The sequence below is a fragment of the Mustelus asterias genome, chromosome 2 (assembly GCF_964213995.1).
Source record: "Mustelus asterias chromosome 2, sMusAst1.hap1.1, whole genome shotgun sequence".
In the NCBI taxonomy this organism is placed as follows: domain Eukaryota; kingdom Metazoa; phylum Chordata; class Chondrichthyes; order Carcharhiniformes; family Triakidae; genus Mustelus; species Mustelus asterias.
In genome coordinates this window covers 92,570,685-92,714,863 of record NC_135802.1, presented here as the reverse complement: position 1 = coordinate 92,714,863, position 144,179 = coordinate 92,570,685, and the positions used below count along the sequence as shown (strand labels likewise).

At 44.5% G+C, this 144,179-nt stretch overlaps 1 protein-coding gene across 1 annotated transcript; it reads left to right on the top strand.

The window, feature by feature from the left end:
* Positions 1 to 72,594: 72,594 nt before the first annotated feature.
* On the top strand, positions 72,595 to 140,082 carry macc1 (MET transcriptional regulator MACC1). Its single transcript, XM_078238500.1, has 5 exons — positions 72,595 to 72,718; positions 117,584 to 117,698; positions 118,753 to 120,818; positions 136,906 to 137,094; positions 137,202 to 140,082. Exons 2-5 carry the CDS (start codon positions 117,596 to 117,598, stop codon positions 137,409 to 137,411), a joined length of 2,568 nt encoding a protein of 855 aa, XP_078094626.1. The 5' UTR covers positions 72,595 to 72,718; positions 117,584 to 117,595; the 3' UTR covers positions 137,412 to 140,082.
* Positions 140,083 to 144,179: the final 4,097 nt, after the last annotated feature.

The following is a 144,179-nucleotide window of genomic DNA, read 5'->3' as shown; positions in this document are numbered from 1 at the left end:
CTCTTAGCAGTGTAGAGGATCAGAAGGACCTTGGGGTCCGGGTCCATAGGACTCTTAAATCGGCCTCGCAGGTAGAGGAGGTGGTTAAGAAGGCGTATGGTGTGCTGGCCTTCATCAATCGAGGGATTGAGTTTAGGAGTCGGGAGATAATGATGCAGCTTTATAAGACCCTCGTCAGACCCCACTTGGAGTACTGTGCTCAGTTCTGGTCGCCTCATTACAGGAGGGATGTGGAAATTATTGAAAGGGTGCAGAGAAGATTTACAAGGATGTTGCCTGGATTGGTTGGCATGCCTTATGAGGATAGGCTGAGGGAGCTCGGTCTTTTCTCTTTGGAGAGACGAAGGATGAGAGGTGACCTGATAGAGGTGTACAAGATGTTGAGAGGTATAGATCGGGTGGATTCTCGGAGGCTTTTTCCCAGGGCTGAAATGGCTGCTACGAGAGGACACAGGTTTAAGGTGCTGGGGACTAGGTGCAGAGGAGATGTCAGGGGTAAGTTTTTCACTCAGAGGGTGGTGGGTGAGTGGAATCGGCAGCCGTCAGTGGTGGTGGAGGCAAACTCGATAGGGTCTTTTAAGAGACTTCTGGATGAGTACATGAAACTTAATAGGATTGAGGGTTATAGGTAAGCCTATATATAAGCCTAGGTAGGTAGGGACATGACTGGCGCAACTTGTGGGCCGACGGGCCTGTTTGTGCTGTATTTTTCTATGTTCTGTGTCTCAGTTGCCTGTGTGCAGATTCTTGACTCTGGTCTCCCAGGTTCACAGCTCTGCCCATTACCAATTCACTATTACCACAGTACTTGGCAGATCGACCCTGAATAAAACCTGTGTATTACTTTAATGTGGGGACCTTGGGGTAGCATCATTGTCCATGTGCTTTGGCAAGTTGGTCAGATTTTGATAATGTGTCAAACCACATTAAACAAGACTACTTTGTCTCTGCAGCCTTCTTGGTGGCACAGTGGCACAGTGGTTAGCACTGCTGCCTCACAGCACCAGAGACCTGGGTTCAATTCCGACCTTGGGTTTATTCTGTATGGAGTTGCCAAATTGCCCCTTAGTATTCTTAGTATTCTAAGATGTGTAGGTTGGATGGATCAGCTATAGTAAATGTGCAGGGTTACGGGGATAGGGCGGGGTAGAGGGCCTCTGTAAGGATTCTATGATTCCACCATCATAGCCTATGAGATACACAGTAAGATAAACAGTGCTTCCTATCTCATTTTACTGGAAACATACTGCTGAAGAAAATTTTCCTGAAAACACTCAAGGAATTCTCACTGCCCTTTACATTACCACTATCCTACTGACGAAGGGTCATCCAGACTCAAAACATTGGCTATATTCCCTCTCCACAGATGCTGTCAGACCTGCTGAGATTTTCCAGCATTTTTTGTTTTTGTTTCAGATTCCAGTATCTGCAGTATTTTGCTTTTACCACTATCCTAGTCTATATTCAGAAAATAAAAGTGTTCCATTATTTATTACTACTCTATCATTCGATTTGATTTGATTTATTATTGTCACATGTATTATCATACAGTGAAAAGTATTGTTTCTTGTGCGCTATACAGACAAAGCACACCTTTCATAGAGAAGGAAGCAAGAGAGTGTAGAATGTAGTGTTACAGTCATAGCTAGGGTGTAGAGAAAGATCAACTTAATGCAAGGTAGGTCAATTCAAAAGTCTGATGGCAGCAGGGAAGAAGCTGTTCTTGAGTCGGTTGGTATGTGACCTCAGACTTTTTATCTTTTCTCGACGGAAGAAGGTGGAAGAGAATATGTCTGGGGTGCGTGGGGTCCTTAATTATACTAACTGCTTTGCTGAGGCAGCGGGAAGTATAGACAGAGTCAATGGATGGAAGGCCGGCTTGCGTGATGGATTGGGCTACATTTACGATGTTTTGTAGTTTCTAGCGGTCTTGGGCAGAGCAGGAGCCATACCAAGTTGAGATACAACCATAAAGAATGCTTTCTATGGTGCACCTGTAAAAGTTGGTGAGAGTCGTAGCTGACATGCCAAATTTCCTTAGTCTTCTGAGAAAGTAGAGGCGTTGGTGGGCTTTCTTAACTATAGTGTCGGCCTGGGGGTCCAAGACAGGTTGTTGGTGATCTGGACACGTAAAAACCTGAAGCTCTTGACCAATTTTTGTCCCTCTCTGTAATTTCATTGCAAATCTGTTCCTCTATATCTTTCCTACTAGTTGGTGGCCCTCAGACCTCACTGAATAATGTAATTGCACATTTTTGGTTCTTAGCCTTAGCCAAATGGATTCTGTCCTTGACCACTCTGGGACATCCTCTTTCTCCAGATGCAATGATATCCTTAATCAATACCGACACTGACCTCCCATTCCTAACTTTCCTGTAGACATTGCATCCAGAAATATTTAATACCCAGTCCTACTTTTCTTTGAGCCAGATATGTGTTATTGCCACGTCATCATATTTTCACACGGCAAACTGTGCCAGTAACTCACCAATCATATCCACCACACTCCATGCTTTCACATAAATACATAGTAACCCTAATTTAGACCTTATGACTTTCTCCCTTACTTTAAACCCACCTAATAATTTACTCTGATAAAAGCAAAATACTGTGGATGCTGGAATTTGTAACAAAAACCAAAAATGCTGGAAAATCTCAACAGCTCTGAAAATCCCAAAATCTCTGACAGCATCTGTAGTGGGAGAATAGAGCCAATGTTTCGAATCTGGTCATCCACTCTCATACTCACTGTCCCGCAATGCATTTACTTCAAAATTCTCATTGTTGCCTACTAATCCTTCCATGACCTTCCCATCCAATGTCCTCCTGCCAAACATCCCCTCCGGTGTATGGCTTTCCACATATTTCTTCCTTACCTTTGTCCCATCATTTGTTGTAGAAATTTTGAGAACCTCAGTTCTACTTCTTGCTTCTCTACATCTTCAAGATCCATGTTTTGACCAAACTCCTGGCTACCCCTACTAACCCTTTCCTTCCCGTTTGGCAACAATTTTTCCTATACCTATTTGTGAAGTGCTTTAGCATGTTTCCTCCTGTCAAATATTACAAATGCAAGCTATTGTTAGCATCATAATTGGCAATTAAGAGTTTGCTATAATCATAAGTACAATATAAAACTTGTGGCAGCAAAACTAACATTGCTTTATTGTAGAAAGTACTTTACAACATTGTGACTTAGATTGTCATCCAATTCCATGAATTGCAGATTTGTGTAAAACAACAAGGAAAGAAATAAGGTTTTTAAGGGATTTGTAAAGCATGTGTTTCTAATAACAAGCATGTTTCAGTGCCTGTAGAAGATTACTAGTTCCTTAGTAACATCCAGGCCATTTTTGTAGTGATTTCCTTTACATTTATTGTTCAGTAAAATTACTTGGCAACCATACATAACCTAAATAATCTTCATTTAACACAGTGGGTCATAGTTTACCGTAAGTATGCTATGTTACCATATATTTCAATAATTGGCAATGGTAGTAATTCATTTCGACTAACGCATTGTGCTTTAAGTAATGATAAAAATCAGTGATGCTGTACCTTTTCCAAGAAAGCTCCAATTAGTCCTTACCCCGAAAGGCCAAACAAATAAAACAACTATGCTTTTAAGTTTTATCTCAACTGTTGCATATGGTTATATTTAAATAGTTTTGGAATGGTTTATACTTGCTGACAACACTATTTATAAGAGTATAAAATGAAACAAATAGCATTGAATGCTAACTGTTTTGGTCACTCCCTTTACAGGAAAATAACCTTGCACATGGCATCTTACCACAAACTGACAGAATGTATCAAATCAAATCACAGGTAAGAGCAAAATTCTTCTTGTTAGTGTTGCCAACCCTCCAGGCTTGGCCTGGAGTCTGCAGGAATGGAAGGTCAACCTCCAGTTCGCCGCTGAGAACCACCATAGAAACCATAGAAACCCTACAGTGCAGAAGGAGGCCACCCTGGAGAAAAATATTTGGGTCATTAAAAAAGATTTTTTTTTTGTCATTTCCTTTGAACATTTTTCTTCACCAGATATAAAAATATTGAAAAATGGGGATAAACAGTTGTTTGGCTGACAGTTAAACACCATCAAATTCGATCTTTTTGCTTTCCAATCAATGTGGGAAGGCAGTGCATCATAGGATGTGTGGGAAAACTAATGGGTTGGAGTGGGGAGAGGGAGGGAAGTCATGTGATGAAATTTCCAGGACTACATTTAATCACAGTTGGCAACCCTATTTCTTGTACATTTTTGTTTGAATCACTCATGTTCATTTTTTTGCGTGGAGAAAAAATGTTACTGTAGAATACTGAATTCAACCTCACGTCTTATTAAATGCAGAACAATGAACTGTTGACTTGCCCCAAGAAAAACAGTAAAACTCCAATTTCCCTCTTTGATAGGTGATGGGGGTGGGGGGATTGTTGAATAATGTCCCCGGTACAAATGAAGGTTTGAAATGTCATGGATACTGGGATGACACCAATTGATGAATGTCACACACTCAGATAGAAAGTAATGAGGCTCCACAAATGTCATATTTATACTGCAAGACAGTCATTATGAAATTAGCTCTGAATTTCCTTTACATGGTGGAGCGTACAAAAGTATCTTCTCTCATCTACAGTGACATCTATTGATTTTACAAGTCTATGCATGGTTAAGTGGTTGACAGTAGGAGGATATATATTCATCCTCAGTCATTTTTTCAGATTCTTATTTTCAAAACAATATACTGAAAAACATGCTCATTTCCTAGAAACTTAATGTCTTAAGTTTTGGCGACTCAAGTTTTGGCAGCTGAAGACCAATTCATTTCAGCAATAAAGGTTAAAATGTGTTCTGCCAAGTCACTGACTATTCTCAACAGATACAATACAGAATCAGCTGATGTTTTGAGATTTAGTTTACTTCATTCAATTCCAAAATCCAATCTCAAGTTCATTTTATCAAAATGGCCTGCATTTATATAGCACCTTTGACGTACAGAAATAAAAATGTCCTTAAGGTACATGAACATTGAGTCTCGATAAGGTGCTAAGCAAGACAACCGAAGGCTTGTACTAAGCAATCAATAAAGAAAAAAGAAAATGAAACAAAAAGTGCTGGAAATACCCAACATCTTAGGCAGCTTAAGTTTATTTATTAGTGTTATGAGGAGGCTTACATTAACATTTCAATGAAATTACTGTGAAAATCCCCTAGATGCCACTCTACGGTGCCTGTTCAGGTACACTGAGGGAGAATTTAGCATGGTCAATGCACTTAACCAGCATGCCTTCTGGACTGTGGGAGGAAACCAGAGCACCCAGAGGAAACCCACGAAGAATGTGCAGACAGTGACCCAAGCCGAGAATTGAACCCATGTCCCTGGTGCTGTGAGGCAGCAATGATAACCATTGTGTCACTGTGCTTCTGTGGAGAGAAACAGAGTTGATGTTTCAGGTTGATCAGAACAGAAGAAAGATAGAAATGTGAGAGTGTTTAAACTAGTGGAAGCAAATAAGAGGCAGGAAGAAGAAAAGGGGAGTCCTGTGCTAGGAAGAAAAGCAGGAGAGATTGACTAACAAAATATTTCATAATGCAAAAGCCAAAGGGAACGTTAATGGGTTGAGTAAAGGGCAAAGATTGTGTCCAGATGAGGGGTGAATCATAACAGCCTTCTGAATGCAACATCAAGGGATAAGGAAAGAAACAAGTCATCAAAAAACGTTTTAAAAAGACACAGAAAACAAAATGGAGGCACAAATTATGATCGAAAGTTGCTGAACTCAAGAATGCTTTCACTACCAATAACAACATTAATGAGTGGACTGTTGAAGAAAAGAAGAATTTTCTTAAGAAAGGTAACATATATACGACCAGACTTTCAATCCTAAGGTGGGTAGCTCGAGTTGGGAAATTTATTGACTTGGTGTACTCGTCTTGGGAATCAATGCCCCGAGGGGTGTATTTATTTGCCCTGGGGTTGAGGGTTGTGGTGAAGAATGGAGTCAGGCCCATTGCACCCAGACACTGATTGGAGATTGAAGCAGGGACTGCTGGTGCTGAGACAGGCTATTTAAAAGGCCCACTTTAGTTTCTTGGACTTCATCCCAGTTGTTTTGTGAAATATTAAGCCCTATAACCACTTACAGAAGGAGATAAGGAAGGTGGGGCCAAAGTGGGTGGATTTTGTAAGAAATCATAGCAACCCTACAGTGCAGAAGGAGGCCATTCGGCCCATCGAGTCTGCACCGACCACAATCCCACCCAGGCCCTAACCCCCACATATTTACCCGCTAATCCCTCTAACCTACACATCCCAGGACTCTAAGGGGCAATTTTTAACCTGGCCAATCAACCTAACCCGCACATCTTTGGACTGTGGGAGGAAACCGGAGCACCCGGAGGAAACCCACGCAGACACGAGGAGAATGTGCAAACTCCACACAGACAGTGACCCGAGCCGGGAATCGAACCCGGGACCCTGGAGCTGTGAAGCAGCAGTGCTAACCACTGTGCTACCGTGTCGCCCAGTTGTAGTGAAGAAGTATTTCAACTTACATTGCTAAGCTTCCAAAAACAGTCCTTGTTCCAGTCCAGGGAGGGGCCGAGCATTTCCAATCTGCTTGCTGTCAGTCGTATCCAGCATAGTGCGCACAAGGTGTGGTCATCACCTCATACATGAGGTGATGGGGGGTTTCTGGCATAGTACCTGGCCCAAAATGGTACAGTCACAGTCATGGGAGGCATCTGTAGCCTGTAGATAGGGAATAGGTAGTGTAGAGGCAGGCACTTGATGGTCTCTTGGGGAGGGTGGGGGCTTGGCAGTTGGGTTGGTCCATAAATGTGATGGTACAGTAGGCCTCAAGATGGGCAGGGTGAGTCGGAGGGGTGGGGGGATTTCAGTGCAAATTCTACACGTGATGTTGGCATATTCACCTCAAATGATTCAGCGGGTAACACAGGGATAAAAACCTCAGTTGGATCAAGGATTAGAGGGAGAGGACTGAGAGTAATAGGAGGGAGGGAAACTGAGCGTAATGCTCCTTCAGAACAATAGGATGGATTTCCACGAACATGCAGAGAGAGTCAATTAAAACTGAGGACTACCACCTTGGAAATCCAAGCAATGGTGCAGCAGAAAGTGAAATATGTTGGTGGGGATGGCTGTTTTGGCTTCTGGGAGAAGTGGATCACAGCACCAGAGGCTGATTAAAGGTGCATCTATCTAGAATCTGTACTACCATGCGAGGAAAAATGTGCAGTTGAAACATGTTAGGAGAATCTCAATAACTAACGAGGCAATTAGGAGCCTTCAATGTAACAGCGCATTCATGCAAGATAAATGCAGATGCATTCCAATAATCAATTTCCTTGCAATAATCTATTATATCAATTGGGATAATTACCCAGTGTGATAATGACTCCAAAAATAAGTAGGCACCTAGATAAATAGGAGAAGCAGGGCGGCAAAGTGGCACAGTGGTTAGCACTACATGTCAGGGACCTAGGTTCCATTCCTGGCTTGGATCACTGTCTGTGTGGAGTCTGCGCGTTTTCCCCAAGTCTGCATGGGTTTCCTCCGGCTGCTCCGGTTTCTTCCCACAGTCTGAAAGACATGCAAGCTAGATGCATTGGCCATGCTGAATTCTCTCTCAGTGTATCCGAACAAGTGCTGGAGTGTGGTGACTAGGGATTTTCATAGTAACTTCATTGCAGTGTTAATGCAAGCCTACATGTGACACTAATAAATAAACTTGAAACTTTAGAAGCTTCTTGGAAACCCCACCTCAGAATCTTGCAGCTGCCATGTTGAAAGGTAGGAATTCCCAGGCCCTTGCTAACAGAATCTCATCCCCTCACAGAGCATGTGCCTTCATGTATGTTCCAATGGATGTCACCATAGAGTCCACTGAATAAGTAACTTATCACCTCGAATAAATGTAGGATTTCCAAGCACCTGGCCAAATCCATTTCAGAGCAGTTGGTCTACTGAAATTCCACTGGGGTGCAGGGGAAGGCATACTGTCACACTGAGAGTGGTCATTGCGATAGCCAGGGTAATACTGGCTAATAGATGTCGAGAATATAACCATAGAACCAAAGAATCCCTACAGTGCAGAAGGAGGCCATTTGGCCCATCTGAAAGAGCATCTTACCCAGGCCTACTGCCTCATCCTAATCCTGTAAACCCATGCATTTATCATGGCTAATCCACCTAACCTGCACATCTTTGGACACTAAGGAGCAAATTAGCATGGCTATATTGTCCCTCTTGTGCTCACAGTCACTCATGGGTCAGGAGGACTTTTGGAGGCTGATGCTCAGTCTTGTCGTTCATTTGATGTTCTTGCAGAAAGAAAACTTTCAGGAAGATGGAGGGTGCATTTACTGTTGCCTGCAGCACCACATGCAGGCAGGAGCAAAGGCAGAGAAGAGTGCTACAGCTGTGCCAGACTCACCAAAGAGAGGAGCTTCACCCTGATGAACAAGGGGCCACAAGGCCCCCTCCAGACCCAGACGATGAGGCTCACAGAAACACTGCAAGTAAGGCACCCCTCAAGATGGAAGGTGTGCAGAAGATGCATTTCTTTTTTGCAGGGGTGGGGGAGGGGAGACAGTGGTCAGGGAAAAAAGATGGAGAGCGGGATCAATGCTGGTGATTTAAATAATTTGATATGTTGACTGTTATGTATAGACCTTATTCACTCTTCAAGATCATTAATGAATACGCCAAAAAAATTTAAGTCTCATACAATGTGTTAAGGCCTTTGCTACAGCAAAATGGAGTCTGTTTGCCCTGTCCCCTTTCCCCTACTGAAAATTATGGAGGAACTTCCAGATCCACATCCTGCCTTCCCATATTAAAGGACCACGTAGTCTCCACGACGCCTCCAAAATCCGGACTGTAATCTAGAAATGAAAGCCAGATTACAGCTTCTTCCTCTTTTAACAAACTTTACAACTTTAAACATTAAGATATTTATCGTTCCATGTATATTTCTTAGTCAGAGATATTAAAAACAGAACCCAATATTTCCCTAAATGTAGCCAGCAAGGATATCACTGTCAAGTTTAAAATCAAGCAGAAAATATGATACTGAGGATTCATTCAATTAGCCTGGTAGAAAATTCCCAGGCTTCACTGCAACTTAGAATCCTACAGCATCACTAGCAATTCATCCAACCAATCATAAATGTTTCACATGCCTGAAACTCACCTCTATTACACTAATTTAAACTTCCCCAAACAAGGCAGAACAGAATGTAGTTACAAAGGGAAAGCAGATATGACTTAAGAAAATGCTGTGCAGCCAGTCAATGTGACTTGTCAATGCTTTACTGACTTCACATTTAAGATCTTCAAAAGGCAATGCTAGGGCAAGTAACTAAAGGCTTGGTCGGAGCTAGGCTTTAAGGAGCATCTTGAAAGGAGAGAGAAGCAGAGAAATGGGAATTGGAGAGGTGGAACCTAAACAAGTGAAACCAATGATAATGAAAAGGAAATTAGTGATGCACAAAAGGCCAGAATTGGAATTGAAAATCCATATTCCTGAAAGGTTGTGCTGGGATAGCTTATAAGGATAGGAAGGAGAAGGCCATCAGGAATTGTTAGACAGTGAGAAAAGTAAAATTGTAAAGCGTGTAGCTTGTTGGCTCAGAAGGTGAATTAATTTATTTTTGGTCTTGTGATATAAATGTTCAGCTGCCCTTCAGAGGGTGGTGGTCCACATTTATGTATCATAATTTCTGGAAAAATGTTTTGCCTCTGAGTTGGCTGTAGTGAAATCATACATCTGTGTTGATACATGGTCAAAAATGGCTGGGATTTTCTGGTTCTGTCCTCGATGGGTGTAATGGTGGGTGGGGGGTGGGGGCGGGACAGGGTGGGGGGTGGGGGCGGGACAGGGCGGGACAGGGTGGGGGGGGGTGGAATACATTGCAGAAATGAAAGTCAGTTTCCTGTCAGCGTAAAAGCCCACATTATTACATTCCTCACAAGTGTGTTCTGCCAACCAATTAGATCATGTACCTCAACCCCATTTAATCACCTATGTTCCACATCTCTTAAAGCCCTTCCAAAACTAAAATTTGTTGATTTAAGTTGTGACATTTTTGATTTCACTCAGTTCCCACATCATTCTGGGGAAATGAGTTCCAGAATACTCACTAAGTGTTGTCGAAAAATTACTTCTTGATTTCATGACTGAAGTAGCTCTTATAGTATTGTGGCCTCTTTTTCTGGATTCTCCAATCAGAGAACACAGTTTCAGTATTTCACAATCATTAAAAAAAATTAATTTTCAGAATGTGCACCTTTCAGGCAAGAGCAGCCTTTGAAAATGTGGTGGCAAACCACCTTTTTAATACAGCTGAATGGCTTGCTAGGCCATTTCAGAGAGCAGTTAAGTGGCAGATTTGGCATGGATAGAGGTTCTGCCTCCACCAGCACTGACAGAAACCTGAAGCTTGGGTTCGGACCTGATGCCTGGGTTCGGACCTGATGCCAGGCAAACACTGCTGGCCTTATGGAAATGCCAGTAGGTTTGACAATCACCTTCACAAATAGTAACTGCAAACTCGTTACCAAATACAGAAATAATCTCCCTGATGATATTGGTCAAGTTTATTCAGAGATTGGCATGCCAGACAAGTAAGTTTTAGTAAGATTTGTTCTCCATCCTGTATGAGAGGAAAAGTTAAATGTGTGGAACTCCATTTGGAAAGCTGGGAGAGTCAGCAATACCTAGTCACTGATATACACAGGGTAGTACAGACCATAAAAGAGGGGCCAACTGTGATGCAGCAGATCTCACCACCTTACACACATGAGATACATTCCTGGCAGACTGTGGCACTTAATGTCATCTAATCACACCTTCCACATGTTTTTACAACATTTATGCTGGGCTCATGCCCGTTCCAAAATAAACTCATGGTCAGTGTTGTCAGATGTAAAGCTGCACATGGAAGTAATTTAAAAAGGCCTCGTAACAATGTTAATTCTTACAGTTTTTCATATTTTGGTCAACTACGAGTTAGCCTTGGTGCCCTGTTTGGGGATTTTTAAAAAATTAATTCATGGGATGTGGGTGTCTTTGATTGAGGCAGTATTTATTGCCCATCCCTGGGGGCATTTAAGAGTCAACCACATTGCTGTGGATCTGGAGTCACATGTAGGCCAGACCAGGTAAGGATAACAGATTTCCTTCCCTAAAGGACATTAGTGAATCAAATGGGGTTTTACAACAAATGACAATGGTTTCATGGTCATCAGTGGATGTACATTTTGTTTTACTGCCACCACAATTATTGAAACTAATATGTTTCTTCATGGAAATTTCTCCTTTGACGTGTTGGAGAGGGGAGCCAAAGAAAGGATGCCAGGCATGTCAGCTGTATTTAAAGTTCATTGGGCCTCCCACTGAGCTCTCTGTTGCTCTCATAAGCCTGAGCTGTATTTATATTCCTTGGGCTTCCCACAGTGCTCTTGTTTAACAACAGTTGTAATGAAGTTACAGTGGCACCGAGTTTAATCTCACAAAAAAATTGTATCCAGTTCTTGATAGCCTTGTGAATTTTTGTTTCCAAATTATTGAGCTTTGATGGTATTTTTTTTCTGGCTGTGCACAGATCTCAGTATTCAAATATTGGATTAGAAGATCTGGATCTGAATTTGAATGCAAAGTTGAAATCAAATACATTTCTCCATAATGGCAATTGCCAAATATGGGCCGGAATTCTCCAGCCATTCACACTGGTGGGATTCTCTTTCAGGCATCCACAACACTTTGGGCCCGATTTTACCATTCGGGCGCGAAAACATTGTAAAGTCGGGCATGAGGCCATTAACACGATCTGTGCCCGCGTCCGCGCAGCTGCCCACTTTACCGAGGCTCGGGAATGGCTGCGATCCGATTCGCGCCCCGAAATGGGTACAACAGCAATTTAAATGCATTTGCATGCATTTCAATTGAATTAATGAACTGCCTGCCCAACTTTATCAGCATTTCCCCCTTTACCACCGCATTCGCCAATCCAGAATCGGGCCGAAATGGACATGCTGAATAAAAGTCTGTTTCGGGCGCTCCAGCTGCTGAAGAGGTGAGTTCAGAGCTTCCAAAGAATCTCTGACTCAGTTCGCTGGTGGGGAGGCTGAGGAGGGGGGGGAGGCGGGCCAGATCATTCTCTGGTGAGGGGGGGGAGTGAGGCCAGATCATTTTCTGAGTGGGGGGGGAGGGGGAGGTGGGTAAGATGTATCTCTGATGGGGGGGGGGGGAGGCCTGATTGCTCACTGGTGTGGGGGGGTCCCGATCACTCACTGGTGGGGGGGGGCAAGGTTGAGCCAGATGGATCTCTGGTGGGGAGGGCGGGGGGGGCAGGGGGGTTTGCTGCCACTCTGCGGGCGATCGGTGGGGAGGAAGGGGGCAGGGGGTCACGATCGGTCTGGGTAGCGGGGGGGGTGGGTGGATAAGATGGACAGAGATGTCTGTAGGGGCCATTGCTCCTGCTTTTCGCTCCCGGATCGCTTTCTCCGCTTTTTGCGGCCTGGGAGTGATCTGACACGGGTGCACTTTTTCAAATTTTTTTCTAACTGTGCATGCGCAGTTCAGAGCTCCGATCGTTTTGGGCATGCTAAGCCCCGCCTCCAGCGTGATTCAGACCCGCAATTTTTTTTTCAGGCTAAGTGCTATTGGGGGCGCCTGAAAGCAGATTTCCAAGTCGGATCTGAATTGCGCCCAGATTCAGCACTTAGAATGAAAATGGTAAAATCAGGCCCTTTTTGTAAAAAAAAGCCTCCTGATTTCATTAGTAAATAGTCTAGCTCTAATTTTAAGATTATTTCCATTCTCCTATACAAAGAATAAAGAACAAAGACCAGTACAGCACAGGAACAGGTCCTTTGGCCCACCAACCTTTCACCAACACATATAGCCTTTCTAAACTAAACAAGCCTTGCCTCTATGCGATCCGTATCTCTTTATTCCCTCCCTATTCATGTCTCTGTCAAGATGCCTCTATTACTATTGTATCTGCTTCTACCACCTACTCTGGCAGCACATTCCAGGCACTTACCACCCTCTGTGTAAAGAACTTGCCTCTCACATCTCTTTTAACTTTCCCCATTTTACCTGACACCTATGTCCCTCAGTAATTGACATTTATACTCTCGGAAAAAGATTCTGACCATCCATTCTATCCAGGCCTCTCATAAATTTGTTAACATCTATCAGATTGTCCCTCAACCTCCAACATTCAAGTGAAAACAATCCAAGTTTGTTCAATCTCTCCTCATAGCTAATACCCTCCATACCAGGTAACATCCTGTTAAACCTTTACTGCACCCCCTCCAAAGCCTCCACATCTTTCTTGTAATGTGGCGACCAGAACTGTACATAATATTCCAAAACAAGAGAAAATAGTTTCCATCATGTAAAATATTAAATTACTTGAAATACCTCAATTAGATCAGCTGTGAACTAAACTTGAAAAAATACAGGCTGGGGTTTTTCCAATATGTGAAAAGGAAAAAAATCTGATTTTATACCATGCTACTCACAACCACCGGATGTCACAAATGCTTTACAACCAATGAAGTACCTTTTGAAGTGTAGTCATTGTTGTAATGTAAGAAACTCTGTGCTCATAATTTTGCTGTTCAAGTCTTGGTACATTCTGGTGAATCTATGCTGTACCCTTTTCAAGGCCAAAATAGTTTTCCTGATGTTTTCTGAATACAATAGTTCAGGTGGGTTCTGACCAAGTCCCTATACAACTGACACACCAATATTTCACTCTTCATCCACATCGTAACTTGGATTCCTAATCTTTGAATCATATCTGCAGTTAAGCTCATGTGTCTCCCCATGTCAAATGTCAGAATAGCGTTTAACTGTATTAGTGATAAAAATGTATTAGATAATCCTATAATTGCATACTATTATAGATGGAATGCTCAGCGATAGGATTCAAATTCATGCAGTGGAAAACTCCCCAGATATGAATTATTCTACATTTAATCTTTAGGATCATAGAAGTCATCAACTGGAAGCAGAAATTTGGAACTCTGTGCCAACTTTTGTGCTGTTATGATCCCCAAGGACTGTGGTAAATTCTTGATATTTGATGAGAAGCATTTTGTTTGCATATAAATGTTTATATGACCTTTGGGCTTTTGAGTGTACTGAGGATATTCCCTCTTTTAATGGCCAATAACTATCCAATGTTGCAAACTGGTGTCAAGATACCATCTGTTAAGCAAACATATATGCATGAGATGATCAAGTAGCACAGATAAACATGTATTATAATTTGAAACGGCTGCCAAAGCAGAATTCACAACTGGCATGATTAAAAGGAAAAAAATAATTTTCCATTTTAACCCAACTCCAGTGTTAGGAAATATTGACTGGATACACATGTCAATAAAAATCATTTTAGTAATGTCACTATTATGATAATAAGAGTACACCAAATTAAGCATTACAAGGTACACTATCTATAAAAGCTGATAGGTAGGTGTGCTATCAAGAAAAGTTAATGACATTTCTAACTGTAAGATGGTGCTCTAGGTCAGAAAATAAACACAACAGAATCATCTACACAGTATCTTCTTTTGAAGTAGGGAATAGAGAGCAAGGAAATGTACCCATTGTAATGGACCCTACTTAATCAATCCATTGAGTCCTAGAGATCCTTCCTCTCATTGGAAGAGGATCATGTTGGGACATCTGCCTGCTTTCCCCAACCCCGACCTTGCCATGATCCGTACCTATCCTCCTGGATCAAGGAACATAAAATATGCAGGGCAAGTTCCCGAATCGGTCGCTGTGACTGAGGGAACCCGCTGCCACCAAAAAACAACTTATACTTTTACAGCACCTTGCATGTAATGAAACATCCCAAAATACACTGCCACATCATCATGGAACAAAGTATGACACAGAGCCACATGAAGTGATATTAAGTCAGATGACCCAAAGCTTGTTCACAATGGGTTTTTTAAAGAAGTATTTCAAAGAGGAAAGCATGGTAGAGAGATGTGGGGAGGGAATTTCATGAGGTCTAGTTACTGAAGGCACAGCCACACATGGTGGAACGATTTGCCTTGGAAATGTGAAAAGGCCAAAATTAGAGGAATTTAGATATTTCAGAGGATTTTATTTGATTTGATTTATTATTGTCACATGTATTAGTATACAGTGAAAAGTATTGTTTCTTGCACACTATACTAACAAAGCATATCATACATATAGAGAAGGAAAGGAGAGAATGCAGAGTGTAATGTTACAGTCATAGCTAGGGTGCAGAAAAAGATCAACTTAATGTGAGTTAGGTCCATTCAAAAGTCTGACAGCAGCAGGGAAGAAGCTGTTCTTGAGTTGGTTGGTACATGTCCTCAAACTTTTGTATCTTTTTCCTGATGGAAGAAGGTAGAACAGAGTATGTCTTGGGATCCTTGATTATGCTGGCTGTTTTGCCGAGGCAGCGGGAAGTGTAGACAGACTTAATGGATGGGAGGCTGGTTGTGTGGTGGATTGGGCTACATTCACAACCTATAGTAGTTTCTTGCGGTCTTGGGCAGAGCAGGAGCAATACCAAGCTGTGATACCAGAAAGAATGCTTTCTATGGTGCATCTGTAAAGTTGATGAGAGTTGTCGTGGACATGCCAAATTTCCTTAGCCTCCTGCGAAAGTAGAGGCATTGGTGGGCTTTTTTATCTATAGCACGCATGGAGGGACCAGGACAGTTTGTTGGTGAACTGGACACCTAGAAACCTGAAGCTCTCGACCATTTCCACTTCATCGCCGGTGATTAGACAGGGGCATGTCCTCCACTATGCTTCCTGAAGTCGATGACTATCTCCTTCATTTTGTTGACATTGAGGGAGAGATTATTGTAGTCGCACCAGTTCACCAGATTCTCTATCTCTTTCCTGTACTCTGTCTCATCATTGTTTGAGATCTGACCCACGACAGTGGTGTCTTCAGCAAACTTCAAAATCGAGTTGGAGGGGAAATTGGCCACAGAGTCATGGGTGTATAAGGAATATAGTCAGGGGCTGAGAACACAGCCTTGTGGGGCACTGTTGTTGGGGATGATCATAGAGGCGGCGTTGTTGCCTATCCTTACTGATTGCAGTCTGTGGGTTAGGAAGTCCAGGATCCAGTCGCAGAGGGAGGAGTCGAGCCCCAGGCAATGGAGTTCGGAGATGAATTTTGTAGGAATAATGGTGTTGAAGGCTGATTGTAGGGTTTGGGGAGCCTACAGAGATAGGGAGGGGCAAGCATAGCGGGATTTGAAAACTAGGATGAGAACTTTTAAATCAATTGACCAGGAATCTAAGTAGGTCAGTGATCAAAGGAGTGATAGGGAATGGGACTTGCTGTGAGTTAATGCAGAGTTTTAGTTTAGCTCATGTTTATGGAGGATAAAATATGAGAGTCCCAGCCAGCCAGGTGTGTACTGAAATGGTCAAGTCTCGAGGAAACAAAGATGTAAATTAAGGTTTCAGCAGCAAATGAGCTGAAACAGGAGTGGAGTTGAGTGTTCTAAAGAAGTGGAAATAGATGATTTTATGTGATAATGTGATTATGAGATTGGGAACTCATCTCAGGATTAAATGTGACACCAAGGTTGCAGATAGACTGACTTAATCTCAGGCTATTGCCAGGGAAAGGGATGGAATCAGTAGGCAATGAGGCAAAGCTGCCAAAGACACTTGTACGACAAATGATGAAGGGCCAATTAAAAGCTCCAAAGAAGTCATAGAATCATAGAAACCCTACAGTGCAGAAAGAGGCCATTCGGCCCATTGAGTCTGCACCGTCCACAATCCCACCCAGGCCCTAACCCCTTATCCCTACATATTTACCCACTAATCCCTCTAACCTACGCATCTCAGGACACTAAGGGCAATTTTAGCATGGCCAATCAACCTAACCCGCACATCTTTGGACTGTGGGAGGAAACCGGAGCACCCGGAGGAAACCCACGCAGACACGAGGAGAATGTGCAAACTCCACACAGACAGTGACCCAAGCCGGGAATCGAACCCAGGTCCCTGAAGCTGTGAAGCAGCAGGGCTAACCACTGTGCTACTGTGCCGCCTGTTCCACTAAGTGAAAATTGATTTTTATTTCACTCCTTACACTGGCCAGACAGCTAAAAATGTAAGTTGCTAAAGCCTAAGAAGAGGGAGATGTGTCAGATACTGGAATCTCTCATTCCCAAGAGAGCATCTGCAAGATGACTGTTCCAGGGAGTATCATCATCTCTCTCCGAGAAGCCTCTACGCTCCTTTGAATCAGTTGGGCTGATTCAAGAACACGAGTTGGGCTGTCAGGCTTCCAGCAGTAATTTCTCCAACACAAATCCACATGTAGAAATTTGAAAATGTGAACTAAAGACTGAACTGTATAGCAATATTTCAGCTCAGATTTTTGCTCAGGTTGAGTGCATTCCCAGCTCTGTAAACACAGCCTTTAAAAATGGCTGCCCGCAGATCAGATTTTCATTCTGGGGGTGAGGCTGAATTAAAAGGCATGTGCACCACTCCCAGAATGAGTGCGGAGGCTGCTGGGTGTGAAGGCAGGCCTGTCTCTGTGTTGAATTCAGTGAAAAATATTAAGAAAACAAAATGACAGCCCTCAGCCCTCCTCACCTCCCACACACTCTCCATGCCCCATCCATGCCAAACTATGCCATCTCATGGCCCTTACCTACCCTCAGGCCAATTCATGCCCCTCTACCCACTCCACTCTGTAGCCCCTCATACTATCTGTGTCCCCCAAACCTATGACCCTTTGTATCCCCTATTCCAACTTAGTGCCAAGTCATGCCAACCCATGCCCCTGCTCACCACTCTTGCCCTTACCAATTCCATGCAATCTTTACCTAAAGCAAACCTCAGGAGTCATGCTGACATGAAACAAAGTTACACGTCTATTGATGGCATCACTACTTTAAACAAAAAAATCTCACTGATAAAACATGGAAATTCCTTTGAATGATGTTTTATGAAAACAAACATTTCTGTTCTATAACCACTTGCAGCCACAAATCAAACTGCTCATTTAACAGTCACCACCACACTATGATAATGTTAGTTTGTAAAAGCTGTAATTACAGCATAAATTATATAATGAAAGCCCTCAGGTTTATTTCAATAGACATAATGAAACACTGATTTTTTTTATTGAACTCCAAACTTTATTTTTAATTTAAAGCTCATGGGAGTGAAATGCATCAAACACCTTGACAATTCCAATGAGTTTTGACAGAACCAAAAGGTTTTGACAGTTCTTTGACAGTTTGAACATACTTTCACAGCTTTGACAGATCCTTGATAGCTTTGAAAGTTACAAGACATATTTGACAACTCTGCAAGTTCTTTTGACAGCTTTGACAGTTTTTTTATCACAGTTTCTTTACAGCTTTGACAGTTCTTTGACAGTCTTGACTGTTCTTTGGTAGCTTTTATAGTTGCAATGAGTTTGTGCATTCTTATGCACGATCATGTTTACTTTAGCAATCCCAAAATGTGCCTTACCTCTACCAAAGGGTGCCTACCTCTCCCAAAGGTGTCCTGGGACCATATCCAAAGGGATACCTTACCTCACCAAAAGGGTACCCCTGTTATACAAACAAATCCACCAAGTTCAGACCAGCTCTTACCTGTTCTAATCTGCATGTTAGGTTTCAAATTCGTGGCTTACCAAATTCCCACTCAGTGGAGGCAGCTGATGATTTAAATGGTCAGCTGCGCCACTAAGCTGTGTATGTGCGAACCTCAGCCCAAATCCAGTCCTATCACGCCAAAAATAGGAAGTACCATGTTCAGGGGTGGGAGTTTGATTTCCAAGGTCAGCTGCCATTTTTGCCACGATGGAGAGCCTTTCCATTGTGCGAAAATCTGAGCCTTCAAATTTAAATTTTATGCGTGATTTTAAATACAGCAAAAAAATTCAAGAATGAAAATACTGACCTCAAAATGATTGAAACACCAACAAAGAGGCTAGCAAAATTTTTAAGAGGCATTTTTCTGATCACCTGAAGAATTTATTTTATCAAGCATTTTAGACTATGAAAATTCTAGGACCCGTTTGCTATTTTAGGTCACTAATGGTCAGAGCATGCACATTTTGACTAGCTGCTGAGCTGAGGGAGCTGCAGAAAGCCAGTCAAGACAAGTTCAAATGCTTAATGTTCACAAGTCATCAGTAATGTCTACAAAATAATGACAAAGAATAACAGTTCAGCAGATTGCAAACGTATACTTAACAACAAATATTATCTGAATGTTATACATAATTTTGATGATACTATAAAAATATTTAAATTGTACCAATCATTGATTCCTAGAATGAGCCCTGATTGGAACAGGAATAGGTCATTCAATCTCTCAAGCATAATCCACCTTTCAATTTCGATCATGACTGTCAATATCTAAGGGTATTGTAGGAAATATCAAGCAATAAAAAATAAAAGTGAATTTTGATTTTCTGCACTTCTGTCATCTTGCAGAGCTAGGACAGATTTTATGCATTTTTGCAACCAATCTTTGCACGTTGGATATATATAATTGGGAATCTGGGCATGGTACTCATCTGATTCTGTGGCAATTTTCATCCATTCATTCGAAAGTCCATACTCCAATATTGCTTTGTCTTTCTACTGAGACTACAAATTTGCAAAATCTATCTTATTGTGTTCTTTTCTCTCAGGGGTAGAAGAAAAGAGTCGAACAATGGTCAACGGTTTACAAACAAGATAGCGTCAACCTTGAGAAGAAGACAAGCTTCTTAAAACTTTACCTCTGGGCCTCAGAATATTTTGTATCTGACTTTACCAAGGAAGAAGATGTTGCCAGGTCAAGGTGAAAGAGCAGGCAAGTCAGACACTTGAAGAGTTTAAAAGTGGTACCGTGGATGTACTGATTAGGCTGTCTGTACTTAGACCTGATAAGACACCAGGACCAGATGGGATGCACTCAAGGACACTGAGAGAAGTGATAGTAGAGGGCATGGACCATAATTTTTCAGTCTTCCTAGACTCAGGGGTGGAGCTAGAGGACTAACGATTTGCCAATTTTACACCATTGTTCAAAAATGGTTCAAAGAAATGACCAGCATCTACAGTCAGTTTAACTCAGTGAGGGGGAAGCATCTAGATATGATAATTTGGATCAAAATTAATAGACATTTAGATAAATGAAGGTTAATTAAGGAAAGCCTACATGGATTTGTTAAGGGAAAATCATATTTAACTATCTTGCTGGAGTTTCTTGATAAAATAACAGAAAGGGTTGATAAGGGTAATTCTTTATTGTAATTCTGTTATTGTGTAGATAAACTTCCAAAATGCATTTGATAAAATGCTGTACAACAGACTTCTGGGCAAAGTTATAGCTCATGGAATTAAAAGGACAGGAGCAACTTGGATATGAAATTGGCTGAGTGACAGGACACAGAGACTAGTGTTTAATGGAGTTGTTTTCATGCTGGAGGGTTGTAGTTGAGTTCCCCAGGGGTCATTGCTGGGGCCCTTGCTCTTCCTGATATGTATTAATATCCTAAATCTTGATGTACTGGGCACAATTTCAAAACTTGTGGATGATACAAAACTTGAAAGGATTGTGAACCATGAGGAGGACATTGTAGAAATTCAAAAGGACATAGACAAGTTGGTGGAATGAGCAGACAAGTATCAAATGAAATTTAAATCAAAGTGTAAAGTGATTCATTTTGTAGGAAAATTGAGCAGAGATAATGTAAAATAAAGGATGCAATTCTAAAGGGGATACAGGAGCAGAAAGACCTGGGTGATAATATGCACGAATCATAGAAGGTGGCAAGACAGTTTGAGAGTACGGTTGGTAAAACATACAGCATCTTTGGCTTTATTAATAGGGGCACAGAGTACAAGCGAGGAAGTTATGTTAAGCTTGTATAGAACACTGATTTGGCCCCCAATTCTGGGTGCCACACATTAGGAAACAAGTGAAGGCATTAGAGAGAGTGCAGAAAAGATTCATATGGATGAGGAACTTCATTTACGGAGCTAGACATGAGAACTTGGAACTGCTTTCTTCGGATAACAATGAGAAGAGATTTGATAGAGGTATTCAAAATCATGAGGGACTTGGACAGAGTAATTCTTATTGGTAGAAGGATCAAGAACATGAGAGCACATATTTAAGGTAACCTGGTAAAAGAGGTAACGGCAACATGGGGGAAAACATTTTCACAAAGCGAGTAGTTAGGATCTAGAATGCACGGCCAGAGAGTGTGGTGAAGGCAGCTTGACTCAAGGCTTTCAGATGGATTGTTATCTGAAAGGGGAGAATCTGCGGGGCCATCGGAAGAAGGTGGGGTGAGACATTAGGTAAATTGCTCCGATGAGAGCCGGCACAGTCACAACAAGCCAAATGTTCTCCTTCTGTGTTGTGACCATTCTGTGATTCTCTGAAAATGGTTAATTAGATAAAGATCAGAACTCTCCTGTGTCCCCAAGTTCAATGGCTGGGGGATGGGGGGAAGAATTTGGTGGGAGGTCCAAAAATTGGTTTTACGCCAGCATCCTGCAGGATCTTCCGCTGGTGCCCATCATGGTAGATCAGAAAACCTGCAGGTGGCTGGGGGAAAACCGAGATGCATTCCACTAATGGGATGCAGATGAAGGCCCGAATGGTTTCTTTCCCTCACGCTCGATTCTCTCTGACACCAGCGGGAAAACATGTTGGTCCAGAACACGTCTGGAACAAAGTGGCGTGCAGATGTCAGGACTTACCTGAAGAATGCCTGGGGCTGCCTCTGGCATTCAGGATGGAGGCTACCAGTGACCTTGGACCCTGGAAGATGACAGCAATGAGTGGAGGGAACATCTATCAAGTGGATCTTCCAACTTCAGTGTGATTGAAGAGATCCATTTGCCAGCCTCAGAGTGTTACTGGTGATCCATTTTCTTTTTTCAGGTATCCATATGAATGTACAAAAAAGGAACAAAAAAGGAGTAGGGCCCTTGACCCTGCTCCTCCAATTAATAAGATCATGGTTGATCTGATAGTAACCTCAAATCTGCATCCTGCCTATTCCCAATAACCTATCACTCCCTTATTTATCAATAATTTATCCACCTCTGTCTTTAAAATATTCAATGAATCTGCTTCCACAACTTTTTCAGGAAGAGAATTCCAAAGACGCATGATCTTCTGAGTGGAAAACTTTCACCTCATCTGTTTTATCTGGGTGACCCTTATTTTTAAACAATGATCCCTAGTTCTGACTGCTTCCTTCAATGGTGGTCAGTGATGTTTGACACCTTTTAAACATGGCTCCCAGATATGATGGTGGGACGCAGGGCAATCAAGCCTGCCCCGCAATGGAATATGATTGCATAATTAATGTGGTTGGGGCTGGAATATGGCGTGGATTCCTGTCAGCCTTCACAGTGGGAAACACTCCCTATCCCTGTCCCCATCCCTGCCCACCCCCCACAGAACTTCATCCCAAATAGGAAAATTCCATCCAAAGACTCTAACTTTACAAATATTTTCAACAAACCCAATTGTACAGTTCCCTTTATTTACTGATAAATGGATTTCCTGTTTATGACCTGCAAAATGACAATAACCTTATTTGGACTTAATAGACGCAATTCTCCAAAAAGAATGTCATCTCCAGTGGGAAATGCGTGTGGTCCCGATCGCAATCCTCCCACACTTAGTCATTGTTTGGTTCTGAGGGGTTATTTGTGCCAGGCATGAGAGTGGCAGGGCCTAAAGCAGCCAGGATCGGCTATTCCTCAGAGATTGGCACCCTGATCTCAGATTAACTTTTAAGATCCCCACCCCCCCCTCCCTTAATCACCGGCATCATCGGGACACCCCCCCCCTCCCCAAACCCCCATTGCTGGCATCAAAGGCCCCACCCACCCAAGGTCTGTGAAGCTCGTTATGGTCTCACTTATAGGCCACACCCCCTTCTGGCCCCACCGCCTGTCAGTGCCAACCTGGCTTTGCCTCTGACACCCTGGTAGTGCTAACCAGGGCTTTGCCTAGCCATGTCCCTGACTATCCAGGGGCTCCAATGACCTCTGAGCCCCCCCATGTGGTCAGCATGTCTGCTTTCATTTATGGAGACCAGTAGTGATCCCCGCCAACTACAGGTTGCGCCGGTGGATGGGTGAATTCCAGGAGTCAGGTGAATCCTTATTTAAACAGATCCTGCATATTTAAATGAAGATTTTAATGTACTAAGCTGGTTCACACCCTGGTTGGGCATGAACCAGATTACATCCTGGCCAGGTGCAGGAACAATCTCAAAATGAGTTCTCCCCAGTGCAAATTATGGCCCCTCTCGCATGAGTCTCTGGCATATCAGGATTTGCGTTTGTGCGAGTGTCGTGACCCACTGTAACTGCGTGTTGTATGCCTGGACACACCCCTGCTGCACCTGACCCGAGACTCCTCCTTTTCCACCGGTCGAGGTATAAAGGTAACGGTTCCTCCCCTTTGCCTCAGTCTGGTCCAGGCTAGCTACAAGGGTGTGTTTCAATTCTTAGCGATTAAAAGCCTGTTATAATTTCACACTCGCTATCATCTTCGTGAATTGACGGCGCGTCAATTTTAATCGCTAAGACAATCAAAATCATAGGATGGAACAGATCTTGAAGCCCGACAAATTAGACCTGGACCCTCAAGCTGTGGGAGCTTCCAACAGCTTCGACCACTGGCTGAGGTGCTTTGAAGCCTTCCTTGAAACCTCCGCTGTCGTCCAGTCCGAAGTGGACAAGCTGCACATGCTCCATGCCCGGGTAAGCGATGTGGTATATTCCACCATGCGCGATGCTGAGACGTTCAGGGACGCGCTAGAGCTCCTAAAGAGCCAGTATCGTAAACAGACAAATGAAGTCTACACCAGACACCTTCTGGCTACCAGAAGGCAACGGCTGGGAGAATCGAATGCCCAATTTCTTCGTGAGCTACGGGTACTCGGCAGGGCCTGTAATTGCAAGGCTGTATCCGCCACACAGTATACAGAGGATTTAATCCGCGATGCCTATGTTACGGGCATCGCGTCCAATTACATTTGGCAGCGACTGCTAGAGCAAGGTGGGCTGGACCTAATGAAAACGGTGACGCTCGCAGAATCCTTAGAGGTGGCCTCTCGTAACCTTGAGGCTTACTCACCCGACCACGCAGTCGCATCATGGGCACCACGGCCGCTGCCACCCCAGTATCTAGGAGGGCCGCAGACTTACGCCACACCGCGCCCCACCAACGACTCGACTGCTGCGGCTGTTGCAGGTCCGAAATGTTATTTTTGCGGCCTGAGGAAGCACCCCTGACAACGCTGCCCGGCAAGGGAGGTGTTCTGCTCTGGGTCCGGGAAGAAGGGCCACTATGCTAAAGTCTGGTCCAGGCTAGCTACAAGGGTGTGTTTCAGTTCTTAGCGATTAAAAGCCTGCTATAATTTCACACTCGCTATCATCTTCGTGAATTGACGGCGCGTCAGCGAGGAGGGCCAGAGAATTGGCCCCAGTGCTACTTTTCATGACATCGATTCTTACACAAGAGATCAACATCAATAGACCATGTGGAAGCCTGAGTCCAGCTATGACTCTGCAGATGTCCTGCACTTTTAGAAGTATTATTCGTATACCTCCAATAGCCTACAGCACTCAAATCTAGAGATTTAATTCAATTATAAGGTTAATTCTGCAAAGTTGAGAAAACACATCTTCTCAACAAATTACTAAAAAAAAATTGACTGGAGTAATTCCCAAAAATATGCACAACAAACTTCCCCCAAGAATATTTTAATGATGTGAAAGTCATAAAAATTCCAGCTTTTCAAAGCTTAAAGTTTTAAAAAAGACCCAGCCAGAAACTAGAGTAGTTCAGTATTTCCAAATTGGCCCCGCAGAAAGGTTTTGGTCTCTCATGTTTTCAATGTTATAAATCCTGTTTTTTTGATGACTTGCCAGATTGATGTAGATTTTGGGCACGATTCTCCCAAACTGGGACTAAGTGCCCATGTCAGCTGGAAACCTGGAACGTGGAAGCTCAGCGAGACTTTGGTGTCCTCGTGCTCCAGTCACTGAAATTAAGTGCACAGGTACAGCAGACAGTAAAGAAGGCAAATGGCGTGTTGGCCTTCATATCAAGAGGATTTGAATAGGGATGTTTTGCTGCAATTGTATAGGGCATTGGTGAGGCGACACCTGGAGTATTGTGTGCAGTTTTGGTGTCCTTATCTGAGGAAGAATGTCCTTGCTAAAGAGGGAGTGCAGCGGAGGTTTACCAGGCTGATTCCTGGAATGGCAGGTCCTGTCATATGAGGAGAGACTAAGTCGGTTAGGATCATATTTTTGGAGTTTAGAAGAGTGAGAGGGAATCTCATAGAAATTAATAAAATTCTAACAGAGTTAGACAGGGTAGATTCAGAAAGTATGTTCCCAATGGTGGGGGAGTTCAGAACTAGGGGTCATAGTTTGAGAATAAGGGGTAAAGCTTTTAGAACTGAGGTGAGGAGAAATTTCTTCATCCACAGAGTGGTGAATTTGGAATTCACGACCACAGAAAGTAGTTGAAGCCAAACCATTGTGTGATTTCAAAAATAAGTTAGATATAGCTCTTGGGGCTAAAGGGTTCAAGGGATATGGGAGGAAGGTGGGATCAGGATATTGAATTTGATGATCAGCCATAATCAAAATGAATGGTGGAACAGGTTCAAAGGGCCGAATAGCCTACTTCTAGTTTCTATGTTTCTGTGTTAGCATATCTATCAGGTGAAATTGTCCCAACTGAAAGATGCGAATTTATTCATATTGGGCAACCCGCCGGCTCGCCCAGCTGTTCTGAGACTGGGCGGCCATTTTAAAATGGCAACCCGATCTCCGCATTCAGAGACAGAGCTCCCTCCCACAAAAACATAAATGGTGCCCCCACACTGAGCAGGGGAGAACCACCAACCCCTCACCAAAGGGGGGCATTCTCCACCCCACCCAAAAATAATGGGTAGCACCCCACTCCCCACCCCCCCCCACCCTGGCAACACCATGCAGGCATGAGGATGACCAGACCTGACTGCCCCCCCCCACACAGGCTCCCTCCCCCCTCTGACTCCCCACTCAGGCCCCCTCAGACCCCCCCCATTTAGCTGCTCCTTCTGCCTCAGACCCGCACTCAGCCCCTCCTCCCCCTCAGACTCCCACTAAGCCTCCGTTCAGGCCATGCACTTTGGCAGTGCCAACAGTGCACTGCCCCCTTTCACCCTGGCACTGGCTCCCTGTTCTGGCAGCTTGGATCCTGTGGGGGCATGAGGAGGTTGTTCTAGTGCCATTTTCTCCTCTGCTGCTGCCAAGCTGCAGAGGAATAGTCCTTCATGGAACCTGGGGGATTAAGTGGGCTCGGGCTGGGGGCAATGGTTTGACCTCACCACTCTCTGCCAGGATGGGGGTGTTGTGGCTGGACTGCCCCTTCTAGCTCTGGCAGACCTGAAGATCATCTCATTCAGGCAGCCCTGTGATCAATTCCTGCACTCATGTTAGCTGTGAAAATTCTAAAGTTGGGATATATAATGGATAGCTGATCCTCTGTGATGAATTTATTTACTGCGATGTGTGGTGAACCATCGTTGGTTCCCACTGGACAGTACTGAGCCAGGGTCTGGCCAGTACGACAAGGATGTACATATGTTACTGTTGGGTTGTGCTACTTGTTGCTGTTGGGGTTAGGGTGGGGTTGTTACACCTTTGTACTGTAGTGTTGTGGTACATCCCAGTCGGGCTCCGCCTCCTGGGAGAGGTATAAAAGTCCCTGTTCTGGCCGGGACCCCTTCAGTCTGGGATCGTGTATATAATTGTTGGCTGCTTCATTACAGTAAATAAAAGCCTTTATTTCCCGAGCATCTAGCCTCGTGTTTGATAACGCGCATCAATTTTATTTACTGTTGTTAAACTCTCGTCGAAGAAAAAAAAAGAGAGTATGGAGCAGATCCTGAAGCCGGAACGCCTTACACTAGATCCACGTGCGGTGGGCGCCTCTAACACCTTTGACCACTGGCTGAAGTGCTTCGAAGACTACCTGGCAGCCTCCGCAGCGGTCACCACAGATGATGAAAGACTCCGGGTCCTCCATGCGAGGGTAAGCGACACTGTCTACCTTTCGATCCGTGCGGCCACCGATTACACAAAGGCCCTCGAGCTTCTGAAGAAGCGCTATATCAAACCACCCAATGAAATACACGCTCGTTACCTCTTAGCCACTCGACGACAGCAGTCTGGCGAAACGATGGAGGAATATGCGAACGAGCTCCTACAGCTAGCCAGGGGCTGTAACTGCAAAGCTGTGTCGGCTGAGCAGAGCATGAACGACTTCGCCCGAGATGCGTTTGTGGCGGGAGTCGGATCGTCGTACATTCGACTTAAGCTATTGGAGAAAGGTAATCTTGACCTTACCCAGGCAATTGAGCTAGCGGAGATGCTGGAGATGGCCTCCAAAAGCTTAGTATTGTATCCGGAAGACCACGTGGAGACAACGTGGCAGGAGCAGTCGCCAATCCCTCCTCGTCCCTCGGGTTCGAAATGCTGCGTAATGGCGTGCTCACACTCGGGCCAGACGACGGCAGCAGCTCCGGGCGGCCCGCGGTGTTACTTCTGTGGGGGAGCGAAGCATACTCTGCAACGGTGTCCCGCTAAGGCTGTGTTGTGCTCCGCCTGCGGTAAGAAAGGGCACAATTCGAAAGTGTGCCGATCTAAATCTAGGAACGGCAGTGCGGCCTGCGATTCTTCAGAGCTCGGCTCTTGGTCGTCGAAATCATTGAGGGGTTCGTCCACGTGCGAGGCCAGGACGACGCCATTACGGTCGACGGAGGTGTGTGACCACTAGGGGTCGCTGAGTTTGGCGCCATCACCCACGTGCGACTTATGGGAGTGGCCATGTTGGTCGGCACCGACCGCGAACGACCAGCAGGGGTCCTCCTCGTCGATTTCAGCTGCCTGCAGTGGCGCTCATGAACCAACGGTGGCGTCGATCATCCTGGACCAGGCCAAGCCTCATAGACTTGACAAATCTATGATGAACATCCAGATAAATGACCACGTGATTTATTGTCTGTTTGACAGTGGGAGCACTGAGAGCTTTATCCACCCAGACACTGTGAAGCGGTGTGGACTCCGGATTCAACCTGCCAAACAGACAATCTCTATGGCATCGAGGTCCCGGTCTGTCACTGTGCTAGGGAGTTGCGTGGTAACTTTGACGGTGCAAGGCACAGTTTACGAGCGTTTCAAGCTCCTAGTGTTGCCGTACCTTTGCGCGCCAATACTTCTCGGACTAAGCTTCATGGTCCACTTGAGGAGTGTAACCCTACAGTACGGTGGGCCACTCCCTTCACTGGCAGTGGGAGAACAGCCGCAGCCTCCAAATTGCCCAACGCGCCCCGCCTGTAGCCTCTCGACGCTGAAGATCACCACACCCTCCCTGTTCCAGAATCTTGTGCCAGGCTGCAAGCCCATCACGACTAAAAGTAGGCGTTACAGCACTGAGGATCGGATCTTCATCCGATCTGAGGTTCAACGGCTCCTCAAAGAAAGGATCATACAACCCAGCACTAGTCCGTGGAGGACGCAGGTCGTGGTGGTCAAGAGCGGGAACAAACCCCGGATGGTCATTGACTATAGTCAGACCATTAATCGATATACGCAGCTGGATGTGTATCCTCTCCCGCGCATATCTGATATGGTCAATCAGATTGCGCAGTACCGGGTGTTCTCCACCATAGACCTCAAGTCTGCCTACCACCAACTCCCCAGTTGCCCAGAGGACCGACAATACACGGCTTTTGAGGCGGATGGTCGCTTGTATCACTTTCTCAGGGTTCCCTTTGGTGTCACCAATGGGGTCTCGGTCTTCCAGCGTGCTATGGACCGAATGGTGGACCAGAACGGGCTGCGGGCTACCTTCCCGTACCTGGATAATGTCACCATCTGCGGCCATGACCAGCAGGACCACGACACAAATCTCCTGAATTTCCTACGCACTGCATCTCGCCTGAACTTGACCTACAACAGGGAGAAGTGTGTGTTTCGTACGCGCCGTTTAGCCATCCTAGGATACGTGGTGGAAAACGGGGTCATTGGCCCTGATCCAGACCGTATGCGCCCCCTTTCTGAACTTCCCTTGCCTGCTAGTGCAAAAGCACTGAGAAGGTGCTTAGGCTTCTTCTCTTATTATGCCAGTGGGTTCCCAATTACACGGACAAAGCCCGTCCGCTCATTAAGTCCACGACTTTTCCCCGAACGCCAGAGGCCCGATTGGCCTTCGATAAATTAAAAGCCGACATCGCGAAAGCTATGATGCACGCTGTTGACGAGTCCATCCCCTTTCAGGTGGAGAGGGATGCATCTGATTTCGCCCTGGCCGCCACACTTAACCAGGCGGGCAGGCCCGTCGCATTTTTTTCCCGCACCCTCCAAGGCCCCGAAATCCGGCATTCAGCGGTGGAAAAGGAGGCCCAGGCCATTGTGGAGGCCGTCAGGCACTGGCGCCATTACTTGGCGGGAAAACGGTTCACCCTGATCACGGACCAGCGGTCCGTGGCGTTAATGTTTAATAACACGCAGAGGGGCAAGATCAAGAATGACAAGATCTTGCGGTGGAGAATTGAACTCTCCACCTATAACTACGACATCATGTACTGTCCAGGGAAACTCAATGAGCCCTCGGATGCCCTCTCGCGTGGAACATGCGCCAGTATACAGGAGGACCGTTTGCAGGCTCTCCATAATGACCTATGCCATCCTGGGGTCACTCGGCTCTACCACTTTATAAAAGCCCGCAACCTGCCTTACTCGGTGGAGGACGTCAGGTCCGTAACAAGAAGCTGTCGGGTTTGCGCGGAATGCAAACCGCACTTTTACCGACCTGACCGGGCACATTTAGTCAAGGCCACTCGTCCCTTCGAGAGACTGAGTGTCGATTTTAAGGGCCCCCTTCCCTCAACAGATCGGAATGTGTACTTCCTCAATACCATTGACGAGTACTCTCGGTTCCCTTTTGTTGTTCCCTGCTCTGATACATCCGCTGCCACGGTTATCAAGGCATTCCGTGATCTCTTTACCCTGTTCGGGTACCCCGGCTACATCCATAGCGACAGGGGCTCGTCGTTCATGAGCGATGACTTGAGGCAATTCCTGCTCTCATACGGGATTGCCTCTAGTAGGACCACGAGCTACAACCCTAGGGGTAACGGACAGGTGGAACGTAAGAATGCCACAGTCTGGAAGGCTGTCTTACTGGCGTTGAAGTCAAAAAGTCTTCCAGTCTCCCGTTGGCAAGAGGTGCTCCCTGATGCGCTCCATTCTATTCGCTCCCTCCTGTGTACGGCAACCAATGCTACTCCCCATGAGAGGATGTTTTCATTCCCTCGGAAGTCTTCCTCTGGGACCTCATTACCGTCTTGGTTGACGTACTCAGGACCCGTCCTCCTGCGGCGACATGTAAGGGCCCGCAAGTCCGACCCGTTGGTCGAACAGGTCCATCTCCTCCATGCCAACCCTCAGTATGCCTATGTGGCATACCCTGACGGGCGAGAAGACACGATCTCGATCCGAGACCTGGCACCAGCAGGGGACGTAGCAACCCCTGTCGCTCCCATACCCCCTGTTACAAACCCCTTAACTCTTGTTTCTCCCCTGGACACGGCGCGGGCAGCATCGGGACCATTGCTTAACCCTTTTACTCCTGTGTACAGCTTGCCTGAGTCCAGAGGATGGTCGCCACTGCAGGGCGTGTCAGGACCCCATGGACTACCGTCACCTCAGGGTCAACCGGCCTGTGAGTCCGTGGAAGAACAGCTGGACGCCGCCTTGGGGAGAACGCCACCGCAAGTGCCTACTCCGGTGTCACCGCCGGTATTGAGGAGGTCACAACGACGGTGCGGTCCCCCTGACCGTCTGAACTTATAGACTGATGACACTTTATTCTGTTTTTTGTACCCCGCCGGCCTTTGTTCTCAAAAGAGGGGTGAATGTGGTGAACCATCGTTGGTTCCCACTGGATAGTACTGAGCCAGGGTCTGGCCAGTACTACAAGGATGTACATATGTTACTGTTGGGTTGTGCTACTTGTTGCTGTTGGGGTTAGGGTGGGGTTGTTACACCTTTGTACTGTAGTGTTGTGGTACATCCCAGTCGGGCTCCGCCTCCTGGGAGAGGTATAAAAGTCCCTGTTCTGGCCGGGACCCCTTCAGTCTGGGATCGTGTATATAATTATTGGCTGCTTCATTACAGTAAATAAAAGCCTTTATTTCCCGAGCATCTCGCCTCGTGTTTGATAACGCGCATCACGATGTTAATTCAAATCTCCCCCATTATATTTACTTTTTAAAAAAATAATATTTTTGAAAAAATCTGCACCATTTTCTCTTTGTCTTCAACATTACAATTTCATTTTAAATAGCAATTTACTAGTGGATATTCACTGTAAACTTCATTGCGGTGTTAATGTAAGCCTACTTGTGACACCAATAAATAAACTTTAAAACTTTGCTTCCTGAATTGCAACACAATGTCATCATCTCGGAAGCATCTACTTCCTGGTTTTAGCGATAACTTCACTGTTTATTTATTTTGAAATGAGGATTTGTGTACTTTTTTTGTAAATAGCCTTTCTTAAATAGACAAAATGGAACTTCCTTCACACAAACATCGGTGACAAAATTGGGTGCATGCAGTTATTTGATACTGCATGGGAAATATTCTTCTGCTACCAAGATACTCGAGTCAACTGAAAATAAATAGCTCTATTTAATTCGACTACTAAGCAACCACAACAGCACGAAAGAGAATTGGAATTCCTCAGCCATTTTAGGGATTTTTTGTATTCAAGATCAGCAGTTGGTTACATTAGTCTATGAGCACCCAATCTGATTAATTACAAAGAAACTCAAAATCCCTTTGTAAGAGGTGCACACTCTCTTTTACTCTTCCTGTCAGTTCTTGATTTTAGCAGTTTATAAAGGACAACTTATACAGTCACAGACTTTTAAGCTCAATATTCTAGGAAATTTGGCATGTCAGCTACGACCCTGTCTACACTTCCCTCTGCCTTGGCAAAGCAGCCAGCATAATTAAGGGGCGGCACGGTAGCACAGTGGTTAGCACTGCTGCTTCACAGCTCTAGGGACCTGGGTTCGATTCCCGGCTTAGGTCACTGTCTGTGTGGAGTTTGCACATTCTCCTCGTGTCTGCGTGGGTTTCCTCCGGGTGCTCCGGTTTCCTCCCACAGTCCAAAGATGTGCGGGTTAGGTTGATTGGCCAGGTTAAAAATTGCCCCTTAGAGTCCTGAGATGTATAGGTTAGAGGGATTAGCGGGTAAATATGTGGGGGTAGGGCCTGGGTGGGATTGTGGTCGGTGCAGACTCGATGGGCCGAATGGCCTCCTTCCGCACTGTAGGGTTTCTATGATTTCTATGACTTTCATCAACTTTTACAGGTGCACCATAGAAAGCATTCTTTCTGGTTGTATCACAGCTTAGTATGGCTCCTGCTCTGCCCAAGAGCGCAAGAAAGTTGAATGTAGCCCAATCCATCTCACAAACCAGCCTCCCATCCATTGACTCTGTCTACACTTCCCTCTGCCTCGGCAAAGCAGCCAGCATAATTAAGGACCCCACACACCCCGGACATTCTCTCTTCCACCTTCTTCAGTCGGGAAAAAGATACAAAAGTCTGAGCACACGTACCAACCGACTCAAGAACAGCTTCTTCCCTGCTCCATCAGACTTGTGAATGGACCTGCCTTGCACTAAGTTGATCTTTCTCAAACCCTAGCTATGTCTAACACTACATTCTGCACTCTCTCCTTTCCTTCTCTATGAACAGTATGCTTTGTCTGTATAGCGTGCAAAAAACAATACTTTTCACTGTATGCTAATACATGTGACAATAAATCAAACCAAATCAAATCAACCACAAATGGTTTTAACAAAAAAAGCACATAATGACACCACACAATACTCAAAACAATTGACTCAAAACAATGGAGGAAAAGCCTCCGTGAAAAACCACAGGCAAAATCCTACGTTTCTCCACAGAACTTCAACTCAAACCCTCTCGAGATTTAGTTGCTACTCTTAAACTATCTTTAAACTTCAGCCCCAATATCCCTCAGATCTGGCTATACAACTCCCCACGCAGTCAGTCCTTCCAGTCGGAGCTGTAGGCAGCGAATCACGATGATTGTTCCTCACTTTCCTTCATGACTGCAATACAAGACTTAAATGTTTTACCCTTTATCAATGATATTAAAACATATTCCGGAGATATTGCCCAGAATTTTCTGATGTTGTACGCCACTGCTGCCAGCAAGAATGGAGAATTTGGCACTCAGACAAATCTCCATTCACAGCAGAGAGGAGCTCAGATGTGGATGAAGTCGGAGAATCCCGGCCATCATAGAATCCCTACAGTGCAGAAGGGGGCCATTCGGCCCATCGAGCATGCACCGACAACAATCCCACTCAGCCCCTATCCCTGTAACCCCACGTACTTACCGTGCTAACCCCCCTAACCTACGAATCTTGTGACACTAAGGGGCAATTTAGCATGGCCAATCAACCGAACCCACACATCTTTGGACTGTGAGAGGAAACTAGAGCACCCGGAGGAAACAGACAGGGGGAGAATGTGCAACCTCCATACAGTCACCTAAGGCTGGAATTGAACCCGGGTCCGTGGTGCTGTGAGGCAGCAGTGCTGACCACTGTGCCACTGTAATGTTTGGAGGATCAGTGCTTAACACCTTTTAAACTCTTTTAGCTTGGCTTGTGCCTTCGTCCAGGCAAACTATTCATTGCAATGTTGTTTCCACGACCAAAACAATGAACCCCATTCAGGTGTGATGTTGTTGGCTCTCAAGTTGACATGTATGTGATAAAATCAATTTCTCCTGTGCTATAGTTGATGCTTGTGTAGTGACTGTTAACAGGGGCCATCAGCTCTGATGGTCTCCCAATTTCTTTAATTGGATTGTCTAATGGCCACTATTTTGTCTCTGAGATGATAATGCCCCAGGTTCTGGTATCAACATGTTTTGAAGATTAACCCCTTACAATACATTTGAGGTTTGGCCTGTTTGCGGTATTTATGCCCATGAAGCTTTTGGGGTTTTATATTTAATAAAAATTCAGTTGAGGGAGATTCCAATCTTAGACTTAAGCGGCTGGATTTTTGAGGCAAGAGCAGAGAACAGAAGTCAGGACTGTTCAGTCTACCACTGAGGGTAAACAATAACTGGTCCCATGTTTCACAGAAGTGACCTCTTAACTGATAGGGAGATATGGTTGATGGCCACTTAATAGGTAGGAAAGCATTAATGTCTGGCCTTATTGGGGCCAGTGTGATTTTCTTTGGCAAACCAATTAGACTAAATTAAACAAGCTGAGGGACAAAGCAAGGAGGGCAATCTCTTAAGTCATTAAACCAAAAAGTTAAAGGATTGATAAGGCACTCCAGTCCCTGTGGAGATCAATGAGCATGGAAGGTTGTCAGGGTTGGTGCCAGGGTGTTCATTGATTACTGGATATGTTAATATTCTTGACCATTTAGTCTTTCCCTGACCTATTGGTGTGCAAATGCTTGGTGAACAATTACTGATCAGGCAGTGTGATTTGACTGAAATCATGGCTGCGATTCTCCCATTGCGACCCACAACTTTTCTGGCAGGTCAGCTCTGCGCATCTCCCAGAGCTGGAGAACAGTCGAGACCAGACCACGCTGGAAACTGGTGGGAAAAACAGGTAAGTCATTTGAATCTTTTTTTTAGTATGTTTTAAATGTATTCACTCTCCCGCCCCACCAGGAGTACTTCATTCCGGCAGGGTTTAGAGTAGCTCCCCACGTTCGGGCAACTAGCGGGAGACTCCGCTGGAATGAAGGGGGGGCAATCGGCCCCTCAGGGGGTCGGGCAGTGAGGGAGTGCCCCCTGGGCATGGACACCCTGGCAGTGCCAGCCTGTGCCCCTGGCACTGTCCAAAGGGCAAAGTGCTCATACCCAAGGGACACCTTGGCACTGCCCACTGGTCATCGGTCAGTGCCAAGGGGGGTGGGGCCTACTGTGGGCGGGGCCTAGGGGTGATCGGTGGGGGTGGGGGGTCCCGGTGCCACTCTGCATGGAAATCGGTCTGGGATGGAGGGAGGGCAGCAATTGGGGCAGGCTGGGCAGGGGGGGGGGGGCTGCTTCTGGGGGGGTATCTGACCCCAGGGGGGGCTCAGAGTGGAGGGGTCTGCCGGGGTGAGAAGGGTGGGGGTATCGCCACTGCTGGGGGTGGGTGGGCTGGACATCAGGGCGCGCCGGGACTGGGGGCGTGTCAGGGCAGGCCTGGGAATTGTTGTGGTGGCCGTGATCGGGCCGTGAGTGGGGGGAGTGGGGGGGGGCGGGGGGGGGGGGGGTGGCTGGAGGGGCAGCACTGCGGGGGTCCCGGCGATTGAGCTGGCCAGCAAACAGGGAGTCTGACAGTTTGGAGCCACTGCGCATGCGCAGAGTTCCAGAACTGTCAGAGCTCTGGCGCGAATAGGCCCGGCCCCCCTGGGTTTTTAATGAGCTTCACGATTGGGATTTCTGCATTGCACAGAGTGCGGAGATTCGAGTGAGAAGTTGAACAGACAAAACAGTCGTGATCTAGAACAGTTTTCCCACCAATTCAGTGCTTTTGGGAGAATCGCCGCCAATGATGCTGGTGATTGACTTGAGTGTGATCCTAAGGTTAGTGGAAGAAAATAGACTTGATGTTGGGAAAGAATTGGACTGAGCTGTAAGTCATCACATAACAGATGCTCATTGAGTGAATGGAAGCCCTTCATCTTAAACATAAAATTCCAGTTGTTGTGTTGGAGCACGCAAGTTAATGTGGCTGATTTTTAACTGATCAACACACAATCTTAAGCTGCAAATGTTGTTTGGCCCATGTTTATCAAAGTAAGGCATCATTGTAGTAAAGGTGTCAAAGTATATGCTCGGGAATGGCAGCCCAGAGGATTGTTATGGGATAATTGACAATTAAATTGCCTGCTAACCTTCATTAAAACACCACTTTGATGGGTAACACTTCATTCAATGACCTTACATAATGTGACTAATTGATCAAGAATAAATCAGTTATTGCTGAGAATTTTGAGTACTATGGAAAGCCATACCCAACTTTTAACATCGTCTGTCGAATGGGATTGATTGACTACATTGCATTTGAAGAAGAATTTAGAAACGAAACAGGAGATTTTCTGGAATACTTTTTCAATACCAACCAACACTCTATCAACAATTTTCTCTCGATATTCGCTCAGAATTTTCCCCACATAAAGTGAGAGATATGCTTGGCCATTTTATTGTGCACCTTATAGGAGTCACAGAAGAAAGGGAGTGCTTAGTCATGAGCATCTAGCTAGGGGTGATCTTGCTCTGGATGAGGGCATGATGCCAGACAGAGCAGCACTAGCTGTTGGAGGAGAGAAGGACAAGTGGGCGAGGAGCACTTTCAGCAGGAGGCCCGATCCCCCAAGAACCTATTCCAAAATTCACATGAGGCAAGACCAGTGTTTGAGAAGGCCGTGTTGTACTGAGGAGCTTGTCACAGTGGCCTTGTAGAATGAAGAATCAGACAACACAGCATAGTTAGGATTGCATTTCAAGTGGCTTCTGGAACCTTCCAGGCTGCCACTGATATAAATCATTCATCAAAATCCTCTGTACACTTCTGCATAAGGAAGGCCTTTGCAGATCTACAGACTATAAGAAATGACTATATTATTCTCCATTGCCAGAGCACACCAGGAGCGAGAATTTGGCAGGAAGGTGGGATTCCCCATGGTCCAGCGAGCCACTGGCTTCATGCACACGACAATGTGAGTCTCTCAGGTAAGCTCAGAGGTGTTTAGGAACAAGAAGGGGTTCCATTTTCTTAATGTGTGTCTTGTTCAAAACCACCAGTAGCACATCTGGCAGGTCAGAGTCTGCAATCCAGGGACCTGCAATAATGTGTTTATAGCAAGACTCTCAATTCTCCCATTTGTCTCTGAGCCCCAATATGGCTGCCTACTGGAGGCAAAGGGATGCTAAGGTACCATGGCCTATGACTTCTATGAGAAACACAAATGCATCAGATGACTACTCATATAGTGAGAGCTACTCTGCCAATAGGAATATTATTAGAAACATAGAAAAACGACAGCACAAAACATGCCCTTCGGCCCCACAAGTTGTGCCGAACATATCCCTACCTTTTGGGCCTACCTATAACCCTCCATCCTATTAAGTCCCATGTACTCATCCAGATATTGAGAAGACCATTGTGGTCTCAAAGTAGACTTCGGTGCCTGACTGGCCAGGTGGTGTTGTGCAGTACTCGGTTGAGAAGGTGCCCAGATTTGTGGTAATTTGCTGCGTACCCCACTATCTGGTGGTTGGGAGGAACCAGCTGTTACCAATTGCAATTATGTTGGAGGTCAAGCAGCTCAGGAGGAGTGTCCAGGAGGTGAACCACAGGCTTTTGGCCTCACCTGGGAGAACACTGCCACCATCAAATTGAAGGGCACTTTCAGGAGATGTGCTCTGCCATCAGACTCTGGAACATTGCTGTCACATGATGTACCTTTCGTGATGGAGGATTCATCAGGCAATCCATCAGCTGCACTAAATCCCAAACCCTTCCCCATAGAGTGAAATAAAAAAGACCATACACCCCCTTACTACCCATCACTGTTAATATACATCAAAATGAAATGATGTAGACATGATACAACCAACAGCACAAATATTAAACCATGCACTCTGGTGCTTACCCGGAGTGGCTATCTATAAGGATTTTTATGCAAGTTTTTTTTCTATGAAGTGGAACTGAGTGGCAGTAGCAGGCAAGGTGGATGCCTGCTGAGAATCTGACAAAGTTATTATTGAGAAACCCTGCCTCAGACGACACCATTTCAGCATGGCCTTTGGCAGCCTGATTAGCAGGCAACAACAAGAGCCATGATACAGTAATGGGGGAAGAAGCAGCAATTCTGACATCAGAGAGAAACACTAGATTCCTGATCCATAATTCCCACACCACTACTTCGGCCTTTGTTCAGCCGGCTACCAAAGTTCAGGTCTACCACCAAAGATGTTCGGCAAGTCCTTTTCAACAAAGGCACGCAGATTCCCCAGGGCTGCAGCCTGAGCTTCCACCAGTAGTTATTTCATGCAAGCTGCAATGACTTCCCCTTTCTCTGGGTGGGGTGAAATGGATCTTTCTCCAGTATTATTGGAGAGTTAGGGTATAGCTCCTATTATGGTTGGGTCGTGCCGATGTCTGTTTTTGCTTTTCTTTCCTGAAAGACAGAGAATGGTGATTATGAATGAGTGTATTCACAGATATTCTTTTGTGTGTTTATGTGTGTGATGTCTTATGTGGTTGAAAAGCTGCGAAATGTCTGAAGTATGAGTAGTGCATGTGAGAGATGTGATAGTGTGGTGTGTATGAATATTAGTTAGATGGTTAATAAAGTGAGCTGAAGTTGTGATCAAAGTTCCCACTAATTTCCCTTTGCTGTGCCTGGCCAGCTTCAAGTTCTATGATCCTTTTACAATTAAGTAAGAAGTTTAACAACACCAGGTTAAAGTCCAACAGGTTTATTTGGTAGCAAAAGCCACACAAGCTTTCGAGGCTCTGAGCCCCTTCTTCAGGTGAGTGGGAATTCTGTTCACAAACAGAACTTATAAGACACAGACTCAATTTACATGAATAATGGTTGGAATGCGAATACTTACAACTAATCCAGTCTTTAAGAAACAAAACAATGGGAGTGGAGAGAGCATCAAGACAGGCTAAAAAGATGTGTATTGTCTCCAGACAAGACAGCCAGTGAAACTCTGCAGGTCCACGCAACTGTGGGAGTTACAAATAGTGTGACATAAATTCTGATTCTAGGATCGCATGATAAAGACTCAGGAGGAAAAAAGCAGAAATATTTATGTGAAATAGTGTGACATAAACCCAATATCCCGGTTGAGGCCGTCCTTGTGTGTGCGGAACCTGGCTATCAGTTTCTGCTCCGCGACTCTGCGCTGTCGTGTGTCGCGAAGGCCGCCTTGGAGAACGCTTACCCGAATATCAGAGGCCGAATGCCCGTGACCGCTGAAGTGCTCCCCAACAGGAAGAGAACAGTCTTGCCTGGTGATTGTCGAGCGGTGTTCATTCATCCGTTGTCGCAGCGTCTGCATAGTTTCCCCAATGTACCATGCCTCGGGACATGCCTTTTACAATTGACATGTGGCAGCGCATGAGCATCCGAAAGTGAACAATGGCTGTTTGTTTCAGGCATGGAGATTTCCAATTGCTGCACATTAATGAGTCTGTGCTGCTTAGAGTGGCAGTTGTTGTGATACTGGTGGTGATGCAGTTATTCAGAAGAATGTTTGTTAAACCTCGGCCACTCGCATCAAATCATTCAAACTTTTGGGGCTCTGGAGCCATATTGTCGACTAGGCTCCTAGCTGCCTCACAATCACTGCAGCAGCTTTGTAGCCTCCTTACCCCTTGTGCATGGATAATATTTCTTCCTCCTCTCTATCTCCTCCACCAGAATCTGAAATGCTTTTATTTTTAATTCGTTCATGGAATGAGAGTGTCACTGACAAGGCCAGCATTTATTATCTATCCTCAACTGCCCTTTCGAAAGTGGTGGTGAGCCACCTTTTGGACCACTACAATCCATGCGGTGAATGTATACTCGCAGTGATGTTAGGGAGGGCACTCAGGATTTTCACCAGTCTCAGTGAAGGAACAGTGCTATAATTTCAAAGTCAGGATGATCTATAGTTTGGAGCAGTACTTGTCGGTGATGGTGTTCCCATGCAGCTGCTCTCCTGGTCTTTCTAGATAGTAGAGATCACAGGTTTGGAAGGTGCTATTGAAGGAGGCTTGGCAAGTTACAGCAGCATATTGTGTAGACTATAAATGGTACACACCACTGCTGCTGTGCACCAGTGGTAGTGGGAGCGAATGTTTAGGATGGACATGGGTGCTTTGTCCTGGATTTTGCCAAGTTTCTTGAGTGTTATTGGAGCTGCACTCACCCAGACAAGTGGTAGTACCTGATCACACTCCTGACTTGTGCCTTGTAGATAGTGGATAATATTTGGGGAGTCAGGAAGTGAGTTACAGAATTCACAGCCTCTGACCTGCTCTTGTATCCACAATATTTATGTAGATGGTCCATTTACATTTCTGATCATTCGTAACCACAAGGACATGAATGGTGAGGGATTTAGCGCTGTTGAAAGTAAAGAGGAGATGGTTACAATCTCTATTGTCGGAAATGGCCTTTGCTTGACACTGCATGGTGCAAATGTTATTTGCCATTTATCAGCCCAAGCCTGAATCTTGGTCCATGCAGGCACGGACTACTTTAGTATCTGAGGAGTGGCGAATGGTACTGAACAATCATCAGCAAACATCCCCAATTCTGAATTAATGTTGGAAGGAAGATAACGGATGAAGGAGCTGAAGATGGTCAGGTGAGGACGATATCCTGAAGAACTCCTTCAGTAATATCATGGGGATGAAATGACTTCCAATAACCATAAACATCTTCCTTTGCGAACGAGACTCCAGGATAATAGTCTGCCTCCCTGGTGCCGGGGTACTGGATGTCTCCGAGAGGGTAGGAAGCATATTAAAAAGGGAAGGTAATCAAACAGATGTAATTGTACACATTGGTGAAAATGACGCAGGTAGAAAGAGCAGCGGGGTCATACGAGAGCAATTCAGGGAGATGGGTGCTAGGCTAAAAAATAAGGCCTCTAGGGACTGCTCCCAGTGCCTAGTGCGAGTGAGGCCAGGAACAGGGAGATTCTACAACTGAACACATGGCTAAAGGACTGGTGCAAGAGGGAGGGTTTCAAATTCATAGATCATTGGGAAGTCTTCATGAGAGGATGGCAGCTGTACGGAAAGAATGGGTTACACCTTAACTGGAAGGGCACAAATATCCTGGCTGGGAGTTTTGCTAGAGTGTTTCGGCAAAGTTTAAACTAGTGTGGCAGGGGGGTGGGGATCAAAACAGTAGGTCAGTAATTACTGAGGTTGGGGTCGAGCTGGGGGCCAGGGCAAGGCTAGCTAAGAAGAAGAGCATTCTGGAGCAGGATGACCTGAGTGGGACTGGAAGTCTGGAGTGCATCTGCTTCAATGCGAGGAGTGTAACGGGTAAGACAGACGAACTTAGGGCCTTAATGCTTACGCGGAATTTGGATGTGGTTGCGGTGACAGAGACATGGTTAAAAGGACAGGACTGGCAGCTGAATATTCCGGGGTATAAGTGTTTTAGGTGAGACAGAGGAGGGGCTAAAAAAGGTGGGGGAGTAGCGGTATTACTATTACTATCCTAAAGTTAACAGAGTTGTGGGAGCATATTACAGCGGTGCAGAGGGTGGACAATTTAGAGGGGTCATGTAATGAGTCGCTGTGGGTGGAGCTCAGAAACAGGAAAGGTGCAATCGCTATGCTGGGGGTATACTACAGGCCACCCAACAGCCCACGGGATGTGGAGGAACGGATATGTCAGGAGATTCTGGATATGTGCAGAAAAAATAGGGTTGTTGTAGTGGGAGACTTCAATTTCCCTGGGATAGACTGGAAAGTGCTTAGGGCTGGGGGTCTCGACGGGGAGGAATTTGTAAAATGCGTACTGGAAGGTTCTTTAGAGCAGTATGTAGATAGCCCAACTAGAGAGGGGGCTATACTGGATCTGGTTCTGGGAAATGAGCCCGGTCAGGTTGTCAAAGTTTCGGTAGGGGAACATGTGGCAAATAGTGACCACAACTCTGTTAACTTTAGGATAGTAATGGACAAGGATGAGTGTTGTCCTAAGGGTAGGGTGCTAAATTGGGGGAAGGCTAACTATAGCTGGATTAGACAGAAATTGGTGGCCGTTGATTGGGAGAGGCTGTTCGGGGGTAAGTCCACATCTGGCATGTGGGAGTCTTTTAAGGAACAGTTAATAAGGCTGCAAGACAGGCATGTGCCTGTAAAAAGGAAGGATAGGAAAGGTAGGATTCGAGAGCCGTGGATAACCAGGGAAATTGAGGATCTGATTAATATGAAAAGGGAGGCGTACGTTAAGTCCAGGCAACTGAAAACAGATGGAGCTCTGGAGGAATACAGAGAGAGTAGGAAAGAACTCAAACGGGGAGTTAGAAGGGCAAAAAGAGGTCACAAAATGTTCTTGGCAGATAGGATTAAGGAGAATCCTAAGGCATTTTATTCATATGTTAGGAACAAAAGAGTTGTCAGGGAAAAAGTTGGACCTCTCGGGGACAAAGGAGGGGAATTATGCTTAGAACCCAAGGGAATAGGGAAGATCCTAAATTAATACTTTGCATTGGTATTCACAAAGGAGAGGGACTTGTTGACTGGGAGTGTCTCAGAGGGAGGTGTTGACCCGTTAGAGAGAAACTCCATTACAAGGGAGGAAGTGTTAGGTTTTTTAGGTAACATTAAAACTGACAAATCCCCAGGGCCTGATGGCATCTATCCTCAGGGAGACAAGAGATGTAATTGCTGGGCCTCTGACGGAAATCTTTGTCTCTTCATTGGACACAGGTGAGGTCTCTGAGGATTGGAGGATAGCAAATGTGGTACCGTTATTTAAGAAGGGTAGAAGGGATGACCCGGGTAATTATAGGCCAGTGAGCTTGATGTCCGTGGTAGGGAAGTTGTTGGAGAGGATTCTTTGAGACAGGATGTATGCGCATTTAGTACGGAACAATCTCATGAGTGACAGACAGCATGGTTTTGTCAGAGGGAGGTCGTGCCTTACAAATTTGGTGGAGTTTTTTGAGGAAGTGACAAAAGCGGTTGACGAAGGAAGGGCTGTGGATGTCGTCTATATGGATTTCAGAAAGGCATTTGACAAAGTCCCTCATGGCAGGTTGGTTAAGAAGGTTAAGGCTCATGGGATACAAGGAGAGGTGGCTAGATAGGTAGAAAACTGGCTTGGCCACAGGAGACAGAGGGTAACAGTCGAAGGGTCTTTTTCCAACTGGAGGTCTGTGACCAGTGGTGTTCCGCAGGGCTCTGTACTGGGACCTCTGCTATTTGTGATATATATAAATGATTTGGAAGAAGGTGTAACTGGTGTTATCAGCAAGTTTGCAGATGACACCAAGATAGCTGGACTTGCGGATAGCGATGAACATTGTCAGACAATACAGCAGGATATAGATAGGCTGGAAAATTGGGCGGAGAAATGGCAGATGGAATTTAATCCAGATAAATGCGAAGTGATGCATTTTGGAAGAACTAATGTAGGGGGGAGTTATACAATAAATGGCAGAGCCATCAACAGTATAGAAACACAGAGGGACCTAGGTGTGCAAGTCCACAAATCCTTGAAGGTGGCAGCACATGTGGAGAAGGTGGTGAAGAAGGCATATGATATGCTTGCCTTTATAGGACGGGGTATAGAGTAAAAAAGCTGGAGTCTGATGTTGCAGCTGTATAGAACGCTGGTTAGGCCACATTTGGAGTACTGCGTCCAGTTCTGGTTGCCGCACAACCAGAAGGACGTGGAGGCTTTAGAGAGAGTGCAGAGAAGGTTTACCAGGATGTTGCCTGGTATGGAGCTATGAGGAGAGATTGGGTAAACTGGGCTTGTTCTCCCTGGAAAGATGGAGAATGAGGGGAGACCTAATAGAGGTGTACAAAATTATGAAGGGTATAGATAGGGTGAACAGTGGGAAGCTTTTTCCCAGGTCGGAGGTGACAATCACGAGGGGTCACGGGCTCAAGGTGAGAGGGGCGAGGTATAACTCAGATATCAGAGGGACGTTTTTTACACAGAGGGTGGTGGGGGCCTGGAATGCGCTGCCAAGTAGGGTGGTGGAGGCAGACACGCTGGCATCGTTTAAATCTTACCTGGATAGTCACATGAGCCGTCTGGGAATGGAGGGATACAAACGAATGGTCTAGTTGGACCAATGAGCGGCACAGGCTTGGAGGGCCGAAGGGCCTGTTTCCTGTGCTGTACTGTTCTTTGTGCCAGGTCTGGCTCCAACCAGTGGAGAGCTTTCCCCCTGTTTCCCATTGACTCCAAGAGTTTTGATAGGGCTCCTTGATGCCATACTTGTTGAAATGCTACTTTGATGTCAAGGGCTGTCACTCTCACCTCACCTCTGGAGTTCAGCTCTTTTGTCCATGTTTGAACAAGGTTGTAATGGATTCAGGAGCAAAGTAACCCTGGCGGAAGCCACACTGAGTGTCAGTGAGTAGATTATTGCTGAGTAAGTGCTATTTGATAATGTTGTCTATGACACCTTTCATTACTTTGCTGAAGGTTGAGAATGTGTTAAAGGGATGGAAAATGGCTGGATTGGATTTGTCCTGCTTTTTACAGACATAACATACCACATTGTTGGGTAGATGCTAGTATTGTAGCTGTATTGGAATAGCTTTGCTAGGGGCATGGCTGGTTTTGGAGTATAGGTTTTCGGTACTGCAGCTAGGATGTTGTCAGGTTTTTTGGTTTTGCTATATCCAGTACCTTCAGCCATTTCTTAGTAACACATGGAATGAATCAAGTTGGCTGAAAACTGGCATCCGTGATGCTGGTAATGCTCCAATCTTCTCTTTTGCATTTCTGTGCAATGTTTTCCAAATTGAGGAAGATGTTTTTGGAGTCTCCTCCTCCAGTTTAATTGTACACCGCCATTCACAGCAGGATGTGACAAGCCAACAGAGCTTTGATTTGATTTCTTGGTTGTGGGATCACTTTGCTCTAACTATCATATGCTGCTTCTGCTGTTCAGCATGTATGTAGTCCTGTGTTACAGCTTCACTAGGCTGGCACCTCATTTTAATAATGCTGCTCCTGGCATGCTGTCCTTACACTCCACATTGAATCAGAGTTGATCCCATGGGTTGAAAATAATGGTAGAGAGGAATATGCTGGGCCATCAGGCTACAGATTGTGGTTGAGTACAATTCTCTCGCTTCTGCTGGCCCACAGCACCTCATGGATGCCCAGTTTTGAATTGCTAAATGTGTTCGGAACCTATCCCATTTGGCTCACACCACAAATGTAACAGGTCCTTAGTATGAAGATGAGATTTGGTCTCTGCAAGGGCTGTGCAGTGGCACCCTACCAATACTGTCATGGACATCGAAGCAGCTAACCGTATGCCCTCTTCTATCCTTGAGCCATATCGGCTTATCTTCTAGCCAATGTTCTCCACAGCTTTGACAGTGGGAGTGGGTGAGTGCCTTCTACACAAAGTTCCAGGAAAATTGTGTCCACTCAATGCTTGAGTGCTAAACCTGCAGTTCTCATTTCCAGCACCTATAGGCACTTTTAAATCATGTCATAATCAATAAGTCTGCAAACTTCATGCTAAATTTAAAACAGGCATTTGTTTTTACCAGCATAGCACACATTAAGTGCCTCTTTTCACCCTTTGGCAAAAATAACCCCCCTGTGTTGTCAAGGATGTTCTGCAATTGGGAGAAACCTGCAGCCCTGACATAGTCCCGAGACATAGCTTCATGCCCTGTGACTTTCATAGGGAAAGGGGATGACAAAGTGTGTATCCGTTGTCACCTGCTTGATGCAGGCATGCGTTAATGTTCAACTGTGAATCAATTTCTTTCCTTCTAGTGTTCAGAGTGTCACAATTCAAGCAAGCACAAGACACTTGATGGTAAATGATGCGCGACAATCAAGCACGTGGAACAAGGCTTCAGTATTGAAGGCTTTTATTGTCTAACAATGGAACTAACTAACACGAATACACCAGTTCAGACTGAAGGGGTCCTGCCGGAGCAGAGGGTCTTATACCTCTCCTCCGGAGGCGGGGCCCCACCGGGATGTGCCATAATAACATTTACAACAGGTAAACACCCTAACCTAACAACATTATACAACCCCCACAGTGACAACACCCTAACCCAACAGTAACATAAGAACAACCCCCAGTGGTAACCAACGATGGTTCACCACATTCACCCCTCCTTTAAAAACAAAGGCCGGCGGGGTGCAAAAAAACAGGTCATATGTACAAAATTCACAAGTCCAGACGGTCTGGAGGACCGCACCGTCGCTGTGATCTCCTCAACACTGGTTGCGAAACCGGAGCAGGTGCTTGCGGTGGCGTTCTCTCCAAAACAGCGTCCGGCTGTCTCCTCAAGGACTCCTGGGCCGGTTGGCCCTGGTGAGGCGATGGTGCAGGGGATCCTGGAACCTTCGGTGGTGGCACCGATCTCTGAGTCTCAGGCAAGCTGTACATGGGAGTATAACTGTTATGCACTGGTCCCGGTGCTGACCGCGCCACGTCTGGGGAAGAAATGAGTAGTAGGGGATTCGTGACAGGGGGTATGGGAGCGACAGGAGTTGCTACGTCCCCTGCGGGCGCCAGGTCTCGAATGGAGACAGTGTCCTCTCGCCCGTCAGGATATGCCACATAGGCATACTGAGGGTTGGCGTGGAGGAGTTGGACCGGTTCGACCAAGGGGTCGGACCTGCGAGCCCTCACATATCGCCGCAGAAGGACGGGTCCTGGGTACGTCAACCAGGCTGGTAATGAGATCCCCGAGGACGACTTCCGAGGGAATGAGAACATCCTCTCGTGGGGAATAGCATTGGTTGCCGTACACAGGAGGGAGCGGATAGAATGGAGCGCATTTGGAAGGACCTCCTGCCAACGGGAGACTGGAAGGCCCCTGGATTTCAGTGCCAGTAGGACAGCCTTCCAGACTGTAGCATTCTCCCTTTCCACCTGTCCGTTACCCCTAGGGTTGTAGCTCGTGGTTCTACTAGAGGCAATCCCGAATGAGAGCAGGAATTGCCTCAAGTCGTTGCTCATGAACGACGAGCCCCTGTCGCTATGAATGTAGCAGGGGTACCCGAACAGGGTAAAAAGCTCACTGAATACCTTAATGACGGTGGCAGTCGACGTGTCCGCACAGGGGACAACAAACGGGAACCGGGAGTACTCGTCTATTATGTTGAGGAAATAGACGTTCCGGTCCATTGAGGGAAGGGGGCCCTTAAAATCCACACTCAGCCCCTCAAAAGGGCGAGTGGCCTTGACCAATTGTGCCCGGTCTGGTCGATAAAAGTGCGGTTTGCATTCTGCGCAAATCCGACAGCTTCTCGCCACTGACCTGACATCCTCCACCGAGTAGGGCAGGTTGCGGGCTTTGACTCCAGGATGACACAGGTCATTGTGGAGGGCCTTCAAGCGGTCCTCCTGCATGATGGCGCATGTTCCGCGCGAGAGGGCATCTGAGGGCTCATTGAGCTTCCCTGGACGATACATAATATCGTAATTATAGGTGGAGAGCTCAATTCTCCACCGCAAGATCTTATCGTTCTTGATCTTGCCCCTCTGCGTGTTACTGAACATAAACGCCACGGATCGTTGATCCGTGATCAGAGTGAACCGCTTCCCCGCCAGGTAATGGCGCCAGTGACTGACTGCCTCCACAATGGCCTGAGCCTCCTTCTCCACCGCTGAGTGCCGAATTTCGGGGCCTTGAAGGGTGCGGGAAAAGAACGCGACGGGCCTGCCTGCCTGGTTTAGTGTGGCGGCTAGGGCGAAATCAGATGCATCACTCTCCACCTGGAAAGGGATGGATTCATCCACCGCGTGCATCGTGGCTTTCGAAATGTCGCTTTTCAAAGCCTTGAAAGCCAATTGGGCCTCCGGCGTGAGTGGGAAGGTCGTGGACTTGATGAGCGGACGAGCTTTGTCCGCGTAGTTGGGAACCCACTGCGCATAGTACGAAAAGAACCCGAGGCATCTCCTCAGTGCTTTCGTGCTAGCGGGCAAGGGAAGTTCAGTAAGGGGGCGCATACGGTCTGGATCAGGGCCAATGACCCCGTTTTCCACCACGTATCCGAGGATGGCTAACCTGCGCGTACGGAATACGCACTTCTCCCTGTTATAGGTCAGATTCAGGCGAGATGCAGTGTGCAGAAAGTGTTGGAGATTCGTGTCATGGTCCTGCTGGTCATGGCCGCAGATGGTGACGTTATCCAGGTACGGGAAGGTAGCCCGCAACCCGTTCTGGTCCACCATTCGGTCCATAGCACGCTGGAAGACCGAGACCCCATTGGTGACACCAAATGGAACCCTGAGGAAATGGTATAGACGACCATCCGCCTCAAAAGCCGTATATTGTCGGTCCTCTGGGCGGATGGGGAGTTGATGGTAGGCGGACTTAAGGTCTATGGTAGAGAACACTCGGTACTGCGCAATCTGATTGACCATATCAGAAATGCGCGGGAGAGGATACGCATCCAGCTGCGTATAACGGTTAATGGTCTGACTGTAGTCGATGACCATCCGAGGTTTGTTCCCGCTTTTGACTACCATGACCTGCGCTCTCCACGGACTAGCACTGGCCTGTATGATCCCTTCCTTGAGGAGCCGCTGAACCTCAGATCTAATAAAGATCCGGTCTTCAGCGCTGTAACGCCTACTCTTAGTAGCGATGGGCTTGCAGCCTGGTACCAGATTCTTAAATAGGGATGGTGTAGTGATTTTCAGCGTGGAAAGATTGCATGCGGGACGCTTTGGGCAATTTGGAGGCTGCGGCTGATTCCCTACTGCCAGTGAAGGGAGTGGCCCACCGTACTGTAGGATCACACTCTTCATGTGGACCATAAAATTTAGTCCGAGGAGAATTGGCGCACAAAGGTGAGGTAACACAAGGAGCCTGTATTGCTCGTAAATTGTGCCCTGTACCTCTAGAGTTACCACACATCGTCCTTGGATCGGTACAGACCGGGACCGTGATGCCATGGAAATTGTCTGCTTGGCAGGTAGAACCCGGAGTCCACACCTTTTAGCAGTGTCAGGGTGTATGAAACTCTCGGTGCTCCCACTGTCAAACAGACAATTCACAGTACGACCATTTACCTTGATATCCATCATTGAATTCTCAAGCCTGTGGTGCTTAGTCTGGTCCAGGGAGATCGACGCCACCGTTGGCCCCTGGGCGTCACTGCATGCCGCCGATGTTGATGCTGAGGACCCCTGCTGGTCGCTCCTAGTCGTCGTGGACCATGATGGCCGCCCCCATGAATCGCACGTGGGCGAGGGCGCCAAACGCAGCGACTCCTGGTGGTCTTCCTCCTCCTCCGTCAGCCACGATGGCGCCGTCCTGGATTCGCACGTGGTCGGACCTCGTGGGTACTGCGACGCCGAAGGAGATTGTCTCCGCTCTGGAGGGTTACAAGCTGCACTACCGTTTTTGGACTTCGACCTGCAAACTTTACCGTAGTGGCCTTTTTTACCGCACTGGCTGCAGATTGCCGTTCTTGCCGGACACTGTTGCCGTGGATGCTTGGCCCCACCGCAAAAATAGCATCGCTGGCCGCCTGGAGCTGCCGCCGTCGTCGGATCGATCTGGGAGCGCGAGTTTGCGGGGCGAGGAGGGATTTGAGCTTGCTCTTGCCACGTTGACTCCACGTGGTCCTCGGGGGAAGGCGCCAAGCTTTTCGACGCCGCTTCCAGCATCTCAGCCATCTCCATCGCTTGGGTCAAGTCGAGGTTCCCTTTTTCCAGTAATTTAAGCCGGATGTATGAGGACCCTACCCCTGCTACGAACGCGTCTCGGGCGAGGTCGTACATGTATTGTTCGGCTGATACGTCTTTACAATCGCAACCCCTGGCAAGCTGCAGGAGCTCATTGGCGTAGTCCTCCATGGTTTCGCCCGACTGCCGACGTCGTGTAGCGAGGAGGTAACGAGCGTGTATCTCGTTGGGTGGTTTCGTGTATCGTTTCTTCAAGAGCTCGACGGCCCTCGGGTAAGTGGTAGCCGCACGAATCGCGAGATAAATCGTGTCGCTTACCCTTGCGTGGAGGACTTGGAGTTTGTCGCTGTCTGTAGTAATAGCTACAGAGGCAGCCAGGTAGTCTTCGAAACACTTCCACCAGTGGTCGAAGGTGTTAGCGGCACCGACCGCACGTGGGTCCAACGCCAGACGATCTGGTTTCAAGATCTGTTCCATACTCTCTTTTTTTTTACAGCTGAGAGTTTTCTGTTAGACAATAAAATTGATGCGCGACAATCAAGCACGTGGAACAAGGCTTCAGTATTGAAGGCTTTTATTGTCTAACAATGGAACTAACTAACACGAATACACCAGTTCAGACTGAAGGGGTCCTGCCGGAGCAGAGGGTCTTATACCTCTCCTCCGGAGGCGGGGCCCCACCGGGATGTGCCATAATAACATTTACAACAGGTAAACACCCTAACCCAACAACATTATACAACCCCCACAGTGACAACACCCTAACCCAACAGTAACATAAGAACAACCCCCAGTGGTAACCAACGATGGTTCACCACAGTAAACCATCAGACTTTATTGATATTTCATTGATCGTCCACTAAGTGTGTCCTGAATAATTAAGAGCAGATACAAATCAACCAGAATTATTTTGTGCTAATTCTACATACATATTTTCAGAATAGGGTTATTCACAACTGCTGGTACAGATTTCTATATGTGCAGGTCTATATGTGTGCTTCTGTCCTTTTTCAGGTATAAAGACACCCACAGGTAGGGGTTAATCCCCACAGAATAGCATTTAATCTGTCTGACCTGGAATTCCTCAATTGACATTCCTTCTGTCCTCATTTGAAAACCCATTGGTGGCACAAATGGATCAGAAGAGAAAAAGTAGGGAAAGATTCCTAGAAATTTAAATGGATTCAAAAAAAAGAACAACCTGAAACTGTTTAATAAATCTTCATAGACTGCCTTTTAAACATTATGCAGCTCAACATTCAGCAATGTTAGATTCTGGTTATATTGGGAATGAAGTGCAAAGTGTACACTGCAAAAAAGAAACATCAGAAGAGCACCTTGAAAATATATCATCTTTAGTTTTCACATTTCATTCCAATTGTAAGAGCATCCAGCTTAAAGTATTTTCTCCAAACGGAAGTGCAAACATCCTATTGCTTTCTACCCCATAAATTAGTATAGAATCCCTACAGTGCAGAAGGAGCCCATTTGGCCCATTGAGTCTGCACAGACAACAATCCCAGCCAGGCCCTATCCCTGTAACCTCTCATATTTCCCCTGCTAGTCCCCCTGACACTAAGGGGCAATTTAGCATGGCCAATCCACCTAACCTGCACATCTTTGGACTGTAATCCATCTAACCAGAGCACCCGGAGGAACCCCCACGCAGACGAGAAGAACATGCAAACTCCACACAGTGACCCAAGGCTGGAATTGTACCCAGATCCCTGGCGCTGTGAGGCAGCAATGCTAACCACTGTGCCACCACTGTGCCGCCTGTTAAAGCTGTTATGAGATGCAGCTCACCTGATAATGTATTGCAACTTGTTTTGTTCTCATTTTCATTTAAAATAACATCATCTTTTTACAAATATATTATTGTGAGTTCAAATATCAGCTGGATTCAGTACTCTTATCACATAGAAACAATGCATAAATAATCAGAAAAATAGCGAACTACCAATTACGTTGCTGTGTTGGAGAATTCACAGCTCCACAGATATTTATAGTTGCAGAAAGGAAACTTTGTGAGTCATACGCTCAGATACAATGCTGTAAGTGATAAAGCTTTCCATCATCCAAGGAAATACTGAGGGGAGGAGAGACGTCAACAAAAGATTACTGCACATTCCAAAAAAGGACCATAATCAGTAGAATTGAGTATAATGACAAAACTTTATTGCCTTGTATAATTACGTCTGATTATGGAATGTAAAAGTCACAAGGTCCGGGCCAACATTTGAGGCTAAATTGATTTCTCCTAGATATTTGCCCCTTTCAATCAGAAATCTAAAATTCTGAAATAGATCATTCAAAATGACACAACTGGTGGTCTGACATCTCCCATCAGTAATGCTGTTAAATATGTCGTAGGTGTACTCACTGCATGATCTTCTGTATTGTTCTTCAAGACAAATTGATAACCGAGCTGCAATTTTTAAAGATGAATTGCCCTCTTTACTGGACCAGCAAGCTTGCTGAGGCTGCAGAAGGCAAACGAAAGCTGTAAATATATTTTAATATTTATTAGTGTCACAAGCAGGCTGAAGTTACGGTGAAAATCCCCTAGTCGCCACACTCTGGCGCCTGTTTGGGTACACTGAGGGAGAATTTAGCATGGCCAATGCACCTAACCAGCACACTTTTCAGACTGTGGGAGGAAACCAGAGCACCCAGAGGAAACCCACGCAGACATGGGGAGAACGTGCAGACTCTGCATAGACACTGGCCCAAGCCAGGAATTGAACCCAAGTCCCCGGTGCTGTGAGGCAGCAGTGCTAACCACTGTGCCACCCTCAGATGTAAATGACCCCATCTCCAGGATTTGGTGGGAGAGCATTGCCGGTCTATGCTGGCAGTCAAAAAATTTAGCATTGCTACACCTCCAGCTGTGCAATGGCCTGTTTAAAAATTCTGGGGTTTAGTTTCAGATAGCTTTAAATCATTGTCTCTGTACTATTTAGCTTTTTCTTTCAAAATTTAGGTAATTAATAAAGCACTGTGATGGTAAAAAGCTACCAAACTTGTTGATATGCTATAACGGATTGTCAAATGCTTTCAAAAGTGTATTATTTCATCCTATGCCATAATTATTTTGGCTACTTGCTGTGCTTTTTTTCTCAATGTAAAAAGAACTTTAAGATACCTTCTTGGGAGAATAATACTTCAGAAATCCTAGTTCTTTATATTAATACTTTATTTGCATTCAAATCATTTTATTTCATTTATCTTATTATACCATGTAAATAAACCCACAGCCATTTATTATTCATATTATTATATCATTCAGCTATTGACATTCATACATGTAGCCAGTTATATTATAGTCACAATGGGCAGAATTTAATACCCTCCCACGCAACAACCTTGGTAATGGAGGAAGGACATTTAATCAGATGGGAGGGTGGCTACTGTGGACTCCACCACTTTCCCACCTCTACCCCAATTAAGCCTGTGATAGGAAGGCCTGTGGACAGCCTTCCAACCCCACGACCAAATTCAATTCCTTTAGTGAGAAACTAATGTACAGTTAAGGGCTTCATCCTGCCCCTCCCGGTACTAACTGAGCAATGGACTCGCTCGCTGTGTGGAGAACACGACAAGCTAAGCCATGTGTGGTTGCTTGTAGTTTCCTTAGGGGTGGGGGACGGGGGAGTCCCTCATTAAAGTTGCCAATGGACCTGGTATTGGGAAGGGGGCAGCCTGCTGAGAGCCACACTTTCCCTTGTTGTGGACACCACTCTCCCATGCAACTCCAAAGACGTGCGGGTTAGGTAGATTGGCCATGCTAAAAAATTGCCCCTTAGTGTCCTGAGATGTGTAGGTTAGAGGGATTAGCGGGTAAATGTGTAGGGATATGGGGTAGGGCCTGGGTGGGATTGTGGTCGGTGCAGACTCGATGGGCCTGATGGCCTCTTTCTGCACTGTAGGGTTTCTATGATTTCTATGATTTCTAACTCCCTTCCCATGCACCCCAGCCCACCATCTGTCACCTGTGGCCTGAGATCCAGTGATGAATCACGGCCTCAAGTGGGAGTCGTTCTATCAGCAGCCACTGCCTCACTGATTGCACTATTGTTCAACAGAACTGCTGACCTCTGATTGGTCACCAGCTTTGGTAGAAAGACTTACCATTCCTGGGGTTCTTGATCCTGGGATAGGCACATCTCTGACCAGTTAAGTGCCTGAGTGGCACTTAATTTAAGGGGCCTTCTCAAAAGAAAGGAATGGAGACGTGGGACTCCCACTAGCTCTGTAGCCAGCTGATGAGACACCCCCCCCACTCCACCCCATTACATCCATCCCTTTTCAAGGTATAAAAATCAAGATTCCATTAAAATTGTTAGAACTACATTATCCTAACATTTATCATATTTGCAACCTATCTAGAGTAAATCACTTTTGATTTGTAAGGAATAATTTGAGTAGATTTTACACTGCTGGAAAACGTAATAAAACAAAGTAGCAAAAACAAGATTTTATGAAGGCATTTTTTGAAGATGATGCAAAGGAATGAATCTGACATTTTCGATGCGCACATCCCATTTCAGACATTTCTAAACTCGCCACTCCAAAAAAAAATCTATTTTTGTGTATTCTCGTTATAACTATTCATTTGGTATAATTTAGGAAGATCATTGGGCTGTTTCACATAAAACAGTCCCAAATGAAGAAAGTGTCCACAAAATATTGATAATTTTGAAATCCCTTGTAATTAAATGGCATTTAATTTACTGATTAGCCCCAGGTACAAGCCTGTTGTCAGTCTTGCTTCTGAAATTTTGGTTGTTTTTTGATTTGTCAGCTTTCTTGGTACTGCTTTCTTCAACCTGTATGTCAGTGTTTGCTAGTTGCCTAGGTTGTTATGTTTGGTATTTGTTGAGTGACTGTGAGGTCTGAGCCCACTCGCTGTGCTTGGGAATCATTGCAGGGTTTTGAGGGGGGTGGGAGCAGGCAGCACTGACCAGGAGTTGCAAAGATTCAGCAGATTATTGTGGACTTTGAGTGAATGAAGATTTGGTAAGAGAGCATTGTGACGGATGCAATTGCACTGAACAATAACACCTTTGCATTTATGTATCCCTTTTGTTTGGACAAATATCTTGCCATAGCTTGTCTCGCTCATGTGATCCCTGATGTCAGTTTATATAAATAAAACTTTTGGACAGTAGCTATTTAACACAGCATAGGGAACATGGTGTCAGAAGTGGGATGTCATGAGTCATGAGGAGCCCTTCAGCTTGTTTAGCTTGATGTTCATTACAAGCACTGCACTGACAGGTCTTTAATCTCACTGCTCATGTTTGGCCAGTGAAGAACTTCACTTGTCTTCCTTGCATTGGATTCAATTCCTTGATGGCTTTCATGTGCGTCAACATATTTTTTCCCATTTAGGGATAAATTCCTAGATTTTCCAGGCAGCGGGGATGCGAGGCACATTGTCCCTGCCCCTGCTTGTGCTCGCAAAGTTTCCTCCAACCCAATGTACTGCCCATTTCTTCCGAGATGTTGTGATCCTGGCAGAAGCAGAAATAGGCAGCGTAGCATCTCCAGGGTAAACCAACAAGTATCATAGAGTTGGAAGAAAGAGAGGATACATCCTCTTTATACCAAACCAGCTGACGTATTAAGGTAAGTTTTTAAAGGTCCAAGACTTTCAATGAATGTGTGTAGGTTCATGAATGGATGAGGTGGGTAGGAGATGGTGAAGTGGGTGGGTGGGTAGGTATTTAGATGAGTGGTAGTAGGTAGGTGAGGTGGGTAGTCAGGTCAGCGGTACAGTCAGGTGGTTTAGGAGTTAGTTGGTTCAGGGTGAAGTGTGTACACAGATGGTGAGGGAGCTAACTGCATCAAGGGTAGTCAGGTGCTTGGGGGAGGAGGTTAATAGGATTGGGTTGGGGAGAGTAGGTCTGTGCATCAGGACTTCCAGAGGGTCCTGATGCATATCTCTCAACCTAAGTCCCATCTTCGATGGTCGAGAGACAGGAAGATTTGTGCCAGTGACTCAAGTTCCTTTCATCACAAGCCTAGTCAAAGAGAAAAAGGAAGCATTTGTCAAGGCTAGGAGGCTGGGAACACACAAAGCAAGTGTGGAGTACAAGGAAAATAGAAAGAAACTTAAGCAAGGAGTAAGGAGGGCTAAAAGGGGTCATGAAAAGTCATTGATTAGCAAGATTAAGGAAAATCCCAAGGCTTTTTATACATATATAAAGAGCAAGAGAGTAGCCAGGGAGAGGGTTGGCCCACTCAAGGACAGGGGAGGGAATCTATGCATTGAGTCAGAGGAAATGGGGAGGTATTAAATAAGTACTTTGCATCGGTATTCATCAAAGAGAAGGACTTGGTGGATGATAAGTCTGGGGAAAAGTGTATAGGTACTTTGGGTCATGTTGAGATCAAAGAGGAGGTATTGGGGCTCTTCAGAAACATTAAGGTAGACAAGTCCCCAGGGCCTGATGGGATATACCCCAGAATACTGAGAGAGGCAAGGGAGGAAATTGCTGGGGCCTTGAGAGAAATCTTTGCATCTTCACTGGCTACTGGGGAGAAAACAGTACCACTGCAGGGAAGTCCATTGTCAACTTGTCCGACTACACACTTCAACCAGATGAAATCAAAGTTCTTAGCCGAGGGCTTAATCTTTGCCCCACCACCAAAATAGACCCCATCAGTCTCGCAGCAGACGCAGAGGAATTCATCAGGTGAATGAGGCTGCGGGAGTTCTTCCACAAACCCCAAGAGGCCAACAGCGAACACAATGAGACAGCCAATGAACCGGAACAGCCGACAGAGAGATCCACAGTGCATCCGAAGAGGAAAGAGTTGAATTGGACTCCTCTAGAAGGTCGCTGCCCTCGACTTGACATGTATGCTCAAGCCATCAGGAGGTGCGTCAACACCAAATTCATCAGCCGCACTCACAAGACAGCCCCGAACATCACCCAAGCACAATGCAACGCCATCCGCGCTCTCAAGACCAACCACAACATTGTCATCAAACCAGCAAACAAAGGAGGGGCCATCGTCATACTGAACAGAATGGATTACTGCAAAGAAGTGTACCGACAACTAAACAACGAGGAACACTACAGACAGTTACTCGCAGATCCGACCAAAGAACATACCCGTCAACTCAACACTCTGATCAAGACCTTTGATCCGGACCTTCAGAGCACCCTCCATGCTCTCATCCCACGTACTCCCTGCGTTGGAGATCTCTACTGCCTCCCGAAGTTACACAAGGCAAACACACCCGGCCGTCCCATCGTATCGGGCAATGGGACCCTGTGCGAGAATCTCTCCGGCTATGTCGAGGGCATCGTGAAACCCAGTGTACAAAGAACCCCCAGCTTTTGTCGCGACACTACGGACTTCCTACAGAAACTCGGCACACATGGAGCAGTTGAACCAGGAGCGCTCGTTGTCACAATGGATGTCTCGGCACTCTACACTAGCATCCCCCACGATGATGGCATTGCTGCAACGGCCTCAGTGCTCAGCGCCAACAACTGCCAATTTCCAGATGCAATTTTACAACTCATCCGCTTCACCCTGGACCACAATGTCTTCACCTTCAACAACCAGTTCTTCATTCAGACACACGGAACAGCCATGGGGACTAAATTCACACCTCAATATGCCAACATCTTCATGCACAGGTTCAAACAAGACTTCTTCACCGCACAGGACCTTCAACCGATGCTATACACTAGATACATCGATGACATTTTCTTCCTTTGGACTCATGGTGAACAATCACTGAAACAACTATATGATGACATCAACAAGTTCCATCCCACCATCAGATTCACCATGGACTACTCTCCGGAATCGGCTGCATTCTTGGACACACGCATCTCCATTAAGGACGGTCACCTCAGCACCTCACTATACCGCAAGCCCACGGATAACCTCACGATGCTCCACTTCTCCAGCTTCCACCCTAAACACATTAAAGAAGCCATCCCCTACGGACAAGCCCTCCGTATACACAGGATTTGCTCGGATGAGGAGGATCGCAACAGACACGTCCAGATGCTGAAAGATGCCCTCATAAGAACAGGATATGGCGCTCGACTCATCGATCGACAGTTCCGACGCACCACAGCGAAAAACCGCACCGACCTCCTTAGAAGACAAACACGGGACATGGTGGACAGAGTACCCTTCGTCGTCCAGTACTTCCCCGGAGCGGAGAACCTACGGCATCTCCTCTGGAGCCTTCAACATGTCATTGATGAAGACGAACATCTCGCCAAGGCCATCCCCACACCCCTACTTCTTGCCTTCAAACAACCTCAAACAGACCATTGTCCGCAGCAAACTACCCAGCCTTCAGGAGAACAGTGACCACAACACCACACAACCCTGCCACAGCAACCTCTGCAAGATGTGCCGGATCATCGACACAGATGTCATCATCTCACGTGAGAACACCATCCACCAGGTACATGGTACATACGCTTGCAACTCGGCCAACGTTGTCTACCTGATACGCTGCAGGAAAGGATGTCCCGAGGCATGGTACATTGGGAAAACCATGCAGACGTTGCGACAACGGATGAATGAACTCCGCTCGACAATCACCAGGCAAGACTGTTCTCTTCCTGTTGGGGAGCACTTCAGCGGTCACGGGCATTCGGCCTCTGATATTTGGGTAAGCGTTCTCCAAGGCGGCCTTCATGACACACGACGGCGCAGAGTCCCTGAGCAGAAACTGATAGCCAAGTTCCGCACACATGAGGACGGCCTCAACCGGGATATTGGGTTCATGTCACACTATCTGTAATCCCCACAGCTTGCCTGGACTTGCAGAGTCTCACTGGCTGTCCTGTCTGGAGACAATACACATCTCTTTAACCTGTCTTAATGCTCTCTCCACTCACATTGTTTGTACCTTTAAGACTTGATTAGCTGTAAATATTCACATTCCAACCATTATTCTGTAAATTGAGTTTGTGTCTTTATATGCCCTGTTTGTGAACAGAATTCCCACTCACCTGAAGAACGAGCTTAAGGCTTCGAAAGCTAATGGCATTTGCTACCAAATAAACCTGTTGGACTTTAACCTGGTGTTGTTAAACTTCTTACTGGGGAGGACCCAGAGGATTGGACAATAGCCAATGTTGTTCCTTTGTTTAAGAATGGTAGCAAAGATAATCCAGGTCATTACAGGCCAATGAACCTTACGTCAGTGGTAGGGAAATTATTGGAGAGGATTCTTCGGGACATGATTTACTCTCAGTTGGAAATAAGTAGACATATTAGCGACAGGCAACATGGTTTTGTGAAGGGAAGGCCATGTCTCACTAACTTGATCGCGTTTTCGAGGACGTGATGAAGATGATTGATAAGGGTAGGACAGTGGATGTTGTCTACATGGACTTCAGTAAGGCCTTTGACAAGGTCCCTCATGGCAGACTGGTATAGAAGGTTAGATCGTACGGGATCAGAGGTGAAGTTGCAAGATGGATACCAAACTGGCTCGGTCATAGAAGACAGAGGGTAACAGTGGAAGGGTGTGTTTCTGAATGGAGGGCTGTGACAAGTGGCATTCCTCTGGGATCAGTGCTGGGACTTTCGCTGTTTGTATTGTGGAGGAATTTGGAGGAAAATGTAACTAGTTTGATTAATAAGTTTGCAGACGACACAAAGGTGGTGGATTTATGGATAGCAATGAAGACCGTCCGAGAATACAGCAGGATATAGATCGGTTGGAGACTTGGGCAGAGAGATGGCAGATGGAGTTTAATCCGGACAAATGTGAGGCAATGCATTTTGGAAGGGCTAATACAGATGGGAAATATACAGTAAATGGCAGAACCCTTAAGAGTATTGATAGGCAGAGGGATCTGGGTGTACAGATACACAGGTCAATGAAAGTGGTAACACAGGTGGAGAAGGTAGTCAAGACGGCATACAGCATGCTTGCCTTCATTGGCCGGGGCATTGAGTTTAAAAATTGGCAAGTCATGTTGCAGCTTTATAGAACCTTAGTTAGGCCATACTCGGAATATTATGTTCAATTCTGGTCACCACACTACCAGCAGAATGTTGAGGCTTTGGAGAGAGTACAGAAAAGATTTACCAGAATTTTGCCTGGTATGGAGGGCATTAGCTATGAGGGGAGGTTGGAGAAACTTGGTTTGTTCTCACAGGAACGACAGAGGTTGAGGGGCGACCTGATAGAATTCTACAAGATTATGAGCAGCATTTACAGAGTGGATAGTCAGAAGTTTTTTCCAGGGTGGAAGAGTCAATTACTAGTGTGCATACGTTTAAGGTGCGAGGGGCAAGGTTTAAAGGAGATGTACAAGACAAGTTTTTTTACACAGAGGGTGGTGGGTGCCTGGAACTCTCTGCCGGGGGAGGTAGTGGAAGCAGATACGATAGTGACTTTTAACGGGCGTCTTGACAAATACATAAATAGGGTGGGAATAGAGGGATATGGTCCCTGGAAAAGTAGTGGGTTTTAGCTCAGTTGGGCAGCATAGTCGGTGCAGGCTTGGAGAGCGAAAGCACATGTTCCTGTGCTGTATTTTTCTTTGTTCTTTGACTTTAAAAGCAGGTTAAAGGCAGATTGAGCTTCCTAAGGACCAATGTGGGGACGTCCTTTTGAATGCATTAGCAGGTCATACATACTCATTAAAAGGCTACCTTGCCAGAATTAAGTTAAAAAATTAAGTTTCTCACCAGGGAGAAATTAGAATGTTCACATTGAGGACTGCACATAAATACCATGCATTTGCTTAGGTAGACTTATTCAATCATTACCAATGAGTTGCTACTACATTGTCCTCTTTGGGGAGGGTCTATAAATGCCAGCCTATGCTTGAGACTGGGTGGTGACAGTGCAAGTTGTATAGAGGATGGCCAAGGAAGGGTTAATGGGGAAGGGTGAAGCCGATGGCAGGCAAAGGTGGAAGGGATAGTGTAGGCTGTCCTTTAAATACAGTGACCAGACTTTCAATCCCATTAGGTAATGACAGGGATGGCAACTTCCGGCCAGCCCCACAATGAGATTCAGTGAGTTACTCGCAGCTGAATATGTAATGAGCCGAACAGTGTGAGATTGCATGTTGTGGTCAACCATTCCACCCCGTGGTTAGCTGTCCCATCCCATTGCAGGAATCACTCACACCTTCCTGCTCACCACTGAACCTCGACTCCAGAATGGAAGAGTCTGTCCAATATTCCTGCTGGGTTGATGGCTTCAAGAGCATGGCATGCTATTGCTTCTCATCAAACCTGAAAGATTTCCCACTCTGCATGAGCTTTTTCAACTTCCTTCAAAGGGAATGCAGCCTTTGACAGCATGTCACAATGTACATCTGCTTCCTTTGCATGGACAAATGCCATGTCTGCAAATAAAGTAATAACCTTAGCAAGCACTTTGGAGCAGAGATAAACAATTTGAGAAAGATGCTTTGAAGTGGCCTGTGATCAGATTATACCATTACTTTCTCTCTCTCAACAGGTACTGGTTGAAATGTTCACAAGCAAAGTCAATAGCCAGGTGCCTTTTCTCAATCTGCACTTAGTGTCGTTTAGTTTTCATTCATGCTCTGAATCCAAATGCGGCGTGTACCTACACCACATGGACTGCAGCGGTTCAAGAAGGCAGCTCACCACCACCTTCTCAAGAGCAATTAGGGATGAGCAATAAATGCTGGCCTAGCAACCGATGCTTACACCCCAAGATTTAATAAAAAAATAATAATTCTGGACCTCTCTGTAATTTCCTTGCAAATCTCTGCTGTTATGTCTTTCCCACTAGTTGGTGGCTTATAGAATGCACTCAGCAATAGTGGTTCAGTTGTTTCTTAGCTGTAATCAGATAGATTCTGCCTTGATGCCTCTGGCACATCCTCTGATTCAAGCCCTGTAATGCCCCCCTTAATCAATGTAGCTATCCTTCCTCCTTTCTTTCCTATCTTTCCTCAACATCTTGTATTGAGAAATATTTAGTACCCAATTCCACCCTCCTTTCAACCAGGTCTCCATTTCAGCGCGAGAGCAATCAGAATCAGAATGGAGCTCTGTTTTGGCTAAGAGTACAATAAGAGTGATTTATCACAAACTAGATGTGACATGAAGCAGAAGATATGATAGAAATAACTTACAAGGATTGAAGATATTTTAGGTGGGGAACAACCAAACATTTATATACTGTTTTGATGTAGAAAATGACTGCAGGCATAAGGAAAACAATTGGATGCCAAGCCAGAGAAATGAGATTATCTAACATACTTCAACATTTTTTGACCTGAGCTTTTGGCCTCTTGTGCCCTCTACCTCGAGATACTAGTACTGCTAACTCTTCAGATAAATCTTTCTTCCACACTTGTTTTTTCTTTTTGTCCTTCTCTTCCTTGCGTACATCTCCTTCATTCTGTTTCTCTCCAGTGTCACTTGTTGCTTGCCTGCACTTTTCAGCTTTAGTTCCCATCTGCATGTCTCACTTTGTTGCTTTCCTCTTCAGCTTTTGCTTTCTCTTACTCCTTCACTGCACACTCACTTTTGTTCCCCTCTTTCACTTCTCACTCCTTATCATTCACTCTGAGAAGGGAGTGGGATTGTATAATAGGATAGAAACACATAAGGTGGAGAGCCTGTCGCTTTCCTGACGTCTCTTAGTTACATCTCGAGCAGAAAGGTTGAGGATGGCCTTCCCACCTGGAGGCCAACTTAGGTCCTTATTGTCCAATTATGGCCAGTTAAGAGGCCTCATTCCAGTGCTGCTGGCATTCAAAGAACAATTGAGGGAGTAGGGTGGGGAGTCGGAGGGTGCATATGCCACATGGGGAAGTCGCCAGGTATACCCTGGTGGCTACCTGTGAGCTTGGGTACGGGTAGCGTTCCTACTTGATGGAGCACCCCTGGTGAAAGATCCCTCCACAACAACCCTCAGCATCACCCTCAGTGGGGCTTTCCAGACTGATGCAGGCAAACCCACCGACTCACGGGGTATGGACAGGGTGAATAGGAAGCAGCTGTTCCCCTCGGTTGAGGGGTCAATCACAAGGGGACACAGTTTTAGGGTAAGGGATAGGAGAGTCAGAGGGGATTTGAGAAAAAGTTTTTTCACTCAGTGGGTGGTGGGAATCTGGACTGCACTGCCTGGGAAGGTAGTGGAGGTCAGAGAGCTTACAACCTTTAAAAAGTATTTGAATGAGCACTTGAAACATCATAACATTTAAGGACATGGGACAAGTGCTGGAAATGGGATTAGCGCAGCTTTGGTGGGAGTTATCGTCAGTGCAGACTCGAGAGGCTGAAGGGCCTTTTCTACGCTGTAAGACTCTCTTTTGGGGCCTGCACTGATGCTGCTGCAGCTTCAGGACCTCCTGCAGTCCCAGCTGTGGCCACCGCTCCCAGTGACACTGCAAAGACTGTGATCGGCCAACAGCTCTTGGAAGTGGGTGATGCGCGTTATCACACACGAGGCTTGAGATGCTCAGGAAATAAAGGCTTTTATTTGCTGTAACAATGAAGCTACTAATTATATACACGATCCCAGACTGAGGGGTCCCAGACAGAGCAGAGACCTTTATACCTCTCCCAGGAGGCGGAGCCCGACTGGGATGTATCATAATAACTATAATACAAGGTGTAACAGCCCAACCCTAACCCCAACGGCAACAAGTAGAACAACCCATCCCTAACCCCAACAGCAACATATATACATACTTGTAGTACTGGCCAGACCCTGGCTCAGTACTATCTAGTGGGAACCAACGATGGTTCACCACATTCACCCCTCCTTTGAAGACAAAGGCCGGCGGGGTACAAAAAAACTGAATAATTTGTCATCAGTCTATAAGTTCAGACGGTCAGGGGGACCGTCGTTGTGACCTCCTCAATACCGGCGATGACATCGGAGTAGGCACTCGCGGTGGCGTTCTCCCCAAGACGATGTCCAACTATTCCTCCACAGTCTCACGGGCCGGTTGACCCCGAGGTGATGGTAATCCATGGAGTTCCGACACGCCCTGAAGTGGCGACCATCCTCTGGACTCAGGCAAGCTGTACACGGGAGTAAAAGGGTTAAGTAATGGTCCCGATGTTGCCCGTGCCGTGTCCGGAGGGGAAACAAGAGTTATGGGGTTTGTAACAGGGGGTATGGGAGCGACAGGGGTTTCTACGTCCCCTGCTGGCGCCAGGTCTCGGATCGAGACCGTGTCCTCTCGCCCGTCAGGGTATGCCACATAGGCATACTGAGGGTTGGCGTGGAGGAGATGGACCTGTTCGACCAACGGGTCGGACTTGCGGGCCCTTACATGTCGCCGCAGGAGGACAGGTCCTGAGTACGTCAACCAAGACGGTAATGAGGTCCCAGAGGAAGAATTCTGAGGGAATGAAAACAGCCTCTCATGGGGAGTAGCGTTGGTTGCCGTACACAGGAGTGGGCGTATGGAGTGGAGCGCATCAGGGAGCACCTCTTGCCAACGGGACACTGGAAGGCTTTTTGACTTCAACGCCAGTAAGACAGCCTTCCAGACTGTAGCATTCTCACGTTCCACCTGTCCGTTACCCCTAGGGTTGTAGCTCGTGGTTCTACTAGAGGCAATCCCGTATGAGAGCAGGTATTGCCTCAAGTCATCGCTCATGAACGACGAGCCCCTGTCGCTGTAAATGTAGCTGGGGTACCCGAACAGGGTAAAAAGATCACGGAATGCCTTGATAACCGTGGCAGCGGATGTATCAGAGCAGGGAATAACAAAAGGGAATCTCGAGTACTCATCAATGATGTTGAGGAAGTACACATTCCGATCTGTTGAGGGAAGGGGGCCCTTAAAATCGACACTCACTCTTTCGAAGGGACGAGTGGCCTTGACTAATTGTGCCCGGTCAGGTCGGTAAAAGTGCGGTTTGCATTCCGCGCATACCCAACAGCTTCTTGTTATGGACCTGACATCCTCCTCCGAGTAGGGCAGATTGCGGGCTTTTATAAAGTGGTAGAGCTGAGTGACCCCAGGATGGCATAGGTCATTATGGAGAGCCTGCAAACGGTCCTCCTGTATACTGGCGCATGTTCCACGCGAGAGGGCATCCGAGGGCTCATTGAGTTTCCCTGGACGATACATGATGTCATAGTTATAGGTGGAGAGTTCAATTCTCCACCGCAAGATCTTGTCGTTCTTGATCTTGCCCCTCAGCATGTTATTAAACATGAACGCCACGGACCGCTGGTGATCAGGGTGAACCGTTTTCCCGCCAAGTAATGGCACCAGTGCCTGACAGCCTCCACAATGGCCTGGGCCTCCTTTTCCACCGCTGAATGCCGAATTTCGGGGCCTTGGAGGGTGCGGGAAAAAAAGGCGACGGGCCTGCCCGCCTGGTTAAGTGTGGCGGCCAGGGCGAAATCAGGTGCATCGCTCTCCACCTGAAAGGGGATGGACTCATCAACAGTGTGCATCGTAGCTTTCGCGATGTCGGCTTTTAGTTTATCAAAGGCCAATCGGGCCTCTGGTGTTCGGGGAAAAGAAGTGGACTTGATGAGCGGACGGGATGTGTCTGCGTAATTGGGAACCCACTGTGCATAATAAGAGAAGAAGCCTAAGCATCTTCTCAGTGCTTTTGCACTAGCAGGGGAAGTTCAAAGAGGGGACGCATACGGTCTGGATCAGGGCCAATGACCCCGTTTTCCACCATGTATCCGAGGATGGCTAAACGGCGCGTACGAAACACACACTTCTCCCTGTTGTAGGTCAGGTTCAGGCGAGATGCAGTGCGTAGGGAATTCAGGAGATTTGTGTCATGGTCCTGCTGGTCATGGCCGCAGATGGTGACGTTATCCAGGTACGGGAAGGTAGCCCGCAGCCCGTTCTGGTCCACCATTCGGTCCATAGCACGCTGGAAGACCGAGACCCCATTGGTGACACCAAAGGGAACCCTGAGAAAGTGATACAAGCGACCATCCGCCTCAAAAGCCGTGTATTGTCGATCCTCTGGGCGAATGGGGAGTTGGTGGTAGGCAGACTTGAGATCTATGGTGGAGAACACCCGGTACTGCGCAATCTGATTGACCATGTCAGATATGCGCGGGAGGGGATACGCATCCAGCTGCATGTATCTATTAATGGTCTGACTATAGTCAATGACCATCCGGGGTTTGTTCCCACTCTTGACCACCACGACCTGCGCTCTCCACGGAGCTCCTTGAGGAGCTGCTGAACTTCAGATCGAATGAAGATCTGATCCTCAGCGCTGTAACGCCTACTCTTAGTCGCAATGGGCTTGCAGCCTGGCACAAGATTCTGGAACAGGGGGGGTGTGGTAATCTTCAGCATCGAGAGGCTACAGGCGGGGCGCGTTGGGCAATTTGGAGGCTGCTGTTCTCCCACTGAAAGCGAAGGGAGTGGCCCACCGTACTGTAGGGTTACACTCCTCAAGTGGACCATGAAGTTTAGTCCAAGAAGTATTGGCGCGCAAAGGTGCGACAACACCAGGAGCTTGAAACGTTCGTAAACTGTGCCTTGCACCGTTAAAGTTACCACGCAACTCCCTAGCACGGTGACAGACCGGGACCTTGATGCCATAGAAATTGTCTGTTTGACAGGTTGAATCCGGAGTCCACACTACTTCACAGCGTCTGGGTGGATAAAACTCTCAGTGTTCCCGCTGTCAAACAGACAATAAATCAAGTGGTCGTTTACCTGAATGTCCATCATAGACTTGTCAAGTCTATGAGGCTTGGCCTGGTCCAGGATGATCGACGCCACCGTTGGTTCATGAGCGCCACTGCAGGCGGCTGAGATTGACGAGGATGACCCCTGCTGGTCGTTTGCGGTCGGTGCCGACCAACATGGCCGCTCCCATAGGTCGCACGTGGGTGATGGCGCCAAACTCAGCGACCCCTGGTGGTCACACCTCTCCGACTCCGTCGACCGTAATGGCGTCGTCCTGGCCTCGCACGTGGACGAAACCCTCGACGATGCCGACGACGAAGAACCGGGCTCCGAGGAATCGCAGGCCGCACTGCTGTTCCTAGAAGCAGATTTAGATCGGCACACTTTCGAATAGTGCCCCTTCTTACCGCAGGCGGAGCACAACACAGCTTTAGCGGGACACCGTTGCCAAGTATGCTTCGCTCCCCCACAGAAGTAACACCGCGGGCCGCCCGGAGCTGCTGCCGTCGTCTGGCCCGAGTGTGGGCACGCCATCACGCAGCTTTTCGAACCCGAGGGACGAGGAGGGATCAGTGACTGCTCCTGCCATGTTGTCTCCACGTGGTCTTCAGGATACAATACTAGGCTTTTGGAGGCCGTCTCCAACATATCCGCTAGTTCTATTGCCTGGGTGAGGTCAAGATTACCTTTCTCCAGTAGTCTGAGTCGGATGTAAGATGTTCCGACTCCCGTCACAAACGCATCTCGGGCGAGGTCGTTCATATTCTGATCTGCCGACACTGCTTTGCAGTTACAGCCCCTGGCTAGCTGTAGGAGCTTGTTCGCGTATTCTTCCGTCGTTTCGCCGGACTGCCATCTTCGAGTGGCTAAGAGGTAACGAGCGTGCATTTCGTTGGGCGGTTTAATATAACGCTTCTTAAGAAGCTCGAGGGCCTTTGTGTAGTCGGTGGCCGCACAGATCGCGAGGTAGACGGTGTCGCTTACCCTTGCATGAAGGACCCGGAGTCTGTCATCTTCTGTGGTGACCGCTGCGGAGGCTGCCAGGTAGTCCTCAAAACATTTCAACCAGTGGTCGAAGGTGTTAGAGGCGCCCGCCGCACGTGGATCCAGTGTAAGGCGTTCAGGCTTCAGTATCTGCTCCATACTCTCTATATCTTTTTTTTTTCTGACGAGAGTTTATTTACAGCAAATAAAATTGATGCGCATTATCACACACGAGGCTTAAGATGCTCAGGAAATAAAGGCTTTTATTTGCTGTAACAATGAAGCTACTAATTATATACACGATCCCAGACTGAGGGGTCCCAGACAGAGCAGAGACCTTTATACCTCTCCCAGGAGGCGGAGCCCGACTGGGATGTACCACAATAACTATAATACAAGGTGTAACAGCCCAACCCTAACCCCAACAGCAACAAGTAGAACAACCCATCCCTAACCCCAACAGCAACATATATACATACTTGTAGTACTGGCCAGACCCTGGCTCAGTACTATCTAGTGGGAACCAACGATGGTTCACCACAGTGGGATCTTGGCATGTAATGGCACAGGAACCTTGACGACAGACACTACTGCATGAGTGACATCCGGTCTTGTTGAGACTCCCAGAAATTACTGCAGCAGAGTTGACACCAGTTTTTTAGTTGATGGATAAGGCCAGATGCACCAGAGAAAACATCCTATCCGGATATATCACAGCTTGTTATGGCTCCTGCTCTGACCAAGACTGCAAGAAACTACAAAGTGTTGTGAACGTAGCCCAGTCCATCACGCAAACCAGTCTCCCATCCATTGACTCTGTCTGCACTTCCTGCTGCCTTGGAAAAGCAACCAGCATAATCAATGACCCCACGCACCCCGGACATTCTCTCTTCCACCTTCTTCCATCAGGAAAAAGATACAAAAGTCTGAGGACACGTACTAACCAACTCAGGAATAGCTTCTTCCCTGCTGCCATCAGACCTTTGTATGGATCTACCTTATATTTAGTTGATCTTTCTCTACACCCTGACTATGACTGTAACACTACATTCTGCACTCTCTCCTTTCCTTCTTCCCTGTGTACTCTATGAACGGCATGCTTTGTCTGTATAGTGTGCAAGAAACAATACTTTTCACTGCATCCAATACACGCAACATTAATAAATCAAATCAAATCAAACATACCCCAGCCATTAAATTCAGCCATTTGCCTTATTTTCACGTTTCTATTGACAAGGAGGCACATGGGCACAAGGAAGTTATAGGACTGAAAGTAGGGAACTATTTAAGCTGGATGGGTGAGAGAATAGGTAGGCCTGAAAGCACTCAAGGAATGTGGGAAGGTGGATTAGCAAGAACATTGATTAACAAGCATGAGGAACTACATGCGCTGAGAAGGTGAAGAAACAGGATTCCAGAAAGCAGTTGGTCATAGCTGCAGATTGAGAAGCAGTTGGTGATGGACAGGTCAGGCCAGAAAACCTTCAAAACAAACTAAGAATGGGCAGCTGTTCTGGGGTTGTACTTGTGGTGGATAGATCAGAAAGCACTGGGACAGAAATGCTGCTAATACATCCGTCTGGGATGAATTCGTTATTTCGTTGCTTTTGATGCACGTTTTATTGGTAAAGAGGTCAAATGCACTCCTTTAAGTGTTATGAAATGTTTAACCTTTTGTCTGAAAAATATGTATCTTGTTTTTGAAATCAGTGCTTTCAAAGACATTTTGTGCAATTAAAACAGCGACTCTGGAGTGACTTTGCATAAATTGAGTAAATATTCCTGATAATCTTTATTAATGCTTGTTGGCTGTTCCTTTATTGTAACTTGACATCATTAATGATGCAGAAGTACAAAACACTTCTTTACACAAAGAATGGTAGAATTCTGGAATTCTCCCCCATAAAAAGGTCAATTCATAATTTTACATACAAAAAGATTTTTGTTAACCATGAATATTATGGAGCAAAGGTGGGTGGATAGTGCTAAAATTCTAAGTTCAAAAGATCTAAGACACAGGAACAGGAGTAGCCCATCAAGCCTGCATCACCATTCAATAAGGTCATGCTGATCTGACTGCGGTCTTCACCCCTCCGCCAGCCCATCAAAACCCTTAACTCCCTTGTCGATCAGAAATCAGCATTGAAAATACTCAATGAGCTCGCTGAATTCAGAACTTCAATGCAAAGTGGTCAAATTTTCAGATACTATGTGAGTTGAGACAGTGGAATGGAAGAGGCAGTTCAAAAATTACAGAACAAATTGAACAGAAATATGCATATTGGCAGGACAATACAGATGAAATTCAAAGCAGTAAAGTGTAAAGTGGTATAATAGAAAGGTAAATAGATGTCACGTACCTTATAAATCGGGACAACAAAGCTCAGAATTGAAGCTGGAAAAGACCAAAATGTTTTAGTAGACTCAACACTAAACATGTGACTTTATGGTCCTCTGGTCACATCACTCATCAAGGATTGCATCCCATCATGGTGAGCAAGAAATCAGAGACATTCAGACACTGGAGACAATGTGCAGAACTTTAGAACTGATCTTTTATTCAAGGTTCTGGATTATTAGGAAAGAACATAAGAACTAGGAGCAGGAGTTGGCCATCTGGCCCCTCGAGCGTGCTCCGCCATTCAATAAGATCATTGCTGATCTTTTTGTGGACTCAGTTCCACTTACCTGCCCGCTCACCATAATCCTTAATTCCTTCACTGTTCAAAAATTTATCTATCCTTGCCTTAAAAACATTCAATGAGGTAGCCTCAACTGCTTCACTGGGCGGGGAATTCCACAGATTCACAACCCTTTGTGTGAAGATGTTCCTTCTCAACTCAATCCTAAATCTGTTCCCCTTTATTTTGAGGCCATGCCCCCTAGTTCTAGTTTCACCCGCCAGTGGAAACAACTTCCCTGATTCTATCTTATCTATTCCCTTCAGAATCTTGTATGTTTCTATAAGATCTCCCCTCATTCTTCTGAATTCCAATGAGAATAGTCTCAGTCTCTCCTCATAAGCCAACCCTCTCAACTCCGGAAACAACCTAGTGAATCTTCTGTGCATCCCTTCCGGTGCCAGTATATCCTTTCTCAAGTAAAGAGACCAAAACTGTACACAGTACTCCAGGTGTGGCCTCACCAGCACCTTATGCAGCTGCGATATAACCACCCTGTTTTTAAATTCCATCCCTCTAGCAATGAAGGACAAAATTTCATTTGCCTTCTTAATTACCTGCTGCACTTGCAAACCAACTTTTTACGATTCATGCATAAGGACACCCAGGTCCCTCTGAAAGCAGCATGCTGCGATTTTTTACCATTTAAATAATAGTCCATTTTGCTGTTATTCCTACCAAAATGGATGAGCTTACATTTACCAACATTGTACTCCATCTGCCAGACCCTTGCCCACTCACTTGGGAAGATTGGGGAAATTGGGACTTTTGAGACTAGGAACCAGCAATCTAGCTGAAAGATGCCCATTCTGTTAGTAGAATCATAAATTATTTCAGTACAGAATTCTATTTGGCCTTTCATGTCTATGCTGGCTCTCTGTAGGTGCAATTCACCTCATGTCACTCCCTCAGCTACTTTCCATGGCGCTGCACATTCTTCCTTTCCAGATAATAATCCAATTCCCTTGTGAATGCCTCAATTGAATCTGCCTCCATTACTTTCTTAGACAACGCATTTCAGATCCTCACCATTCATTGTGTGAAAAGGTTTTGTTTCATGTCACCATTGCTACTTTAGCCACTCACCTTAAATCTGTGCCCTCTGGTTCTCGATCATTTCGCCAATGGGGTAAAGTTTCACTGTAACCACTCTGTCCAGACCCCTCATGATTTTGAATACCTCGATTAAATCTGCTCTCAACCTTCTCTTCACTTAGGAGAGCAATCCCAACTTCTCCAATCTACATAATTCAAGTTCCTGGAACCATTCTGATGAATCATCTTCTCCCCTCTCTCATTTCTTCATATCCTTCCTAAAGCATGATTCAATCATTGAATAGAATCCCTATAGTGCAGGAGGACATTTGGCCGATCAAGCCTGCACCGACAGCAATCTCACCCAGACCCTTTCCCTGTAAACCTCTGTATTTATACCACTAATCAATCTGACACTCAGGTGCAATTTAGCATGGCCAATCCACCTAACCCACACATCTTTTTGGACTGGGAGGAAACTGGAGCACCTGGAGGAAATGCATGTAGACACAAGGAGAACATGTAAACTCCACACAGTGACTCAAGCTGGGAATCGAACCTGGGTCCCTGAACTGTGAGGCAGCAGTGCTAATCACTGTGCCACCCTGCATCCCTGTTAAAGGTTTAGAAAAAAAAGTTAATCTACAACAATACATTAAAAGTAAACTTCAAGTATAGCTAGGGAATCAAATGAAAAGGTAGTTTTTGGATTGATATCAGCAAGTTCTTCTCCACACAAAGAATGATCAGTATATGGAATAAATTTCCAGGTAGAGTCGTGGAGACATAAGCCTGTGAGCATTTTTTGAAATTCATTCAAGGGATGTGGGCCTCACTGGCTAGACACCCATCCCCAATTGCCCTTGAGAAAGTGGTGAGCTGCTTTCCTGAACCCCTGCAATCCCTGAGGTGTATGTACATCCACAGTGCTGTTAGGGAGGGAGTTCCAGGATTTTGACCCAGCCACATATTTCCAAATCAGGATGGTGAATGGCACGGAGGGGAATTTCCAGATGGCAGTGATTCAATGTGCCTGTGCCCTTCTGGATCTCAGTAGTCTTGGATTTAGAAAGTTCTGCCTAAGGAGCCAATGTACCACCCAAGGAGGTATAACGGGGGGGGGGGATTATGATTTTTCTCCTGGGTAAACTAATATCGGCCAAAATAGTTCGTTAATCATAATGGGCATATCTGCTGTCACCCCTGCTTGCGTTTCTTCCTCCTGTCCTCAGAGTGGTGAGTCACGCTGAGGAATGACTCCGTAGGCATTTGTGAGTACTCTGATACCTCGCCCTGGTGCCTATCTAAGGAGCGTGTAAACAGAAAGTTGAAGTGCAGACAATTCCCCGGATTTCCAATCTAAAGTATGCAGTGGTGTTATTTTGTTCTCTATTACTCGTTCCCCAACATCCCCAAGTGTTTGCACTATACTGTACATGGCTGGAAACTCATTGCTTCCAGTTTCCTGAGGCTAGTTCACGTAACGAAACTTCCCTGAAGACCATCCCAAGATTCTGTATTTTCAGGTGTAGCGGGCTCGGGGGTTGTGGGGATTGTAGTTCACAGCAGATCCTTAACCTGGGAGTGTAGGGGAGTGAGGACTGCAAATCCCACACTGCAGCGGGACGTGCAGCAGGTAGGGAGGCACCGCCAGGGAGGAGCGAGCGGAACGTTTACCTGGAGTTCGGGAGTGTTTACTGCAGTCAGCAGGAGAGTGAGTGAGAATCAACTTTTCAATCCGTATAAACATCACTGATGTGGGCACCTCCCACTCTCGGCGGAATTGTGTGTTTGCAGTTCATAAATAACATGGTAAGTGGGGTCGACGTTCGCCTTTCTGAGGGTAGGGGGGAACACTCCGAACTAATTGTGTCCACATAGAGGGGGGTGTATTTCCTTTACTGGAGAAAGGAGTTTGAAATCGTATCTAAAACAGACCTGGCGTAACATTGGGAATGACTTTTGGTTTAACATTGCCACTAGTTTTGGTGCATTTTACTGTTTATAAGGAAGAGCTTTATTAACTTAAATCTGATTATTGTCTAATTCTTTTGTGGACGCAAATGTCACTGATAGTCCTGAATTCAAACTGAGTAAACTTCACTTTGATAAATGCTGGAATGACATTGAGGCGGTTTGTTGTAAATACGGGCATTCCAGAACCTTGAAACCTCAACCCCACGCTGTTTCTTAGTTTAGACCATACTTATTGCCACCTTCCCACACTTTTCCACTCTGCCTGCGCCACAAGCTCCTTTTACAATGCTATATGCTTTGTTAAATGTGAAGTATATTTTTTAAATGGCCACCCAAACGAAGCTTACTTATTCATCATATTCTGTGGAACAGGGATTTCTCATCCAGATTGATTCACTTCTCCTTTGAAGTTCTGATTTGAACTTGGATATGAAAAGGTTAACAGTATAGGAAGACTCTCTAAATGAAGAGCTAGTGGTTAGATGACCAACGTGGGCTTTAAGTCAGAGACACAGCCTCTGAGACAGATGCAACTAGGGGATGTAACAAACAGGATAAATAAAGGGGAACCAGTAGATGTGCATTCAGATTTCCATTTGATAAGGTGCCACAGAAGAATGCATGGGGTTGGGAGTAATATATTAGCATGGATAGGGGATTAGCTAATGAATGGAAAACAAAGTCAGGATAGATGTCATTTTCAGATTAGCACATTAAAGTGGAATGCCAAAAGGATCCATGCTGCAGCCTCAACTATTTCCATTCTATATTAATGACTTGGATGAGTGGCACAGTGGTTAGCACTGCTACCTCACAGCGTCTCCACTCACAGCGCCAGGGACCCGGGTTCGATTCCTGGCTTGGGTCACTGTGTGGAGTTTGCACATTCTCCCTGTGTCAGTGTTGGTTTCCTCCCACTCTCCTAAGATGTGTGGGTTAGGTTGATTGGCCATGCTAAATTGCACCTTAGTGTGAGGGGGTTAATAGCGTAAATAAGTAGAGTTATATGGATAGGGCCTGGGTGGGATTGTGGTCAGTGCAGACTCAATGGGCCGAATGGCCTATAGCGATTCTATGAAGGTACCACATGTATTGTCAAATTTGCTGACAAGGCAAAGGTAGGAAAGCAAGTTGTGAGGAGGATACAAAGTGTTTGCAAAGGAATGCAGCTAGGTTAAGTGAGTGGACAAAAAATGGCAGATGGAGTATAATATGGGAAAATGGGAGTCCACATACATGCCTCTCAAAATTAGCATGTCATTGCAGCAGATAACTAAAGCAATGGCGTTATGGCTTTTATTGTAAGGAGGTAGTAAAAAAAATTACAAATTGGGTCCGTTGATAAGATTACATCTGACTACTGTGTGCAATTTTGATCTTTGAGGGATATGCTTGCATTGGAAGTAGTTCATTTGATTTGATTTATTGTCACATGTATTAGTATACAGTGAAAAGTATTGTTTCTGGTGCACTTTATGGACAAAGCATACTGTACATAGAGAAGGAAAGAAGAGGGTACAGAATGTAGTATTCCAGTCATAGCTAGGATGTAGAGAAAGATTAACTTAATGTGAGGTAGGTTGATCTTTCTCTACACCCAAGCTATGACTGTAACACTACATTCTGCACTCTCTCCTTCAGAGAAGGTTCAGTGGATTCCTGGTGTGAAGAGGTTGTCTTATGATGAATGATTGAGCAGGTTGGTGCTATTGGTGCTCAGAAGAATGAGAGATGATTATATTGAAACATATAAGCTTCTAAGAGGACTTGCCACAGTGGATGTTAGGAGGATGTTTCCCCTTATGGAACACAGTTTTAAAAATAAGAGGTCTCCCATTTAAGACAGAGAAGGAATTCCTTCTCTGAGGGTCATTTAGACTATGGAATTATCTTCCACAGAGCACCGTAGGCTGTGTCATTGAATATATTGGAAGCTGAGTTAGATAGATTATTGATCTGCAAGGATGTCACAGGTTATTGGGGGGGTGGGGCGGAGGGGGGCAGGAAAGTGGAGTTAAGATCAGCCATGAATAATAGAGCAGCTTTGAGGAGGCCAATACTCCCCAATTTCTTATGTTAACATAGAATCCCTGCAATGCAGAAGGAGGCCATTCGGCCCATCGAGTGCACACAACCACAATCCCACCCAAGCTCTATTCCTGTAACCCCACATATTTACCCTGCTAATCCCCATGACACTAGCGTTAATTTAGCGTGGCCAATCAACCTAACCCACACATCTTTGGACTGTGGGAGGAAACCGGAGCACCCGGAGGAAACCCATGCAGACACGGGGAGAATGTGCAAACTCCACATAGACAGTCACCCGAGGCCGGAATTAAACCCGGGTCCCTGGCACTAAGGCAGCAGTGCTAACCACTGTGTCACTGTGCCTGCGTGCTGCCCCAATGTATGTTCTTGTGTATCTTCAGTGATTTGCAGCAAGATTAGCGACACATACAGTGATGGTGGGATGGATAAATGTGCTTCATCCCCTCACCAATGTTTGTGTTTCTGATGCGGAAATGCAAAGATGATGAAAGGTGTGTTTACTTTTAGAATGCAGTTAAATGTAGTCTGGGGCTACAAAGTCAGTCATGTTTCTACATTACTTTCCTGTGTTTATTGCTGTTATCTTGTTCCAATCTGTGTATGCTCATGGAAAATTCTTTAGGGCAATAGTCTCTGAAGAATGTGCCACAACATATTTGCATGTCATAACAATTTTATGAAGGAGGGATCAGGGAATTTGACATTTGTGTAACTTCCCAAAAGGATAAAGTTCCATGTCGAAGGCTATTAATTAAACTTGGAGCTGTGGGGATTCAGGATAAACACAGAAATTAATAAGGGTAGGAAACAACAAGTGTCCATCAGAGCACTGTTGTTGGTATGGGAGCAAAGTGTTGATTTGGGTGTTTCAGAGTGGGACCGTGACCATTTGTAATTTAAATAAATGGTCTGGATTTAGAATTTCAATGTAGCCAGATTTGCAGATGAACTAGGACACATGGTAGAATTTTTAAAAATGACTGACAAGTTATAGAAAGAGTAAAATACGTAAGTTGGCAAAACAATGGCAGACAATCGTGACACACTACATATGGAAAGGAAAAATAGATTTGCATGCATTACATGAATGGTGTTGAAACTCCAAGGGGAATTCGCTACTAAAAATGCATAGTGAGGAGAGCAGCAGCCAGTAGGATGTTGAACCACATAATCGAGTACAATGCAAGTCAGAGGAGACTAGCTTTTCCTAGTGCTCTTATCGTCCAGTATTAAAACCTATTTTGATCACCAAGAGTTTAGATATTCACACCATGGAAGCCATGTGGTGAAGAACCAAGAGATTATGGGGTCTCGGTTATGAGCAAAGATTCGAGAAATTGGAGCTTTGCAACATAGATAGAGGTAGCTGAACGCTGGTTTTTAAGATGGCCATTCTCAAAGATCTAAAAAAAGCCATTGTGTTGTTAATGTGCTTTAGCCAGTTAGAGCTCTATTCAGACCTCGGGGAAGATGATCAATGTTGAAATGTTTTCAATCTCATGAAAAGAAATATGCAGATACAATTTATGTACCATAATTCATTTGAACAATTAATATTTATTCCCCTCATTTCTGTTGCAATGCTCTGATTGTTCCTGATCTCTTAATGTCTTCAAACTTTGTACCCACACCATTCCATGATGAGCAACATATTGATGTGGTCACTGACACAGGACTGATTATTGGTATTTTGGATGTGCCTGATGGTCATCTCAGCACCAGAGCAAATTTTCAGTGAGAAATAATTGCTAGATAACTAGGATGTCAATTATACTGCCAAGAGGTGCGATGGTTACATAGTGGTGATCTAACTGGGCAAGTAATCCAGAGCCCCAAGTTAGTGCTCTGGGGACATGGGTTCAAATCCTACCATGGCAATGGCTGGGATTTGGATCCAATTCATAAAATCTGGAATTGAAAGCTAGCATTGTTGATACTATGAAACTGTCGTTGATTGTTATAAAAACCTATCTGGTTCATTAATGTCCTTTTAGGGAAGGAAATCTTACCCAGTCTGGCCTACATGTGACCCCAGACCCACAACAATTTGATTGACTCTTAACTGCCCTCTGAGATAGCCTAGCAAGCCACTCAGTTCAAGGGCAACAATTCTGGATGGGCGATGACAAAATCCCATGAAAGAATACATTGTTTACAAGTGGAGCGAAATAAATAACTTGCATTTGCATTTCACTTTTCACATCCTCAGGATGTCCCATAAGACATAGGAGCAGAATTAGGCCACTCGACCCAACGAGTCTGCTCTGCCATTCAAACATGGCTGATATTTTTCTCATCCCCATTCTCCTGCCTTTTCCCCATAACCCCTGATCCCCTTATTAATCAAGAACCTATCTATCTCTGTCTTAAAGACACTCAATGACCTGGCCTCCACAGCCTTCTGCGGCAAAGAGTTCCACAGATTTACCACTCTGGCTGAAGAAATTCCTCCTCTTCTCTGTTTTAAAGGATCGTCCCTTTGGCCTGAGGTTGTGCCCTCTGGTTCTAGACTTTTCCTACGAGTGGAAACACCCTCTCCATGTCCACTCTATCCAGGCCTCACAGTATCCTGTAAGTTTCAATAAGATCCCCCCTCATCCTTCTAATCTCCAATGAGCACAGACCCAGGGTCCTCAACCGTTCCTCACATGACAAGCTCCTCATTCAGGGATAGTTCTTGTGAACCTCCTCTGATCGCTTTCGAGGGCCAGCACATCCTTCCTTAGATAAGGTGCCCAAAACTGCTCACAATATTCCAAAAGGGGTCTGACCAGAGCCTTATACAGCCTCAGATGTACATCCCTGCTCTTGTATTCTAGCCCTCTCAACATGAATGCTAATGTTGCATTTGCCTTCCTAACTGCTGACTGAATCTGCACGTTAACCTTAAGAGACTCTTGAACAAGGCTCTCATGTCCCTTTGTGTTTCTGATTTCCTAAGCATTTTCCCATTTAAAAAATAATCTACGCCTCTATTCTTCCTTCCAAAGAGCATAACCTCACACACTTCCACATTGTATTCTATCTGCCACTTCTTTGCCCACTCTCCTAACTTGTCCAAGACCTTCTGCAGCCCCCCTGCTTCTTCAATAGTACCTGTCCATCTGCAAACTTAGCAACAGTTACTTCAGTTCCTTCTTCCAAATCGTTAACGTATATTGTGAAAAGTGGTCCCAGCACCAAACCCTGAGGCACATCACCAGTCACCGGCTGCCATCCTGAAAAAGACCTCTTTATCCCCTCTCTCTCTGCCTTCTGCCAGTCAGCCAATCCTCTATCCATGTCAGGATCTTGCCCATAACACCATGGGCTCTTAACTTATTTAACAGTCTCCTATGTGTCACCTTGTCAAAGGCCTTCTGGAAATCTAAATAAATCACATCCACTGGTTCTCCTTTATCTAACTTCCTTGTCACCTCCTCAAATTACTCCAACAGATTTGTCAGACGTGACCTCCCTTGACAAAGCTGTGCTGACTCAGTCCTATTTTATCATGCACTTCCAAGGACTCCGTGATCTTATCTTTCATAATGGACTCTAAAATCTTGCCAATGACTGAAGTCAGGCTAATCGGCCTATAGTTTCCTGTCTGCTGCCTCCCTCCCTTCTTAAACAGTGATGTTACATTAGCTACTTTCCAGTCCTCTGAGACCCTCCCTGCCTCCAGTGATTCCTGAAAGATCACCACCAATGCCTCCACAATTTCCTCAGCTATCTCTTTTAGAACCCTGGGGTGTAGTCCATCCGGTCCAGGTGATTTATCCACCTTCAGACCTTTCAGTTTCCCTAGAACCTTCTCCTTAGTGATGGCCACTACACTCACCTGTGCCCCCTGGTTCTCCTGGCGCTCAGGCATCCTTCTGGTGTCTTCCACCATGAAGACTGATGCAAAGTAACTATTCAGTTCCTCTGCCATTTCTTTGTTTCCTATTATTACTTCTCCAGTGGTCCAATGTCTATTTTTGCCTCTTTTACCTTTTATATAATGAAAAAAAACCTCTTCCTATCTTCTTTTATATTACTAGCTAGTTTACACTCATATTTCATCTTCTTCCCCCTTATTGCTTTTTTAGTTATCCTCTGCTCGCTTTTAAAGGCTTCCCAATCCTCTGGCTTCTCACTAATCCTCACCATTTCGTATGCTTTCTCTTTTGCTTTTATGCTGTCCTTGAATTCCCTCATCAGCCATGGATGCCTCGTCCTCTCCTTAGCATGTTTCCTACTCCTTGAGATGAACTTCTGTTGTGCCTCCCGAATAACCCCCAAAAACTCTTGCCATTGCTGTTCCACTGTCTTCCCTGCTAGGCTTCTTTTCCAGTCAGCTTTGGCCAGCTCCTCCCTCATGTCTTTGTGGTTACCTTTATTTAATTGTGATACCGTTACATCTGACTCCAGCATCTACCTCCCAAACTGCAGGGTAAATTCTATCATATTGTGGTCGCTGCTCCCTAAGGGTTCCTTCACCTTAAGTTCCCTAATCAAGTCTGCCTCATTACACATCACCAAATCCAGAATTGCCTGTTCTCTAGTAGGCTCTGTCACAAGCTGCTCCAAAAAACCATCCCTTAGACATTCCACAAATTCTTTTTCTTGGAACCCACTACCTACCTGATTTTCCCAGTCCACCTGCATATTGAAGTCCTCCATGATTATTGTAATATTGTCTTTTTTTTATGCCTTTTCTATCTCCTGATTTATTTTCTGCCCCACATCCTGACTACTGCTAGGGGCTGTACATAATTCCCATCTTTTTATCTTTGCAATTCCTCAACTCTACTCAGAGAGATTCTATGCCTTCTGATCCTATATCGCTTCTTGCTATCGATTTAACCTCATTCCATACTAACAATGCAATCCTGCCCCCTTTGCCCATCTGCCTGTCCTTTCGATAGGACACATATCCTTGGATATTTAGATCCCAGCCCTGATCCCCTTGCAGCCACATGTCTGTGATGCCCACAACATCGTACCGGCCAATTTCAATGTGCACAACAAGCTCATTTACCTTGTTCCGTATACTGCGCGCATTTAGGTACAACACCCTCAATCCTGCATTGACCACCTCCCTTCTCATACTTGTCACCTTTTTGCTCTGCCTGAGAATAGATTCCTGCCACCTTCTATACTCTCTGTTCTATTACATGGTCTGGAAACTTCATTAACCCCTCCTGAGCCCTCGGCTCCCTTAACTAGTTGAAAGTCCTCATCATTAACCTGTACTTCTACCCTCTCCTTTAACTTTGATTTTCTAATTCTCCGTACAACTGACCCCTCCCAAGGGTCCCAAGGTCCTTTACTGCCAACAAAGTACCTTTAATAACTGATCAGAGTTGCAATGTAGAAACATAGCAGGCAATTAGTGCATAGCAAAGCCCTGTAAGCAGCAGAGAGATAATGACCTGGAAATCTTTCTTTATTCATTTGTGGGACATGGGCGTCACTGGCTGGCCAGCATTTATTGCCCATCTCTTGTCATCCTTGAACTGAGTGGCTTGTTGGCCATTTCATAGGGCAGTTGAGAGTCAATCACATTGCTGCGGCTCTGGAGTCGACATGTAGGCCAGACCAGGAAAGGATGGCAGATTTCCTTCTCTAAAGGACATTTGTGAACCAGATGGGCTTTTCCGACAATCGGCAATGGTTTCATGGTCATCCAGACTTTTTTTTTATTAATTGCCAATTCCACCATCCTCCATGGCTGGATTCGAACCCAGGTCACCAGAATATTAGCTGAGTTTCTGGATAAATAGTCTACCAATAATACCACTGGGCCATCACCTCCCCTGTTCTGGCGATGTAGGTTGAGAGATAAATATTGACCAGAGCATGAGAGAATTCCTCTATATTTCTTTGAAATAGTTCATTGGGACCTTGACATCTCTCAATGAGGGCAGATGAGTCCTCATTTTAAGGCCTCAAAGGCATTGCCACCCATACAGTGCTCCCACAGTCTCGCAGTGAAGTGTCAATCTAGATTTTGTGCTCAGCAGTGCAAATTGAACCCAAAGCCTTGTTACAAGGAGGTTTGAGTACTTCCACTGAGACATGGCTAACGTTTTGCAAAGAAGAGTCTCAACAATTTATTCAGGATGTCGTATATACTGTTAGACATGTTTCTCAAGATCTGACCGTTTGTTTCTGATTGGCTATTAATTCCCAGTTAGCAATGTGTGTGTGTTCTTCTCCTTTTACCCAGTGATGCCAACTGAATTAAAGTGAGCTGAGTTGTAATGGCTTTATTTTATCACTTAGTCTGCCAATAGTCACTGCTCAGTGTCACATTTGGAGGTGCCTGCTGATCATGATGCTATCACATTAGGAATTACCACCTTTAAAGATGGCAACATTTTAAGCTCGGGACAAAATTCAGCTCGGCATAAAATCTCGCTGTTGTATATGGCTTGTACCACTTTTCCATGATTGGATGATAAAGGTGTTTTTTTGCCAAAACAAATGCAGAAATATTTTTGCCAGACATCAGAGAAAATAATCCGCATTATGGCGTTTGAATTTTGTAGTTTAAGTTTAACGTTTAGCAGTACATATCCCAGGTTCCAGAGCTGGTCCAAAATATTTAGCTTTTTTTGTAAAAATTGAAATTTTACATTTGATCAAACTCATCTCAATATCATGTCACTGCTTCAAGAGGTGTGCAGAAACGTGTCTTAAAACAATTGTAATATAACCAATTAATGAAAATGTGCAGATTGTAAACCTCAATGCCTCTGTGCAATTACATTTCTTTCACAGGGCATAGGGAACTGAGCACAGTGACATTGTGAAAATGCCAATCTGTATGGATCATAGAATCCTATGGTCCAGTTTCCATTTGTTTCTGGTACATATCAGCTCAATCTGTGCAGAATCAGCTGAACCAACGCAAAGATTTGGGGAATTTTAACCTTAACTGAGTTACGCCCGGAACCACTTTTTTCAATTCAATCAGGATCCACTCTCAAAACTGACCAAGTCTCCTGTTGAAATTGCAAGATTCTGCTTATTATGCTGGTTAAGGAAATCTGCACTGATTTCCTAGGGCATGAGTAGGTATGTTTGCTCTGGGCACAATCTCCCACCCCACCCCCCAAATAATATTGCTTCTCTTTTGGAATTGTTTTTGAGATTAATTTAGAGGAGGAATGAAATGGAATTTCAGGCAAATCATGAAATTACTTCATTGATGTTTGATTCTAAAGTTGGTCATTAATCTGCTGGCTTCAGCACCATATAAGGCAGGAACCTTGTAACATCATGAAATACTTTCTGCTATCGTACTTTGTAATTTAAATGCTATGAAGAATGCAAAATATGTATTTGACATTCTGTTAACCACTTGCATTGTGGAAAGTTGTCATTGCTGCTGGGGAAAACAAATTTTAGATCTCCACTTCTTTAAGGATGAAATGTTTACTTTATTTCAGAAAACACCTTGACGGTACATTGTGATCATTTCAGCAAAAAAAGAGAAACTGTACAAGGTGTAGAAATAGCATATATTTGCCTTTATTGCAAAGACTTGGGAAATTTAATGTGGTTTCTAATTTGAAGTGTGCATTCGAATTCAATCCTTTAAGCCTGTTCAACTTTAACTTTGATTACGTGCTTTATCTATTTGTAAATGTTATTTATTGAAAAAACATATTTGGATTGCCAAGGTCATGTTTAACTACCTTTTCAAAATCAAACTGCAAGCCATGTAAGATCTGTTGTGTCCTGAGAAAATGAGCAGCACTTTAGTCTGTGGCGCAAGTTTTAATTTGTTTTTCTGTTTATTTTGTATTTGAGTTTTTTTCAGCAATGTGATGGAAAAGTATAACTAAAGCAATGGTACAATAAACCAAACTACTATGGAACACGAGAGTGTAGGCATCTGCTCATAAAGAGCCATGTGTACCAAACAACATTAGCGTCATTCACATGAGGGCTTGTGAGCTTTGCCAATCCAGTCCACAAAACCCAAGCAACTCAGTTCAGTTGGAATTGTATTTCCTATTCACAGACTTTTTCTTTTTGAATTTCCTGGACTTGGGGTTTAGGAAAGATCCATTCTTATGTACGTGACTAATTGGTAGTGAAATACAGAATTAAAAATCAAGATATGTGAGTATCGACATGTTTTGTACGTGTGTAATATAATAGTAACATGGATCAAATAAGCAGTATACTAAGACAAAAAGCTTGCAACACTTTGCATACCAAATATAGGGATTGCAGTTGTAAGAACTAAATAGACTCGGGCTAAATTGGAACGGTGAAGTGTCCTGAGACCTATCCATTGAGCTCGATTTTTGCTGGTAGTTCAAGACAGGAAGTTTCTCAACATTCAGACCTGCTTTGATTTAAAAGGCCTTGTTAGGCCCAATTTTCATTCCAGGGTTGGGGGGGAATCGAGTCAGTCCACTCAACCCTCGGAGCAGATAGCTATGGAGGCGGATGAGTGCTGAGATGTACTCGTCAAAAGTCCTGCCTCTGTTCTCTGTAACTTTGCCCCTGTTCTTTTAGAAGCTGGTAAGCCCTATGGTCTTTGCACCCTACCCACCCTCATGGCCCTTCATGCCACCTCCATCACTCACCTGTTATGCACAATGGACGGACTTGGGAAACATGTGGAAATGGGAAAATATATAAACTTCTTATGATCTAATACAGTTCTCTCTAATTGTGGGGTTGTAATAACTCTCACTCATGAAACTCATTCAAAGCTTTTAAATATTCTCAATCTGTTAGAACAAATTTCTATTCAAATGCCACATGAAAGGCAGCTAATCCTTTTGACAACTACCTTAACTGTCAATCAAACTAAATTTTGAACCCACTGCTGAGATAATTGTAGATTTTGGAACTCAGCCAAACATTCATCGTAATTGATATCTGGACATGTCAAGAAGAACTTCATGGAAACTACACAAACAGGTGTTCTTTTCACTCCACACTTTATGGCCAGCCAGTCTAAACAATCCAGCAATCTGACAGCATACGTCTGTTTTTCTGTGCCTGGGTCTCGTCTGTAATTTTTAAGGGTCCACAGACTCTATGCAACTCTGAAAATCTAGGTCATAAACTCCAAAAATGAGTTTGATCTTTAAGTTTTGTTAAGTAATTGGTGAAAAGTTATGGTGTTTGCCACAAGCAGGGAAGTCAGCTGCATCAACCTAAATCTTAAATCTGCCAATCTTTGTGTCTGGGCCAGTCCAATGAATTCCATTACTATGACCAGGGCCACTATTTTATGGTAAATGAGTAAATAAAGTTTTGTGTTTGTAATTAATGTTTTGGGAATAACATTCTGTGGTTCTGTCTGTTTTATGTTTAGGCTGATAGTTAATGGAATGCTTTACCACAGAGAATGGTTGAGGCAGAGACTGATGCACCCTATAAGGGAAAATTGGTAATTATTTGAAGATGAGAAATCAGCAATGTGGAGTGAGTGTGAGGCAGTGTCATTAATTATAAGTTGTTCTGGCAAACATGATTGCATAATTGTTTCCTCTTGTTCAATGGTGAATTGGTCAAGTTTCTTTTTTTATTACATGTAGGATATTTTTCCATTTTGTTTCGCATTCTCTTCCCATTTCTGTGAATCATATTCTGCATTTGTCCATTTTAATAAAAGATTACAAATATTCTTGACTATAATCGATAGCATTCCTGTAGTGAGGGATCAATGGCAAAAAGGACATGTCATTTTGCAAGTAAAATGACTGAGTTTGAAAAAACTTGCCCTGCTGAAGCTGATATGCGTAACATTTTCAACTTCCATCCAGAACCAAGTAGACTTCAATTCTAAATTTATACACTGGTATTAACTAATAAAAATTTTGTAGAATGTAGCGATTGTCATTGAGAAGGTTTTAAGGTTCATAATTGACATCACATATTCCTCATAATTCTTTGCTTTTCCCTTTTATAATTTTCCTCTTTTAAGGTCCTCAGGCATGTTATTGCCCCACACAGTTTCATACTCGTCTCTCATAAAACTGATTGTTTGAATTCCTTTTCATTGTAGCGTGAGGGAACATGATGCGCCAGCCTTAAATCACAACCATGATTAATTGAACGATAGTTATAACTATATACAGACAAGCTCAGTGCAGATATAGGTGTAGCCCCACGCACTCTGGGTTCACACTGCAGATTTAACCTACCTCTACCCAGGCCTTAACACCTGATAGGAACGGAGCATGCGAACCTCAGCCTATTGACCCCAGTATGGTCATGTGACCCATGAACGATCACCACTTAAAGGGCCACGCTATCACACTTTCGTCTTGTCTTATTTCTTTAGTATCCACTTTACCACCACCTATCTCCAACCTCCATTTTCCATAAATGGCATTTTATCTAAACATGCTGCATGCATCCCATCCTGAACTAAATTTTACTTCTCCTTTATTGACCTCCATTGATACTTTCCCTGCATGCACTGAAACCTACATTCATGTGATTGTCTTTAGCACCCTCCCTGAGCTTAGTTCACATTGTTGCCTGGACCCATCCCCCCCCCAGCTGTATATTCCACATATATCCTTCATACTCCTTCTCTTGGCCTTCTCTACAATCCATCATTGGTGACAAAGCCTTCAGTCCGTGGGATCTCTTGCACAAATGCGTCTCCCTCACTTCTCTCCATCTTCTTTAAAAAAAAATCCTTCTCAAGCTCACCCTTTTAACCAAACTTATGGTCACATCCCCAACTCTCTCAACCGGGTTTGGTACCCATTCCTTTATCTCCTTTTTATCTCTTTTTTCCCCCCACTCCCCTTGCGTTACTGCGGAATATTTTCTGTGCTCAAGAAGCTATATGAATGTTTTTGTGATTTAGAAACATGGGTATTGGATGTGTTGTGAGTCAATCCGATGATAGAAGGAAAGACTTGCATTTTTATCTCGCCTTTCAGAGCCACAGGACATCCCAAAACACTTAACAGCCAGTGAAGTACTTTTTAAAGTGTAATCACTGTTGTAATATACAAACACAGCAGCCAATTTTGCACACAGCAAGCTCCCACAAACAACCATGGGATAATGACCAGATAAACTGATTTTTGCAATGTTGATTGGGGGAAAATATGAGCCGCGGCACTAAGGTTAACTCCCCTGCTGTTCTTCTAAATAGCATCCCGTGATCTTCGATACCTATCTAAGAAGACAGACTAGGCCTCAGTTTAACTCCCTCAGTATTGCACTGGGTATCAGCCTTGATCTTTGTGCTCAGTCCTGGAGTGGGACTTGATACTGTACCATCGTTAGTGCAAGGCTTAAAATCCACATTTAGTTTGGTAGTTGTTGTAAGGTTCCAGTCATGCTGATTTAATTTAGAAGACAAGCCAATTTAATTTATACACCTGGGTCGTGATTTTGTCCTTTAGCTCAGGACCGCAGTGTCATGATCAAATGGAGGTCACAAGTCTATAATGAATGGGAAACACCCAGCAGTGATTTTTCCCCAAAATTGCCAATTGGTGGCCAAAGGGTGGGTTTGCTGTCTCATTAAGGAAGGCACGTTGGTCCTTTTAACTGGAGATCCAATAGGAGGTCCTTCAGTACTGAGGAAGTGACAACTTGTACTTTGATAAGGGAGGGAGCTTCCATTTTGAGGCTCCCTCTCTTCACTTATAAACATTTAAATTTTTAAATAAGTCTTCAGCTGGGCCACCGTTTTGGAGAGAGAACCTCTCCACTGGGCGGCCTGAGACTGCAGCTGATGCTTGGCTGGCGGGAAGGGAGTCAAAGCATGCCTGGAGCACTGCTCTCTGACAAAAAGCCTCAACTGACCTTCAAAAAGCCTTCATTGGCTTGTGGGCTGGTAGCCCTGTGGCCTCTACTGCTGCCCCCACACCTTCCCAATTCCACCACTGGGAAAATGGCTTGAGGTAGGGTGGTGTCGGCAAACCAGCACACTGGCCTTAGATGTGAATTTTTGTGCCCTCCTGCTTTGACTCCAATTGGGATGTAATAGTTGTGCTGAGGGTTATTAGCCTGACTTGAACTGTTTCAAGTTCCCTTTTGTTAGTTATATCATTTTATATCAATGAAAATAATGAAGAGTTAAGGGTACTTGTTTTAAACATACTTTTGGTATTTTTAATTACTGAAGTTACTGTATGTACAGTCTGTCCTAATGTGTATATGGTTATAACCTCTCCATTACTCTAGGTTGTCAGAATTATCTGTGAAATTTCACCCAAACCACTGATATTGTGGATAAGGAACAACAAAGAAAAATTGCAAAATAATTTTCACATGATATCTGATCTCTCAGCTCTGACAGGCTGTCAGAATCAGCTGTCACAAGCTGACATGATAAGAGTCGACAACAATAGATACATGCACTCTGTGTTTTTGAGAGTCCCTCCAGCACATGTCCTCTCAGATAGGATAGGTTGTGGTAATAACCAGTTGGTTAACACTGAACAACTAAGGTATTAAAAAAATAGAAGCAAAAGGGCAGGTCTCATCATTGCATTGTGGTCTTGTACTTTCCTTTTTGGTTGCTTGTGAAAGCCTCCCATTTTCAATTTCAATCAGCAATATGACTGCGGAAAGATGTACATGAGGTACTTTCCTATTGTCTTTCTTGTGTGCTTTAAGGAAACATGAGTTCCCTTCCTGAAGGATGCTCCACCTGTAAGCAGATGTTGCCCTTTGAGGTTGTAGTTCTTCTGCAAACTCACTGGTTCCACCATTGGTTTCTTGTTCTGAGCATGGGACCTTTGCTTGCACCTGGGCTGACTTGCAAACAGACAGGACCCACCAGTCCCTGAGGTCTCAACTCACCCAGCTAATACAAACATACTGATACAAAAGGCAAAACGTTCTGATATTTAAGCAAAAACTGCTTAAAATGCTAAGTAGGTCAGACAGTATTCATGAAGAAAGAAACTCGGTTCTCAAGTGATGCTGTTGAGTATTTCCAAAGTTTTCTGTTTATATCTTAAATAGCCTTGTTTAATGGCACCCAATTTTATTCCCCTTGAAAGATGGGAGAGGTTTGGAGGAAAGGTAAAATATCAGGAACAAGCAACCTATCTTCATTTCCAATGGTCTATCACTTAAACGGGGATCAGTCCATCAAAGCTCCCACTAAAAACATGCAAAAGTCAAGGTCCATGGCATCGTGGGATGTTTATTGTTACCCCTTCCCATGTCTAATGGTGTGCAAGTGAGTTTTACCTGGAACAGGTCACGAGCCTTTTGCTAGAAGCTTATAGCTTGAGAGGTACCACTCCACACCAAGCATGGCTGAGCAGGTGTCTCTCTTGCTCTTACTGCCTGCCATTGGCGTTTGTTGAAAGGATTTTACAGGCTGATACTCAACCTGTTTGGCTGCATTATGAATGCACCTTCCTTGGCCATCAAGTCCTGGGGTGGAATCAAACCTGGAGCTTCTGGCTCAGAGGTAGGGAAGCTACCTACTGTGCCACAAGACCTTGTCATCATCAGTTCCATTACTTAATTTTAATAGTGAATAAGAGGGAGGCTCATGTTTGTGGACTCCTGACAGCAGATCTGAGGCAGGAGGATCCAAAGATCAAGTTAAGTGTTGAGGATCAGCTCCTTTTTGATCAGGAGGATCAGGGGTGCTCCACATATGTCTCACTAGTAAGTCTCCCCCCACACACACACACAGGCGCGCACACCAGCAACCTCCATCACCTTGATGATCAAATCATAACTGATGTTCTCACTTCCCAAACCCATCCCTCAGGGTTTAAATTAAAATGGATGGGAACATATGCAAGGAATCAGGAGGAGGAATCAAGGACAAGAATAGAAAGGGAATAAGAAAAGTGACCAGCAGAAAAATCATGGGCCCGAAACAAACAGGGCCACAGTGAAGAATAGTGGCAGCAGGACAAGTGATGTTAAAAAGATGAGCCTTAAGGCTTTGTGCCTTAGCGTGTGGAGCATTTGCAATAAAGTGGATGAATTAATCACACAAATAGATGTAAATAGGTATGATATAGTCAGGCTTATGGAGAATGGGATGGGAATTAAACGAGTAATTTTCTGAATGGCAGGCAGTGACGAGTGGGGTATTGCAGGGATTGGTGCTAGGACCCCAGCTGTTCACAAAATATAAATGATTTAGATGAGGTAACTAAACGTAATATTTCCAAATTTGCAGATGACGCAAAGCTGGGTGAGCTGTGAGGAGGATGCAGAGATGCTTCAGTGTGACTTGGACAGGCAGAGGGAGTGGGCAAAAGCACTGCAGATGCAGCATAATGTGGATAAATGTGAGGTTATCTACTTTGGTAGCAAAACAGGCAGACAGATTATTATCTGAATAGCTATAAATTGAGAGGGCAATGTTCAACAAGACCTGGGTATCTTCGTACACCACTCGCTGGAGGTAAGCATGTAGGTGCAGCAGGTGGTAAAGAAGGCAAATGGTATGTTGGCCTTCATTGTGAGAGGATTCAAATACAGGAGCAGGGTTGTCTTGCTGCAGTTATACAGGGCCTTGGTGAGGCCACTCCTTGAATATTGTGTGCAGTTTTCATCTCCTTATCTGAAGAAGAATTTTCTTACTATAGAGGCAGTGCAGAGAAGGTTTACCAGACTGATACCTGGGATGGTGGAGATAGTGAGTCGGTTAAGATTATGCTCACTGGAAGCATGAGGGGGGATCTCCTAGAAACCTATAAAATTCTAATAGGACTAAACAGGGTAGATGCAGGAAGGATGTTCCTGGTGGTGGGGGTGTCCAGAATCACAGTTTGAGGATATAGGATAAACCGTTTAGGACTAAGATGAGGAGAAATTTCTTCACCCAGAAGTGATCAACTTGTGAAATTTACTACAGGAAGTAGTTGAGGCCAAAACATTGTGTGTTTCCAAGAAGGAGTTAGATTTAGCTCTTGGATGAGCATCCATTATCATGATGAATGGTGGAGCTGGATTGAAGGGCAAAATGGCCTACTCCTATTTTCTATGTTCCTGCTTCTGCCTCACTGGTGGCTGGAACATTCAACATGTACTGACTGCTGGGGACCATCCTCATGTCCTCCTGCCTCTTTGTGCTCCTAATTCCTTGCCAGGTGGGATCTAGTTGGCTGTTAGGTGGCAGTCTGCAGCAGATTATTTAAATTAGCTCCTGGCTGTTACATTCCCAGGGCCTCCAAATTGCCAGTTTGTGTGTTTTCTCTGCGCTGCCAAGCTCCTCCACGACCTTCCAATTAATATTTGAAGTGATTGATTTCTACTACTTTTGTTAGAAATTTAGCACAGTATTAAAGTAAGGGAAGGCCTGAAAAATCCATCCAGTACAGAGGTTGACATTTTCTATTTTCAGAAAGATTTTAGTGCCTCAAATTTTAGAAATGAAATTCTGTTGGGAGATTTTATACATTTCATATCCTTTATGGGAAGTTTGCTGAACTTGCCCCTATGATAGTTTTTACTATTTTAAAGTGTTGTTCATTTCATCACTGAATTTGATGAAAGACTTTCAATATTGTTTTTCGCTTCAATGCTGGTTACTGTTTTTAATTCCAGAAGCGCTCTGCATTCAATCCCAACCAAAGCCTCTTAGAATCCACAAGTACAGTCCAATTGTGACAATTCTTAGTAAACTCAGGAGGCTTATGGTGTGGTAAATTACATCATGTTGATTGTCACCAGCACAATCCCACCTGTGACTGGGTTTCTGAGGGAAAGGCATAGCAGCAATGTGAGTTGAACTTTCAGTTCAAGCCCATCGCATGGTGTCAACACTATTTGCCTGCTCCATGCGGTGGGGAATGGAACGAGAAAGCACTGGGGCCCAGGTTCTCGCACCAACTAGGAGCACAACAAGCTGAAAACAAGACTCGCAGGAATTCTAGAGGTGCCCAGGGGACTGACTGGTGGTGACGGGGTAGCTGTTGCATACTTAATTAGTGAAAGCAGTTCTAATTGCAGTCGGGTGTGCTTAAACATAGATTATGGCAACAGCTGCTTGAATTGTCCAAAATGGCCATTACACTTAATACTGTTTAAGCGGCACTTTTGCAATTGAAGTATGTGGAAATAGTGAATAATTCGTGTTACTTTTCCAGTTGAGGCAGCTGTCTAGGATATAATTTCTTCATAAAGAAAGCTATCTCTGATTGCTTTCTCATATTACTCACAACTGTCGTAGCCTTCTAACCCTGCTTCCTTCAACATTCACCAGTTTAAAAACTCCTCCAAGTAACTTAGAACTGCACTTTGAACTGTCTAGCCTTTACCCATCCGCAGTTGTCAATCTGCTCAGTTATTCCTGTATCTCCGTCCACCTTGCTTTCAGCACTGGTAAAACCTTTACTTTCTACAAACTGGGACAATTTCCCCTAATGTGGCCACTGTCTTGATTATTTTTACATCTATACTGCATCAGACATGTTAAATTTTATGCCTTATTATATCTGGCTAGACTGACTTAAGCGCTATATTAAGCCTTGCTATCCCCTGCTAAATCTGCACACTTTTTTCAGTATCATCCTGGTGGGCAAATACAATTCCTGGCATTTTTCCTTCATTATCAAACAGGAGGGGAGGTTGTGGTGTCGTTGTATTGTCATTGGTCTTGTAATCCAGAGACATAAGAACATAAGAACATAAGAAATAGGAGCAGGAGTAGGCCATCTAGCCCCTCGAGCCTGCCCCGCCATTCAATAAGATCATGGCTGATCTGAAGTGGATCAGTTCCACTTACCCGCCTGATCCCTATAACCCCTAATTCCCTTACCGATCAGGAATCCATCTATCCGTGATTTAAACATATTCAACGAGGTAGCCTCCACCACTTCAGTGGGCAGAGAATTCCAGAGATTCACCACCCTCTGAGAGAAGAAGTTCCTCCTCAACTCTGTCCTAAACTGACCCCCCTTTACTTTGAGGCTGTGCCCTCTAGTTCTAGTTTCCTTTCTAAGTGGAAAGAATCTCTCCGTCTCTACCCTATCCAGCCTCTTCATTATCTTATAGGTCTCTATAAGATCCCCCCTCAGCCTTCTAAATTTCAACGAATACAAACCCAATCTGCTCAGTCTCTCCTTATAATCAGCACCCCTCATCTGAGACCCAGGGTAATGTGGGATCCTGGGTTCAAATCCCAAAATTTGAATTGAATTAAAAGACCATGAAACCATTGTTGTTTGCCGTAAAAAGGTTCAGGGAAGGAAATCTGCTAGCCTTACATGGTCTGGCCTAAATGTGACTCCAAACCCACAGTCAATGTGCTTGACTCTTTAATAGCCTAGCAAGCCACTCAATTCAAGGGCATTTAGGGATGGGCAATAAATGCTGGCCCAGCCAATGATGCCACATCTTCTGAATGGATATAAAAGCCCCTTAGAAACCCCTCCAACGAGTGTGAGAATTTATTTGTCAATGAGGTTTTGTTCAGCTGTTCCTGCTGCATTCTACTTTTTCCCTTGTCCATCAGCCATGACCCAGCCTTGAATCCATGTAATTTTCTAGCACTAAATCTTGCTCTCCTATCATTACTGACCAGTATTGGCTCCCAGGCACAACAATTTCAAATTTGGATTCCTATCTTGGTGTTCAAATTCGTTCATGGTCTTGACTTTCACTATCTCCGTAGCCCCCTTCAGTCCTATAACCACAGTGGTTAGCACTGCTGCATCACAGCGCCAGGGACCCGGGTTCAATTCTGGCCTCGGGGTCACTGTCTGTGTGGAGTTTGCACTTTCTCCCCGTGTCTGCATGGGTTTCCGCTGGATACTCCTGTTTCCTTCCACAGATCAAAGATATGCGGGTTAGGTTGATTGGCCATGCTAAATTGACCCTAATGTCAGGGGGATTTGCAGAGTAAATGAGGGTTATGGGAATAGGGCCTGGGTGGGATTGTGGTCGGTACAGACTCGATGGGCCAAATGGCCTCCTCTGCTATAGGGATTCTAGTCTAGTCTCTGTCTCACCCTGCCAGAACTGCCCGCTCTTCCAACTCTGACCACTTGTGTATTTCTCATTTGCTTTGCCTCACTGTCTGCTTAAAACCTACTTGTTTTACCAAGAATTTAGTTGCTACTCAAACCCAGCTTTAGCTTGGTCAAATTTTGTTAAATTACACCCAGCTCTCCAATGTATTTGAGATTATTTGTAAACCAAAACAGGATCCTGAGTGTTATTCTTCAGCAAGCCACATGTGCACATGATGCATGCACAAAGTATTTGTATCCTCTGTTGCATCAGATGTTGTGTTTAAAACACTGGTTTGGAAGACAGTTTGACTTTTAATCCCACTGATTTCCCATCCCCGCCACCCCCTCTCCAGCACTTTGTGTCAATGCCACAGCTTTCACCTACTGAACTTCCCAGATGATGGGCTCATTTGCCTGAGCTGCAGTCTCTTTCATGTTATTTTATATATTTATGTCACTTGACCCTTTAGGGATATTTTTCCTTTGTTCCTTCCTGCTGCTGCATGTCTTGGCATCATTTTATTTGTCAGTTTATTAAAGAATTATGAAATGAACCTCCACTGACTCTAATCTTCAGACAGTAGGATTAATGTTATCGACAAAACAACCATCCCATTTCGCAAAAATATTTTTAAGATTAACCATTTTTAGAACAAGTATATGGCTTAAAATATGTGATTGTAAATAAAATGCAGATGTCATAGAGTTTGTAGAAAATAAATCACTTTATTCTTCGGTATTTGGTTTGGGTCCATAAAGTATTGGCAATGTGCATTCTTAAGTCAAACCTGTGTCCTGTGCTTAGCAATGTTTGAACCTCTTAACTGGTATTGCAGTATTAACAGGTCATTGTCCTGGAGCAAATATGGGTGCAAGGTTGAATTCTGCTCCCTGTAAATTTCTGGTCTGAGTCTGGAAAGTTTTGGCATGCATTATCGGGATACGGAGAGAAAATTAGGTTGGCACCTTGGTGATCTTCAAGACCCGCTAATGGCAGCATTCAGGAAGCTTTGGTAGTGTCCTTGGGGCAGACCATTCTTTCAACTTATTTTCTTTTTCCACTTTTCTAAACTGTTCGGCCTTCATTCACCTTCATTTCTGAGAATCATATACATGTCACAGGTTTACCCTGTTTATCGCCATACAACGTCAAGCACGCGGATACAATATTAAAAACAAGAACGGCAACATCAGGACATACTAAAAGGCACTTCATTTTCAGCATCGACAACTAAATCAGGCAAAGCATTCCAAGTATCAACAATTCAATGTGGGAAAAGAAAAATTGGGAACGTTGAGGCGTGAGCCAAATTTCTGTAGTTTATACTGATGACCATGTAAAATACTGTAATTCTGAGTAAGGAACTTTTCAGGCTTAGAGGTAGTAAGGCCATGTATCAATTTATAAATTTCAATTAAAACAAAAATCAGCCTTCTCTTCTCTAAAGATTGTAATTCAAGAATTCTTAAACACTCCTCATAACACTCCCCTCATGCCTTCCATTTTTCTGGTAACACATCTTTGCACTCTCTCTATAAGCTGTCTATCTCTCTAAAAATGTGGATTCCAAACTGTGGGTGCATTCTCCAGATGTAGGCCATGACATAGTGGTATTATCGCTGGAATAGTAACCCGGGGACCTGGGTTCGAATCCCACCACGTCAGGTGGAGAAATTTAAATTCAATAAATATCAGGAATTAAAATCCAATGATGATCATGAAACCATTGTCGATTGTTGTAAAAAAAAAAACCCATCTGGTACATGAGTGTCCTTTTAAGAAAGGATATCTGCTGTCCTTACCTGGTCTGGCCTACATGTGACTCCAGACCCACAGCAATGAGGTGGACTCTCAAATGCCCTCTGATCTGGCCTCACAAGTGACTCAATTCAGGGGCAATTAGGGATGGAAATAAATGGCCCATCCATCGAGGCCCACATCCCAGGAAGGAATTTTTTAAAATGTGGGCATACCAACTGCTTATAGAATTTAAGATAAATGCTGACATCCCAACTCAAAAAAGATGCATTCAGCTCTCGTACAACATTTTCTGTCGACCGTACTTCCTGAGCCACATGATTTTTAAACTTCAGATTGCTTGTAACAGTCACACCCGCATCCTTTCCAATAGTTGAATGTGCCAAAGGCTGGCTATCGATTATGGTTCTGTGAATTAGGATTACTGTGGTTGAAATGGAACTGAACCCTGCCACATAAAGGTAAGTTGTAACTCACTGGACCACTGTACCATAGTAGAGAGTTCCTTCTGGGGACGTGCGTTCAAGAGCCTGGATTATTTTTCTTAAATTCCAAATAAATTTTAATGTCATCTACAAATTTCAAGACAATGCTGAATCTGGTCATCACCCTGCAGAACATCCTGAATGTTGTTGGTAAAATCAATCTGTAGAGCCCAATTTCTGGTCTTTGACATTTTAAAATTGCATTTCTGCCGAAGGTTTATTTATTTTGAATGTCTCACTCAAAAAAATGCTAAGTTGTCTCTAATGCAACTTCATGACTAAAATCTGTGGTAGCAATGGATTTTATAAAGAGTGACCATCCTTTCTAAGAAGTATACTTTAGTTGAATTACATTTCTCTTGGTGTGTGACTCATTTGGAAAAAATAGTAGTTGGGTACCCTAATTTACAATGAAAATGTCCTCTAGGCAAATTCTACATTTTACTGGGATTTAACTCTGTGTGCGAGCCTGAAGCTAGATAGTTCAGTGATTTAAATAAAATGGAATGCTTTGTATGTCCCACACTGTCTAGCCTGGGAAATAAAGCTGAAAGATAAACAACAAGCTCATAACACCTCTTTATTGATTTAGTTATCCATTATTTTGGACCCAACATTTTTTGAATTCTTGTAATTGTCTGCAACAGACATGGTTAATGCGTCATTGTGGTAGATTCCATTGGAACAAAAGAAATGGGAGCTATATTACTCATGGTACGTTTAGCTTTGCAGCAAGACATTGAATACTTCTCACTGAACTCTTTCTACACATCCAATTCAGATTATTTTTGACCAATTTTATCCTTATTTACAGTTGTATTGTTAACTTGTTAATTTTGTTCCAAGTGCTTTGTGCATCCAGACACAAAGCCTTTAAGTTCTTTTCTATTATCAAATTTCCCTACTCTTGTATGCTCATTGCAAAATGACATTCACACGTTCTGTCCCTTCCTTTATTTTCTGGTAAATCACTACTAACCACTAACTTGAACTCCTAGCTTCTCCTCATTTTCCATGCCAATATCCCATGAATTCAAACCCATTTCTTCCACACCGACCTCTGAGCCACTTATTTACCTCTTTAATCTTATTGACCCTGTGCCAATTAGCTCGTGGTTCAGGTAGTAATTTGGAGATAATGACCTTTTTGGTTCTGTTTTTTATTTTAGCCCCTAACAGCTCATATTCCTTCAGTAGATCCTCTATCCTTGTTCTACCTATGTCGTTGATTAGCTGGTGGACCATGATAAATGGATCTTTACCTTCCCGTTCCCAAGTTCCTTTGCAGCCCAGATGCGATATCCCAAACCCTGGCACCAAGGCAACACAACTTCAGGGATTCTCGATCTTGGTCACAGAGGACAGTGTCTGTGTCCCTAACTATATTATCCCCAATTACAACTACATTCCTCTCCTCTCTCCCCACTTGAATGGCTCCCTGTACCAAGTTACTGTGGTCAGTTTACTTATCTGCTCTCCTATCCCCGTTCTCGTCCACGCAGGGAGCAAGAATCTCAAACCCGTTGGACATGAACAAGATGAGTCTCCCTCTACATGCCTCACTCACAGTTGCACTCTCCTGTCCCTGACTACTGGCCGAATTAAAGTTAGTTAATCTAAGGGGGTGACTGCCTCCTGAAACACGGCATCCAGATACCTCCGCCCCCCCCCCCCCCACCCCCACTCCCACCCCCGATGTTTTGCAGTGTCTGGAACTCAGATTCCAGGTCATCACTCTGAGCCACAGTTCGTTGAGAACCAAAACTTACTACAGATGTGTTCATGAGGAGCCACAGTGGGATCCACCAACTCCCACATCATGCAGACACAATATATTGCCTGCCCCCCAATCCCGATTTTAATTAATTAGTTTTTAATTTGGTGTTTTAAGTAGTTCCCTTATTACCTGTAATCGTAAAGCAACTTAGAATATTTAATTTAAATCAGCAGTTACTGACTAGCCGTTGAAATTGCCATTTTCCTGTGACCACCCCAGATTGTTTTTCAAACCCAGCCCACACCTGCAGTGTATCCCTCACAGTTTCCACTCCCAAGAAGGTAAGTGAAGGCCCCCAAGTCTGGTTCTCTATTTATCCTCTCCTCTGTACAGTGTGTCCCTTGCAGGTCTGGCTGTCTCCACTCCCGGAAGATGGACCCAGACTGCTTCAGTATCTGAGGAGTTGCGAAAGGTGTTGAACATTGTACAATCATCTGTGATTGTTCCCACTTCTGACCTTATGGAGGGATAGTCAATAGTGAAACAGCCAAAGATGGTTGGGTCTTGGACACTCTCCGGAGGAACTCCTGCAGCTATGTCCTGGGCCCGAGATTGACCTCCAATAACCACACCCATTTTGCTATGTATGAGTCTGACCAATGGAGAGTTTACCCTTGATTCTCATTGACTTCATCTTTGCCAGGGCTCCTTGATGCCACACTCAGTCAAATGCTGCCTTGATATTAAGGGCAGTCACTCTCATCTCACTTTTTGAATTCAGCTTTTTGTCCATGTTTGGACCAAAGCTTTAATGATGTCTGGTGCTGCTCCTGACATACCTATCTACATTTTCCATTGCACAATTGGTTGATAACATTGACGTCAAGCTGTGGGAGGATGGTGGTTGGGGATGGGGGGAGAAAGTGTTGGGCCATGAGGTGACAGGTTGTGGCTGTTTGTAATTCTGCTGCTGATGCCCACAGCACCTCAAGGATGCCCAGTTTCGAGTTGCTAGATCTGATCAAAGTCTATCCCACTTAGCACAGTGGTAGTATGACACAACATATCGGAGGGTGTCTTAAATGTGAGGGCAGGAATTTGTTTGCACAAGGACTGTGTCATAGTCACTCCTACCGATACTGTCATGGACAAATGCATCTGCACCAGGCAGGTTGATGAGGATGAGGTCAAATAGATTTTTTCCCTCTTGGTTTTCTCACCACCTGCTGCAGACCCAGTCTTGCAGCTGTGTATTTTAGGACTCAGTCAGTAATGGTGCTATTAAGCCACTCTTGGTGATGGTCATTGAATTCCCCCATCCAGAGCACATTCTGCACCCTAGCCACCCTCAGTGCTTCCTCCAAGTGGTGCCCAACATGGAGGAGTACTGATTCATCAGCTGAAGGGGGATGGATGTGGATGGTGGTTGGTAACCAGCAGAAGGTTTCCTTGCCAATGTTTGACCTGATGCCATGAGACTTCATGGGATCCAGAGTCGATGTTGAAGTTCCAGGGAATCTGTTCTGAATGTATACCATCATACCGGTGGATCTGTCCTGTTGGTGGGATAGGACATAACCAGGAATGGTGGTGATAGAGTGTTGGACACTATCTGTAAGGTATGATTCTGTAAGGCTCGCTAGTCTCTGTGTAAGGCTTGACTAGTCTGTGGGACAGATTCCCCAATTTTGGCACAAGCCCCAGATGTTAGTAAGGAGGATTTTGCAGGGTAGACAGGGCTGGGTGTGCTGCTGTTGATTCCTGAGCTTAGAGCTAAATGGATGGTCCATTTAGTTTCATCCCTTATGAACTCCATAGCGGTCTGATTAAAAGTGACATTTCAGAGGGCAGTTAGGGTCAGTCACGCTACCGTGAGTCTGAAGTCACAAGTAGGCTGAACCAGACAAGGGCAGCAGACAGGGATGGGCAATAAATGCTGATGTGGAGATGCCGGCGTTAGACTGGGGTAGACACAATAAGAAGTCTAACAACACCAGGTTAAAGTCCAACAGGTTTATTTGGTAGCAAACGCCACTAGCTTTCGGAGCGCTGCTCCTTCATCAGGTGGAGTGGGAGATCTGCTCACAAACAGGGCATACAGAGACACAAACTCAATTTACAGAATAATGATTGGAATGCGAGTCTTTACAGCTAATCAAGTCTTAAAGGTACAGACAATGTGAGTGGAGAGAGCATTAAGCACAGGTTAAAGAGATGTGTATTGTCTCCAGACAGGACAGCTAGTGAGATTTGCACATCCAGGCAAGTTGTGGGGGGTTACAGATAGTGTGACATGAACCCAAGATCCCGGTTGAGGCTGTCCTCATGTGTGCGGAACCTGGCTATCAGTCTCTGCTCAGCGACTCTGCGCCGTCATGTGTTGTACCTGTTAATTCTCAGATACTTTCGATCAGTTTGCTTACTCTAAGGTTTTACCCCGGTGTCCTTATTTGCAAGATGGACAAAGGACAAACACAAGTAAAGGTTCAACAAGTTTATTAATAATAACACTATTAACCCTTAAATTACCCACATAAAACAAGAGGATACCCCAGCAGATTCAAGTATACTACCCGTAAAGATGGTTTGGTTGAATTGCAGGCCCGATACTCTGAGTCCCTCTGGTCCGTCGTCACGAAGGTGAGTCTCGATGGCAGCTTCTTCCTTCCTTCCTTCGGTCAGTCTTCCGAATGGGCAAGGCTGCCTCCTTCGTTGAGTCTTCGCTCCTGTGTGACTCGAAGTGTGTTCCTTTATCCCCCAGCCTGCTTGCCTTTCCACAAACTTCTCTGGTTTCCGGCCAATGAGGTTCCAGGAGGCGTTCCAATACCCAGTTGGTTTCTTGATGTCTGCCTGACAGGACACCAGGGTCTGCCCCCCAGGTATCCATCTCCATGTTGTAGAACTTATCAGGTAAGGTATCTACAGGAACTCTTGGTGACAGAAAGTCTGGCCCGATCTGGGCTTCTAACAATCGACCGGTGCATTTCAATGAGGTACAATGATCTCCTGCTGAGTCTCAACAGATTGTAACGACCTTTGATGGGTGATTGATGGGTCAGGCGCAGACACGTTTGTGTATTTGTACAATTGGTCTGCCTGAGGTGTGACTGTGTTTGATAATATGCCCAATTCTTTAATTTAGGATATCCAATTCTATCAGCCTTAAAACTAGGCCCTGTTTATATCACCACACGTGTGTCGTGAAGGCCGCCTTGGAGAACGCTTACCCGAAGATCAGAGGCTGAATGCCCGTGACCGCTGAAGTGCTCCCCAACAGGAAGAGCACAGTCTTGCCTGGTGATTGTTGAGCGGTGTTCGTTCATCCGTTGTCATGGCGTCTGCATGGTTTCCCCAATGTACCATGCCTCGGGACATCCTTTCCTGCAGCGTATCAGGTAGACAACGTTGGCCGAGTTGCAAGAGGATGTACCGTGTACCTGGTGGATGGTGTTCTCACGTGAGATGATGGCATCCGTGTCGAATATCCGGCACGTCTTGCAGAGGTTGGTGTGGCAGGGTTGTGTGGTGTCGTGGTCACTGTTCTCCTGAAGGCTGGGTAGATTGCTGTGGACAATGGTCTGTTTGAGGTTGTGCGGTTGTTTGAAGGCAAGAAGTGGGGGTGTGGGGATGGCCTTGGCGAGATGTTCGTCTTCATCAATGACATGTTGAAGGCTCCGGAGGAGATGTCTTAGCTTCTCCGCTCCGGGGAAGTACTGGATGACGAAGGGTACTCTGTCCACTGTGTCCCATGTTTGTCTTCTGAGGAGGTCGGTGCGGTTTTTCGCTGTGGATGAGGAGAATTGCAACAGACACCTCCAGACGCTGAAAGATGCCCTCATAAGAACAGGATATGGCGCTCGACTCATTGATCGACAGTTCCGATGCTCCACCTGACGAAGGGGCAGCGCTCCGAAAGCTAGTGGTGTTTGCTACCAAATAAACCTGTTGGACTTTAACCTGGTGTTGTTGGACTTCTTACAATAAATGCTGGCCAATCACGACTGAATAAAAGAAAAGCCACAGATTTCCTCTTATGTGGCTTACATGACTTTTCCCTTAGTACTTCCTAGAATCCCTACTGTGCAGAAGGAGGCCATTTGGCCCATTGAGCCTGCACCGACGACAATCCCAAACAAGCCCTATCCCCTTAATCCCACGTATTTACCCCGCTAATCTCCCTAACACTAAGAGACAATTTAGCATGTCCAACCCGCACACCTTTGGACCGTGGGAAGAAACCCACGCAGACACGGGGAGAATGTGCAAACTCCACACACAGTCACCCGCGGCCAGCATTGAACCGGGACCCCGGCATTAACCACTGTGCCACAGTGCACCCCTTGTCCCTCAGTCCCACTTTCCCCTGTTCCCTGCCTTGCCAACTCCTGGCCTCTGCTCCTACCTATGTCCTTGAGGATTTGTTCTTCACCGGCTCTCGGCTCACTTTTGGTTTCACTCCTAATTCTCGTTCTGAACTTGCACTGAAGTCCTGGGCTCCATCTGGTGGCAGAAGTTGCTTGGTACAGGTAATTCTGGGACTTTGGCTACTACATACACCAACCAACTTCTGCCACTCGATGGAACCTGGTCAGTTTAAAAGTACTGTGTACTCGGGTGAGTGCTGTATTTTTTTTAAACAATCTAATGTTGATGTATTTTTATGATTTATGGTGTATTTTATTTTGTAAGTTATTTCAGGTAGGAATACACATTCCTACATGCCGCACATGTATGGTACACCATTTCAACTTAAACATTGCTTTTCCTGGGTGAGAAATGGCCAAAGCAATCGAACTCTGGCTTCAACATTGATTCTTACAGGGACCTATGATTCATTTAAAATTACAATTTTCAAGAATGCAAATCACAACTTTAAGTGAGGACTCCCTATTTAAGTGACTGTGATGCTTAATCTCTTAGATTATATAGAATGCAGGCAATTCCTGATTTTGTACACTGGTATTCAGAGGGAAACAAATCTTTGTGTAAGTTGTGCGATGTTAAGTGACAGCAATAGGTTTTGTTGAATGTTTGAGCCCATAATTCGGTTGCACTTTCTTTCTTCTGCCATTGATGTGACTAGTGCCAGCCAACCTGTGTTAACTGTGAGGATTGGTTCTGAACTTGACCCTGTTCAGCCGCACTTCTTAGTTCTCAGTCCCAGAGTGAGAGGCACGTCACCACGAGCAGAAAGGCTTAGTGAAGAAAAACATTTCTTTGTTGTTGTGCAGCTGGCTGACAGGAAAACAGCCAAGTAAGCTGAGGAGGAGTGTTACAAAGGGCAGAGATCTGTTTTTAGCTGACTACAGAGTAGCAGCTTTGTGCAAGAGTGGACGAGAGGGTCTCAGTCCAAATGTATTTCCATATTTCAGATCCTGTTTTGCTTATAAACTATTTAATTTTTCAAATGGGTGAACTTGTAATTTTGCAGCTACTCAATTGTACTGCTGCACATTGTGTTTTGTTCAAATGTTGAACTATCGTCTAATCCATGGCAAACATCGTCCTGTCAGGCAACTTGTGCTTTGTTTCGAAGTTGCTGATTTTAATATGCTTTTCACGTAGAGCTCAGAGCATTATGGAGCAAGGGGAAAACAAAGTGGGCAGCCTAGACCAAGGTGAAACCAATTGAGTAGAAGTGGTCAATGAGGAGTACAAAGATTGTTGAGTGCAGCAAGCATCATGAGGTGGAGGGAGTTTGAACGATGGTTGCGCTGGCTGTATCTGGAAAAAGAAACCTGAGAGAAGGAGAAAAATCTGATGCTGATGGATGTGTATGAGAGTAGATCGCAAAAGTAAGGTAATGGAGAATGCAACATTAACTCTCCCAATCAAACGTACGATTGAGAACAAAGATGTTGAGGAGGCTTTTAAAGAAGCATTGAGACTCAGAGGCTTAAGGACATCATCTCAACAGGGCCGAATTTTCATGGAGGCGACAGGAAGGTCAAGTCTGGAAACTCACCGACCCACAGACCTTTAAAAGTCTCCTTTTAAAAAGGCATCCGCCCATCATATGGCAGGGGCAGGATGGAGATGGGTCCAGAGGCAGGCTGCAATGCCCATCTCCATTTACTGGGACATTGGCTCGGTTTTAATAATGGATATCAGTCCCTCATCCAGCATCCCTCTCCGAGGTCATGTGATATTGTCTCTTCCCAATTCATGCCCATCATTCCCAAAACCCCAATCTTGAATCCTTGAAGGCTGGTCCTAACAGGTTGCCACTGAAACGGGGTGGGCTCGAAGGCAGTGATGGGCGCTCATAAAATAAATAGTGTGGTCTGCCTACTGTCTATCCACACGCTCTGAGCTGTGTCCCATTTTATGGGTGGGGGAACGCGGTGAAGGCAATGAGTGGCCTGCCTGCCCTTGGGACTATTTAGGTCTTTAAGTAGTGAATTAATGGCTACTTGGGTGCCTCATCCTAACCCACTGCTATTTTACCAGTGGCAGGGGGAGACCCACACTTGGTGTGTGGCTTGGCAGCTTTTACTAGGCAAGCTAGTGTCAAAATAGAGGGGGGGTCCCCATTAGGGAGGCACCTCTCTAACTCCCTCACTTACTTCCACTTCTCAGTGTGGCCTGCCTGCCTGTAGTCCAAGGGGTGGCCAATGCTTGAAGCTGGTGTTCCTGGGGCTACAGAACTGTTGGGCAATTTGGCCAGCAGCTCTGAGACTTCCTTAGGTGGGGTTGAAGCCTCACTCTTAGCCAGTTAATGCCCCGTGTGGAGTGTTAAATGGCTGTGGGGCAGCTGTTATTGGCAGGGATGAATTTCCCATGAAGTCATTGGGTGGCGGGGACCCTGATGTTTGAAAAATCCTGCTCAAAGTCATAAATGAGATCCTATGTGACTGAGAAAGAGAAACTTTCCTTCCTGTTCATTTCAACCTGTCTGTGACTTGAAAGAGTTGACCACACCATCCTTCTCAAGCACCTCCCCACTGTTGTCCAGCTGTGAGGGATTGCTCTGAACTGGTTCTGTTCTTGTCTATCTAATCGTAGCCAGAGAATCACCATCCTCTGGTTTGTCTACTCCCTCTGCCGCACAGGGATCGATTCTTGGACCCCTCCTAGTTCTCATCTCCTTGCTCCTTGGTGACATCGTTTGAAAACACTGTCCCTTTTCCCATCTACGCTGACGACATCCAGCATTTTATCCCTCTTCATCTCTTTCTGACTGCTCCACTATCTCTAAGATGTCAGACTGCTTGTTCCAGTGCTGGATGAGCAAAATATCTCCTCCAGTTAAATATTGGGAAGACTGAAACCATTGCCTTGGTCCCCGTTACAAACATTGCTCCCTTGCCACCAACTTCATCCCTCTTCCTGGCAACTGTCTGCAGCTAAACCAGATCGTTTGTAACCTTGGCATCATATTGGACTCTGAGATAAATTTACAACCACACCCACTCCATCACTTGGGCTATTTTCGCTACTGCAGCTTTGGGTGAAACTGCTCCATCTCAAATTTGCTGCTGCTGAAACCTTCATCCATACCTTTGTTATCTGCAGACCTGACAATTCCAATAAACGTTTGACTGGCCTCTCATATTCTACTCTCCATAAACTTGAGGTCATCTGAAGCTCTATCAATGTCCTAAAGGGGTTTGCATCAAATTCCTCCATGTCCTCTCTGTAATCTCCCCCATCCCAACAACCTTCAGATATCTGCGCACCTCTAGTTCCGGCCCCTTCAGCATGCCCAATTTTAATGGCCGTGCCTTCAACCGTCTATGTCCTATGTTCTGAAATTCTCCCTCTAATCTCCCTGCTTTAAGATACTTCCTGAAGTATGCCTCTTACACCAAGCTTTTGATCACCTGTGCTGATATTTCATTACTTGTCTTGGCAGGAAACCTTTGGTATAGCTGAACAAATGGCCTAACCTGCCCTCTGTTAAGTGGAGGGGATTAGGAAAAATGAAGTTGGTAGTTGAGAATAGATCGGGGTGGGGGTTATCTTTGTTACTTTGTGTTGACCATGGTATAGTGAATGATTTTGGTCCCATAGCACTTCATGTGATCCATCCCATTATTGTGTGCCAGATACCATAAGGTACCCCTTGGTGCAAAGATGGGGCCATCAGGATTGGAGAAAGCAAGGATTTTACTGGGGAAATCTGACGTTTAAGCTGGAGGAGAGGGAGTAGCCCCCCGCCCCCCACAACACTTCCCCATGACTTAGAATGAAGGAAGTGGCATTGGAAGAAGTTTGGGGGGTTACGGTTGGTGAGGTGGTCTTCATCTGTGATTGATACCACAGGAATATAGAGACTGCATAAAAAGACGAGCTGCAATGAGTGAGTGTGACTGAGAGTAGAATAGTTTGTACAGAGGTAGATGTACCAGGATAGTGAATAGAGGAGAGTGAAAAAGATGAGTTGAAATAGAAATCAAGAATGCAGAAGATAAGAGGGAAGTAGGGAGTAAGTACATTCTTCAGAGAAACTTGAGCTGGGGTTGATGTCGGTGGGTTAGGACCAAGTTTAAAAGCTCGGGCAAGTCTGGAACAAAGTTTCTCAAAGCGGAAGTTATCAAAGATGTGACTCAGTGATGAGAATTACGCTGATAGAAAAGATGGGGAAATTATAACCGGTGGGGGCATTTAGCTTAAGATTATTGATGGAAGGAAAGTGTTCATTGTTAACAGATACTCTGCAGAAATGTATGCACCGATGATAATTGTTATTGATGAGCCTAATTTTCCATTTATGAATAGATTGAAACCAGTTAAGATCAGAAGTACTTTGAAGTTCATTAATGAATCACTGTAAAGTTTAAATGTTGCTTCTGCAGTTATGTTGCCATTATGTGGCCTTTGCAAAGGTTTAGTGGTAAATGCGACTTGAAATTCTAAAATCGCCATAACAATGGTGGGTTTCATTTGTAATGCATATCCAATTAAAATTCTGTACATCTGTGAACTGTTTAATGAGTATTCAGTACAATAGTAATCTGTCAAAGTTTGTGATGTAGCATCAAGTATCTATCAATTGCCCTGAGTGCATGGTGTTGGCACAGTTCGAACAGTGTTCGGGATACATTATCCATTGTTTTCTGAGTGATGATCAATATTTTGGTTGTCTGTCCACGCTGCTCTCTCAATGCTCCCTTTGTTATCTTTCTGAGGTCTCCCAACAATGGAACTTTTTTTTTGTATGTCTGATCTTTCAGTGGATTTTTCAGATGACTGCACAGTAAGTTATGGGGCATTTTTCGACAATACTGTGCAATTTCTGCAGGAATGGATAATGATGAAATGGTTGAAGTTGTGTGTATTACTGTGTGATGGGTGTCTGGATAGGGTTTTTGGGGCTTGTCTAACCTCCCAAAGTAAAGCTGTTCAAGACTGTATTTACTTGAAATGGTTGCTCATATTTACAGCTATTAGGTACATATTGGGAGCTCTGCATGAGGTTGGAACTCCTTGCTCCTTCCATATCTGTCACGTGATCAGATGTGTGGTTTTGATGTTAACCCTTTACAGCATTTTGCTAAATTGTATATTACAAAACTTAGAGTTGCTGTTCATCATCTTCTGGCCCCAACCTTGGTTCCACAAGTGAGGTTGTAAGGTTTGGGTATGATGAAGAGGTATTTTATTTTTGTAAACGTTTCATGAGAGCTAAAAACACTGCCAATTGCAACTGATTGCTTTTGTGCAGTTTTTAACTTCCGACTTACTTCTAAAACAGTGAAACATCATGCAGAATGTTGAAAAGCATTTCTTCCTTGCAGTTGTAATGTTATTGTTCACTAAAAGGCAAGCTTAGTTGCAATTCATTTTCCATAGTTACAATGGGTGGGATTTCCCCATTTTATGGCAGAGTGGTGCAGCGGGGGCAAAAAGGGCAAGGAAGCCACCCAGCCAAAGGGATATCCCCTCCATCTGATGAAGGAGCAGCACTCCGAAAGCTAATGGCATTTGCTACCAAATAAACCTGTTGGACTTTAACCTGGTGTTGTTAAAATTCTTACTGTATTTACCCCAGTCCAACGCTGGCATCTCCACATCATGTCAGTGAAGGAGCAGGTCCCATGATATACCACTGTCAGGATGGGCTCCGATTGAAGTAACAAGAACATAAAAACATGAGAACTAGGAGCAGGAGTTGGCTATCTGGCCCCTCGAGCCTGCACAACCATTCAATAAGATCATGGCTGATCTTTTCGTGGACTCAGCTCCACTTACCCGCCCGCTCACCATAACCCTTAATTCCTTTACTGTTCAAAGATTTATCTATCCTTGCCTTAAAAACATTCAATGAGGTAGCCTCAACTGCTTCACTGGGCAGGAAATTCCACAGATTCACAACCCTTTGGGTGAAGAAATTTCTTCTCAACTCAGTCCTAAATCTGCTTCCCCTTATTTTGAGGCCATGCCCCTTAGTTCTAGTTTCACCTGCCAGTGGAAACAACTTCCCTGCTTCTATCTTATCTATTCCATTCATAATCTTATGTTTCTATAAAATCTCCCCTCATTCTTCTGAATTCCAATGTGTATAGCCCCAGTCTACTCAGTCTCTCCTCATAAGCCAACCCTCTCAACTCTGGAATCAACCTAGTGAATTTCCTCTGCACCCCCTCCAGTGCCAGTATATCCTTTCTCAAGTAAGGAGATCAAAACTGTATACAGTACTCCAGGTGTGGCCTCACCAGCACCTTATACAACTGCAACATAACCTCGCTGTTTTTAAACTCCATCCCTCTAGCAATGAAGGACAAAATTGCATTTGCTTTCTTAATTACCTGCTCCACTTGCAAACCAACTTCTTGTGATTCTTGCACAAGGACACCTAGGTCCTTCTGCGCAGCAGCATGCTGCAATTTTTACCATTTAAATAATAGTCCATTTTGCTGTTATTCCTACCAGAATTGATGACCTTACATTTACCAACATTGTACTCCATCTGCTAGACCCTCGCCCACTCACTTAGACTATCTATATCTCTTTACAGACTTCCAGCATCCTCTGCACATTTTGCTCTGCCACTCATCTCAGTGTCATCTGCGAATTTTGACACTACACTTGGTCCCAAATCATCTATGTAAATCGTGGTCCCAACAATTGTGGCCTCAACTATTTACCATTTATATAGACGATCTGGAGGAAGGGACTGGGTGTAGGGTAACAAAGTTTGCAGATGATACAAAGATAAGTGGAAAAGTGAATCGTGTGGAGGGCGTAGAAGGTCTGCAAAGAGATTTGGACAGGCTGAGTGAGTGGGCGAGGATCTGGCAGATGGAGTATAACGTTGACAAATGCGAGGTTATTCACTTTGGAGGAAATAATAGCAAATTGGATTATTATCTAAATGAAAAAAAATTGCAACATGCTGCTGTGCAAAGGGACCTGGGGGTCCTTGTGCATGAGACGCAAAAACCCAGTCTGCAGGTGCAACAGGTGATCAAGAAGGCAAATGGGATGTTGGCCTATATCGCAAGGGGGATAGAATATAAAAGCAGAGATGTCTTGCTGCATCTGTACAGGGCATTGGTGAGGCCGCAGCTGGAATATTGTGTGCAGTATTGGTCCCCTTACTTGCGGAAGGACATATTGGCCTTGGAGGGAGTGCAGAGAAGGTTCACCAGGTTGATACCGGAGATGAGGGGTGTTGATTATGAGGAGAAACTGAGCAGATTGGGTTTGTACTCATTGGAATTTAGAAGGCTGAGGGGGGATCTTATAGAGACCTATAAGATAATGAAGGGGCTGGATAAGGTAGAGGTGGAGAGATTCTTTCCACTTAGAAAGGAAGCTAGAACTAGAGGGCACAGCCTCAAAATAAAGGGGGGTCAGTTAAGGACAGAGTTGAGGAGGAACGTTTTCTCTTAGAGGGTGGTGAATCTCTAGAATTCTCTGCCCACTGAAGTGGTGGAGGCTACCTCGTTGAATATGTTTAAATCACGGATAGATGGATTCCTGATCGGTAAGGGAATTAGGGGTAATGGGGATCAGGCGGGTAAGTGGAACTGATCCACTTCAGATCAGCCATGATCTTATTGAATGGCGGGGTAGGCTCGAAGGGCTAGATGGCCTACTCCTGCTCCTATTTCTTATGTTCTTATGTTTTTATGATCCCTGAGGCACACTAGTCACTGATCGCCAACCAGAAAAACACCCATTTACCCCCACTCTTTTTGTTTTCTGTTAGTTAACTAATCCTGTATCCATGCTAATACATTACCCGTAACACCGTGCACCTTATCTTATGTAGCAGTCTTTGGTGCGGCACCTTGTCAAATGCCTTCTGGAAATCCAGATACACCACACCCACTGGTTCCCCATTGTCCACTGCACATGTAATGTTCTCAAAGAATTCCACCAAATTAGTCAAACATGACCTTCCCTTCATGAACCATGCTGCGTCCTACCAATGGGACTATTTATATCCAAATGTCTCGCTATTTCTTCCTTGATAGATTCAAGCACTTTCCCTACTACAGAAGTTAAGCTAACCGGCCTATAGTTACCTGCCTTTTGTCTACCTCCTTTTTTAAACAGTGGTGACACATTTGCTCTTTTTCAATCTGCAGAAACCACCCCAGAGTCCAGCGAAGTTTGGTAAATTACCACTAGTGCATTTGCTATTTCTCCCGCCACCTCTTTTAGTACCCTGGGATGCATTCCATCAGGACCAGGAGACTTGTCTACCTTTAGCCCCATTAACTTGTCCAACACTACCTCTTTCGTGATAATAGTTTCTAGGTTCTCACCTTCCTGTCATCAATTTTTAGCATGTTAATTGTGTCTTCCAGTGTGAAGACCGACACAAAATACCTGTTCAATGCCTCAGCCATTTTCTCATTTCCAGTTATTCCATCCCCCTTCTCATCCTCTAAAGGACCAATGTTTATTTTAGCCACTCTTTTTCGTTTTATATATTTGTAGAAACTTTTGCTATCTGTTTTTATATTCTGAGCTAGTTTACTCTAGTAATCCATCTTACTTTTCTTTATGGCTTTTTTCGTGGCTTTCTGTTGACCTTAAAAGATTTCCCAATCCTCTAGGTTCCCACTAATCTTTGCCACTTTGTATGCATTTTCTTTCAATTTGATACCCTCCTTTATTTGCTTAGATATCCATGGCTGATTATCTCTTTTTCTACAGTCCTTCCTTATCACTGATATATAATTTAGTGAAAGATCGCTTTGAAAGTCCTCCACTGTTCCTCAATTGTCCCACCATAAAGGTTTTGCTCCCAGTCTACCCCTTAGCCAACGCCTCTCTCATCCCTTTGTAGTCTCCTTTGTTTAAGCACAAGGCACTCATATTGGATTTTACCTTCTCACGCCCCATCTGTATTTTAAATTCAACCATACTATGATCGCTTCTTCTGAGAGGATCCCTAACTGCAAGATCATTAATTATTCCTGTCTCATTACACAGGACCAGATCTAGGATAGCTTGCTCCCTCATAGGTTCCATGACATACTGTTCAAGGAAGCTATCGCGGATACGTTCTATGAACTCCTCAAGGCTTGACTGACCTGGTTTGACCAATTAATATGCAGATTAAAATCCCCCATGATAATTGCTGTACCATTTTTACATGCATCAGTTATTTCTTTGTTTATTTCTTGCTCCAACATGATGTAATTATTAGGTGGCCTATAGACTACGCTTATCGGTGACTCTCCTTACTATTTCTAATTTCCACCCAAATGGATTCAACCTTTTTTGCATAGAACCTATATCACCTGTCACTACCACCCTGATGTCATCCTTAAATATCAGAGCTACCCTTGCTGAGCACCACTGCCACCACATCACACACCCCAAACCTCCGTGTCTGAGAGCATGAGCTCCATGCTGTAGACGACACACCTGCATGATGGTGGTCACAGACGATCTGGACTTTGAGGGAGTAGTATCCTTTGAAGTTCACAAATGGCACCCCATGTCACCATGGAGACCACAGAGCCATATGGTTGCAGTTGATGACACTGGCACCTGGGGCATGCCTGCAATGTGGGTGAATCCATGGCCCTGATATTCTGGCTTGCCTGGTCCCAATCCAAGTTGATTTGATTTATTATTGTCACGTGTATCAGTATACAGTGAAAAGAATTGTTTCTTGCGTGCTATACAGAAAAAGCATACCGTACATAGGGAAGAAAAGGTGAGAGTGCAGAATGTAGTGTTACAGTCATAGCTAGGCTGTAGAGAAAGTTCAACTTAATACAAGGTAGGGCCTGCTCCCGGAAAATCAACACGTCCTACCTCCCCCTCCCCTGCAGGGTACCAGTCCTGGCCGCGTGCAGCGGCATGTTGATATCACTGTTGCTGCTCAATAGCAGTCAAAAGAATTGTCCACTTGACTGGCTCCATGATTCTCCTGAACCAAAAATGAAAGGAAGAGAACATCAAAGTGAGTCCTGACAATTCTCTAGCCCGCAGCGCTCTCGGAATCTGGGGCATCCACCCATGAACATTCCCTTATGTGAGCGCCTTTCCAATGATCCTCACTCCCTCCCCTGTCCATAGCCAATTTCCCACAGATGTCCCTCTGACTCTACCTGAATGAAGCGCTCCAATCCTTTCGCGTCTAAGTGGGCCTTTCCCGAGATGAGGAGTGAGGGCGATTCAGTGGATCTGCATTCTAACCTCGGGAGAATGAGCTCCTGCCACCTATCATTTTCTGAATGGAGTGATTGATGATTGCCTTCACTATGTCTTGTGTTGGGGCTCACATCTGTGTTACCTCCCTGTTATAGAGACATAACTATTAGGCTTGCCATTCAATGCTTGGGGGTAACTATTCGGCACCAATCAGTTTTGCACTCATGCATTGCAGTGCTGACTAAGTTTGCATAATTGCCTTGTCAGGGAATTAATTAGGCAACAGGCTTCTTCTTGTGTTCAGTGAGACACACATCTGATGCATGCGAAAACTGCAGTTGACAGTCAAATGCATCCTGAGATGGCACCCTCATTCCCCCAGCTCTCATGGGCCTCAGAATAAACCAACCTTCCAACTTAAATAGCCAGCCACCCGGATACTAATTCCTGACAGCCTGGTCGCCATAACCAGTGGCCTTGGGACTTTCAGATAACTCATGTCCTCATGCTGCAAAGTTCAGCCTGACTGTGCAGGCTCATTCTCACTGCATTCACTCCCTCGCCGCCTGTCTGAGGGTCTTCAGCCTCCATGATGCTTAGAACCACTCTATGGCAGAGTCCCCCACTCTGTCAATGCAGCCTGGCATCTCACAGGACCCCACCCAGGGATCTCACAGTCACTCCCTGTGCTGACCCAGTGGATTCACCTGCTCCCACCCACTCTCCAGCTGCCACTCCAGAAGCACTGACCCTCAGTAGTGATACCACCACAAGCCCAACAAGGAGGACATGGGAAGCGCAGTCTGCAAACCAGCCACCGGATCCCTTTAAATCCAGAGGCTCTCAGTCATGAAAGGCTACTAAGGCCTGCGAGAGATGCCGGGACTGAAACCCCGGCCCTGAGTTACACTTATTTGGATTCCCCCTGCGTCCTCTCCATGCCCCCCCTGCAATTGGCACCCTGGTGGATGATGGCGACCTGAGTGCTCCCCTCCACTATGCCCCCCTTGGAGGTGAGGTCACCAGGTTCTCATTTTTATACAGCTGTTGTAAATCATGGTGGCATGACATTACGCTGGTGCCCGATGAATATTTAGTGAGGGAGGGGGGCGCTTGCTGGTGATATGTTGTATTTAAATGTGGTTCCTAACCCTCCGTGGCGGGATTCTAGTTACGGCACTAGCAAGGGTGGGGGGGGGGAGGGGGCGGCTAGAAAATTGGGAATTCGATCTCGCCGGCAAGAATCGCATTTCCCAATTCTCGCTGTAGTCTGCACATCATCATTGGCCTCGCTAACAGCTAGTGCAGGCTAAAAATCACCCCGTTGTTTTTGCAGTGATTAATCTGGAATAATTTTTAAAGAGGGGAATGAGAGAGCCAGAAACAGACAGGCTACATTAATGAAGGGCAGCGCATCACAGCGATTCATCGAAAGACAATGGCAGAGGCAGCAAATGGAATGGGGTGAAATGGAGTGAATGAAAGGACTTGCTCCTTGTTTTATATGTGAGATCTCTGTGTATGTACTGCTACGCTTGTGACAGAACTAATTTAGCATTGATACCCTCATTTCAGTTGTTTTAAAAATGTCACAAAGTTCACATCATTCTACTTTGCAGTATCAAGGTCAGCCCTCTTAACTATTCCATTATAGAAGCTAGCTTCGAGGCTTTGCCCTTCCTACAACACCTAGCAAAATCTCATGAAAACATGATGAAAATGTTCTTCCTAATGTATGCTTTTAAATTTACTTTGCTCTAATTTACTTTTATATCCTTGGGTCTTAATGCCTTGATTTAATTTGAAATTTCTCCATACCTATTAATACTTATACATATCTCAATTACATCCTCCCTTAACTGCTTCCTTTCTGTTCTTAGAAAGAATCTTAGAAATCTTAGAAACCCTACAGCTCAGAAAGAGGCCATTCAGCCCATCGAGTCTGCACCGACCACAATCCCACCCAGGCCCTACCCCCATATCCCTACATATTTACCAACGAATCCCTCTAACCTACGCATCCCAGGACACTAAGGGCAATTTTAGCATGGCCAATCAACCTAACCCGCACATCTTTGGACTGTGGGAGGAAACCGGAGCACCCGGAGGAAACCCACGCAGACACGAGGAGAATGTGCAAACTCCACACAGACAGTGACCCATGCTGGGAATTGAACCCAGGTCCCTGGAGCTGTGAAGCAGTAGTGCTAACCCACTATGCTACCATGCCGTTCTATAGAGCTTTTTTAATACTGGCCCAATACTCGCCCTTTTCAGTGAGGATCAGTTTTGATCCTCTTCTCTGTACCTTCTCTAGTGCTTGTATATCTTGTAAGTGACCTGAGCAACTGCAGTACCAAGTGCAATCTGAGCAGAGCATTGTAAAACCCCTGTAGATCTGTATTGTGTTTGGGGGTTTTGATATATTTGTTTTTGTGGGTTGCATCATTTTATTCCATAGAGCTTAGCAGGTGACCCCTCCCACCAAGAAGGACAAGGGCAGCAGGTACAAGAGAACACCACAACCTGCCAGCTCCCCTCCAAACTGCATCCCAAACTGACTTATAACTAGATTGCCGCCATTCATTTGCTATCACCAAGTCAAAATCCCAGAACACTCTTCCTAACATTACTGTGGGTATAACTGCATCACATGGACAGCGGCGATTTTAGAAGGTGACTCACCACCACCTGCTTGAGGGCAGTTAGAGATGGACAACAAATGCTGGCCTCGCCAGCATCATCCACATCCTGTGAAAGAGCACATTTCTTTCAAAAGTGACCAGATATGAAGTATCAATCTATCCCCTTAGTGGTAACCTGGTGTTCTGATTTCAGATTTATTTGCCAATGAGGTGTCATATCTAAGAACAGCCCTTACCAAACAAGCAGGCCCACTAAGTTCAAACAAGACGAGCTAATAAGTAGCAAGTGCCAAAACAAAATGCTGCAGATGCAAAAACCTGAAACAAAACTCAAAATGCTGAAGGAGTAGACCAGGCAGAAAGTGTGGTGAGTAAAACGGTTAACACTTCAGGTAGATGACCTTTTGTCAGAAATAACCAGTGCAAATTCAGGCTGAGTTACTTCAAGTTTGATCCTGATTGTCAGCCTCAGAAGTCACAAATTGTACACCTCCTGCCTATTGCGACAAATGATTAATAGGTTTGGATTTGTTAAACACAGTTATCATACAGCAAACATCTGAAATGTACAGTGCATAGTTAGTCGCTTATTGAAGTGTTTTCAATGTTGGATATCCTGTTTGCTCAACTTCCCCTGTGGCTTCAGCAGTGCGAAACGCCAGCCAAATTCCAGGGGCGGACAGAGAAAATGCTTCAAAGACACTCTGAAGCTCTCCTTGAAACACAGCAGCATTGACCTTAATGAATAGGAGGAACTTGCGACCAATCGTTCAACATAGTGACAAGTTGTCCATCAAGCTGCATCATTCTTTGAGCCCCAACACCCTAATGGCAAGGCAGAGCCACTCCTGCCCTCTGGATCTCACTACCTCATGGGATATCCTGCCGTACTCTCTGGATCCCACTACCTCGTGGGATATCTTGCCCTGTGTCCCCAAAGGTGTGTGGTCATGAATCAGCCTGTTCAGTCAGATGAAGACAGGTGGCTGAATCTTGTGATCCTGAGCAGACACCATTTGCGAATTGAGGGGCAGCTGACGATGATGGAACTTCTGCCCAAAAATCTTTCCCTGAAATTTGGCCGCCTTGTCTTGCCAAGTCAGCTGCTCAGAAGTGGAGGGAATGCATCCAGGAAGAAGTTGAGTTTTGTGGCTGAGACCCAGCTGAAGCTTCGTGTTAACCATGAAGGGAACGCATGACAACCCGGGTACCCTAGCCACTTAGTCCTCCAACCACCATCTGCCCCACTTGTGACAGAGACTATAGGTCATACATTGGGTGCCTCAGTCACCTGAGAACTCAGTGTGAAATCAAGCCATTGTTGACTCTGAGGGGCTGCCTAAGAGAAGACAGTGCATAAACATTGAATGTTCAAAGTGCTAGTTAAACACATTGATTATCCTTGTGAAACCACAAAGCCTTTCTCCTCCTATTACTCCTATGTGGTACGACCCCTATGGTTTCAGCAGAGCTAGTGGAAGGCTGCTGGTTCTCTGATCAGCTGTTTGTGGCTGACACCCTTTTGAGTCTGGGTGAGCCCCGCCAAAGACTATCCTGCCTGTCTGGGGGCACAGTCACCCAGTGAATCAGAAATCAGCATGTGGGTTCTCTGACTGGGGGAGGACAGAGGAGGAGTGGGTCATTCTGAGCAGAGTCCGCACTTCAATGTCCCCTTTCTCCATCTTCCTGCTGGTGGCCACCCACACTTCCTCGCTAACCAGCTGGAGAACACTTTGTTGAACAGCCAAGATGAGGCTTTCTTCCCTTCAATGTGTACTGACAGACAGTTGTTCTGGCCACTGGTGACAATAACAATGCATACAGTTGCCTGCCACATCTGATGCTTCTTTTGACAGAGGTGAGCATCAGTGCTAAGACCTGAGGCATCATAGTAAAGATATCTCTCCATTTGTGCACAATGCCTCTGGAAATGTCATTAAAACTTGAACCTCTTTCTGCTGCTGCTACTTCAGAGTAGCCCCCTCTATCAATAGCCCCCAAAGCTCAACACCTATGTTTTATTCATTTGTGGGATGTGGGTGTCATTGGCTGGACCTGTATTTATTGCCCCTAAACTGTGTGGGTTGGTGGGCCATTTCAGAGCACAGTTAAGAGTCCACCACGATGCTGATGATCTGGAGTCACATGGAGGCCATCCCAGGTAAGGATGGCAGATGTTCTTGAGATGATAGAAATGGGTAGACCTGCAAGGTGTGTTTGTCTGAGGAATATTGTACAGGAGTGGGCTAGAAAAGTCATTGAGCAGTTTTGCAATAGAATGTTGTGATACAACGTAACTTTCCTTTCCGGAGGATGTAATTTAATCCCTTACACCATTGCATCCAGGAGGAAGGGACCATAATCCAGCTCACCGCCTCGGCCATTTCCAACTATGCCGCCTTGGTCTCTGAGGCAGGTTCATTTCTCCCGTCTGCTGAGATCAACTTGCTCTGCTTGCTCTAGCAGTCCGCAGTATGATTTCAGAGATGCATCAGGGAACTGTGAGGCAGCCACCCTTCATAAAAACTCAAAACATTGAGCCACTCTCTTCACAATTGTATAACAGATCCATTCTGACCCCTTGCAGAGTTCTTTTTAACTGGTACAGCTTCAGTAGTATGGTGTGGGTTGTCATCATGCTTGCCTTCTCTAATTTTCCAGGAAACCCAGATGGTAATGCTCCATGAAAAAGCTACTGGGAAATCTGTTGCCCAATCTTCTATGTTCCTGATGCATTGCCAGCTTTCCTCACTGAGTGCGTTAAAATTCAGCCTTTTGTGTCTTGCTTACAAATCAAGGTTCACCACCTGCGTGGATTACCCAATACATAACCCGAATAATCTCGTGGGATGTTCTCAGGGAATGATTGGAATCTGAAGCATAAACTGCATTTTGGAATCCTAAATAATGAGGATGTACATATACAAAGTTTAAAGAAATAAAAATAAGCTTGAACATTTTCTTAAGAATTCGCACATGATCTGTGTACCTTTTGATCATTGGAAGTGTTAAGCATACGTGACCCATGCACCAAATGAGAGTTTTGTGTCCGAGTTGTGACTTTAGTCTGTGACTCTCCTAAGTGCAGGGGTGTGAAGGTGATCAGCTGCCCCATGACTGTACACTCATTAAATCAAGCTGCCCACCACCATTTGCAGTCCTGTTGCACAAATAGGTGGGGCTGGACCTCGGCCTCTTACCTGAGAATAAAATATCTGAGCTGGATGCAAGTCTACTGCGCATTCTGTTGATGCACTTCCTGGTTCCACGATCAACCTTGCACATATTCTTCAATGTCACCTTGGCCCACATATCGAGCATTGGGATGATTTGCAGCGTGAAAGATTTAAGCGATTTCAAACTGACAGTTTTTGAAACCAGTGCGTAAATATTGGTTGGAGTCTGGCTGTTTGGAATGTAACCAAATGGTAAACATGTTACCACAAAATAAATCAAATTGCTCTCTGTAATAAATAAATATTTGCAAGTGATTTCAGGGCATTTGGTATCCATTGTCACCTCCAATAATCAAATCATAATGTTTATGATATGTCATTATTTTTGACAGAACTAGAACAACATGGCTGTTTGGACACATTCTCCTCATCATACCCGCAGCAGATCAGAAGGAACACTGATTGATCTGGATGAAAACCCATCAACAAATAACGTATTTTTCAAAGGTATTGAAAATTCTTATACTACATAATAAATGTTTGCTCCAGTTCTTGTTTATTTCTGGCTCTGTTTGTGGACAGATTCATTTTCAGTTGACTAACTATTTAGCAGTAAAATTAGTGTTTTGATTTTGAGCCACAAAGCAGTCCAGATTAGCAGTGGGACGGCCTACATCTGATGGTCTTCAACCCCGAATCAACGCCTTCCCCCGCTACCCGCACCCATAATCTATTCGAGTGTAGATGCCAGCGTCACAGCAGCCTGAAATTTTGTGTTCGCTTCATTAGCAAGCCACGTGGTAGTATACAGGTTTAATTTAAATGAGGCTCAAGGTCCAATTTTGATCAGGCCTCAGATCATTCTTTATGAAATGATTGCGTTGGTGATGCGCGACAATCAAGCACGAGGTACAAGGCTTCAGCGATTGAAGGCTTTTATTGACAAACAATGGAACTATCTAAACACGAGTACACCATTCCAGACTGGAGGGGTCCCGCCTGAGCAGAGGGTCTTATACCTCTCCCCAGGAGGCGGGGCCCGACCGGGATGTGCCATAACAGCATCCACCACAGGTATATTAATCCCACAGTGTAAACACCCTAACCCAACAACAACATTATAACAACCCCACAGTGTCAACACCCTAACCCGACAGTAACATTGGAATAACCCCACAGTGGTAACCAACGATGGTTCACCACAGTTGGCATCTGGGCACTGTGCAGTTTTTATTTCTCAATGTACAAAAATCAAAATATACAATGATCATTATTGACATAAAATCCTGATCTAGAATCCTATGGTGCAGCCTATCGAGTCTGCACTGACCACAATCTCACCCAGACCCTATCCCCAGAACCCCATGCATTTACCCTAGATAGTCCCCCTAACACTAAGGGGCAATTTAGCATCGCCAATCCACCCAACCCGTACATCTTTGGACTGATTGCTTGGTGTTTTTCCATATTTTGATTCACTTGCTTGTGAGTCTTTTGTGTTTTCGGATTTATTCTTCCAAAATTTTCTAACCCACAGTTTATTTCTTTCATCCCCTAATAGATAACAGCAGCTGTCGAGAGGTTTCACATGGACAAGACACAGATTTACTCAAAGACTGGAATGAATTAGTATTTGATCTTCCTAGCCAAGCAGTTTCTCAGAACACAAACCCATTTTGGAACGGTTTATCAGGATCAAACCCATTTTTAGACGACATTACCAAAACGAGTGACAACAAGCTATCATGCCCAATGTCGGGGATAATGGAGGATTCACTGTTGCTGTTTGAAAATCCAAGAGGTACAGACTCTGTGGGCTCTTCAACTGACGAATTGGATATTGATCACCTAATCTATATTGGAAAACCTTTCGCCAAGCAACATGGAAGGTGGAAAAGTGCTTCAGATATTTTGGATTTTTCGAGCAAAGAAGAAGTCCCTCAAAATAATCGCCCAGTGAGCCAATTTATGGTGCCGAATTTGGAATCATTTCAAAATGACAGAGAAGCCTACAAAATGGCATGGTTGAATCATAGGCAGCTAACTAGATCCTGTCTTGATTTGGACATGATAAGCCAAAACCCTGGCTGGGGGCAGACACAGGCTATTGAAACTCACATTGTTTGTAAGATAGACCATAAAGGGGGGTCACTTCAGTTGCCTGAATCCGACATAAGTGTCCATATACCTGAAGGTCATGTTCTACCAGGAGAAATCCAGGAAGTGGCAATGAAGTCCTTGCTTGACCCACCTCAGGTACTGAACAATGATCTTTGTACAACTATTGGTCCATTACTGGAGCTAAAGCTGAGCAATTTCAATACCAAAGGTTGTATTTCTTTGGAAATGAAGGTGACAGCTGATGTGAAATCCGATCCTATGAGTCAAGTTATGACTGAAACCATGTGTCTCTACAGTGATAGCAAGGAGGGCCCTTTTGAGAAGGTGCACGACATATATGTATATAAAGATGTTATGCAAGTAAAGCTGGAAAATCTAAGTCCTTGTATGTACATTGTAGCAGCAGTTCAAGCTAAAACCATTCAGCCTCCTGCATTGACAGTTTGGGATTACCTTAACAAAATGATTACCATTGGCGTTTATGGGCCCAAACATATTCATCCAGTTTTTACTGCAGTGTGTGTAATCTTTGGTCACAATCAAGTTCCACAAAAGCTTACAGATGTTAAGAAAAGCAATAAAAATTTGCCACCAGTTGTACTTCAACTCTGGGGAAAGCATCAGTTTCAGTTAGATACGCCACGAGATTTTGAAATTTTAATTTTTCCCAATGACTCGAAGTACGAAGTACAAGGAGCTGACCAGAATGAAAAAATTCAAAGGTCTTTGCTAAAAATAGGTAAAACCGTTCGACAGCAATTTTCTTTGTCTATGTGCAAATCTGGAGAAATTCATTCATTTCAACTCGGGGTCCAAGTCATAGGCGCCAACCAGGATGTACTAACAAAATTCAGCGTCCAGACACCCAACCCAACACCTAAATCAAATGTGAAAAGACGTTTCCAGAGATGGAAAGAACCACTAACAGCTGCCCCTTCGGGTGAAACGTCACCAGTTAAATATCCCATATTTCAAGAGAAGCCAGTAAATATTCTTAAATATGGAGTGGCGCTGAAACCTGTGCTGAGACAACCAAAGATTGAATATTTATTGGAATATTTCAAAGGTGACACTATTGCACTTCTTGGGATGGACAAGATTAAAGTCATTGGTCAAACAAGGATCAAAGAATGGTATGTTGGTTTCTTACGAGGAAAGATAGGCCTTGTGCACTGCAAAAATGTGAAGGTAATTTCTCGAGAGCAAGTCATGGACTTTTCAGATGTAAAGGTCACGACCAAGATATTGCTCAATCAAATTATGATTCCTCTTAAGAAATTGACTTATATGTATTCATCCATCCGTACACTCATCACTCAGAATATTTCCAGTTGGAAGGCCTTTGCGGAAGTGCTTGGATACACTGACCTCTCGCTGGATGAAATTTGCAGGAGACCTGTTGAGAGTGAATCGGAACGAGTTGCATGTACGTTGGAGAAGCTGAAAGAAGACTGCCACGCTGCTGACAACAGGGTCAAAAGAAAATTTCTATATGAAGTTGTTCTGGTAAGTAGTCTTGATGTGGTTGGCATTTCAATACACTGTGATAGTAGCAGCAGCATACTGCATTACCAGTGCTGTTTTTTTTTTGATGCAAGATAAACTCAGATCCTTCTCTCTGTTCATTGGTTCGGGTTACATTAGAGATTCTATGATGTGAGTTTTCCAAATGTCTTCGTTCTTCCCAAAGCAAATTCACCAAAAATCATATTGTTTGGTCATTAAATCTCTTTACAGTTTGTGGGAATTCAGAGTAGAAAATGACAGTTGCGTTCACCCATGCAACTATGCCTGCATTTCATTGCATTCTGTCACGGACCAAATGTGTGTGCTTTCTTACTGCCTGTAATTAGTATGTTTTGGGTGGGAAGAAGTGTGACTTTTCTTACCCATTGAACGTTTATTCTAATGAAACGACTCAGCAGTAAGCTTTTATGAGTTTAAATAAAGGTTATTCACTCTTGCACACTTGCTCTGAAATAACGCAATGTCACATGCTCAGTCATGCACACACAACAATTGGATATAGATAGAGTGTGCATTTTTAAAGATTACAGTTAATTCAGTCTCTGATTTATGATTTCTTGTCTCCCCAATGGCAGGCCTATGATTTCATGAATGAATTTGATAATTTTAAAGTTGAACTGATGGTTCTGCAAAAAGGATTCGCAGCAGCTTCAGGTTTTTTGTAATGAAATTTCTAGGAGCTTGGTTCTTGAGTAACTTTGAAAACTGGAACAGGATAAATACTTTGGATGCTTGATGATTTGCAGCTAGTTCAGAGTCTGGTTCTCAGATTGGCTGACAACTGATGGTTCTGATCTGTCTGAGGGTTCATGCTTAATAAGGATGCAGCCCTCCTAAACAGCTTTGCTCACACGACTGCATTATTAACATTTGAGGCCAAACTAGTCTAGTTTAGATAGTGGAGGCCATTGTGATATAATGGGAAATTGATAGTTGGCATTGAGTTTCAATCTTCCATTCTGTCCAGTCGGGAGACTAGAGACTGTCAGTCTGGAAACTCCATAGCCTTAAACACAAGGAAGTGTGAATTCCACAAATGGCTGTGAGGAAATCTCAACTATATTTATATTTAATTATGCATTCACTGGAGACTTGAGACTGTATGTGGTCCTAAGTCACATGATTTACAGCAGCCATCTTCACGGTTGCTTTGTGTCCAATCTTTTATTGAAAATTATCATCCTCAGACAGAGTGCCAAGCGGATGATGCCAGCCTCCTCTGGGCTCAATAGCATCACTGATACCAGTCTTCAACCAATTCAATTGACTCCATGTAATATCAAAAAACGGCTATAATACTGAAGACTTGTGCTCCAGAACTAGCTACACTCCTAGCCAATCTGTCTCAGTACATCTACAGCACTGGCATCTAGATTGCAAAATTTCCCAGGTGCAGATTGTATATAAAAATTAGGACAAATCCAATCTTGCCAATTACTGCCCCATCAGTCTACTCTATCACCAACAAAGTGATGGAAGGTGTCACTGACAATGGCAGTTACACAGAGCAATCTGTTCACTAATGCTCAATTTGGGTTCCAACAGGGCTACTCCAGACCTCGTTAGTCTTGGTCCAAATGTATAGATAGGAGAGCTGAGTTCCTGAGGTGAAGCAGGTGTGACCTGCCTTGACATCAAGGCAGCATTTGATTGAATATACCTCAAAGAGACAGAGCAAAATTTAAGTCAAGGGAATCAGGAAAAACACTCCACTGGTTGGAGTTTTGCCAAGCAGAAAGCAGAGTTGTTGTCATTGTTGGGAGGACAATCATCTAGACCTCGAGTTCTGCATGATAATGTCCTAAGCCCAACTGCTTCATCAATGATCTTCCCTCTATCATAAAATTGCTTATAACTGCAATGTTCAGTTCCGCTTGCAACTCCTCAGATGATGAAGCCATCTGTGCCAGCCTGCAACAACCCTGGACAGCATTCGGGTTTGTGCTGCTAAGTGGCAAGTAATATTAATTCCACACAAGTTCCCGGGAATGATCATTTCCAGTGACAGAGAATTCAACCATCTTCCCTGACATCCAATGGAATTACCAGGAAAGAGCTCGGATAGCTCGCCTCCTGACTCCCCCAAATCTGCCCACCGTCTACCACATACAAGGGAGGAGTATGATAGAATACCCTCCACTTGTCTTGATGAGTATGACAAGAAGCTCAGCACTATTCAGCCTGCTTGATCACCAGCCCATCCAATACCTTTAAACATTCACTTCCTCCACTGCTAGCGCATAATGTACTGTCATCAAGAAGCACTATAGCAACCCACCAAAACTCCTTCAACAACACCTTCCAAACCAGTGATCTTTACCACCTAGAACAAGGACAGCAGATACTTGACTGCGTGGTGTTTTGTTCTTATTTAGATATACCTGCGTTGGAGGCAGTTCAGAGAAGATTCACTAGGTTAATTTCCTGAGATGGAGGGCTTGACTTAAAGATTAAGCAAATATGGTCTATACTCTTTGCAGTTTAGAAGAATAAGGTGATCCTCTTGAGGGAGTTTGACAAGATAGATATTGAGGGGATGGTTTTCTTCACAAGTAGCTGAAACTATGCCCACAATTCCCAAATAAGAAATCACCCATTTCCGATGGAAACAGGGAGGAATTTCTTGGTTTTGAGGGCCCTGAATCCTCTGCCACAGGAAACTGTCATTGTGCTCAAGGAGATTGACAATCAGTTTTTTTGAACGACATGAGAGTCTATGAATATGGGGTTCAGGTGAGAAAGTGGAGTTGAGGCCAAGATAACATCAACCATGATCTTGTTGAATAGTCATGATGTGGAGATGCCAGCATTGGACTGGGGCTGGCACAGTAAGGAGTCTTGCAACAACAGGTTAAAATCCAACAAGGTTTGTTTGGAATCAGAAGCTTTTGGAGCACTGCTCCTTCATCAGGTGAGTGGAGAGGTGGGTTCACAAACACGGTATATATAGACAGAGACACAATTGCAAGATAATGGTTGGAATGTGAGTCTTTACAGGTACAGATAGTGCCAGTGGCTTGAGACTATTCACACCTCTTCAATCTCTGATTATCCCTCTCTCCACTGACACTGAGAAACATTTTAAACTTTATTCTGTGCCAAATGTGTCTACTCTAATTTGTAGCTGCTTTTCTTGAAGAGCTTTTCATCCTGTGACCATGTGTTAGGGAGTGCCCTCTTAGCACATGAACTAAAATGGCAACGATTAACAGGATCCTGGCCTGAAAAAATGCTTGCAGATTAGCAATGAATGAATACGTATCAATGTGTGCATGTCAAACAGATTACATGGAAGACTCCATCTTTGAATTATACATCATGCGATAAATAGCCAAACTCCTATCGGGGCATTGCTGTTCTAAGTGCAAACATCAGCCTCTTGAGCCAGCCACATGATCTTCTAGTTGCATTTTTCTCAGGAGAAATCATAATACATCCTTAAGTTATAAGGAATTCCCCCGTAGTTTACTATAATTTCTGTTTCAACTGTCCTGACTGCAAGTCTCCTTTAGAGGCACAGCATTTTCAAGCACTTTGTCCTTTGTCATTTAATCACTGAGAAGGCTGTTTGACATTCCCTCCATGATGTCCTTTGCAATAATATGGTTGCTTCTTGATCTCGGCGCATTTTATATTGTCAGTGAAGTAAGTATCCATTTTAGCGAAATCCCTCAATGTTTACCAGCCTCTTGTCCATCTTACTGTAAATGATATCAATACGCTGGACATTTTTTTGATGTTCCAGCAGTCTCACACTGAATGTCTTTCTACAACAACTGGCATTTAGGGAGCACCTTTTTAACACCGTAAAATGTCCCAAAGTGCTGAAGGTAGCATTATCAGATAAATTGGACACTAACTCAGATATTCGCATAGTGGTCAAAAGCTTCTTCAGCAGTGATTATTAGGGAATAACTTCAAACATACAAGAGACAGGGAGGATTAGGGAGGAAATTCCAGAGCTTCGGGATCGAGGCAGTTAAAGGGATAGCTACCAAATTTCTCCTCTCTGACCCCTTATTTGGAGAGTGTGACACCATGTTCTAGACTCTCTGGTCGGAGAAGTATTTTCTCAGCATCAACCTTCCTAAGCCCCATAATAGTTTTATACATTTCAATTAGTTCATACCCCGTTCATACAAACTCCAGGAAACATAGGCCTAGTCTATTCAGTTTTCCTTCATAATACCTTTCCCTCATCCCAGCAACCAGGCTCGTGAATCTTTGTTGCATTCCTCAAAAGTATGTGCTTCCTTGAGTAAGGAGACCAAAGTTGGGCACAACACTCCTCAATCCCCTGCATAATTGTGTTAAGTTTCTTTATTCTTGTATTCCAATCACTTTGTAACAAAAGCTAACATATTATTTGCCTTCCTAATTGTTTGCTGTTATCTGCCAGTTAATTCTATGATTCCTGTACAATGATACCCAAGTCCCTCTGAATGCAAACGTTTCCCAGTCTCACCATTCAAAAAAATATTGTGCTTTTTAATTTTTGTTACCAAAATGGATAACTTCACCACTCTGTATGACCTTATCGACTCACCCAACCTGTCTATATCCCTCAACAACCTCTGAGCATCCTCCTCATGACATATTTTCTCACCTAGCTTTGTCTTGTCAGCAAGCTACCACCGTGCTAAATGGGATAGACTTTGAACCGATCTAGCAACTCCAGGCCGCAGCATCTCATAGAATCCCACCGGTAGCAGCAGAATTGTATTCAACCAAAATCTGCAAACTCATTGTCGGGCACATCCCCTACTCTACCATTACCACCAAGCCAGGGAATCAAACCTGATTCAATGAAGAGTGCAGGAGGGCATGCCAGGAGAAACATCAGTCATACCTAAAAATGAGCTGTCAGCCTGGTGAAGCCACAACACTGGGCTACTTGTGTGCCAAACAGCATAAGCAACAAGTAATGGAGCTAAATGATTCCACAATCAACAGATCAGATCAAAGCTCTACAGTCCCGCCACATCCAGTGGTGGACAATTAAATTCACTGGAGGAGAAGGCTTCACAAATACCCTCATCCTCTGTGTTGGAGGAGCATGGCACATGAGTGCAAAAGAAAAGGCTGCAATAATCATCAGCTGAAAGTTGTGTATAACCTTTTGGCTGACTGGATTATCAATCTTGGCCTCCAGAGGCTGCAGTTGGAGTATTAGGTGCTCCACATAAAAGCAGTGAAATTGGTGCAGCATATATACACTAGGATGTTATCTGGGATGAAGAAAATCTTTCATTAAGAAAAGGGATTTGAGAAGTTAGACCATTTTCTTTGCTAGAGTTGAGAATAGAACATAGAACAGTACAGCACAGAACAGGCCCTTCGGCCCACGATGTTGTGCCGAGCTTTATCTGAAACCAAGATCAAGCTATCCCACTCCCTATCATTCTGGTGTGCTCCATGTGCCTATCCAATAACCGCTTAAATGTTCCTAAAGTGTCTGACTCCACTATCACTGCAGGCAGTCCATTCCACACCCCAACCACTCTCTGCGTAAAGAACCTACCTCGGACATCCTTCCTATATCTCCCACCATGAACCCTATAGTTATGCCCCCTTGTAATAGCTCCATCCATCCGAGGAAATAGTCTTTGAACGTTCACTGTATTTATCCCCTTCATCATTTTATAAACCTCTATTAAGTCTCCCCTCGACCTCCTCCGCTCCAGAGAGAACAGCCCTAGCTCCCTCAACCTTTCCTCATAAGACCTACCCTCCAAACCAGGCAGCATCCTGGTAAATCTCCTTTGCACTCTTTCCAGCGCTTCCACATCCTTCTTATAGTGAGGTGACCAGAACTGCACACAATATTCCAAATGTGGTCTCACCAAGGTCCTGTACAGTTGCAGCATAACCCCACGGCCCTTAAACTCAACCCCCTGTTACTAAAAGCTAACACGCTATAGGCCTTCTTCACAGCTCTATCCACTTGAGTGGCAACCTTCAGAGATCTGTGGATATGGACCCCAAGATCTTTCTGTTCCTCCACAGACTTCAGAACCCTACCTTTGACCCTGTAATCCACATTTAAATTAGTCCTACCAAAATGAATCACTTCACATTTATCAGGGTTAAACTCCATCTGCCATTTTTCAGCCCAGCTTTGCATCCTATCTATGTCTCTTTGCAGCCTACAACAGCCCTCCACCACATCGACTACTCCACCAATCTTGGCGTCATCAGCAAATTTACTGATCCACCCTTCAGCCCCCTCCTCTAAGTCATTAATAAAAATCACAAAGAGCAGAGGACCCAAGCACTGATCCCTGCGGCACTCCGCTAGCAACCAGCCTCCAGTCTGAAAATTTTCCATCCACCACCACCCTCTGTCTTCGATCAGATAGCCAGTTACCTATCCAATCTGCCAACTTTCCCTCTATACCACACCTCCTTACTTTCATCATAAGCCGACCATGGGGGACCTTATCAAACGCCTTACTAAAATCCATGTATATGACATCAACTGCCTTACCTTCATCAACACACTTAGTTACCTCCTCACAAAATTCAATCAAATTTGTGAGGCATGACTTGCCCTTCACGAATCCGTGCTGACTATCCCGGATTAATCCTCATCTTTCTAAACGGTCGTAAATCCCATCCCTAAGGACCTTTTCCATCAACTCACCAGCCACTGAAGTAAGACTAACCGGCCTATAATTACCAGGGTCATTCCTATTCCCTTTCTTAAACAGAGGAACAACATTCGCCACTCTCCAGTCCTCTGGCACCATCCCCGTGGACAGTGAGGACCCAAAGATCAAAGCCAAAGGCTCAGCAATCTCATCCCTTGCCTCCCAAATAATCCTAGGATATATTTCATCAGGCCCAGGGGACTTATCGATCTTCAGTTTATTCAAAACTGCCAGTACATCCTCCCTCCGAACATCTACTTCCTCCAGCCTATTAGCCTGTAACCCTTTCTCTTCCTCAAAAACATGGCCCCTCTCCTTGGTGAACACTGAAGAAAAGTATTCATTCATCACCTCTCCTAACTCTGCTGACTCCATACACAAGTTCCCACTACTTGACCGGCCCTAACCTCACCCTGGTCATCTTTTATTCCTCACATAAGAGTAAAAAGCCTTGGGGTTTTCCTTGATCCGACCTGCCAAGGACTTCTCATGTCCCCTCCTAGCTCTCCTAAGCCCCTTTTTCAGCTCATTCCTTGCTAACTTGTAACCCTCAATCGAGCCATCTGAACCTTGTTTCCTCATCCCTACATAAGGTTCCCTCTTCCTTTTTACAAGACATTCCACCTCTTTTGTGAACCATGGTTCCCTCACTCGGCTATTTCCTCCCTGCCTGACAGAGACATACCTATCAAGGACACCCAGTATTTGTTCCTTGAAAAAGTTCCACTTTTCATTAGTGCCTTTCCCTGACAGTTTCTGTTCCCATCTTATGCCCCCTAATTCTTGCCTAATCGCATCATAATTACCTGTCCCCCAATTATAAACCTTGCCCTGCCGTACGGCCCTATCCCTCTCCATTGCAATAACAAAAGACACTGAATTGTGGTCACTATCTCCAAAGTGCTCTCCCACAACCAAATCTAACACTTGGCCCGGTTCATTTCCCAGTACCAAATCCAATGTGGCCCCGCCTCTTGTCGGCCTGTCCACATATTGTGTCAGGAAACCCTCCTGCACACACTGCACAAAAACTGCCCCATCCGAACTACTCGACCTACAAAGGTTCCAATCAATATTTGGAAAGTTAAAGTCCCCCATGACAACTACCCTGTGACACCCACACCTATCCATAATCTGCTTAGCAATTTCTTCCTCCACACCTCTATTACTATTTGGGGACCTATAGTAAACTCCTAACAACGTGACCGCTCCTTTCCTATTTCTAACTTCAGCCCATATTACCTCAGTATGCAGATCCCCTTCGAAGTGCCTTTCCGCAGCCGTTAAACTATCCTTGATTAACAATGCTACTCCTCCACCTCTTTTACCAGCTTCCCTACACTTACTGAAACATCTATACCCCGGAACATCCAACAACCATTCCTGTCCTTGTTCTACCCACGTCTCCGTAATGGCCACAACATCATAGTCCCAAGTACCAATCCATGCCCCAAGTTCATCTACCTTGTTCCGGATGCTCCTTGCATTGAAGTTGACACACTTCAACCCACCTTCCTGTCTACTGGTACCCGCCCTTGACCTTGATACCTTCCCCAACACCTCACTACCCTCACCACTGACTTCCGAACTACAACTCCTTTTCCCACCCCCTGACAAATTAGTTTAAACCCCCCTGAAGAGCCGTAGCAAATTTCCCTCCCAGGATATTGGTGCCCCTCTGGTTCAGGTGCACCCCGTCCTGTTTGTACAGGTCCCACCTTCCCCAGAATGTGTTCCAATTATCCACGTAGCTGAAACCCTCCCTCCTACACCATCCCTGCAACCACATGTTTAACTGCACTCTCTCCCTGTTCCTCAACTTGCTATCACGTGGCACCGGCAACGTACCAGAGATGACCACATGTTTTGTCTTGGCTCTCAGCTCCCAGCCCAGCTCCCTAAATTCCTGTTTTAAATCCCCATCCCTTCTCTTACCTATGTCGTTGGTATCAATATGTACCACGACTTGTGACTGTTCCCCCTCCCCATTAAGAATCCGGAAAACACGGTCCGAGACGTCACGGACCCTGGCATCCGGTAGGCAACATACTATCCGTGAGTTTCTTTTGCTGCCACAGAACCTCCTATCTATCCCTCTAACTCATGAGTCCCCTCCTCTTGTCGGCCTCCTGCTCTCCCCCTTACCCTCCTGAGCCACAGGGACGGACTCCGTGCTGGAGATCTGCCCACTGCGGCTCACCATTGGTATATAGTCCCCCTCAACTGCATCCAAAGCGGAATACTTGTTGCTAAGGGGAACAACCACAGGGGATCCCTGTATTGACGGCTTCCTCCCAGCCCCTCTCACTGTCGCCCATCTATTTTCCTTTCCTGGAGTAACTATATCCACAAAGCTTCCGTCTATGGCCACCTCTGCCTCCCTAACGATCCTAAATTCATCCAACTCCAGCTCCAGTTCCCTAACACGGTTTTGGAGGAGCTGCAGATGGGTGCACTTCCCACAGGTGTAATCAGCAGGGACACTGATGGCGTCCCTCACCTCAAACATACTGCAAGAGGAACATTGCACTGCTTTCACACCCATCCCCTCTAGATACCTTGCCAATACCATTAGCAGATAGAGTTGCTCCAATGGAACAATGAGCTATTTTCCCCCCCTTTTCCTCGGAATCCACACGGACTGAACTTAAGATTTGCAATTGAAGAGACAACAAAACAAATTAAACTTGCCCCGCCTCACCCTTTCTGCCTAAGCCCTTAGAGCCAAAGCCCTTACACCTCTCACTCTGCTCCCTGCTTACTCTGCTGCAACGCTGCCCGCTCAAAAGTGCGGCCTGCTTTTAAACCCACCAAAAACCTTCCCAGGCCTCTCCTGGGCCTACTTCCGGTTTCAGAAAAAACCTTCGATTTTAAACACAAAAATCACTGAAAAATAAATAAATACATCAAGTCTGGAAACAAACTCTCTTACCCTCAGCCTGCTCCTGTGGAACATTGAGCATATTTCTGGTCTTCAAGATTCAGGTAAGTAGCAGGCTGTTTACAGTGGTCAGCAAGATGGTATTGATGGGCACAAATTTAAGGTTGTCAACATGTCTTCCTTCAGAAAGGATGACTCATTTGTGAAATTCAGTTTCACAAACCATTCATTTAAACCAAGTCGGCTAATTCTTCTGAAAGATATGTAGCTGATTGAAAAAGAAAAATGTTGAAGTGTGTAGGAGGTGGGCGTGAGAAAATCAGGTTTTGGTTTGGAGAAAATGATATGACCAAAGTGGCTTGTTTCTGTGCTGTAACATTTGACTTGTAGGTCATGAAAACTGATGTTTCATGTAAAGCAAGTAACCATGGATGTTTTTCAATTGTTCTAGATGAAGCTCATGTAAGTTAAAAGATCAGGGGTAACCCAACACAGGGAATATGTATACTGGACTGATCAGCTGATGGCCAATCTTATGATCCTGTAAGTTTTGAAAACCAAAAAGTTATACACAACTTTTGGCTCAATTAGAACTTTCAAATACTCCACCCAGCCTTGTCGTTGAAGGCAAACTCTCTTTGCTGCCTGCATTTAAATCCTGAAACATTTTTTCACTCCAGTTTTAAAGTTTATTTATTAGTGTCACAAGTAGGCTTACATTAACACTGCAATGAAGTTACTGTGAAAATCCCCTAGTTGCCACACTCCAGTGCCTGTTTGGGTACACTGAGGGAGAATTTAGCATGGCCAGTGCACCTAACCAGCACGTCTTTTGGATGTGCTGGTTCGACAAATTATTTGAAGTGCTCGTTCTTTTTTGGATTTTACTCTGAGTACACACTACGCCAAAGATCTCCAGTGTTCCGTAACTGCAAAATGCATCTTGCTTCTTCTTTTTCAGACCCAGATTGCAAATTTCCTATCAAGCATGTTTGAGATAATAGGATAAATTATTTGACATGGGGGTCAAACAACTCATTTCCTGCTTGTTGAGAGAAAACCTGAATGCTGCAGCTCAACTTTGATTGGAAGGCTATAGTTTCTGGTTGGTGTGGCTTGAGGATGCTGACTACATTCTAATATAATCAAGCTGTGAATTATTTGCCTACATTTAAGCAGGTGGCATCTGCCTTGTCGTGGCAAAGAGAACGTGTAATTTCAAAAATGTAGTTTTCTATTTGCAGCTTTGTGGTGATTGACCCTTTAAGGATCAGTCTGCAGACTAAGGGTCACATGACCCAGAGAACCAATCTGGTAGCAGGGTGATCACTCGGGTAAGTGTGGGTTTCTGTATTCAGAATCCTCTCGGGAGCTGATTGCAGCCATGAGACTGCAAGCCTCTGTTTAATTTTAACCTGTAAATAAGCGAGATGTTTTCCCTTAACCGGTAAACAAGCATCTTTACAACCTTCCTACATGTATGTTATGCAAAATATGCATCTTTCAGCTTTGTGCTACAAGAGACACGGTCAGAAGAAGCGACAGAAATCAAAGATTTTCTCGACGTTCCCTGAGGGAGCATAATTGTGTTCCTCAGCAATGTCCTTGTCAACATCATGTGGAACGGGAAAGGGCTGTTTCTCTGAAGTAAATATAGATCACAAATGTTAAAACTCAAGGGAAAAAAATGTTTTAAAAAAACATGCTCATCCTTTTAATGAGTTCCACAATATTTGAATCATTAATATTTATATTCTATTTCTCAGCCAGATTCATAGTTGTTCTTGTATTTAAAATTAGACTAAGAGCATTCTTAATTTCTAATTTAAGGCAGTTTATAAGTCTAGATTTGTCAATATTGTGCAAATGTTGCACTTGGTCCAACTGTGAGGACGTGACAGGGAGGTGTTTAGTTAAAAACTTCTAACTGAGACATGAACATTGGTAATTAATTGTGTATATTATTTTGGCTACTACAGGGCAGACTGCCTTTTTTCCTGAAGTTTCCGACTCTTGTTTGGGTACAGCTTTATAGTTCCTTGCCTTGATGGCTATTTATGTATGAAGCTGGGGCCAGTTGTGGCAGGTATTCGACAAGGAACTTCAGAACTATCCCTTTTTTTGTCAATTAATATTTTAAAAGTTCCTACCACCTGAAATTTTGGGTACTTGGGGAATCTTTGGCCTTATGTGTGTCAATAAAACATTATGCTCCTTGATGTTTTTTTCTCTTAGCAACTTGTTTTTCTGTCTTTAGTGACTAGCTGTTTAATCCCAGCAATCTTCAGTCAGGATGGATGCTCCCTGGACTATGTGTGATTGACCAAAAGAATTCATTTATAAATGAGCAGCCTGCCCCCTCCATCATTTCACGACAGTGTTCCATTGCCCCCAGCTGCATTTTTGCTAACTCAGAAAATCACACTTGTACAGGGCAAACAAAACATGTTCCACAAGATGCTCTTCAGTGTTGATCATTACAGCTTCCTGTTGAGCCAGATAGATCTGAGCTTAATACAGCATCCAGCTGATCCTGATGATGTTTGTGGGTGCTAAAAGTACTTTTTTTGCCAGCACTGATGTTCTTGCATTGACAGCCACAAATACAGTCACCAAAACAGCTAATCCAAACTCAATCCATGTGCAAACACTGATTTAGAGATACAGCAAAAGTCAAGATAAATGCTAAATATTCTGCAAATACTATTTCCAGGAGTATAATCTGAAACGAGTCTCTGTTAATTTAATACAAACTTGAGCATCAAATAAATATTTTAAAAGTTCAGCATTTTAAAGACACCACTTTGCATCTAATAGTTGTACTAGACTATTCATAGCTGAACTTATCCCTTATAACCTCGATATAAATGGCTCAGGTTTTTAATTTTTCTCTAAAGTGCCTTGGGATGTTTTTCTGTGTTAACTGTATTATAACTGCAATTTGTTGCATAGCACAAGGTTTGAAATTACTCTTATGGATAATACTGTACACTAGAATTTATATCGAATTCCAGCAATGTTAGATCACTGAATAAAGAAATGCTACACTTAAACTTGAATGTACAGTCTAACATTGTCTTTTAAATGTATTTGCAGCTTCTGTATATGTGATTTAAATGTAAAACAATCATAACAAGAGAAAATGCTGGAAATACTCTGGTCATGCAGCAAGTCTAGGAAAGGAAACCGTGTTAATGGCGCAAATGTTACCCCAGCAGAATTTCCAAATAACAAATGGGAAGGAGCGTTCTGCACATTCCCCAAATGCTTTTTTTAAAGTAACAGATTCCTGCCTGAATCCAGCCAGATTGAATGATAAATATAGTTTCCTGTAAGGTAGGAAATGCTCCAGAAGAGGCCACAATCCAGGAGCAGCTGCTTGACGTAGTAATCACTTTGGTGTTTGGGTGCAAAATGGTTCAGGGGGTGGAATTGTTTCGCTGGGGTCAGAGAAAGATTCATGGTGGGGTGATCAGGGTCCAGTCATAGAGTGGAAAATGCGTTTGCTTGGGAAGCCTGAGGGAAGCATTCCAACTCCTATCGGCCCACATACAATGCATTAAAGAAGCCCAGATCTCCTATGCAACAGTTCTCCCCTCCTTCTTAGCTGCCAGGTCCCTGAGATCCTGAAAATCAGGTTGACCAACATTAAAACTGCAAGAGACAGAAAGATTTAGACACACAAATCTTACTAAATATTTAACTAAGTAACCTACCTCCTGGAAGCAGGTTGCAAACCCAACTGATAATTTAAAATTGGTTGTTATTGTAATTCTTAACAAGATTGTTCAGCAAGTGCTGTCCTTGTGATTGTGATAAATGCCCAGTAAGGGGACAGTATCTCAAATTTAAGCAACAGGTAATGCGAGCCATTTTGCACTATCACAATGCCAACACGAGTGATATATTTTACCAATAGGATGCTGTTATCAAGCCAAAAAGACATTCTGCCTTCCATACAAATGAGTCACATGGTGTGATGGTGCTTTGTCAGGGACATAAACTGCACATTGGACGGCACGGTAGCACAGTGGTTAGCACTGCTGCTTCACAGCTCCAGCATCCCGGGTTCGATTCCCGGCTCGGGTCACTGTCTGTGTGGAGTTTGCACATTCTCCTCGTGTCTGCGTGGGTTTCCTCCGGGTGCTCCGGTTTCCTCCCACAGTCCAAAGATGTGTGGGTTAGGTTGATTGGCCAGGTTAAAAAAAAAAAATTGCCCCTTAGAGTCCTGGGATGCGTAGGTTAGAGGGATTAGTGGGTAAAATATGTGGGGTAGGGCCTGGGTGGGATTGTGGTCGGTGCAGACTCGATGGGCCGAATGGCCTCCTTCTGCACTGTAGGGTTTCTAGGATTTCTATGATCCCAACAACTGAGACATTGTAGCATATGCACATTTTTTCAGCTGGTCACAATAGACAGATTATTGACCATAAAAGTTTGTTTATTAGTCACAAGTAAGGCTTACATTAACACTGCAATGAAGTAACTGTGAAATTCCCCTAGTCGCCACAGTCCGGCGCCTGTTTGGGTCAATGCACCTAACCAGCACGTCTTTCAGAATGTGGGAGGAAACCGGAGCACCCGGAGGAAACCCACGCAGACACGGCGAGAATGTGCAAGCTCCACACAGACAGTGACCCAAGCCGGGAATTGAACCCGAGTCCCTGGCGCTGTGAAGCAGCAGTGCTAACCACTATGCCACCCTCATGCTTGCAAAACCTAGAACAAATGTTGAATGTTTGATGCGCTTGCTGAATAATTCTTAGTGTGCTAAGAATGAACCAACAGCCAATTTATCAGTTGGAAATGCAACGTGACTCACCTACACTTGCTAGAAGCTACATGTCAAAAAAAGCACAGAGAAGGTGATAGTCTAGTGGTATCATCGCTATACTATTAATCCAGAAATTCAGGTAATGTTCTGGGGACCCAGGTTCGAATCTTACCATGGCAGCTGGTGGAATTTGAATTCAATAAAAAAAAATATGGAATTAAGAATCTACTGACTACTATGAAACCATCATCGATTGTCAGAAAAACCCAAATGGTTTGCTAAATGTCCTTTCGGGAAGGAAATCTGCCATCATTACCTGGTCTGGTCTACATGTGACTCCAGAAAATATATGGAGACTGGTCTTCTGCAGGCAGAGGGACTTGATGAGGCATTTTGCCTTTATTGAATTAAACAAAAGCATAGAGGGTAGGGGAGGCATAGTTCCCTGGTACATTCTCCATGGCACAACGTTGACCAATCATAGTCCTGTTGCCAACCAATCAGCACCACTTTTCTCATTCAGTCCCTTTGAAATTTGGCGTCCTTGCATCTTTCCTGATGAACACAAGACAAAAAGCTTCGACTGGATGCTTTTTCCCAACATACTACATAATTGCAAGACAGCAAGATTCATATGCACAATAATGAGTAGTAGCTAGCAGAGAATTCCTTTGTTTTTCACACACTTCTGGTGCTATGTATATATACTTCCATAAACTGAAATCGTTTCTGGTGAAGATGTGAAAATCTAGTCTCAGTTGCTGTATGATATTTTTATACAGTAAGAAGTTTAACAACACCAGGTTAAAGTCCAACAGGTTTATTTGGTAGCAAAAGCCACACAAACTTTCGGAGCTCCAAGCCCCTTCTTCAGGTGAGTGGGAATTCTGTCCACCAGGTACACGGTACATACTCTTGCAACTCGGCCAGCGTTGTCTACCTGATACGCTGCAGGAAAGGATGTCCCGAGGCATGGTACATTGGGGAAACCATGCAGACGCTGCGACAACGGATGAATGAACACCGCTCGACAATCACCAGGCAAGACTGTTCTCTTCCTGTTGGGGAGCACTTCAGCGGTCACGGGCATTCGGCTTCTGATATTCGGGTAAGCGTTCTCCAAGACGGCCTTCACGACACACAACGGCGCAGAGTCGCTGAGCAGAAACTGATAGCCAAGTTCCGCACACATGAGGACAGCCTCAACCGGGATATTGGGTTCATGTCACACTATTTGTAATCCCCACAGCCTGCCTGGACCTGCAGAATTTCACTGGCTGTTCTGTCTGGAGACAATACACATCTTTTTAGCCTGTCTTGATGCTCTCTCCACTCACGTTGTTTGTATCTTAAAGACTTGATTAGCTGTAAGTATTCGCATTCCAACCATTATTCATGTAAATTGAGTCTGTATCTTTATATGCCCTGTTTGTGAACAGAATTCCCACTCACCTGAAGAAGGGGCTTGGAGCTCCGAAAGCTTGTGTGGGTTTTGCTACCAAATAAACCTGTTGGACTTTAACCTGGTGTTGTTAAACTTCTTACTGTGTTTACCCCAGTCCAACGCCGGCATCTCCACATCATGATATTTTTATCCCAGGAAAGGCTATCTTTTTTGCCTACTCTTAGATAGTGAATTAAATTGTGGTTGGTTGTGGCACTCACCAACACTCTTAAGGAAATTCCAGTCCAATAGGTTGCATCTTTGTCATGCTAAACTGTAAACCATTTTCTTGATCGTACTCTTTCATTGTTTTGTAGGGCCTTTTGAAGCTTGATTGCCAAGGAACAGTGGCTCGTCTTGTTCAAGATGTTATTATGCTCTCGACAGCAGTGGAGCTCGGTGCCCGTTGGAAAGAGTTGGGGGAAAAACTATCCAAACTCTCAAAACAGCAAATAGAAGCATATGAAGCACCTCACAGAACCAAAAGTGGCGAAATTAATCACGAGGTGGGTGTTGCTTTGACAGGGTAACGGTGTATATTATGTTACTTTGCAGCATTTTCTTCATGCTTCTTGAACACTCTTTTATTCATATTTTAATTGTCCTTTTATAGACCATGTGGAAACCAGCATATGATTTTCTTTATACATGGAGCATGAAGTTTGGGGATGGATACCGGGACGTACTGCAAGAACTGCAAAATGCACTGGATAAAATGAAAACCCCAATTACAAGGCACTGGAGACATCTAACAGGGGTTCTTATTTTGGTGAACTGCATGGAAATACTAAGGGCTGCTGCATTTTCCAAGCACGATGAGTAACTTACAGAAAAACTCATTAAGACACCAAAACAATTCTTAACCTTTTGGTGACGGGAAAGGGTGGGGGGGGGGGGGGTGAAATAAAGTTACATTTGCAATTAGCACTATGAAACAGAATGAGCTATAAGGTTCTTGTGTAACTTGGGTGACTCAAATGGGTTGTGGTGATCTGAAAATTTGTTAGCAATTATTTTAAAGATTCTTATTATTTTTCTCAAATGTTTCCAATTTTACACTCACTAAGCTAACCCTGCGAAAGTGATCAGTGTACTTTGGGAAATGTGGGGGTAGATCGCAAACTGCTTCATCTTTAAAAATTTTACTTCATTTTCTGAAGCGAAATACAGATGCCAAGCAGCACATCTGAAAATGATCATAGCATTCAGGTTAAGCTCTACTCCTGTCCCAGATTGTTTTAAATAATGAAAGATTCTGTTGAGATTTATGAGCAGCAGTAATTTAGTGAGAATTGTAGAATTGGGTATAATGTGCATCATGTGCAGAATCTATTCTTGGGGGCTCAGTTGGTCACTGTCCCAGCTCAAATTTGATTTTGGCACTTGATCGAGTACATTTACTAACATGTTGGAGTATATATATATTTGTAAATATTTTGAGATGTGCAGCTTTATATGAAATAACTATACCTCGCCAAGCTCAAACCAAAACCTGTAATGAATCATTAGGGTCATGTATTAATACAAGAATGCACTGATTTTTTTTTGTCAAAACAAATGTTTTGAGCCCCAACGTGACCGTAATATTCCAAGTTATCCTTGTCCATTGTTTTAATGCAGGAATTAAGACGATGGGCGGGATTTTACAGCCTCACTCGGGTGAGACCGGAAATTCCCGCCCAAGGCCAATGGAGATTTTCATTGTCAGACCCTCACCTGCTCCGACTCCGTGGCAGGTGAGGTGGTAGAGTTCCGGCCAATGTCTTACCACAGCCATTGAAATAATGGTAAAGGAATTTAATATGAACAGATTAAGCACTTGTTTGATAACCACCTAGTGGTAATCTTTAGGCTTTATTTTCAACATGGATCACTAGTAATATAAAATGCATAGTATGAAAAAAAAATGGTTCTGCTTTGCTGGAGCTATGACCAATACTTGCACCTTCATTAGATTAATATCACCTTTAATCTGTGTGGCTTGCCATCTCAATCTTTTTGATTTGATGTACATTTATGAATCCCATGAGTTAAGAGAGAGTACATTCAGGTTCACAACTTGCAACTTCCAAAGTTGATGAGGAATTTTCCATTTTTATTCTCTTTATGCAATTCTTCTCCATTTATTGAGGCACGACCCTTCAAAATTGGTGTTCAGCATTTTAAGTACATTTGTGATCAGATTTGAGCGATCCTCTATTTATGACAATGTTCCATCCTGAGAATGAGGGTCAGTTTTCTAAATGCATGTTCTCACCATAGAACCTTCATACACACACAGTACTTTTCAGGAATTCACACAGGAAGTTTTGCAAGATTTTCTATCCATAAAAATAAATGAACTGATAATCCTTTGGGCCTGAATTCCAATAAGCGCTCCATGTATATGAAACTTTGTTCTGGGAGTGCAAGTTTTCAAAATTTGCTCTCGGAGTAAATGTGAAGGATAATACAATAATGAGGATTACATGATGAAAATAAGACTTTTTCATTTGTGGGTGATGTGTTGTGTAGGAACGTGGGTAACAATGTTTAATGCTAGTTCATAATTTGGCTTCCAAAAGTAGCTATATTCCATACACCCTCAATTACGTGCTGCCAAGAGTTGGTATGCTGCCATCAAAAATAATGGTTGACAATTCTCTATAATACTCACTATTGCACCCCTTTTCATAACTGCCAAAACTGCTAAACTGCAGGGTTCAATACAGATTGCCATAATGATGCAAAAGCAATTTCTCTCTGGGTTTGAGTTGTTTCCTTGCTCTGAACTCAACTGCCATGGTCTCAATATAGTATGTATGGGGGTAGAAATTAAATGCTAATATGCCAGGAAGGAACAGTTGAGATGTGTAAACCTGGTGAAGTAGGTAGCTTCTTTGCTTTCAATTACAGCTATTATTTTTTTATTTCCCCTTGGCTTACTGTGTTCTGCACTATTCCTAGGGCTGTCAGGCAATCAGCTACATGACCTCTGGTCTTTTGTAACTGAGAGGTGGAAGAGAATGGCTTGTTTCCTTACCAAATACAGTAACGTGCCATATATGTTTCAAACAAATTAAATGTTGACATCTATATCCACTTAATATCTTGCAGTTAACCAGCTGCTTTGTTTGTTTTAACCATATGGAGAGCTATAAATGCAAGCCTTATTTACTTATTTTTTGGTTATACTTTGGGATAGGGTTGTTCAGACAATTTTAATTGTAGGTTCGTGTTTAATAAATAGTGTACGTTTTCTTAATCATTTGAAATATCCCTCATTTTTCTAATCCATTTCTTCTCATGTAACTCAGCTATTTTGGGGCCATGAAATGCTATAAAATTGTTTATATACAGTGCAAGGCACATAGGGCATATCTGGATTTTTATTACATGTCTGGATTTTTTATTAAATAAACTTAGCCTTTTTCTTGCAAGTATTGTGCAACACAGGATTTTATAGAAACATTCACTTTATTATTTACTCATACTGTTTATCAATAAATATTTATAAAATGAAATTTGCTCTGAAGTTTATTTTAATGGCCCAGATTTTGCACTCAAGATAATGATGAGGCTAAACACATTCACTGTTATTTTGCAGTAAGTGGAACAGCAACTTCCAGTGTCCCCACACACACACAACCATAGAAAAGCACAGCACAGGAAGAGCTGATTCAGCCCATAGAGTTTACAACACTCTTACAAAGAACAATTTGAGTTGTTCCACTCTTCTCCTCTTTCCTAATACCATACAATGTTTTCCTCCTTCAAGAAGTTTCCAATTCCTTTTGGAAGGCTGTTATTGACTCTATATCAATCACTGTATGCCAATGTAGGTACTGCATTCCAAATCCTCATAGAGACCCTGCAATGCAGAAGGAGGCCATTAGGCCCCTCGTGTCTGCACAGACAACAATCCCACCCATGCCCTATCCCTGTAATCCCATCTATTTACCCTGCTAATCCCTCTAACCTACGCATCCCAGGACATTGAGGCAATTTAGCATGACCAATCTACCTAACCCACACATCTTTGGAGTGTGGGAGGAAACTGGAGCACCCAGAGGAAACCCACACAGACATGGGGAGAACGTGCAAACTCCATACAGACAGTGACCCAAGCCAGGAATTGAACCCAGGTCCCTGGGGCTGTGAGACAGCAGTGCTAACCACTGTGCCACCGTGCCGCCCTATATCCTAAACACACATTAAAAATTGTTCTTCCTCATCTTGTTCATACTTTTTCTCGTCCTTCTCTCCGCAACCTGGGATGCATCTCAGCCAGACTAGGTGATGTATTTACTTTCTTCCATCTTTCCTATACCTCCCCTTTATCACCGTCTAGTCTTCTGGCAGCCACCTTGGTTAACATAGCTGCAGTGAACACTAAGCAATGTGCTCTTTTAGTACCTGAACCATGCCTTCTGCCTCCACCAATACATTTCTATTTGGTTGGTAGTTAGCCCCAATGTTCCCTTCACTACTTTTATTTTACTGTTATTATTTTTATAAAACATATCTGGATATCCTTTTCAAATTCTTTGAACTTGCTATATTAAGCCTGATTCACACTTGTGTTATCAAATTGAAATCTCTCGTCATGTACCTTTTTATTCTTGCTTAATCCTTCTCTACCTCCCTCATCATCCAGGAACTTTGCTTGTTACACTGTACACCACCTCCTACGACACTTTGTCCCTTGGAGGAATGTACCTAAACCATCTTGTTTTTAAAGCTGCTCGTTATTCCATTACATTTCTGCCTACTAATCTGACTCCAATTTACCTAAGGCAGATACTTTTCAATTTGCTGAACTTAGCCACCCTCCAGTGAAATATGTTTGCTTCTTATCCTTCTCCATATCTAATGTCAAGCTTATACTTTGATCAGTATCTTAAGATGCTGCCAACTGTGATAATATCCACTTGACCCATTTCATTTCACAGGCTGAGAACTAGAAATGCTTCTTTCCTTGTTGGGTAGGAAACATATTGATCAAGAAAGGTCTTTTGAACACACTTCGGAAAACCCCATCCCACCTTTACCCTAGTTGCAGAGCCTCACCGTTCCTTGCCGTACTCATGGGCATCACAGATCCCCAGTAAGTGGTGCTGCTCAGGATCAGATTCATCTTTCCCCTCAAAAGCTTGCAAAAGCTCTGGCAGCTGTCGGTGAGGTCAGCTGTTGTTTTATTACTGACTGCCAAAACCACAATATATTGTGCATCAAACTGATTTGTATATTTGTTTTGTAAACCAGCTGCCGTATGGGAAAATAATGGTATGGAGCAACACCATGCATGCCTGCCATTGCATAATCTCAACATCCTAACTATTGGCATAGCCAGAGCTCCATCAACATCCAAATCTTGTTGCCTGCTTCCACTCTACGAACGTCGCCCTCCATCCACGGAAGAAAAACATTTCTTAATCTGTCTCAAGTGAGCATTAACTTATAAATCCAATGGGTTTTGCCCCCAAAGGCTACACTCTTGCCAATGATCTCCACACATTCTGATTGTACTGAGAGTGCCCTCAGCCGTGAAGCTTCTTTTGTCCCTGATTTCAGTGGGTACAGTTCCTGTATTTTGGGCTTTCAAATGTTGACTCAAAAAATCCCAACATACATCTGCAGAACATTATTACCTCTAGACATTGCTGTGGAGATTGATATGGTTGATCAGGCCATTGTCATCCATCACTCTTCCATTGTTCCCCATCAGAGGACTGAATTTGAATATCGGCACTGTTATCTGTCAATGCAACCATAACTCTAGTATAAAAACAGAATATGCTGGAAATGTTCGAGATCAGGCAACATCTGTGGAGAGAAACAATCTTAACATTTCAAGTTGATAACCTTTCATCAGAATGTATATACAGCACTGGATTCTTGCAAATCTGCACAGTTACTTCCAGCATATCACTGTATAGTTTAGATCCCTCCTCAATCTCCTGTTCCATCTTTAAATGTTGGCCTTGGGACATCGTTAATAGGCATGTGGCCAAATGCTGATGAGGCTCGAGTTTCATCTCTTCAATTTCTTCAGTTCCATGATTATTTCTGTTATGCTGGATTTAGCAACTTGATGTTGTTGTTGTTGAGCCAGAACTTTCCCCAATTGTACAATGAAGGTATTGTATTTGGCACAAATCAAAAAGCCTCCCTTTGCCATCAACACTACCTCCCTGACTATTCTCAGGCTGCATCAAACAGTGTTCATCCAATCTGAATTTGGTCTCTCCCCTGTGGAAGAGATTATGATCAGCAAATACAATATAACAAATTGAAAGAAGTCCAAATTAAATCACAGTTTCACCTGGAAGAAGTGGTTAGGGCTCTAAAAGGTAGAAAGGCAAGCGGTAAAAGGGCAGGCATCGCATCCCCTGCTTCTTGTACATGATTGTGCCATAAAGAGGAGTGAGTGTTGGGGATGATTGAAGAGTGTACCAAGGTTTTGCTGAAGGGATACTCTCTTTGGAACACAGACAGAGAATGATCATAACTTTTGATAATAGTATTAGGCTGGAAATGATAGAATGTGTGAGAGAGGATTACCTGTTAACCACATTGGAGGGGAATCCTCATTGGGGAGTAATAGGACGATATCTTAAACTACTCTGTGGAGGTGGCATGATCAGAATAGATGCAGAAAACTGGTGTGATGATAGTGGTGCGATTGATATGTATATAAATTCTTTTGTGTATTTATGGGGAATGTTTAAAAATTTAACTTTATGCTACAGGCAGTTGGTATGTCTGGTGAAAATGCAACTCAGATGCTGGGAAAGTAGTATAATTACTACCTTGGAAGTGGTTATGTTAAGTAGAGTTAGTGGAGTTTTGTTTAAGTTCCCCTGGGATTTCTGAGTAGAGTGATTGACAGGGTCATGTGATGATGTGGTTTATGTGCAGTCCTGGGTTTGTAACATAGAAAAGGCTTTTGCAGAGAACAGTGTGTTTGCAGCTGAAGTCTGGTTGAAGTTAAAAGGATTTTGCAGGCTTCTGGAAATCTGTCTCTCTCTGAAAGTTCCAAGACTGTTAACAACTGTTAAGACAAGTTTGCCTAGGTTTGCTAACTATTTATTTAAAAGTGGATTTGATTTGTGCATGAATGGGGCTTATTTAGGACTGGAACACTCATAAGCCAAAAATAAAAGTTGCTTCCTTCCTTTAGAAATATTATTCAACTGTTAATGGTTAAGCTGCTTCATTTGTTAGAGTTATATTTAAACTGTGATTAAATAAAGTTTGTTTCACTATAAAAGATCCTTACTTTGTAAATGGAATCATTCCTGGAAGGGGGGTGGGGATCAAAACAGTAGGTCAGTAAGTACTGAGGTTGGGGTCGAGCTGGGGGCCAGGGCAAGGCTAGCTAAGAAGAAGAGCATTCTGGAGCAGGATCTGGAGGTCTGGAGTGCATCTGCTTCAATGCGAGGAGCGTAATGGGTAAGACAGACGAACTTAGGGCCTTAATGCTTACGCGGAATTTGGATGTGGTTGCAGTGACGGAGACATGGTTAAAAGAAGGACAGGACTGGCAGCTGAATATTCCGGGGTATAAGTGTTTTAGGCGAGACAGAGGAGGGGCTAAAAAAGGTGTGGG

Excerpts from the sequence above, each read along its gene's own strand:
- macc1 (XM_078238500.1), top strand. The coding sequence starts at position 117,596 with ATGGCTGTTTGGACACATTCTCCTCATCATACCCGCAGCAGATCAGAA. Across the intron at positions 117,699-118,752 it reads AAATAACGTATTTTTCAAAG|ATAACAGCAGCTGTCGAGAG; the intron begins GTATTGAAAATT and ends ATCCCCTAATAG. Across the intron at positions 137,095-137,201 it reads GTGGCGAAATTAATCACGAG|ACCATGTGGAAACCAGCATA; the intron begins GTGGGTGTTGCT and ends GTCCTTTTATAG.